Raw genomic sequence first — 144,179 nt, 5'->3', positions numbered from 1 at the left:
TCCTTCTCTCACCCAAACCAGTCGCAGCAGATGGCCGCCCCTCCCTGAGCCTGGTTCTGTCGGAGGTTTCTTCCTGTTAAAAGGGAGTTTTTCCTTCCCACTGTCGCCAAAGTGCTTGCTCATCGGGGCTCATATGATTGTTGCGTTTTTCTCTGTATGTATTATTGTAGGGTCTACCTTACAATACAAAGCGCCTTGAGGTGACTGTTGTTGTGATTTGGTGCTGTATAAATTAAATTGAATTGAATAGAAAATAGCAATCACAGTCCTAAAATGTAGGGAGAAAAAAAATAAATAAATAAACTTTACTCAAGTAAAATATGGATACCTGGAAATTCAACTCAAGTACAGTAACACTTTTCACTTCTGCAGAAAACAAATAACTAATAATGTGGCTACTTCCCAACAAACTCTAGGTTAGATTCAGCGTATCCCCATTTCTGTCTCCCCCAGTGACTGTGAAGGCTGACCTTCAGTGTTGTTATGAAAGAGCATCTAATCCGGTTAAAGCTCCATTAGTGGATGGGCTCTTGTTTTTCTGGGTATCATGTCCATGCTGTTTTAAAAGGGATAAAGGTAAAAGCTCCAGAGGCAAACAAGTTCAATACTTCAGTATGACTTTTAAAAAGAATCATCGTTGTTTCCCTGAAAGCACCACGACAAATCTTTGGAGAGCTGCCGAGGGCGTGTTTTTGTAATGATACATTAAAGGACTGAAAGAGAAGATTAACCCCAAAAAATAGATGTTTCAGACTCTTCACTCAGGAGACTGTAATCAAACTGACCTTGCTTGTTGTTTGAACCTTGTATAGAACCTGAAAGGTTACTTCGTCTACGTCCACACTCAGGGGAAGGTTGATAGGAGGCGCATCTAAACATACAGTCTTTCAAACAGGAAAAAGACTCCAGTCGTTCATTTGAGAATAAGAGCGTCTGTGTTTCCCTTGAATACTCCTGCAGATGACAGGTGACTTGTTAAAGTCATTAAGTTCTTCTTTTCAAAATGATTTTAACTGATATCAATATGAAACACATGCATGAATGTTCACAGTGATGGTGCCACATGCAGGTATATCCTTACAAAATACACAAAATGCATTTTTATTTTATTGTCTACTTTTGTTTGCTTTGAGCATGCTTAGTGTACTTGCATTCACAGATGTACAGCTGTCGCTGAGGTGGTGTCTATGGAGAGCAACAGATACTAAAAGGCAATATTACTTTGCTGCCATCTGAGATGTCATATATGCTCCAGTAAGAACAGGAAATTATCACTTTCTTAGGCTTTGAAATTTATACATTTACATTTTGATTTGACTGTTTAAACATTAATCCCGTTTTGTTTTGTTAATATCAAAAGTAACTAGAACTGTAATTTCTTTATTCAGTTGTGTTTTGGATAACAATAAAGAAATTGAATCTTGACTCTTATGCATGTATGGATACAAAATGTTACAGCTCTTAGACCTACATTCATTGTCATTGTAAAACAGACAGCTGTACAAACAACTTTAATAGAACACTGAGATGATTAGGACTAAAGATCAGTATGATGATGACTTGTATCCCTTTTTTTACTTATACATCGTGCCTAGGAAATAAGATTTGGAAGGCTTTAGGAATGCTTGGATCCTGGCATTCATGGAGACATGGCTTACCGACTAATGCAGACTCAAAGTCTATTGATGTGGAAATCGGCAGCAAATGAAAATGAAGGAAAAATCATGGAAAAATTAATGATCGAAAAATTGCATGGAATGGCATGAGAACAAAATATATTGAAAGCCTTTCAGCTTTTGAAATTGGATGACTTCAAATACAGTGTGAATATAGTAAATACTCTAAATGATTTTTGAGATTTGATTACACCTGATAAATCTTTGCAGAGCAACTGATTGGCATGTTTTGGTATTTATTCATTCAGTTGTTATAACAAAAAAGTTCCCACTAATGCTAAAGGGGACAAACAACTTCAGACCATTAACTACTCTGGTAATTAAGTAATTTGAGAAATTGGTCAAAAATAAACAGATTTAAGAGGCAATTAGAGAATATGCAGTTTGCTTATAAGATGGTGTTAGGTGCCGAGGGCAGAAGTACTGTGATTCTCAACTACATCTTTAAACATTTAGAAGGTCTGAGAACACATGCTAAAATCTCATTTGTTGACTTCTCATCTGCTTTTAATATTTTATGTCCACTTATTTTAAACTATTTAAAACACTTAAAACATTTAAGTTTAATCATAATATTATGAGTTGGACTCTGTTTTAATACACAGACGTTACAGATCTTTGAGCAAATGTAAGTGTTTCAGTCCCTCGCCTCTGTTTTGTCTCTCATCAGGGCTGCATTTTGACTCCACTTCTTTTTTATGATCTCTAATGATTATAATGATTATGTTTGATATCTACGTGTGTCTGGTAGGCGTTAGGTGTTAAACTGTGTACTTGACTTACAGTTGAGGTCAGATGTTTACATACACTTATCATGGACATAAATATCAAGTATTGGGGCAGTAAAAGACTTCTTTGAAAAATTATTTTATCAGGGTGGAATGATTTTACAGCATATATCTTTAATTTAGAAAAGAAGAAAAATAGGTGCAAAAGTATGAATTTATTTTGGATTTTCTCTCAGAAGTGTAAACTGTCAAGGTTTACCAGAAAATAAGACTCAGATGCACGACTCTCAAGCAGTTTAACATAAAACTGACCTTGTGTTGAAGTCAATGAGATCCAAACAAATCCGCAAAGAATCTAGTTATTCATCTAGAATCAAGTAAATCCAAAATATGAACTTGGGAACATGAGGATGAAGAGAATCCAAAATCAGGCTGGTAAAAGACAAGAAGGGATAACAGGTAGGATTAGCACACACTGTGACAAAGACTGAAGGGAGACTACATGAGTCCATCAGGGACACACCAGGGGAGCAAAACACACCTGAACATAATCAAGGAAATGAAACAGGATGCAAAACCAAAGACAGCACAAGAAGAACACAAATATCCAAATACAACAGGAAGTAACTAAAGAAAGAAACATCCAACACGGATACGGGACTAGACCAAAATAAAAGTATAAAAGAAAACAATTCTAACAGAAGGCAACAACAAAACTCAGCCTACAATAATCTTTTGTAAATAGTCAATCTATATCATACATATGTTTAAATCTATATTACATATAGGTATATCTATAAGCTCTTACCCAATCTTTTCTTATAAAACACTATTATGTACAATTAAAAACTATTTCATCAAATACATTTACTGTTTCAGAATTATCAGTTTTTTGATATTTTCTTCACAAATTTAAGGATTGTAGCTGACAGATCCTCTTTTTATAGGTTAACATGTTGCCTCTAGTGCTTTAACATACGTTCACCAGGTTTGATTTAATTGACTTCAGCTTGAACATCATACAAGACTTGAGGGAAGATTTCAGTGGATCCTGAAGAGGACAGCCCTTTCATCCTTGAACTTCGATGAGCAGCGCTGGAAAGTGTAAGGGCAGAATGTTAAAAGCTTAAGAGGTTTGTTACAACACACCAGAGCTCTCATCTGTTACTTTGCAGTGGGAGTCAGGCTTCTATCTATGGGGAGGCTTGTAAAAAAGAACACAGAATTTAATTATTAAAAACAAGGCTGAGATTGTAGAGTGGGGACATGGTGGAGTTCAGAAACCAGAGGGCTGTCATGTGTGCCTCAATTCACCTTTGCAGACTCAGCAGAATCTTTCCAATGGTGGGAAATGAGACCGGAAGCCAATAGAGAATGAAAGTGTTGACATTTTGCTCTCTATTACACTTTAATGTTTTCTCTTTCTCTTTGATAGCAGAGTAAAAGCAAGGATAAGACAGTTTGCAGAAAGAAGCTATAAAAGCATTGAGCTATGGCTTTACTGTGGAGGTTTAACTTGAGGGTGTTAGGAATCTCTGAGGACTCACCTCAGCCTACTTATTGCTGTAAGTTTCTGTAATGCTGTTTTATTTTCTCAGTGGGTAGCCACAGCAGTAATGCTGCATGTATAATACACAGGAAATGCACTGATCATCCACAAGATTAAAACCAGTGGCAAGTGAAGTGAAGAATTACAGTGTTTCAGTAAGGGTTGTAATTATAATCTTTGGGTCTTAGTATTCATAACTAAATCAAAAATAAATACATAAATATATAGGAGAACAAAATGAAATAAATATCAAGTTTTATCTTTTAAACAACAGCATTAGCATCTGATTCCTCATCTCTTTATCTCTTTACTTTTTTATTTATTTTGATTTCAGTCCATTACTCCTCGAATGCCTCCAATAGTAATGGCAATCCCTGATGGCTGTGGCCAGCAGAATAGTGTGCTTCATTAACATACTACAAAAACTGCAGGAAAGGGAAAAGGAACACCTACATTACTAATATAGAATCCATAAATAAACTGTCTGTGACTAGTAATAGATACTATAGAATTGGGAGATATTATAGATAATATATTTAAAGCCAAGAAGTCAGTGACAAGCAAAAAAACCCAAAAACATATGAAGTTCATTCTAGGGTCTGTAATCAAATTAGGCTAGGCTGCTAATATGTATTTACATGCAAATGTGCCAATAATGTCCTTCTCTTGATTATTTTCATGTTGGCTTGAAATAAAATACCTCTGTCTGTTGTTGAAGGGTGCAACTTACTGCAAGGTTACTGCAACTTCTGCATGTTTTTTTTTTCATGGAGCTTTTTTCAGGTGCTTTATCATCTCAACCTTAGAATGCTAATATTTCTTGGAAAAAAGATGGCAGCTGAATGGTAGTCAACCACCAATTTTGATCGACCAATTTGAATTCAGTGAAACTGATCAGCACTAGACTGGAGCTCTGAGGTGTTTGTTTTTCAGTAATAAATTTATTTTAGCTAAAACAACAAAAATTAGAGTTTAGCTTGAGCAGAAACCAAGAAACCAAATAAACTACACTCAGACAGACAATGGCCTCATTGTTAACCCTGACCACCTTTAGAAAAAGGTGTCCCAAGAGCATACTCGATCATGGTGTTCATAAGAATGAAATGTGGGCCCTAGTATGGCTTATGAGTTTGACTGTCCCTTGTGGTACACACTTTTCAAGGACAAGGATGTCCAGGTGACATTCTTGAATGTCACCTGGACATCAAGGTCAGCACAACTTTCTTTTGTGAGATATTTTTCAACCAAGATTACCACCTGCTCTGGCCCCAGATGTCAGCCTAAGTTGTACCTTAATCAAGCCATGTAATAACAACATGTGCCGGAACATAATAGTGCAAAAGTAACATGACAAAACTCTGTTCAGACAGTGAATGGATGGACTCTTATATAGCACCTTTCTACTCTCCCAGATTACTCAAAGTGCTCTATACAACATGCCACAATCACACACTTACTCTAAACTGAGTGCTTCCTAACTACATTCATAAACATTCACACTCTTGATATGTAGACCGGAGGAGCCAGGGATCGAACCACTCACCTTCCGATCAGTAGGTGACCTGCGCTACCGCCGGAGCTACAGCCACCCAGTGGCAAACACGAGTAATCCCTCACTAGGTTTTGGATAAAGTGTACACTCACAAACCTGTCAAACCTGCATTTGAAACATTGGCTACCATAGCAGTATAGTATGGCAACATGGCATTTGGATCTTCTAACTAAAATACAAAAAATAGCAACATAAATAGTGTTGACCTGTTTTCTATGAGCCTGGGCCACATAAACCAAAACACAATCGGGCCAGATGTGGCATGCCATTATATAAACAGTGCCGGCTTGAAACCAGATCCGGGCCAGACCTGTCCGCTATGTGGGTGGTTATTCAGTATCCAAATGTTGGCAGGGTCCTACTGCAATCCCACATTTGGGAATTAACTGGCCAACACTGAGAATGTCACTCAATCTATTTATATATAAATAGATCTATTTATTTATATATCTATTTTAGATCTATCTATTTTAGATCTATCTATTTATATATATATATATATATATATATATATATATATATATATATATATATATATATATATATATATATATATATACATACATACATACACACACATATATATCTACAGGGAGTCTGACAATGCTGCTGGCATGCTGCTAGTGTGTTTATTTCACCACTAATTCTCTATAGTATTGTTTTCCACCAAACCCTTCACTGATAGATTTTGAATTTCATTTCTGAAGCCATGGCATAAAATCACCTGTGCAGAGAAACTTTTCCATTACTAAAATAAGAGATGAATCACACATATCAGACATTTTTAGTTATTTTTTTCAAATACCCCTGTCCATATCAAATTATTGACAGTCTGTCTCCAAGACAGTTTAATGGTAAACACAACATTGTTTACTGCAAAGAGATTTTAGCAAGGGGAGTAACTGCAAGAGAAACTTAGTAACATCTAAAACAAACAACTGCTTGGAAATGCTCAAACAGATGATGTTAAACACAGACTAGCTAACTTTGAATCGGGTATGGCTTTTGTATGTATGGGCCTTTTCACAAAACTACTGTTTACACCTCGAATTGTTTCTCTGAGTCTTCATAAAGGAAGTTCAAAGTTATCATTGTTCATTCGATATCAATTAATAATTCTAAATTGGATATGATTCCATGACATACCTCATACCTATGGGGTTGATAGACAGCCCTGTATACGTACCTTGTAATCAAACACACTTTGAGTGGTCTGTAAGACTAGAAGAGAGATATCAAAATGGCATTCCAATAACATTAATCACAACTGCAGCTTGACTTTTACACTAACACAAAATTTATTTTTCCAGTCTAGTCTTATTTTGTATTCTTCACTGTATGCATGCTATTCGAATGTATAATTTCTTTTTCTGACATTATATTGAATATCTATCACAAATGCAGTTTTGCACTGGGCACCATGATAGTGCCGAGAGGATGGTTTAAATGTTGCCAAACAGTTTCTCCACTAGTCTTTGTCTCAGTGTCTTTTTAGTATTCTACTGGCAAAGATGTGATGCTAACAGAAGACATCTGCCCACCCTCCTGCCCCAGAAGGCCTAGAAAACAAAATGCGCCTCTGCCACATCTTCCATTCTTATATATATATAATATATATGGATTATGAAAAATCCCATATGACAACATTAGAAAACATCCTCTATCAGTCCCAACAACACCTGCATTGTCTCACCTGAATGGCAGGTGTGTTATTTGAAACACTGTCTCTTCTCTGTAATCAGATCCTGGAGAAATGCTTCATGTAGCGTTAATTTCCCCTGATGGCACAGGTCATTTGAGAGCTTCTACCTCCCTGTTTTGTTTAAAGGTTTGTTAGATAATTGACAAGTATATCAAGATGCTGTCATATCACTATTAAAAGGGTATATCAGTGTTTCCATAAATGCTGGTGGTTAATACCACGGGAGAGAATGTGGAGGCTGAGAAGAGAGGTGTGCCATACTTAATATTTCAAGGCTTTTTCATACTGATCTCTGACATTACAAAATGTCAGTCGTGCACTCGCATTTTAAATGCATGATGACAGGTATTGACTGGAACCAAGAAGCAAACTTTTATTAAATATTATAGAATATATATATCAAGTTTTCCTTCAAGAAGTACCATGAAAAACGAATACTATATTGTTAAAACCTAAAGTGGTAAAAAAAAGAAAAAAAAAAGCAGTAAAAATATAATAGTTTGCTAAACCCGTCTTCTGAAAAGACATTTTACAATCGTGACCTAGCAACTGTTTCTCGGAAATGCACACTCTGGATTTCTTAACACATTAAAGTGGTGTACACTGGGCCTCAGCCCGCACAGTACTCAACATACTTTAATATTTTAAGGCTTTTAAGGTGTATGGAGGCTCTTTTTTTCCATTAGCATTTCTAAAATCTTCTACAATTTGAAAATCCAAAGAAAAGGGGAAAACTGTTTGACTGTTCTAAAACTTCAAAATCCACAATCAGTATCATTTTTGTTGATTTACAGATACAGATAAAGATAAGAGAATCCAAGTAAAGGTAGTGGCACAGAACCAAGTCCTTAATGCTTCCGTAGTACTGATTGAGCAACTGCTTTACTGTTTACAACTGAGCATCTTCATCCACCTTATTATTATTATTGTATTGTAATATAAAGCACTTTGAGGCAACTGTTGTTGTAATTTGGTGCTATATAAATAAAACTGAATTGAACTGAATTGAAAAGTTTACCAGAATAACAAACCTTTAATTAGAGTCTAGCATTCAAGGTTAAGTTATAAATGGTAAATGGACTGATTCTTATATAGCCCTTTTCTACTCTCCCAGAGTACTCAAAGCGCTGTATACAACATGCCACATTCACCCAATCACACCCATTCTCACGAGCCCTGACTCTAAACTTTTCTAACAACATTCACACTCCGATGGATGCATCAGAGAGCAACTTGGGGTTAGTATCTTGCCCAAGGACCACCAACCCTCTGATCAGTAGGTAACCTGCTCTACCTCCTGAGCTACAGCCACCACATATGGGGGTATTTTGATGTCTATAACAACATCAACATGACAGTTTAGACTAAAAGCTGATTGCTTACACATGTAATGGGGTTAAGGACCCTGCACCTGTCAGACAGGTCCATATCTTTGATTTTGGCTCATTTCTACAATAGACATCCATCCATCCATCCACAGCCCCACACAGTGCTGTTTGCATATGAAACACTTTATCCCTGTTGTATCTCCACCTAGCATCAGAGCAGGGACCTTTTGCTAGCTAGGCAGACACATAAAGCACTACACCATGGTGAATCTGCACTTGCCAGCCAAAACAATAAAACCCCATTCCTAATATTGCTGCTCTGATTTGTCAAGGCATAAACACCAGCCTTTCACGTGTTTTGTGTTGTGCTATTTTTAGAATGGATGGAACTGGTATAATTCCATTGGAATTGCAGTAGAGATTTCAGTTATTGCTTTTATTTTTGCTGTATCATGGTGTCCTCTCATGAACAAAAAATGGCTACTTGCATTAAATGAGAAGGCTTCCTTTGTCTTCCTTTTTTTTAAAACAAAAAAGAAAAGAAGAAAAAATACTCATCTGGGTAATTTCAGTTATAAGAAAGTGTCAGTGTAAGAAATACAGTCTGTCTTTTGAAGTCATCAGGTTGTCTACTGAGCGGTTTTGTAAAATGTCAACTGAGATAATGTTGGTTATATAACGAGATATGACATTAAAGATTAACACTGTGCTGTTTGCATATGAAACACTTTATGCCTGTTCAATATAAATGATTGGTCGTGTTGCCTTGAGTTTAATTAACACATGATTGCACCCTAACAGTAAGGAATATCACATGTTCATCACTCCTGCTCTCGTCTGGATTATTTTCTGGTCAGCAGCTCACTGCTGAGTAACATTTCAGACACTGAGATTCATCCTATAGCTGTCAGCGATCATGCTCCTGTATCTTTAACACTAATACAGAAGAATAATACTACACCAAGTAAAAACTGGAGATTTAATACATCACTGCTCAAAGACGAAGAGTTTATCAAATACCGTGAAAGCTGTGATGAGAGGTAAAATAATTTCTTTCTCATCACATAAGAAGAAAGAAGAAAAAAAAATATTCAGGAACTAGAAAAAAACATCAAATTCTTAGAAAAAGCCTATTGGTCACACCAAGATCAAGAAATATTAAACAAAATATGCAAGACAAAACTAGAATTAAATGAAATTATTAATTAAAAAAACTAATTTTTTTAGTTTTTTTATTAATAATTTATTAATATTTTTTTAAAGGGAGGGGCCGCTTGCCCCTCCCTTTCTTCCCTCCCCATCCTCAGCTGCCTCCCTATTCCCGCTCTACCACACCCACCCACACACGCAGGGCTTGGGGTGCAGGTATGTCACCAGGGTGCAGGGGAGGCACTCCCCCTCTGTCCCCTTCTGGCCGCCTGTGCCTCAATTTTATTCTGCAACCTAGACACCCACATTACTCACACTCTCACATAACACATACATATAGGGCCTTGGGGGTGGGCACGTTTTACAGCATCCAGAGGATGGTCGGTGTATTCCAACCCACCTCTGGCGCTGGTGCCCTACCCTCAATTTTAAATGCATATAGACACTAAGGGTTTTCGGGAGGAGCCGTGCTGCTCTCTGAGAGGAAGCAGGAACCATGCTCTCCTGTGTTTTAAATGCACTTTAGAACAGCACACAGCAACACTACATATGAGCGGGCGTAGGGAGGTTTGGGGTCTTCACTCACCCCGGTTCTGTTAGCTGTCAGGGCTGGGGGGCTGGGAGGAGGTGCTGGCCGTCAGATTGGGGTCTGGGATGCGGGGCCTCCCTGCTACTGCAGATAAGTAGGTGGTCCGCTTGTCTCCACCCCAGAGAGAAGGGTTACATTTCCTGGGTCTAGGTGCGGCTCCAAGTACCAGGTCCAAGTACCCCCGCCCCCAGAGGGGGTGGGGGTACTTGGACCTGGGATTTAGAGTATGTTTGGGGAGTGCGACTGTCTGTGCAGTGTCTATTTGTGTCTGTCTATACGTTGGGTGAGTGCTGAGTATTTGGTTGTGTATATGGGGGTGGGAATGCACGTTTGTGTCCGCGTGCGCCTGTTCGTCTGTGTCTATATGTCAGGTTGGGTCTTAGACTCAACCTCTCTGGGTACATCTCAGGCCCTCCAAAGTACGGAGGCCTATCTCCCCTCACCACACTCCCTGCCGGTGGCTGATGCCCTCAGACGTTGGTGTGTTGGTGATCCTTGTCGACTGGGGCTGGGCGCTCATGTATGTACTGGCTCACTCCTGGTGGCCGATTGGCGGAGCCTGGCGCCTGTGGCCCGGCTGGGCCCCTTCCGGGGGGTGGGGTGCCCTCAGGCCTCTGGCCTCTGGGCCTGAAGCTCGGTCCTCTCTGGCACAGCTGGCTGCCGGCAGAGCCCGCGGGCACGCCACTGCAACGCCCTCTGGCCTCTGCTCCGTAGCTGCTGGGTGACCTCTCGTTTGAAGCTCTACTCAGCTCTTCCCAGGAGGGTGGCATGGTTCCCCCCCTTGTGGTGGTCCTCCTCGGGTCCTTGTACTCTGGGACCTCTGGATTTCTCCATACAGGTGATCCAGGTGTTTTGTTTGTTTTTCTTTCTTTCTTCCCCCCTTTCTCACCATCTCTTCTCCCCTCTGGTTTTCTTTCTCTCCCTCTCTTTCTTTCATTCTTTCTCCCTGTCCTAGCCCCCAGTCATGTCTGTCCCGTTTGTAGCAACTGAAAATAAAATAAATACATAATTATAATAAAGGTCAATCAAATGGACCAATATGGCAAGGCCATGATGATCCACTTGGTAAAATAAATCCACTTGGCATCTTTCTTGGCCTTAAGACAACAATTCTGATGGCTAAAGATCCAAACAGGACACATGATTGCACCAGTGATCTTCATTATTCAGAGCCATTGTCAGTGTGCCATATCGATCAACCAAGAATCTTTCCTTCCTGAGACAGCTACAAAAATACAGACCTTTCCTCAGCATTTTGGTTTGTTCTCAAGAGTTTTTAAATATCACTGAACACGGTTTGATAAATCCTAATCTTTAAGTGCAAAGAGGAAAAAGCATTAAGTTATTAGCTGAATTTTATAGATCATTAGCTGTTTTAAAGCTTCATTCAGCTGCTGCATTCTCTGAGTTTTAGGACTAGACCCTCGGTTATCTATTACCACCTTGAAGACTTCATATGTATTTTTTCTTCAAACAATGTATATTGAACTTTTACTGAAGTAGTCTATATGCATGCTAAGGCTCTAAATATTTCTACAGTACAGTATCTTTGTGTCTCTGTTTTACAGAACTGTGCAAAGTCTTGAGCCACGCTTCATTTCTCTGTATTTTGTTTTAACGTCCCAGAACTTCTAGTACTTTACAGTTTTCCAACCTTTTTAAAGTTCATTAAATGTTTTAAGTTGGACATTGGTTGCTTTTTCACTTATATCGAGTCCAGTTCTTGTACCCGACCATTTTCAAAGGTTTTTTTTTTTTTAACAATCACGTAATCATATGAATTATTCAAACCCAAAAAAGGTACTAAACTTACAAGAGGAACCAGTGTTGTATTTAGCTTAGCAAAGAACCAGTTTTAAATTGTAAGTTTAGGCACTTTATTACCAGCCTTTCATAGAAACACATAATTTGTTCCCATTTCCTTGATTCAAACTATAAAAAATGCCTAAGACAGGGGCGTATTTTCCAGGGGGGTTAGGGGGGCTATGCCCCCCCCCCCCCCCCCCCCCCATGATCACACCCAACCAATATAACTCCCCTCACTAAAATTATGAATTATCTTGTATAAATAGGCTGTTGATTTTCTTTACTTATTTCAATTATTACCAGCAAAATAGTTGTATGTTTAATCCAATCCCCCCCCCCCCCCCCCCCCCAAAAAAAAGTGAGCACAATGTTACCCCAATAGCCTAAGATAACACAGTGTACCAGACATAAAATTGTACTGTTTCACCAAAGGCTTTATTCCTTAAGTGCTACTAGGTGAAGATTTGGCATATCTCAACATTGGTGTGCAGTGTGTCTTTAAAAAAAATTGAGGTAGTTGGAAAAGTAAAAAACAAACTGGTAGGCTTAAAACTATTTAGATGGACAGTATCTAAAAGTTATGTCCTTGAGAAATCCAGCAAACACCTGGCACAGGACCTGATCCGTCTTGCCCTTCAGTTGATCCACCAACTGCTCACTGAAGTCTCATAAGAAATAGTCTCAGTGAAAAGTTGGCTGCTAAGAAACCACTCTTTAGGGGGAAAAAAAAGTACAGCACTACATAAAACTACAGAAATTACGAGACACATTGCCTAAAAGACTTGAGGCTGCATTGAAGAATACAGGTGGTCATGTCAAATACTGACTTTCAAGCTTTTTAGAATTGTGCAAACGATAGTGTACAATGGTGAGCATAGATAAATGGTAAATGGCCTGTATTTGTATAGCACTTTACTAGTCCCTAAGGACCCCAAAGCGCTTTACATATCCAGTCACCCACCCATTCACACACACATTCACACACTGGTGATGGCACGCTACATTGTAGCCACAGCCACCCTGGGGCGCACTGACAGAGGCGATACTTTTAAGAGGTCAGATCAAACCCCGAAGACTGGGATTCCTACATGTGGTTACAGTCCTTTTTCATCTCCGAACAACAAGTAGTGAAGTTTTGTCAAGCAAGTTGTTTTATGCAAAAGGTGTGTTTTGATGGCAGAGCTTAACGCACTGAGTTATGGCATTATTGAGATAGGTGTGTCACTCACAGCTTTTTAATTTTTCAACCACAAACCACAACCTTTTTGTTCTAAACCTAACAAAGTAGATTTTACTGTCAAAACCTACCCCGGTTTTTAAAGCAGAAATACAAAGATAAATAAATAAACAAATGAAAATCATATTAGTATGTGAACAACAGTGAAAAACCTGAGGATCTAAGTGAGTTAAAAGGTGACAAAACTTTGCCTCAGGATTTCAGTTAAATGTCAATCAGCATCTCATATGACAGATACAGAATGTCTTTACTAGCTGATGCAGCTGTCATAGTTCAAGCTATGATATCTGCATTCATTTTACATTTGAACTTCTTATTGTCTTATATTTAGATTTTGACTTATTGAGCTTTCACTTTTTTTATATATGTTATCTAAATGAGCTTCTTTCTCTTGTCCATGGACATGAATTGTTTAATTTTTTCATGTCATTGAGCACAAATTTATATGAAATAAATTTCAAAAGGAAATATACTTCATGTCAGAACACATTTTTGTAGAGAAATCATGGAAAGCAATTTGTGTTGAACGCATTAGAAACACAGTAAAAAGGGTTAAATTCATCTCAAGCAACTTGCATCAATACATTAAAGGATGTCATTAAAACAGTGAGGTGAGGTTGCTTAAAATAATTCAGATTCATGTTGGTCTTCATTAAATACTTTTAGTGCAGTAGTTACTATGAATGGATGATGTAACCTGGTGCTGTTCTAAGTCAGTCTGACTGAGCTACAGAACAGGACATTTAATGTACCTTCTGGTTACAACAACCAGATATCGTTTTAAAACATTAGACCATAAGGATTTTATGAAGGAGTATGATGTTTCAAATTGGGATTATATTGATGCTGATGAACATTATGTGGAAGAACAAATTTAATCAAGCAGCATTAGCTTTCTCCCACAAGTACGTGAAAAAATGTGACCTTCGCGTGACCTCTAGAAGGTGTCTTGGCACCAAGATATTAGCAGAAACATTAAGTGCTGTAAATTATCAGATCCAACTTGACACATCCCCCAACGCCCTGTCAGATGGCCCTCACCAGTGCTGAGCGCAAGCTTTGCCGTTTTGGATATGCTCTGACTTAGCTCTCTGATTATAACAATTTGGCACTTGTCAGAATTATTCAAACCTTAACACCTTTCCCATTTCCCCCACATTTAGCATACTGTTTATTACTATTCAGTTAGAAATACTTATCACAGACATTGTACTGGTTAATCACAGTTTTTCGTGTAATCTGAGATATATTTTTCCTAATGTAATCAATTTCCTCCATATATCTGATAAACTTGCAGTTTTTAAATTGACTGGTGTGTTTCTTTGAATCACATATAAACTAGAGCAGGGCAATATGGCCAAAAATATTTATCACGATATATATTTGACAATTTGCGATAACGATATAACTGATGATATAATTGATGTGAGACAAAATACAAAATACAACTCCACAATTTTACTAGCGCAAAAAACCCATCCATTTATTTTCACTTAAACAAGCAGCTGTTTGTATGTGCATTAAAGCTATATAAAAATGTAACAGTGCATGTAAATTCCGTGCTGAAAGTTTGCTGAAAGTTTCCAGTCGAAATGGGCTGACATAGCATAACCATGTATAATATCCACTAAAGTTAAAAAGAGGTGCTTTGCAACATTAAACTGCAGTGTGCCAAATAAAAAAGTAAAATATGTGTTTTTTGGACCATAAGGTGCACGGGATTATAAGGCACATTAAGCGACACAAAGCAGTCAGATAAATCAAACTTTATTCAACTCATTCTTCTTGCTTCCTCCACTTCCGCACCATTGATTCATTAATGCTGTATTCTATCACAGCTGCTCTATTCCCATGTTGTTGCAATATATTAATGACTAACTTTGTATTGTGGATGGATTATCTCAGTTGTTCTCCTGACTGTTTGGTCTGTTTACAGCATCCTGCCATGCGATTGCATTTGTCCCTGACCATCGGGAAGCCTCACGTTAACTTTTATAGAGTGGAAAAAACTTAGCGTTCATCCTCCAGCTTCACTGTTTATGTTATGCTAACATAGCTGTGTTGCTAGCGATCACGTAGCACAACATTATATACCAGCTAGCCCAACTTCAGTAACCTTACAAACGTCACTGCTGTTTAGTTTTCTGTCTTCATTTATGTTGGAAGTGATAGCAGAGCTGTACGTTTGAATTTTTTTTAGAAATCTATCATTAAAACATGCTATATCATGCTTAGCGCGCTAGTTTCGCTAGTTACCTAACTTTCACTAACTTCCTGCTAGCTTCTAACTCCGTTAAATATAATAAATTGTGTTTTCATGGATGCCTGGATGTTAAACTTAATTGTTACACCTGGTAAAGCAGCAATGCTAAACATTTTATTAAAGATGAAAGAATTTAGACAGTTTTTAACTCTCAGTGTGCCACAGTGTTCGTTTGACTTTGGGACCTGAAGAGGACGGAGTTTTGGACCCAGATTACTCCCAAATTTATGAACATCTTAGTCCGATAAATATGGTAATAACGACGCCGGCTTGCATGTTCTACAAAACATGCGGAAACAGCGGCTTCGCTCATGCGCGATTCATTTGCAGTTTGGACGCATGGGGTGAACATCTCCTACCCTGATAGCAGCTGCGTGAGGACTAACAGCAGCAACCGCTGCTTGTTGAGAGTAGGAACGATATACGCTTTCACGTCAAAAAGTCGTCATAAATAAGTCTCCAATAACACCAGAAAAAGTCGCCAGATTTGTTGCTAGTCGCTTTTCAGAAAAAAAGTTGCTAAGGGGGTCTGAAAATTCGCTAAATATAGTGACAAAGTCGCTAAGTTGGCAACACTGGTTGTGTTTGAGGATGCATATTATCCCTGGCAGGATAGCTGTGAATACTTTAGAGGTGTGGATTGAATGTTTCTTATCTTCACTGTGCACAAGCTTAACTGTCGCAGTACTGAGAATATTTAATCAGATTACGTTTCTTCTAATATTCTGCTTTCAGAGAGTTTGTTTTATTATGTGTCGTATTCTTTGATCATCATCCAATCTTTTGCCAGGCTAAAAAAAACATCATTAAAAGGGTATTTATTTTCATTACGTGTGCTTAAATTCACATCGGTTTCGCTGCTGTTTTCTCATCAGATCAGCGTGACTTAAAGCTCATGCAGTATAAACAAAATTATCACCGCTGCAACACTAACATCAAATTAATCACATAGTTATTAATTTGCCACAACAACCAAACCATTCATCATAAACATGTTCATCAAATTACAACTAAGGTATCTTTATATCAGTGTTGAATGACAGAAGATCCATCCCAAGGTGCCAAAGTATTAGATTGATATAAGTAATTCAGAAGATGATGTATCGAGGCTGATACGGTCAAGGTCAGGGATGGTACTGCCCTGGGAGGAAAAAAAGCTCTATCCAATATCATTTATAAATTAATGTGTCCCGATCAAAGGTCTCAGCCTCACCATGACACCAGGTTAATGATGTGTTTTTTTTCCCTTTTGACTGAGGTGTCTGCTTGTAATTGGGACCAAAGGTTCAGTTAATGTTCATGAAGCCATGTTTCACGGAATGGTCTCTTTGGGCATAATAACAGTTTTCAGGGTACTCATGTGTATTGGTGACAGGGATACTGATCACTGCAGTATTGTCTGCTGAGACATATCACTCATGAAACCTATGAAGTCTGCATTACAGAGCTGAAGGCATTTAAGTTGCCTCCGACCAAGTCCCTGTTACAGCCTTTGTCTTTTGTAGTTTGTTTAGGTTTATTTTCTTGCTGGTTTGTTTATTTTTTACCTGCTTTTTACTTTTCCTTTGACTCTGCAGATAGATTTAGACAATGAGAACTAGGGATGCACCGATACTGATACTGGTATCGGGTATTGGGGCCGATACTGTAAAATGTGTGTGTACTCATACTCGTAAAAGTTAACCGATACCATGAACCGATACTAACTTATTTCATTAATCAGAGGGTGGCATGTCATTTCTGTTGTAGTTTTTTAGATTGGCCACTAGGGGGGCATCCCACGCTAAATAGGCACAGGGTTAGGCGAGTGAGACTGGCGGCTCCAGATAAAAAAGAGAAACTGGAGGCTGCTGTAGCTAGGCTAAACAAAATGTCAGCAGTGTGGACCGGAACAGCCAACTTTAACTCAGGTTTTGGAAAAGCGATGAAAAATGTCAAGAGAAAATCCACGGGCAGTTTAAATAACAGAGGCTCTGACTCATTTTATCGCTCTGGATGACCAGCCACTGCCGGCCGTGGAAAACATAGGATTGCACTGTCTTCTCAGTATACTCTAGCCGCGATATGAAACTCCCAACTGCCCATATATCAGGGAGATAATGGTGCCAAAACTTTCTGAAGAGGTAAAGACAAGCAGTGTGTGCGCGATGTCAGTCCTTGGTTTAACGGCGCAGTGGACTGATGATCCACGGGCAGATGAGGAGTTTGTTTGTCAATGCCAAATACTTTCGTTATTTTGTTTGTTTGTTTACAATATGGACACTCTGCAATAATTTAAAAGTTTATTTTATTCTCAAACCTAATTTGTATTTATTTTATTCCAAACAGAAGTGTTTATTTATTATTCTGAAAGCTCAAGACAGTGGTAATAGTTCAGTGATATTTTGTTAAATTACAGTGTGGACACTCTGCAATAATTTAACAGAAGTGCTTATTTTTCACTTGAAATTTTTTTGTGGTCATTTTTATTAAGATTTTATTTTTTATCGACAGAGAATAAAATAAAACCTGTCTTCCAATTCATTGCGTTTGTGTGTGTGTGTGTGTGTGTGGTAGAAGTATCGGTTTTTGTACTCTGTATCGGCAAGTACTCAGATCCAAGTATCGGTATCGTATCGGTTTGTAAAAATTGGTATCGTTGCATCCCTAATGAGAACATTTCAGTTATCTTTAGGCAAAAAAACTAGCTAGGTCTGCGCAACAAGTACTACTGGTTAGGATTAGGCAAGAAGATTTTTTTTGCTAGGTTTATCCAACAACAACTATCTGGTTAGATCAAAGCAACAAGGACTTCTTAGTTAGGTATAGGCAACAAGACGTTCATGGTTAGGTTGAGGCCACAAGAATGTTTTGGTTAGGTCTAAGCAATTCTTAGTTAGGTTTAAGGAACACTAACTACCTGGTTGATTTGTGCACTGACATTACTTAGATTTAGAAAAAGGTCATCCTTTAGGCTAAAATATTCCCTGATGATTAGGATTGACATGACAGTCTCATTGAAGCTATCCATCAGGGCACAGATATCCAGTGACACCTTGAGCCATGCCAACATCTTTGGCAAAACAGTATGAATTAACACTGTGGTAACAAGGCTTGAAAAAGGTTGGCCCTCCTTTCACAAAGGAGGGCCAGCCTTTTTCAAGCCTTTAACGTCTTTCAGTTTCAAGAGCCTTCTCTAAAGTGGTCATTCACACCTCTGAGGAAAATAACAGGCTAAACACTAAGCACATAAGAGATTTATCATCAAGTGCAACAGAATAAGAACAGACTGATATTTGTTGATAATCATAAATGTCACTGTACTAGATGGTGTGATGCAAAATGCAAAAATCCTATGCCCACATAGCAGATGTGCCCAGCTGTTTTCAAAGTCTGTCGCAAACCCAGCAGAGAAGTAGAATTATTCAAAGTGTCATTCAGTCGACTGCTAATGTGGTATTTCCCTGATTTTTAATTTAGTGTCAGTTAGGCCCATAAAGCAGAACAATCAGAGACTGCACTCCGCCAAATATAGTAGAAAATATACAAATGAATCAAAGGAAAATTATTACAATATTGTGAAAAAAGTTCTTTTTTTAATTCAATTTAGTGTAAAGGTAAACTTTCATATATTTTATATATATTACACATAACGGGGGAATTTTACAAGCCACTTGTCTTTTCATTTTCATTATTATGGCTGATATTTATTTTGAGCCCGAGTAAATCACTAAAGAGTATATATACAGTATCTCTTAGTCTAGTTTCAGTGCACACAAATGCAATCATGGGAAAGGCTGCTTACCTGACTATTGTGCAAATAGCATTGATGGCACCCTCCACAAGGGTAAGCCACAAAAAAGGTCATTGCTGAAAAGGGTGGCTGTTTGCAGAGTGCCGTATCAAAGCATATTAATGCAAGGTTGAGTATAAGGGAAAAGTGTAGCAGGAAAATGTGTAAAAGCAACAGGGATGACCAGTATATCACCAGTGGTGTCAGTGAACATGTACAGATGACTTCAATTCAATTCAATTCAATTTTATTTATATAGCGCCAAATCACAACAAAAGTCGCCTCAAGGCGCTTCATAGATACAGAGAAAAACCCAATAATCATATGACCCCCTATGAGCAAGCACTTTGGTGACAGTGGGAAGGAAAAACTCCCTATTAACAGGAAGAAACCTCCGGCAGAACCAGGCTCAGGGAGGGGCGGCCATCTGCTGCGACCGGTTGGGGTGAGAGAAGGAAGACAGGATAAAAGACATGCTGTGGAAGAGAGACAGAGATTAATAACAGATATGATTCGATGCAGAGAGGTCTGTTAATACATAGTGAGTGAGAAAGGAAAAACTCAATGCATAACTTCAGGAAAGGAACTCGCATTACTGATATCAAACCACTACTGAAGCAGAAATGTCAGAAGCATCTTACCCGGCCTAAGGAGTAAGAGAACTTCCAAAGTCTTTTCAGATAAAAGTAGATTTTGTAATTCATTTAAAAACACTTCTTCTTGAGTCTGGAGAAAGTGTGCTGAAGCACAGAATGCAGGGCGTTTCAATGCTAGTGTGAAGTTTTCCTCAGTCTGTGATGATTTGGGGTGCCATGTCATCTGCTGGGATTAGTGGTGGTTGGTCCACTTTATCAAGTCCAAAGTTGCTGTGGCATCTCCAGGTAGATACCAGGAGATTTTGGAGTACTTCATGCTTCCAACTGCTGACAAGCTATATGGAGAGGCTGACTTCCTTTTCCAGCAGGACTTTGCAGCTGTGCAGAGTGCCAAAACTAAAATAAGAAACACACAACCCAAAAATAAAGACGAGACAAAGGCCACTATCAAAACAGCAAGTTGATCACCTTCATGCCACATCACATTAATATAAAGAATATATAATATATGAAAGTTTACCTTCCTTAATGAAACTATGAAAAAAGACCTTTTTTTAGCAAGCGATATTTTAGCGAGCCCATGTTTTTGTGGGGGGAGGAGAGGGGCCCCATGCAACACAGATCTCCCCCAGTTCCAGTGGTTGTTATGTGTCTATAGTTTAGTTATTCATCTAACTGAATCAGACTGAAGCTGGTTGAATTCTTGAATTTTCATGGGAGAATACTTGGTTTTAAAGTTTTTATTTTATTAGTGTGTTAAAAAAGGAAATCAGACATATAATCCACTGAAACAGCATGCAGCAAAACAATTGCTAATGTAAAGATTTTTTTTCAGACAATTAACGTGCAGTAGTAGCTACCAGCACTATTAATAAGCCATACTGGATGAGGTGGGGTATCATCTCATAGTATAGTCTGATACAAGGACAGCAGATGAGTGAAAATGGACCTTGGCACAGTCGAGGCCACATCAATGCAGTACGTGCTGCTCTGTTAATTTTCCATAGACGGTATCAAGTGTACAGAATATGACATCCTGCATCTCCTCTCCCCGAATGTGTGTCGTCTCTTTGTAAAGTAGACCATTAAACATTGATGCCATCCACTGTTGCTGCATTGAGCTTTGTCTGCATGAGTTCTCAGTCATTTGGTGAGGCCCAGGGGCAAAAAATACTGCTCCAACATGCAGTTCCTCTCTTTCTTTCTATTTCCCTATCTTTCCACCTCAAGCCCATTAAACTACTGAGAGCAAAGACAAGAGGGGAAGCGTGCAGCCTGCAGGCACCTACAGCAGCTCAAGATCTCCTCCCATACTTTGTGTCGCATACTGCTGCAAACTACAAGGACATTAAGCTAATTGGTATGCATGATGTGGTGCAATTTGACCATGTGCATGCGTGCATGTAACATCTTATTCTTATTTATCACACAATAGCATCAGGGAGGTGTCTGATCATTATTAGCTTCATTCTGCACCATTACCCTGAGTACAAAAACATACAGAGGGATGAAGAACTTGTATATAGCATTCCCTCTATGCCTATATGTTGTCAGTATAATCAATGGCAGTAAGAGACATGATTATTGACATGATTCATATGATTATTATAACTTTGACCTTTAGATCAGTCTATTGACCTTGAAGGGGAGGTTAGAGGTCAAACATGACATAATAGATAAAGGATCGATGTCTTGTTTCTATCCTCTATGTTCAGTATGCAGCCTATTGAATTGTGTTATATTAATAACTTTTTTGGAAATGAAAAAATATACCTGAAAGTTCACACCGGAAAATGTGTGAATTTTTTTTGTGTTAACTGTCATATCTATTAGTATTTAAAACCTATTGCACATTGTTGGGTACATCTTCGGACAAAGTAGTGCATAAAATTTCACAGTACTGCAGACTTTTAATTATTCCAATTTCAATTGTTTTAATTGTGGTCCAACAGATCTACTGTTGATCTGTCTCTGCATCAGGAGAGGCATGTGTCTATCAGATAGTGGACATGTGCAAGTGTTACACAGAAAATAAGTGCTTGTTTGAATGTACGTGTGAATGGGTGAATGAAACATGTATATGCAAAAGCGTTACATAAGATAATTCAATTATCCATTGGTTTTTTGTTTGTGGATGTGTAATCACTAATAATCTAGTTCAAAAAACAAATTTCTTTTGTGAACCCCTACAAATGTATTTCAGGAATGAAGCCTTATAAGCACTTATTTCTGAAAATGGATCACATATTTGGGTAACTGCATGTGTAAGCCACCTTCTACTATGATATGCAGAACTTGATCTTCCTCATGTGCTTAGGGGGTTTCTTATAGGACAGATGTGCATTGTAATACCACAGCTGGTGTTTTAAGGTGAATACATAACAGGCTGACCTAGCTCTGCAGTTGTTAGTACACATTTACACTTCCTGTGACTGAGTGACTACATCCTGCTCAGTTTATAGATGATAGCAGTACCTGGCAGGAGGTCAACGAGGGAAATATCCATCATATGAATCCAAATGAGAATGTGTGTTAGCGCCGCTTAAAGCACCTCTTCACGTCTGTCTGTGTTTTGACATCCTGTCCTTTTGATTTGTTTCAGTGTTACATGCTGAAGCTTAAAGGAAGTGATAGCACAGTACCTTGCCATGGACCTCGGCTGATGCACAAGAACAAATATACTGTCATGTACACGATTACAATGACATGGTCACTTGAAATCAGTCTGTCCAGAACCAGCTGAAAAAAAGGTGAAAATGACATTTCTTTTCTATATTTTGGTAAAAGGTAATTTTTGCTACCTTTTATTCCTCATATGACATTCATTTCCTTATAAAGCTTAAATCAGCTTGGGAGTTTGCAGCTGTGACTCATCCTTTAGGGTACAGGAGATCATGTCTTTTTAGCCACAAGTAAGCATTATCCAGAATTACCTCCCCTGCTGCTGTCCGAATGTCACTCTCATCATTAACTTTTCACCCTCTCTGCTGGCATACAGGCAGGATTTCACCATGGAGAAGACCAGAAACTGTCCACATGACTCCCTGAGATCTTGCAAGTGTATTTACATCTTACATCACACAGCAAAACGTGCCATTTCAAATAAGACCCAGTGATGGTTCCCACAACTAAATGTAAATAGAATCTCTTAAGACGTTAACAGCCAGGCATCAATCAAGTCTAATTTAAAAACCAAACTATTATCCAAATTGCTGTGAAACTGTTGACTCTTCAGCACTTTTTACTTTCACGTTGTTGAAATAAAACAGGCTGAGAGGTGCTCGAATCATCACATATTTTAAAGGCTGCGCTAAAAGTGTATTGGCAACTTTTTAATGGGATATAATTCAGTGCCACCCATTTGGAAGTTAGGTGGTTTAATTAAATGTGTATAAGAAACAAAGCGAGAGCTCAGAGGCCATCAGCCAAGGGGATTAGACTCTGGTGGTAACATGCACCTGCAAGGCAACAGGAAGCATGAAAGCAATGAGATTGTTTGTCTCGGTGCCTCACAGAGCTTTGACTTCAAACCCCCTTTGAGGTAGGATTCAGTCTGAGTTCTAGATCGGTGTAATTTCCTGCCACATAACCACTGATGGATCAGGAGAGATCATTTTATGTTTCTGGGTTTTGTTTGCATTGGCTGGCTATGATTTATTGAAATTACCTATTCATGGTTTTCTGAATAAAGAAATTTGCAGTGTGCTGCCAGCCTTCTAACAGAACTTAAGTTCCCTGAAGTTAAAGTGCAATTTTGCACTCAGGCTCAGTTTGGTTGGCAACTAATTTGCCCAATGCCACCTGGTATCCAAAAAAGCTTATTTTATTTCTGATTTATTAGTTTAAGCTGTTGCTTTTCTCTTTAAAGCCTTATTCAGATTCATTTTTGTGACACTCAATCACGTGAAAGCGTCCTTACAATATCCTTACAATTGGAATTACCTTCCAAACCTTTTTTGATTGATTGATCATACTTTATTCATCCTGAGGGAAATTGGGTTAAGGCTGCCAGCCGTGCCAGCCCCATTTTCTTCGTTTTTATTTATTTTATTGATCTATTTAATTTGGTGGCTTCGAAACAAAAACAGTAACTCACTAAAAAAAAAAAAAAAAAAGATTGTGTCTTTGGATGCTGTCTGCTTCATGGACTCCTGTCTGTGCATTTCAGTGCAGTTTTTGGGTAACTTGTTATTCTTGGGACATTGTCATTACGTTCAGCTTTTAAAACTTCTCTCACCTGTGGTTCAGCACATTCCTGCTGTGGTAGTTTCACCTCAGCATGAGAAGAAAGTTGGTACAAAACTTTCCCTTTAAAAACTTTTAAAAATCCAGACTTCACTGTGCAGATCCAAAAATGTACTGCTGACTTTCACGCCAGCACAATTTCACCTGCACCTCGGTGGGTCACACCTGCTGCTCTGTCTCACCCTGCGTAAGGGAAACACACCTGTCAGAATACATAAAGTGATTTTGATATTTTATTAGAGTTTTAAACCCATTTGATCATTTATTTAAGCATTAAATATAATTTTCAATCTACTGGTTATTTTGATGGTTAAGATCGCAAAGCTTACGGTTATTATTTAAGGCTGATAATGTGACTTTACAACACACCTAACCTTTTCTGCACTGTGGACATTTAACAGAAAGGGTGCAGTTGATGAGCCATTAAATAATGCATTAAATCGTGTTTTCTCCAAGCTTTGATGACCAAGTGCCAGTTTAGGAAGATACTAAGCTATTTCTTTACTCCTCCGACAGGTTAGAATTTAATCAGACTAATAGGATCACATAACATGGAATCACTTAATGGGTTTTCACCCAATCAGAGCTCAATGTTTAGCAGGGAATAACCTGCTAGTTGTGATGGATCATGAGCCCAACGAGCTTCTACATCATTGATGTTCTGGTTTTCTGGTAATTGTAATTTTTGACTACACCGTAAAAAATAAAATCCTAAAAAAACAGTAATATTCCAGCAGCTGGGGCACCAAAATAATACCGTAAAATACCAGAAAATAACTTTCTCATGAAAATACGGTTATTTTCAGTAATGACAATACAGTTTGTTGCCCTAATTTTACATGGGATTTTGCCTTTTTCAAGTGCTTTTAAACATTAAATTAGGAACATTTTAATGGGATTAAACAATGAAATTACCTATAAACAAGGTCAATGAATGCGGCAATATGAATAATAATACTTAAATGTACAGAAATATACAGTTAACAGTTGGTTTAAATAATAATGGATTACATTCATATAGCGCTTTATGAGACCCCCAAAGCGCTTTACAATTCTACTTTATAATTCCCTTCTGGCCATCACCAGTAGGTGGTAGGTGAAGTGTCTTACCCAAGGACACAACGACCGAGAGCGTCCGAGCCGGGGCTCGAACCGGCAACCTTCTGATTACAAGGCGAACTGCCAACTCTTGAGCCACGATCGCCCTAAATAACAATAATTATTATTATTATTTGATGCAAAAAAAAGTTTATACGAATCATTTTATATATTTTTCCATAGCATTACATTTGAATTTAACAGTTCAATCTTTCAAATAACAGACAAATATTTATGAAATTATGATACATTTGTGAATGTATTTTAACAATCTAAATATGCATATGTACAGAGAAATACATTTAAAAAACAAGAAAATTATGTTTTATTACATTTACAGTGATTTTACGTTAATTTACATTTGAAATGTAAAATCACAGTCTATTTATGTAAATTTAATGATATTCTAGAAGAACAGTACAAAACTGTAAAATACACAGTAAAATGCTTTTATATTACAATTTGTTTTTACAGTGTAGTTTATATACTGGGGCCTTTTTTACTTATTTCATGTTTCCTTGTTTTCATCCTTTGGCGGTCACAAGACATTAACAGGGCCACTGTAGTGAGCTTTAGTGCTCAAAGAGTCACTAATACTTTGTGGTGGGGTGTGGTTTATGGCTCAACTGCAGAGGGGGGCTGTTGTCCATGAACTAATCATGCTTCCCCAGTATGAGTAGGATAAAAAAAGAATGAAATTTTTTTAAATAAAGAGAAAAAATACTGGAAATGATATATTTAAGTGGTTGCAATGCTGTGTGCCAACTTGAATTTACTTTTAGTTGAGTAATGTCTCAGATGTGTAATAGTTCATCTACTGTTCTAGAAAGCAATGTAAAGATACTTCACCATGGTTTTTTTTAACGTTGTACTGGTAGAATCTGCTGTTTAAAAATAGAAGTGTGCATGAGAAATGCAGGATCTCAGTCTGCCTCGCTTGAACCTGACATTTTGGACTTTACTAAAGTTTTAAAAGGAATAAAGAAGCAAGAAGTTCTCTTCTTGGAACTGGATTACAAACAGAAAAATGGATCCTTTGACTCAAGCTGTTTCTCTCTCTACGTGCAAACTGTGCAAATGTGTTATGGTTGACGTTTCAACTCATCTACATGCTGATAAGCCGTCTGTTTGGGCTTCACCCCTTCTTGCGATGATTACACTGCACTGTATGACAAAGAGACGCTGCTGGCATCTAAACCGCAATTAAAGTGAAAATGGCCGTGACAATTCCACTGACCATATTTGCGTTTGTCGAGATAATTGTAACCACCGTGGAGGCCCATGCTGGGCTCAGGCTGCGCAAACACAGAGGAGGAAAAAGAAAAAACACAAAGGAGGGAGGGGGAGGAAATTGGACCACTGTAGCTTAGATTACCACCAGCAACAATCTGTCAGGTTAGCCTCCATTGTTGGTCCCGCAGGGCCCTGAGCGTTCACCAGGGTAAACAATGCATCACCTTTTTACCCTTGATTCCTTAAATGCTGCTGAATGGGTTTGAAACATATTGCCACAGAGTGGCTCTGGGCCTGATGCTGTGGAGTAAAAGAGGCTGTGTGCTTTCTGTTTGTGCTTTTGGCAGCAGGAAGAACAGCTGGTCCTTTGCCGGGGCCTCGAATGCTTTGACCAGGCTCCAGGGTTTAGTGTAACCACGGTGACCTAATCACTTTCCCAAAGGCTGATTCTCAGCTTAAACTCTCAGCTCAGGTCAGAGGGATGTGAAGTTTGAAACATATGGCACTGACTGGTTTCTCTTTAGTGTCTCAAAGTGCTAACTTATCAATTCATCTTCTTGATGGCAGTAAGTTAAAAACTTTTTTGTCACTTTTTAATGGCTACCAAGCCACTGCACTGTTTAACCGACAGAGCAAAACATTTGTCTCCCCCTACTGACGGTTAGAGTAATTACACAAACACTCGACTTGATTACAATGAGGGTCAGAATTTCATGTTTGTGCTCGACAATTAAACCCAATAAAAAGTGCAGTGAAGAAACACCTTCTCGAGGCATATTTTAAAAAGTACAGTCAAGTACAGCATTAAAAACCCACGCACAAAGAGAGAGCATATTTCTCTCATATTGGCCTCTCTGTAATGGATTTTTGATAAAGCTGATTGTTGAGGCTGGATCAGGTGACCTTGAATTCTCCCTTAGGTACACTACTGTTACGGCCCTGGGCCTTGGAGAGAGTGAGACTACCCTTTTGTGCTTATGCAAATCTAAGTGTGCCAGGACTCGTGGATGACTGGCTGCTGGGAGTCCTGTGCCAGCCTTTTTTTATGCAAATCACAGTGTGCCAGACCTCGTGGACGATTGGCTGCCTGGAGATCCCATGATCACTCCGAGACCAGTTGACGGGCTGATTGTCTGCACCTGGGAGTATAAAAAGGCTGAAGATCCTTCACACTATGGGGAATAGTTGTGCTGAAGTGAACGTGCAGTGGCCTCCTCGTCTGCTTTGCATGTGAAGCGTGTTGGTCTTTGTTTAAACCTGATATACAGCTGAACTTAGTTTCATTAGAGTTTTGTGAAGCTGGCTTGACTTAGTTACCCTTAGCTTTTATTTTGTGTGCCGCCAGCTTGCTTTAGTTAACCCTTAGCTTTTACGCCTGACTGTTTTTTTTTCTTTATGTAATAAGTATATGCCCAGTGGTCTGTTGAATAGCCCTGTCGGTTTTCTGTTTGAAATTAAAACCTTTTTACTTTACTCAGTTTGTGTGGGGGGCTTGTTTATGTTACTCCTCCCCTGACGCCTAGCAGAGGGGGTCGTAACAACTACCAATAGGTCTAGGCTCCTGGGTACTTCGCCTTCACTCACCTTTTTTTTTTCTCTCACTATGTGTTTAAGCTCACTCTACAATTAATCATTCGTTATTATTAATATCTGGCTCTCTTTTGTCCTGTGTCCCTCTCATCACCCACAAATGGTTGTTGTAGATGCTCCTCCACAGACCTGGTTCTGCCAGAAATTTCTTCCTCTTAAAAGGGAGTTTTTCCTTCCCACTGTTGCCAAATGCTCGCTCATAGGGGGTCATCTGATTGTAGGGGTTTCTCTGTATTATTTTAGGCTCTTTACCTCACAATATAAAGCACCTTGAAGTGATTGCTGTGGTGATTTGGTGCTATTTGAATAAAACTGAATTAAATTAAACATGCATGAACATTATGTGCTTGTTTTTAAAAGCTGTCACTGATTGTGGAGAAACAATAGTTTTGTAAAGCAGAATAATTTGTTTATGAATCGCCAGACTTGTTTCAGATGTTTTGCTATTTACTAATAATTAGAGAGGTTACTTTTTTATTTGAAAAGCACAAACTAATGATACAATAATTTCAGGTACTCTGCATGGTAGCTCAGTGGTTAGCACAACATTTAAAACCTGTCAGGCCCTTCTGTCTGCAGTTGGCATTTTCTCTTCTTGTTCCTTTGGGTTTCTCACTAACTTCTCCTGCCATCAGCCCAGGTCAGTGTTGCAAAGAGACTCTTATTGTCAAGAGTTTCACTTTTTATTTAAATAAACTCTAAAAATACAGAAATAACTAAATAGTCCAAAACAACTATGTTGCAATTCAATAGATGATGTGATTCTGTGTGTGAGAACTCAGCTGTTTTTGTTCTAATGTTAATAATTTGTGAAATAATTGAAATAATTTGTGAATAGTTAACAAAGTTACCGGCATGTATGCAAATGTACACAACTCCCCTGTTTTAGAGACGCTCATAGAGATCTCCCTGTATGCTTATTCATTTGTCTGCAGCAGTTATAGCAGATATTCACATAACAGAGGTTGATATGCAATCAATGACTGAAACTGAACAACAAGAGAAATGAGTTTTAAAAAAATGTGGTAATTTCAGTAAATTACCTAAGGGAGAAGAAAAACATGCACTGCTTTTCTGGGGAATTTTAATGGTCAACATGCACTTTAAAATGATGTGGTTTGCAGTATGTATTAAGAAATGCCACCATGTCAGGTTGTCACTTCAGCAAAATTCACTCTCACAAGCACTGATAAGAGTGTTTATTCTCTTGCACTGTTTCAGTGGATTTGTTTGCACACTGTTGGTAAGCACACTCCTTTAAAGTCCTGCTGAACATCCCAGTGTGCAACTGGGCATCATAGAAAATGAGGCGTAGTGTAATTCCTCCTTTGAGTAGATCAAAGCATTGTTTGTCCCTTTTCCCCAGCAATCATCAAATGCAGTGACTCATAAGCCTCATGTTTGTTCTGGGCTTTCCTCCACCCTATGTCTATCTGTTTGCCCATGACAAACTGTGGATTAAAGAGTAAAAACAATGACCACTGGAATGTGAACAAAGCACAATGTAAAGAATCTGCATGCCAAATGGACAGAAAACAGCTCAGCCAGCTGGATGCAAACACTGCCTGGACCTCCTTTGTTTGTTGTTTCACCCAGAAGACAGATCACGCTTAAATCATAGTCCTGTTGGTGAGCATCATTTTGAAGCAGAGCAATAAATTAGACTGTTTAGTCAATACAAATGTCCAACCAGGGCTTTAGTATGCCTGTACCAATATTTCAAAGCAAAGCAGCAAAGTTGAAGCATACATTCTGGCCAATAGATGGAGCAATAGTCCAAGTTATGATGGTTAACATCAGCATGCCTTTGACTCAGTCAAGGTTATTACTTGATGACCCTAGGAAAAAAAACATTTTTGATTTACACCGAGTTTTATTTTATATTTATTCTTTCAGGAAATTTGTTATGTTTTTTAAATTGGTTTTTCCTTATAATCTTGCCAGATAACCAGATAAATAAACAAAGCATCTATCTGATACCTCCACCTCAGCTCTCACCTTTGACAGCAGAATTCATGAACACCATCCACTAAAATGAAAATTACTGTGCATTCGCTCTGCTAATCAGCCTTTCCCTTTATCCTATAGAGATTGGCCCATTTACATTAAACATGCAAGTAAAGTATTTTTTGTTTTTTCACTAAAGCCTCCAAGGACTGTAACAGTAAAGACTGAAGAACACATTTAAAGCAGACAGATCGATTATCCAAAGAAGAAAAATCAAAAAGACGGTGGTACAGCTGCAATGGAATAAAGTTGAAGTATGCCAAATTACATAAGAAGTGGACTAAAAATCAGTGGCAACAGGTCTCATGGAGTAATGAACCAAATTTTAAATGTTTGGTTCAAATATTCATCAGAATGTATGGAGGAGGCCAGGAGAGATGTGACAGTGATGACGTTACAGTCATTATGAAACACGGTGGAAGCTCGTGGTTTGGGACTGAGTTTCAGCCAGTGGTGTTGAAGATCTTATTAGCATTGATGGCATTTTGAACACAGAAAGCTATGGTTAGATTTTGATCCACCATAAAATATCATCTAGAAAGCAACTGACTGCCAGCAGGTTCCTTTAGGAACATGACAGTGATCCTAAACACACTGCCCATGCAGTAAAATCATATCTGGATATAAAAACACTGTCAGTCATGGATCAAACTCAGCTTTGAACTCAACATGTTTGATGCAGTCTGAGATCATCTTGACAGAAAACAGAACAAAGTGCAACCAACATCCAAAGAGGAGCTTTGACTGTTCTTCACGAACCCTGAATAACCATTCCTGAAGACTAAAGACAAGACAAGAAGGCTTGACAAGAGAATTCAGTCTGTGTTGACAAATAGAGCTAGTCATATAACTACTGAATTTCATGCACATACAAATTGCAGAAACTGTGTTTTTGCCTGTATTTCATGTCATTTGCACACATTTCCGATTTTCTGCACAAAATATAAAGAAATGAGAAGTAGCTCAAGACTTGTTCCTTTGTGGGAAGGCTAGAAGGTCTCTCTGAAGCTGCCAGGTACTTCTTTATTCTGGTAAAATCCTGAGTATGTTTGAGTGAGTCAGTGATGGACATTCAGAAATTTGGTTTTGTTCAGTTAGACCTTTTTCTTTTTCCCGGTTAACATTTTCACAATAGTGTAAAAACTTTATTTCAGTGAAGTGTTGAAACAGGTTTCGGTATTGGATCATTTTTTTGTATATTCATCTTTGCATTAGTAGAGTATTTGTGTTCAGCTTGAGTGTTCTTTCTACACTCTATTGTCAGGTCAATCAGTAACACCAGATGGCGCTCTTGACTCTAGATTTTTCCCTGTCACTAAATCCAAGCAGTCCCAGCAGGCTGCAGCTCACTCAAAGTACCTTAAGGATGTCACTGACATAAATGCCCCCAGGAGGGAAAAATAACAGAAAGACTGTTCTAGAAAACAGACCCTCTTACCAAAACTGATATAATATTGAGATGTGCACGCTCGTGATAATACTTAGGATTCGCATTGTTATTCACTGTAAATCAGGTCGGGAAGACTCTGACTTGAAACACAGCAGGATGTTGTCACCCGAAGCAATAGCTGAGCCCCAGTCCTGCCATCTGGACCTGCATCACTTACACTGAGAACAAAGACTACAAGAATAAACTGATGCATGTAAACAGAGCAAAAGAAAACCCCAGTGTTGAGAAAGCTGGTTAGAACCAGTTTCGCTGGCTCCACGTGGATGCTTGCAGTAATCTCATCTGTCTCGTCTCAGCCTTCACCTGTTCCAGGTGGAACACGGGCAGCAGCCACACAAAGAAGCTGCACTCCACAATAACCTCTCATGTGTCAGTCACTGGCAGACTCTCTGTCCACATACTGTTAACACATTCAGGTAATCATTACACTTGTAAATGCTTAAATGCTTCCGAAGGCTTAGGTGAAAGGGATGAAAGGTTGCAAACTAGAGAATAAGCTGGTCCAGAAAAAAAACCACTCCAGCTGGGTTAATGGATGACTCATAACTGTGGACAGAAATAAGCTTAGTGTTTTTCAACCTTCTAGCAATACCTGTTTATTCTCTGGCTTTTGAATCAGATTAAAAGTGCACAGTTCCCTCATCGCCTGCAGGTACAAATCATGCCTAGCTGTTGAAACAGAATGCTTTGCAAATGCTTCTGGCTCGGTCTGGCACTAAGTAAACGGATCATCTAAAAAGGGAACGTTTCCAGTGAGAGAATCACTGAATTGTGCCACTAAAAGACAAAAACCGAGCTTGCACGCACAGTTACGGCTTTGTGTATGATGCCTCGTGTTTGTTGTGATCAGCTGACAGCTGATCTGTCTATAGGCTTTACTGCACGGAGCAGGCTGCCTGGATAAAGCAGTGGTATGGCATGTCCAGCTTGGCTCTCCCCAGCTCTCCCTCTGAGTTGACCTACAGGGTTAATCTGAACAAGTTTGGAACCAGTTTTGGAGCAGCCAGTCTGCTCCAAGCACACGCAGCCAGATACTCTGTAGATTTTACTCACTGCTGTTGCTGATTATGCTGATCCAGCATTAAAGTGCACTCTTTGCAGCCTAAAGGCTCTCATGACCTCAGCTCGCTTTTTGACTGGCAGGCTTTTAGTGTAAGATTTAAATTCACTTGTGAAAGCTGTTATTGTGCACATCATTTCATAGAATTACAGCAGTTTCCAACAAATATAGGATAGCACCATATTTTTCTTTAGGAAAAAAAAGATCAGAAAAGTAGGAAAACATCTGAAAAAAGTAGTCTGGCATTGAAAACATGTGACAGGCACCGATATGAGTCAGCAGCAAGGCTGTTTGCACAGTGAGGCTATACTTAGCCTAATCAGGACTTTCAGATAAATGTTATGATTGGTTGCTAACATCATAGACTGTATTTGAAAGAAGGACATTTTAACTCCACATTCTGAAAGCTCGATGTTTATGTTAAAATGTTTTGTTTGTTTGTTTGTTTTTTTTGCGGGGGGGGGGGGGGGGGGGGGGGGTTCTGTTTCTTTGTTTTTGTACTATATTTAGGGCAAAAAAGTGCGTGCTAAGTTATCAGCTAAGACTAGCCTGGTCACATACTGCACGGGTGCACCGCACAATCATGTCTCTTAATTAGTGCCAACATACCATGTTGTTTTTATAAAGGGAAAGGATATCCATAGGGACCAAAACATTTTCTATACCAGGCTGTAAACATGTTTTTTAATTATTTTTTTTAATATGGAAGTCTAGGGGACTGACTCGCTTTTTAAAAGCAGCCTCAAGTGGTCATTAAGGGAAGTGCAGATTTTGGCACCTTGACGTTAGCTTTTTTTTTTCAGTTGTGGATGTTGTTGCGTGGTTGGACCTTACTTGTCAGTAGCACAGGAATCACCATTGTAACAAATGGGAATTCTTCAATCTATCTGCTGTAAAATGGGAACTGCACAGGTTCACAAAACCAATCCACCTCTTCATCTTACAACTTCTTAAAAAATGTAAATGTTGTTACAAATCTGTGAGATTGTGGCATCAAAGGAAGACGTACAATTCAGTATTATAGTCTCATAGTCTGGTGAGTTTAAGCTTATTTTCTAAGGTCTATAGAAACAATACAGTATGTGAAATTAAAAAGAACTTAAACATCAAAGGAGCCTGAGATCATGAAGAGTTGTACCCAAAAAAGAGATCAGTCAAGACACTTATATAAAGATACAAAAGTATGGTAGCTCTTGAGGAGAAATAACTGGATCTGATCTCCTTATGCTCCTGGTGGCTCAGAACATGTAGGGCTGATTCTGCCTGGGCTCTTGACCAAAGCATGGGGTTCCAGCTGCAGCTGGTCTCTGAGTGCTACACAGTGGCTGCACACTGCTCATAACATTTAGGATGTGATAAATGCAGAGCATTACCTTCAACACAGGGTATCTTAAATGACTGAAGCCAGTATGATGGGGTTTGTGACAGTTCACTGAGTAATTGTACTGACAGCAGTGTTCAGTTAGGGCCAAAATGGTAATTTTAATAACAACATCACCATGGACAGAATTCATCCAGCATCCATGTGTCTGGGGTATAATATCAATCTGTTTTTACAGCTCCCCTGTCAGAAGGGGTCATCACAGCGGGTAGCTCCTCATGGCTGATTAAATTTCACTCCAGATGTCCTTTCTGATACAACTCCAAAAGAGCTACAGCATGTTTTTTCTCAGATTTTCTTTCTCAGATCACGTCAAAGCAGAAAACAGCAGCAGCCTCACTAAACAAGCACGTGTATTAAGCATTTTATGTGTATCAGTGTATTTATTCTCGCTTGGTCTCTTTTTTTCTCCTCTAGCCGGCAGTCAGCATTATAATAATCATAATGAATGCCCCCATTAAAGACCCTCTCACCACACTCTCCTGTCTGTACAGGTCCTACTTTCATCATGTGGCTCACTGCTTTGCCAAAGCCTTCATCTTCACTGCTGTACTGAGCCGTGACAAGAGCCAGATTAAGAGACCCTCATTGCTCATCACCGCAGCCTGACATCTACCAACTGCCTCCTTCTCACGCTGATTATCAAAGTGATGTTGATTATAGGCCATGATAAACACAGCCTCTCAGAGCCTAGCAGGAGCTGAAGAACAGAACAACGGAGGGGGGGTTGTTAAATATATATTTGAGCAGAGCTTATATTGGTTGAACAACGTTGCACGCTGGTTAGGTTATTCTTCTGTGCTTAGCTGCAAACGATGAGGAGAAACTGTTTTCATTCCTGCTGCTACCACACACCCACCAAATTATGTTTAAGACTGACAACAGATAAGGTCATAGCATTTGGGGTCTTAGGAGTGTGATCCACAGTAAAGGATCGTGACTGCTACAGCATGGATTTTGACTTGACTTGCTGACGAGTTTTTATTTTTTCTATAATGATTAGATTTTAGTGTCAAAACTGATAGGGACACCTTATTTTAAGATGTACCTATATTTGTTTCCCATATGTGATAATACAGGAACAATATGCATACAAAATGTTTATTTTTCAGGGGTTTTTTTTAATGTATGATGGCTCAAAAGCCAATGATACTGTTGTATACATCTCAGTTCCTGACATAAGTGAGGTTGATGTAAGTTCATCTGACAATCTGAAGAAATAAAAAAAACTGTTAACTTGATTCTCTATAATTGGAATTTAATCTGTGAGTTAAATTTCAGAGAATCAATTAAATTTTATCTAATTTTTTTTAAGTTGTTAATCACATATTCTGTGTTATTTTCTATTTTATTTATTTTTTCAACTTTTAACATCTTACTTAAAAGAATTTGGTTCATGAAAATCTCTTGGTTTGAATTGCAGTAAGGCTCTTCACATTAACCCTTAACTGTTTTACAAGCGCATACATGTCATCAGTTGGGAGTGAGACACCCATCTTGCTATTGCTAAGATACACTTTGAACCACAACCACATGAGACGCTATCAGCTTTGACAAAAGCCGGTACTGGGCAATGCTCCTGAGAATGATAAACTGAATAATAAACAATAAACTGAACTCGATCTACTCATTACTTAATGGAATGGAATGCAGGTTGCACACATTCAGCATCACTAATGATGGTGAATGTGTGTAGCTGGTGACGCTACACATATGTAGTGCCAATAACTAGGAGCAAACAAAAAGCTTTTCTCTGACGTCGGTAAAAGTTTAAGTGACTGGAAATGAAGTAAAAAGAAAGAATGAGGTTTAGATTCCCAGGAATTTCTCCAGCAATGACAATATTAGTGAGCATAAGAAGGTGGACAGATGTTTCCGCAGAACTCCAAGTGTTCAGGTTTAGGCCACAAGGGTGTTGTTAAAATGGGAGATTCCAGAGTAGATATAAAATGATTTATTGTAAGAACAGAGGGAGTAAATGATGGACGATGTAATACAAGTGAACAAAGACTATTGTCCACTTCAAACTGCTATGATGCATGCTCTAATTAACAGCAGCTGTTCAGCACATTAGCTGCTAATGCAGCCGTAAAGCCTGGATCAAAGTAGCACACCCACTACATATCCTCTCTCCCCGTGGCGTAATGTCTGACGTTGGCCTGCGGAGATAGGGATCAGCTACAGAGCAATTGAGCCTTATCAGTTTTCCTTTTCTTCATGAAGTTCCTGTTTTAGCTGATGGATGTTGAGTAAATTTGTGTGTTTGCCAGCAGCTGTTTGACTTTGCAATTGTGAAAATGAGCATTTGTCAAAGGAGCTGAGGATGTAAACAAACAGCTTTCTCTTTGTTGGTGGTCAGTCTGTGTGGTATTGGTAGCATGGTCCCCACTATGACTTATGTGGAATTTTCATGGACATTTTTCTTTTTTGCACTGACAGGTAGACTTGTTGAAAGTAGACTGTAGCTCCTGGGAAACAATATTTTCACGTATCTTACGTAAAATGTATCTTATTTTAATGTGAATTTCTCATTTTGTTTCTTTATCAAAAAACATTGATCGGACAAGAATAGGCTGGGTGTATGGAGTCGGGAAGGCCTGCAGGAGAGGAGTCTCCCCCATGTTTCCATTTTCCTTTTACACACTATCCCTTTGATTATATTTTATATTTACTTCATATATACTGTATGAAACAGAAAATCTTTTTGAAATTTCTTAATTAAAGAGGAAACAGTGAACACATTGTCCCCTGAGATTGTTAAAAAGACTTTTCTCAAGAAGGAAAAGACGCAAATTAATGCGAATTTGGTTAAAAGGTGAAACAACACTCACCAAACATCCTCCTCCTTTTTCTCTGCAAAGTCCAAACAACTTCATTCATATCCATCTGCTTCCTTATAGACCTATAACCACTGTGGATCACGCAATGAGACATAACACCACTGGAAACATAACTTACTGACTATATAAATCCCATCTAATAATACTAGTCAGTCTGGAGGGAATATTAAGTGAACCTACCTAATGTAACATCTGTTTAAAAAAAAAACTACGACACATATATTTTAAAACAACAGTTAGAGGGCTTTTACATTTTCACTTTGAACTTAAATGAACCAGGTTTTAGCTGTAAAGAATATGGTTTTCATTTACATAACAGCTGTGGATGGAAATGCAATATCACTAGCAATGTCTTCTCAAACCACATGCCAGGTTATCCTTGCCTATCTTTCCTTGGAACACTCTAGTATGAGAGTTCTCAGTCTTAATCATTCTAAATACTGGCTACATGAAAGTTTGGAGAAAAAAAATGTAGATTTTTCTGAAAATAAGGTCAGAAATGATCAATTATGAAAGCAGCCAACAGTTGACCCTGAATCCTCCCTTAGTTATGCAGCAATAGGCCTAGACTGGTGGGGGCTTCCCATGATGCACCGAGTGTTTCTTCTGCATGCACCTTTGTCCTCTCACTGTGGAGGACAAAGGACTGTGTGTTTCTACATCAACACTGCATTAAATCATTGGTTGTTATTATTAATCTCTGGCTCTCTTGAGTCTTTTGTTATGCCTTCCCTATCCCCACCCCCAACTGGTCATGCAGGTGTCTGCGCCTTAGTTTTAGAAAACCTTCAGGATAACTGCGGCATGCACTCACTGACCTCATATGTTTGTGGCAGCCAGTCAGCCGAGCACTTTGATCTGTACTACTGTTGGTGTTCCACTGCGGTATCTCGTAAGCACTCTTGGGACACTCCTGGGGATGCTATCAGTGGCAGATTGCACTTGACCAGCAGTGATAATGCCCATTAATTATATGGTGCTGTGAATTTATTGCACTTCCTGTAAATATGCGAGGAGCCTAGTTGTGGTATTCCCCTGCATTACATACACAATATAATTCCTCTGCATCTATGATAAGAAATTAAATAATATGGATATGGATGACTGCAGACACATTATAAAATCAGTCCATATTCCCTGTCTGCGCTTGATGATAAAGATGATGAACCAGCACAAGTGCCATATAAAATGGACTTTACAACAGGTCAAAGGGGGAATCCCATTATTCTGCTGGCTATCAACAATATCAAGTTGGGCATGTTAGTGTGCTGACACAGTGGATATTACAGCCTAGCATGGTTACAGAAATGTACAAGCTGATGTCAACACCTCAAAATATGCTGTCAAATTCACAGATTAAACAAAGAATTACTATATAAATAGGAGTAGAAGTCGGCTATTGTTTCCAGGCCTGAGCTTCCTCCTCCTCTGGGCCACAGATCAGCTGCACCTGCAGGGTAAGAGACAGGAGGAGAGGGGTGGAGGTGTTAGAAGACAGGCGATGGGTGTTGCCAAACTGAACAGGACAAAGGGAGTGGGGAGCAGAACAATAGCGAGGCCTTGTGATTGAACTGGATCGAGACAGCATGTCTGCGGTGCCGCCGGCCATCCAGCCCAAGAAGGAGCCTCCAGCGCCACACAGGAAAGAGCTTTCTCTAGAGCCGCCTGAGACACACAGACACACACAAAGACTTACACAACATGCAATCACACACTGATACAAACATGAACAATAGAGGCCTCCCATCCTGACCCAGACCTGGACATGACTTTGCTGTAACTCCAGGGAGTCATCTCATGTAAACTCAAAGAACAGATTGTCGTATTGAGGGGGGGTGTTGGAGTTACAAAGGCAGAGGTTACTGAAGGGTGGAACATTTATTTCGTGGAAGATTCAGCTTTTTGTTTTACTCACTGTGTGCTTACACAGCACTAACTCTCCGAGCTGGACTGATTGTTTCCAGAAAAAGCCGGTTTCCGTCATGTATCTCATGTTCAAGTAAAGCAACATTTGCAACAAGAAACTGCACAGTTTGCACAGTGACCTCCACTTGGTATTCATTATAAACACGCTGTCAGCTAACAAATTTGTTTTGTTACAGATTTGTGGTACACAGTGATTTGTATCATAGCAAATGAACAGAACAAGACTGAAAGGCTTCTTTTCTGGCAAATCACTCCTAATTCCAATTACTCTGCTTTCTTGACATCAGTACGTTCAAAGCAAAAAATGAAATTGGACAGTTTATTGTATTCAAAATGTTCTCGGTTCTCTCAATGTTTCCATTCTACTAAAGAAACTTTGAAAAGCTTTCCATTTTGATTTCAAAGCTGGCCATTAAACAGACTCGGAGTATTTGACAACCCTTTGAAGAAGATGCCAAAAACTGTTTGATTGTACTACGTGTGTACTACCAGACTCAGGCTTTGTCACTCGGTGGGTGGAAGCCCAGAGTTTCATCTGGACAGACTGGGGAATCAACAGTGTTGAAATTCTGAAGGCCGTTACAAACACAACAGTTTATTTAACCTCAGCAACATCAAGCACAATCAAGGAGTGAAAGAATAAATTCTTTCCCCTGGAAACTCATCGTGTTCTCTCAAGCACGCCACATGGAAACTCAACAACAGCACTTCTGCCATATATGGTCATATTTTTCTGTTCACCACATTGGGGCCATCATCGGCATCCATTTAATGTTTGTCAAATTGACCAGAAGCCACAGTGACAGGAAGGATCTCTGCTGCAAAGTGCTATGTGATCTGGAATCAACATTATAGTCTGAATGTTTTGTTTCGGATGGAAATGCACCATCACGGTGTCTGCGTGGTCCCGCTGTGCGTGCCATCCCATTGGCAGGATTCACTTTCCACGCAGATCGCTGACGCAAAGCATGTTTCAGTGTTGATGTGAGGCTGTGGCACAATGTGCACCATGCACAATGTACAATGCAACAACTCGTCCAAAAACAACAAAGAGGTCTCACAAACTGCGCAGCTCTACTCCCGAGTGGATGACCTTTACGCAGAGACAATCACAGACCACAAATGTGCCAAATTCCAGAAGTCTTTGCTTGATGGCGAGGAATGTGTTTCATTTTCAGTATGTCTCTCTTGTGTTCCCATTATGAGCTAATCTGGATGATGCCAGCATACACAGGGCCCCCGTAGGAAATGCTTTGAGTCAGGCAACCCAGCTCATCAAGGAAAACTGTCGGACAGAAGGTTCCTATTCTTTTCCTTCATTCTTCTTCTTTTCACACATCTCAGCCTCTTCCTGGATGTATCTTACATCACTGTGACCTGCTGACCTGTGCTTTGTCCTTAATGGCCAATCAACAGCTGCTTTTGATGAGCGAGGCAGAAAATAGGGCAGTGCATCAACAACAAAGAGTCCTCTGTATTGGTCAATGTTAAGAGAAGAATTAGGGATACCAAATCCATAGCAGGCTGTTTTTATTTCAAAATGATGACTGGAACCATGGATATGTTGGAATGTAGAATTGATGTATAAGTGGAATAAAAGTTAAAAAGAGCAAAAATTCTTTAGGAAACTCATTGAGGCCTTGGAATCCGTGTGAAGTCGGCTAATTTTGACATATATTCCTATATAAGTGGACTTTTTGTTGAAACCAGGCAACTCTGAATGAGTGCCTAACTGTGATAGACACTGCCAACAAAATTCATCACAGGTCAGGTCAAAATGTAATATTTCACAAAAGCCTTTTTTTTTTTTCACATAAAAGATTTCTCAGCCTCTGCTAAGCTAAATATTGAGATGATCATGCTCAACAATGAGGCTAAAAATTAAAATAATAGCCATTGGGCTAAAGCACTATGCTTGTCAGTGCAGACATTCATCTGCAGCCATTCAAATGTTGAATGTCTGTATGAATTTTTCTATCAACAGTCAAATTGTTGTGGGTATTCCTGCCTAAAACACAGAGGTGTACTGATGGCCCAGCAGTGCATTTTCAAATTTAAACCAAACTCATTTTAAGCAGAAACTGATTCTTTACTCTAACTTCCTTCTAATTGTAACATTGGGCCTAACTGCCATTTATATCTCATGATGAAATTCCCTGAAAGTGATGAGACACTAGGAAGTATCCGTGTGTGATGATGAATTACAGACACATTACATTAATAAATACGTTTCCTAAGAACTTGTGGCAGGTGCTTGCACATGTCTGGCAGTAATCCTCACTATTGTTTCTAAACACCTTCTTAAAATAACATGATAACCAGATATATAATCATTTTAAGTGCTGTCTTCTGTTGCATTTCTTTGAAAAGCTCCAGCCTTTTGGTTGATTTTAAAAGAAAAAACAACCTAAATTTAGAATCAGCAGATGTCTTTTGTTAATGTGAGATGGGCCAAGTATCACAGTCCACCGCAGTTCATCAAACAAAACGCCGACTTAGATCGAGGGCCACTGATTTTATGGCTTCATCTTCCAGCTAAACGCTGAGTAATCCTAAGCCTGTGCACAGCTCATGCTTAGTTCCTCATCACAGACTTTGGTTTGAACCGGTCTGCGCTGGAATCAAGTTGACTGCCACTCCCTGCACTATAATCACTAATCTTGCACCGCTCCGTGTCGCTTCCCTCTTTCTCAGTCTTTATCTAAAACCCAAAGGCTGTGTTTACAGCATACTTACATTCAGCCCTGAAGAGTGGGCCAAATCTTGTTGTGGCTGCCCAAACAAGGAGAACTGGTGCAGTAAGCCTTTCTTTTTGTCAGGCAAAATGATTTAGTTGATCCTTATGTGGTCATGTACAGATTCCCAAAGGCCAGAAACCATGACTGCTCTAAAGCTGAATCACCATCATATATATGTGTGTGTGTGTGTGTGTGTGTGTGTGTGTGTGTGTGCGTGTGTGTTTGATTCATTCAGGCACCTTTCACATTCAGCTGATTTTTTTTGTCAACTATTGTTATATTATGATTTATATTGCTATGTTTTTATTATTGTATCCCTGACCCTTCGCCACTCACACCTCCATCCTGTATCTTCCTCCCTCTCTCCCTCATTGTGGTTACTGTCCTCTAGGCTCAAATGCTGTCTGCCACAGTGTCTGTTGACATCAAAGCACTGGCCATTTCTAAAGCCTATGAAAGGCAGGAAGAGGGTGGGAGACAACAGGCCTGTGTTCAATCCCGCACACCTCTGCCAACACAGCAAAGACAGCCAAGACAACTGCCTTGAATATTTAGCTTTCTTTTCCTTAACAATTGAACAGCCATAAAAGGAAAAATGGGGTGGCAAAGAGGAGTCTGCAGTGAGACACATGATATAAACAAAAGGAACAGCTGTGAGATAAAAGACTAAAAAATAAATGGCATGATTTGCAACCTGTAAGAAAGTAATAAATTCACCTGAACAACAAACAAACAAACGTACCACTTAAGAATATTTATTTTGAAATATTTATTGCCTATTTGTGATATTGAGAAATATATATATTCACAGTCACATGAAAAGACAGGAGCTACTGGAAGTTCAACCTTAAACTACTGAAGTTAGCTTAGCATAGCATATAGGCACTTTAAAAAAGGAGCCTGATCCCATTCAAAATCATTAAAATACACTGAAAGTGAGCTCTAAAGTATAACTGACTCTTTATATTTTCTTTATTTAAGCCATTAGAAATGGCATGTTGTACTTTAGCAGATTAGCAAGCCTATGGTGCTAATAAGTCTTCTAAGCTAAACTAACTTGCTAGCTGGAGACTTAGCAAACAGATTTTAAACAGGATACGTTCCAGTTTCTTTAAAAAAAAAAACCTTAAAAAAAACTAATAGTTGTATATTCAAAAATGATTATTTAGCTTATGAGCTTTTATAAAGTTAGATAAACCTTGAATACTAAACTTTTTTTTAGCCACTTTAGGCTTAGAGGACAAGTTAAACTGTGAGCACTGATATCTCCCATTATGTTAATATATAAGTGTGTTAATATATGAATAGTTGTGGTTCTTGATAAACACTAATTATTTTCCATCTCATCTGATGCTCGTCTGTACTCACCGGCAAGCTGCTAAGTGTTTCTCTCTGCTCTCTGGTCCTTGGCAGATATTGCAAACTGGGTTTTTCCAGCGTTTTTTGTTGAAAACAGTTGCCTGCTGCGTCCAAAACTGATGCTATGAGAACGGAGAGTGAACCAAAATATTATGTTGGGGCTCGGCCAGCTGAACAATGAGCTGAAATCCACTGTAAACCTCCATAAAGCTGCTGATTTAAGCAATAATTCTCAGCAGGTTTCTCACTACAAGCGGTTAGTTATGTAATGTTACTTTGCTTCATGATGATACAATATCATTATTAAAAACATTAGCTGTGGAAACTTTAAATTAAGTTCACTGCCAAATAAATTAATGTCTACAACATTTTCACTCAATCAAGGTTATTTTAGTAAACTAAAAGTTAAAACTACATTATTATTTTTTTTCAAATCAGTTAAATAAAATAAAACAAAAACAAAAACTAGACTAAAACACATGTGAGATGACTGAGCAAACTTGGGAAACTAACTAAAATAAAATTTTGAATATCTAAAGGAAATATCCTCAGTTTTAGTATATTTTAGTTTGGTTTAGTTTTAGATTTATTTAGAGCTTGCCCTTTGAGTCAGCTGCTTATAAAATTATGTTTATTTTGTTTATTATAGTACAGGTACTGATTTTGCTAAGACTTGTCTCTGACATATGCTCTTTGTACAATAATAATTGATCAAACTAAAAATTAACACTGAAAATGATCAAAACTAAACCAAAGTAAACATTTTCCAACAAGAAAAACTAATCTGAAAGAAGAAAATCCTCTCTGGAGACCAAATAAAAACAAAGAGTCAAAATGAGTGAATGGATTGAACAAAGGATTAGAAAATACAAAACTATAATAACTCTGATCAGTATCATTAATTTTATTGACTTGAGCAGTCAAATTAAAAAACTTTATGTACTTCAATTACATGTCTTTATTGTACAAATTAATACGATTACATTTTTTCATCATTTCTGTATTATCATTACAAGAAATGATAATACAGATTTTAAAGGCCGTGTGAGTTGATTTTTTTCCCCTCGCAAGCCCACAAGCACTCCTTTTTCCACCGTCACAGGTGATTTCTCACCTGAGAGCTCCACACCTTAGAGTGACTGATACTGACATTTCCCTTAACTGTAAGCACATGCGAGAAGCGCCTGCAGCTAGGATGTCGTCATGAAAAACAACCCAGAGAACTGGTTTGAGCCGGTAGAGTGACTATCAGGAGCAGGGAGATTAGCAGGCAGAGTGATCTGTGTGTCTGCAGCTAAGCCTACATACACAACCTACCATAGACCACAGACATAAAAACCACCAAAAATGATTTGAAATTTGGATGTTAATGGAGTGGGTGATTGTCTTAATAAAGGGCTCATTTATGGTTAACTTGAAGATAAAGAATCAGAGGGTGAGGAGTCAAACCCTCAACTCATCTAAACCCTCTAATGCTACTTAGACAAGCTCTTATCTAGAAGCCTTGCATGATTAAATAGAGTCCAGTGTAAAATACACTGTGTGGAGAAAGCTGCTCACCTCCCTACCCTCCCATCCTAGCCTGAGCCAAACTGGTTTGCACCGGTCTGGTAAAGAGCTGTGAGGGAAACCCAGTGAAGGTTAAACACATCCTCTCGTGAGTAACTCTATCCTCTTTGAATGCCCTCTGCTGTGTCACAGTGAAGAACATTAGAGGTAGAAATGTGCTGATAGTGTCTTTTTTGGTTGTTTTGTTTGCTCACTAAGAAATAAACCCTATCCTAGATTACATGACTCAACTCTACACACACAAGCTGTTACACTACTCTGTGATCTATCCACCTGCACTTAACGTCAAAGACAAAGGTCATTTACTACATTATTCACCCATTTCTATGGTAACTTGAATTGTGCCTGACATGAGGCTTTTCCCTGTGTGTGACTAACACTGAGCACATAGGTCAACCTCTGAGTGTGATGTCATTTTTTAAAAAAGCTAAAAGTATTTCATGTAGACTCCAGACTATTTTGTAACACTTAAAATGTCTCATGTATACTCTAATGCAGTATAACAGTGTTAAGCCCACAAATCTAATGTGCCACAAATGTTGACCTGATGTGCCCTGATTGGTGGTTACCAAAGACCATGTGTGACATGTGTAAGAAAGACGAACAAGGATTCGGTTATAGTATACAACAAAATAATTTATTTTATAAAATTACAAACAAAAGGAACTTTTCATAAATGCAGTTCATTGTGCTGAGACATGTTGGTGACAATAACACATTGGCCACTAATAACTTGTAGTCGTACAACAAAGTAAAGCTGAGGGACAAGGCATGTGTTCAGGATAGGCATTCATACAGGCAGGTTCCAGGGCACCATGAAGTCTCACATTGCAGCTGTGCGCCATCATCAGCACAGCGATTTGCATCAGTACAGTCACGCACCCACAAGAGTGCATCAGTGAATTCAAGTCTGCATGAAGACTTAAATGTATTCCCTTCATATTCCCTCTTAGTTCATGTCGCTCCAGCCCGCTCCGGGCAGGACTCCGCGCTGTCCCCTCCGTCCATGAGGCGACAGCCGCCGCACGCCGCCGGCTGAGCTTTCTTTTTTCCTTCGGCACCTGACGCTCGTCTCCAGGCGACAGGTGAGCCACACTTGCGGCAGCAGCCCAGACACACCGGGAGTGTTCTCAACATTCGGCTCACACACGAGCCGACACACAGAGAGACAAAGGTGGTGAAACTGCTAAAACACAGTCAGCGCAGTTTGAACATCTGCCGCACCATCCCCGCAATCTGCAGGAACTTGTCCTTCTTTCGCTGCTTCAGAGCCATCAGTGCCCGGGCCGTCTCCTCCGGATCCTGTGTGTAGGAGAAGATGCTCCTCACTCTCTCCTCCGCCTTCATGTCGCCCGTTTTCTGGAAAAGCCTCATCAGCGCGTCCTGGTTGACGTTCTCGAAAATGTTGGCCACGGCTTTCTTGCGGTGCGCCGTGTCGAACTTGTTGCCGTGGACGGATGGGCTGACCCGGCGGCATTCAGAGGATACGTAGGAAGACATCTTAGCTTTTTGTGTCTGTAGAGTATGGTGTCTCCGCTCCAGCTGTGGCCCTCCAACTCGGTAAGGGGGAGTTGTTTGGTGCGCACTGTTTCTGTGGAGCGGCTCAGGCTTGAACGTTAGGCTGAGTGAGTGCCGTTGAGCATGAGCGGCAGGGTATTTATGGAGGCAGTGTGGGGTGTGAGTTTGCCGGGACGTACTTCCAATCGGTGACATCAGCAGTTGTGAAGCAAACAGACGCACCGCCCCTCCGAGCCCAACGTATTACAGAGTTCCTAAGCACTCCACACACACACACACACACACAGGGAGAAGCCTGATGAAACCATTGTCGCTTTATCTGTAAGGCCTGTTGATTACAGTAACTTAACTGCTTAACAGAAATGCTCTGTTATGAAAACTGAATTCTGTGTGCCAAGATAACTGACAAGGGTCTCCTTAAAGAAATCAAAAGATTCTGAAGAATTCATTCGCCTTGGTATTTCTCCATCGGCACAACTTTGTGCTGAACATTGGGGGCGTCAAGATCTCTGTCTAAATCAATCTGGGTAAATTCCTAGATGATTAAACATGCAACTATTTTGCTGGTAATAACTGAAATGAGTAAAGAAAATTAATAGCCTATTTATGCAAGATTTTTTAAAATTATAAAATTCATAATTTTATTGCGGGGGTTATATTGGTTGGGTCTAATTATTGCGGAGGTTATAACCCCCCAAACCCGCCCGTGTATTTCTCATCTCTCTGTGCAATACTGCTAGTGCAGGTGATGTGGACGGATCTGTTCTCTGTGTCTCCGTGATACTGCCAAAGGTTGTTTACAAAAGGAATTCATTTCATAAAAGCAGTCTGAATGAGGGATGCTTGCCTCTTCTTCAAGAGTCTTATTAGTTTATTTTAGTTGACACAACCTCTGCTCATTACATTTTTTTAAAACATCAGAATCTCCATTGTTAGAGGAAATGGCAGGAATGTGGGTATCAGTGAATACGTTGTTGTCTGATTGTCTGATGTTTTAGATTCTTTCCTTTGCTTGAAGGCAAACATAAATAGCAATGGGGAAGTAATTCTGGACTAATGAGTGGCTGCTCATTATGACATTACCCTACTTGAGGGGACACGAGAAAATTCTGAATGACTCCTTCTTTAAATTTGGATCAGTATAATTCAGAAATGTCTCCAGTTGGCTCATTTTTATTACTTACTTTGACAGACAGATAGACAGACAGAAAGAAAGAAAGAAATAAAAATAAGTCACCAATCAACAAAAGAAAACACAAATATATATCTTAGCACTAATGTAGGACGCAAATACAACAATAACCATCTGTCTTAGTGCATGAGTCATTTGTTTCTGTAAATTTGTTGGCCCAGCTGGCCGCTAGGTAAAAGTGGGCATAACAGGAATGGATTAATTAGAACTGTTAGCTTGCTTTCTAACACTGAGAGAATGTGTTCACTGGTGGGTGTTCGTTTCCTTGTGCTGTGTTTAGTGTTGTGATGTGACTGTCGTCTGCCTGAAATAAGTCTGTTAGATTTAAACTGTTTGCAAAAAAAAAAAAAAAACACACACACACACACTTTTTTAAGTGCTATTTTTGAAAGCAAACTTTACTCCAATTAACTAAAAATGGGTTTTCACTTGTTCCAAAAACTGCAACAACAGATTGTATCTTCCTTTTCCAGTTAGCAGTGTGCTTACATTTTGGACATGACATGAGAGGGTTGTTGAGCTCTGTTTATGCCTGGAGGTGACTGGAGGCCAACGCAGCCCGGCTGAGTTGCGCTGATAAGGCTGTGAGGCGTTCCCCTACTTGAAACTCTCGTTATAAACACAGAACAAGTGTCATAGCAGCCGGTGTTTTTATGCTGAAAAACTGACATTTGCCCTAAAATGTCCCCTCAACATGGCACCTTATATGGAAAAAACACATTCGGGTACAAGTGACTCAGGAAGTGTGTGTTTTCTTGCGGAATAAAGCTTATGCATGGTATGGCCGGCATGTGGCACTGGCATTGTTTGCTGATTTTGAACAATAAGCCAGAAATGCTTGTCTGGAGCTGGCACAGCGACAGAGAATAGCTGCACTCACCCTGGAAAAACATGGAACTGGAAATGGCATATTTATGACCCCAAAGCTGTCCCAGAGGCGCGACAGATAAGGAATGCACAATAAGGTTTCAGCAGTTAGACGGAAACTGGAGCCTTGTGCTGCTGACCCTGCTCTCCTGTCCACCCCGAGCATTCACGTTTTATCATAACAAAAGATTTACTAAATTTAACCAAGTATAAAGCATTTTTTTCTTCTTCGTTTTTTCAGATGTTGTCTACGGAGAGCTGTTCTCAGGAGACAGCAGTTTCACTCTCCTGTATTTTGCTCATTTAAGATTTGGCTTGAAGTCCATAATTAGACTCTGAAACATCCCTCAAACAGACTGGAGGTCACAGACAGGGCACTTCATTGCACGTTAAGATTTGCAGTCGCTCTGAAGTCCTTGCAATTATGTAACAGAGTTAGTGATCAGTCTTATCTATTGGACCACTTTTACTGTGTTTCACCCTTATCTTTGTTAATGGTTGTTTTATAATATAGTTATTATAATATGATAATTCCTATCTCTGGAAAAGCTTCCCGATTTATTGGACTGTCCTATTTTGGCATGAGCTGTCTGGCGTTACCAAAGAACATTTACAAAAACTTCAGTTTTGAAATGCTCCAGACTCCTGCAGTATTTTATAACCACAGTTTGGGATGCAAAACGAAGGTTACATAATGCAGCAGGTAGCCTTGCATTAATTGCTTTATAGTCTATGCTACTTATGCAGATAATTATTAAGTCTATCTAAACAAGACTGCCACTTAAATAGCACTGTTCTACACATCTGAGAACGTAAAGCACTTTATACAAGTATCATTCACCCAATCACTTACACATTCCTACAGTTATCTATGTCTAGGCACTTTCTAACATGTGCACACGCAAACAAAAATATCGTCTCCAATGGATGAACTGGGGGTGACTTCAGATTCAGTATCTTACCCAAGGATACTTTAGACTGAAGGAGTCGAATCACTGACCTTCCTAACCTTGTAATTATTGCACAACAGCTTACTAGTGTGAGACACAAACTAGTTTGTGTATTTATTACACAAGCAGGTCTTAAAAATATATTTTTTGCTTTTTCCCAAACACAGTAAAAAAAATATGAACAGAATTTGCAGAAAATCTGCAAATGAAAATACAATAATGCATGTAATAGGTGCTTTATCTACAGGTATACTATTTAAAGAATTAAAAATGGAAAAACAGAGAAAGCTCAGCCATGATAATTACAGCTTAGATCCTAATGGTTTTTTGACTTTCTTCTATGATTCTGGACCTGTGCAAGTCTTTACTGTGTCTTTATTGTGTCTTTATTCTGCAACCCTCCTGTTTCTGGACAGCTAACAACAGATGCCTAAACAACAACATAAACGTTACAAGCTAACATCGTGGACTCTTGCGTCCTAAAACTTTTAAACTACCTTCCCTCTGATCAGCACTTTGATTACATTCTTACTTCACATGAAAGTTTGTTTGCCTAGTGCGAGTCTGTCCACTTTAGATCCACTTCAAAAACTAGTTTCAGCAACAGCATAGCAGCGAAAAGGAGCTAATGGGAGTGCTTACTGATGGAAAAATACGGATACCTTTAACAATTCACCTCAGTATCACTATCATTAATCTCTCATTCCTGTCATTATTCAGAAATGAGCTTCGTTGACTTGTTGACAAAGTAAGGGATAATGCACAGAGATGTGTCAATAGATGGGGTGACCGTGGCTCAGGGGGTTGGGAAGCGTATCTGTAACCGTTCGTTCCCCGGGCTCTCTGTCCTGGTCGTTGTGTCCTTGGGCAAGACACTTTACCCTACCGCCTACTGGTGTTGGCCAGAGGGGCCGATGGCGCGATATGGCAGCCTTGCTTCTGTCAGTTTGCCCCAGGGCAGCTGTGGCTACAACCGTAGCTTGCCTCCACCAGTGTGAATGCGAGAGTGAATGAATAGTGGAATTGTAAAGTGCTTTGGGTGCCTTGAAAATCGCTATATAAATCCAATCCATTATTATTATTAATATCAAAATGTAATAAAAATCTGGTAAATATCTGAGCAATGAGCACTGACCATGGTCCACTTGATCCAGTGATTTCAGACACAGTCCAGCAACTGGGGCATGTTAACCATCTTGACACAAAATACTGATAAGCATTATAAGCAACTTTTGTAGGTCTTCATATCCTGTCCAATGTAATTTGAGGAGTTGCTGATAACATAATGATATGTGATGTCAGTTAGCATCAGTTAGCATCCATCTTCAGCCCTCACTTGCCAATTTTTTTCAACATAATGAGCAAGATGCTTGTCATGAATGTATCTGACTTCCTCTCAGAGAGCGTGTAAACTTGTTTGTTTACTTATAGTTGTCTCATCTACATAATGTTTAGTAGGTTCACAGTTACCTGATTGCGTGGAATCTATGGACAATCTATGGATGCATGTTTGGTAGCATTAGTTGATAGCTTAGCATGCATACTCAAAAAAGAAAAGTGATGGTGACGATGTAGCGCTAAACTCAAGACTTCAGGGTCATCCATAAACCTGTAAATGATGTCATAATAATTCCATTCATCATTTATGTAGAGTCTCTGACATACATTAGTCAGGTCATTCACCCTCGGTTTGGCTCAGGAGTCTCTGCTGTGTGTTTCAGGGAAAGTGCATCTTCAGTTATTGTTGTTGTGAGTGCCAAAATTGCTTTGAGGAATTAGAAAATATCTATAAAAAGCTGCAGATCTGAAAGGGAAAAGAACACTGAAAAGAATAGGGGGTAATTCCAAAGATAGGACTTCCTGCTGAGAACAAAAAGACTAATGGAGTGCTTGTTTACATTTTAAACATGATTCTTTTATCTTCCATCTCCTTTGTTCTTTTTTGTCAGGTTGATGTCAGTTTGAACTTCATGTCTCGCTTATAACCTGCTACTTAATTTCATTCTTTTCATGTTTCTGTCTTCTAAACAAGAACTTGCAATAGTGTTTAGAGAAATGATAGACATTGTTTCCCCCATTTTTCTGCATGGTACGTTTAATCTAAGATAAACTAATCTGACATATACAAAGCAGGTGGCTGTTTACCACATAACAGATCAGAATTCTTTGAGTAAATAAATGTATTTTCCTGAAGGAAGCGTATTTTGCTACCTTATTGTATACCTTATTGTTTTTCCCTTCTTCGTTTACATAAAGTGAGCGCAGATTATATAGATATTAGCATCACAACGTGCTGAGAACAATGAGGATTTCATCAACATCATGTGTAATTCTTAAAAAAAATCCATGATTAGGAAATCGTTGAACAGTGATGCTTGTTGAAACAGTAGGTGACGTAAGAAGCCGAGATGTCAACATGTGTACACACTAAATCCTGGATAAGTCAAAGATACTAAATGATCCCAGGTTACGGGGCATTTGCTTTTCTCTAATATGGGCATGCAGTGTTTTGTAAATGCATCAATTCTTGTTTGCTGTTCTTGCTGCGTAATCCGGCCTAAATGTACCAAATATGTCAGATTATTTGAACCTTAGACATGTAAAGTATACGGCTACAGTTTCATCAGAAGACTGCCCAGAGTGTTTGACCCTTAACTTCACAATCGACCAAATGTATTTAGAAAAAACTGTGAATTCTACTGCTCTGCTAAAAATAAAACCAGCTGTTCATAGCAATGTAAACAAGCAAGCAGGTTTTAGAAGTCAGTGCTGGTAAATGAGTCAAGCCATCTTAGTGTATATAGCTCAATAACAAGCGCTGGTAATAATGACAAATAATGAATCCCCAAGCTCCAGCTTTGTGGTTACAATAGGAGAACACAGGCCTGTGTTTATAACTGACTGTAGGACCTTACTGGAATCTGGCAGCAAACACCCAGCCTGTCTGTTTGGCAAGCAGCTGCTTATGTAAGATGTGACAGGAAGGGAAGGACATTGGGGGGTAGAGTGGGAGTCTCTGGGGGACTAGTATGTGTGTCTGTGCATGTGTGTGTGTGTGTGTGTGTGTGCACTAAGGGAACAGTAAACATATCCCCCTTAAGTGCGCTTTCAAAGGCAGCTTGTGAAAGATCTAGATGAGTGGTGCAGAAGCATGAAGCCAGCACACATTATTCAGACGTAACTGGCACCTTAGTTGTCATGATGGTAACACTTAAACAGTGATATTATAAGAGAATTTGCCGCAGTTGCAAGTGCTGTATGCAAGCAGGGGGTCCTGCTGAGGATTTAAAAAACAAGCCAATTCTGGTAATTGTTTAGCCAAAAATAAAAACACTCAAAGTGCTCAGTAACGTCCAGGAGAGTGTCTCAATTATAAAACAGATATAGTGACTCAACCACCTTCCTCTGGTTTTATGTCATGTTTATTTAAAACATACAAAACACATCACATGAACACCATCTTCACCAAATGTTCAGAACAAAGTCTTCACAGGTCGTTCTGCCAGCTTTTCTTTTAATCATCACCTTTTGTTTCACAGCTTGCTGGGCACTGGAGCCACAGGCGGTAACAGTAGATGCGGATTAGATGACTGAGCACTGAGGCCACATGGACACCTAGGCAATGCAAGGCACCGTTACACCGAGCCAGTTCAATCCGGCTGCAGCTCGGTTCAGGGCCGGTTGCACCACAGGGGCCCGAGACAAAAACTCCTCTTCGTCTCTCCACATGATGCTCCCCCAGTCAGCAGCATCTCTTTTCTTTGTGTTGAATCCTAAAACCCTTTGCCCAGACTTTAAGGTGTTTATGGTCAAGTATTCCTGTTGTCCTAGTTTTATGAAAATTTAAGTTCTTTTTTTTTATAATTCTACCCATACATACAAAACAAATGATAACAGTATAGGTTAATGGATAAAGGAATGAGGACAGACTAATCTGAGCACAGTTCAAAGCTCAAGAGTCAGTACGAAGAGAAAAACAGCCAAAAAACACATGCCCTACATACGCCGTTTCAGTTTCTGTTTATCATGAGCAGAGGCTGCAAAACAGGGCAGTATGGTCACGCACCCTTTACTCCTGAGTGAGGATGCACTGCTGCAGACAGCTTTGCAGGGGCTAACATGGCTCACTGTCTGGCGAAGCCTTAAGGACGATAAGAACGAGTCAGCCAGTGGAGGTGGAGAGACAGGGAGGAAACCGATAGGGTTTGACTGGGTTTCCATAACACTGCACCAGTAAACACGGGGTGACTCAGTTAGATGAATTATATTGTCCTGTTGCATTGGAGGCCGTCTGCTTCTTAAGATGTGAGGAATAAACCATCCCACAATACAGTTTCCGCTTTACGCCTCAATGTTTAGAATAAAAAATTTTAAAAAAACAGACTCACAAAAAGGAGACGGCCAGTTCTTTGTTTATAATGATGCTGTTGTTAGTCAGAGGATGTAGATTTATATATTCCACCTCCTGCGTAATCTGGCCTAAATGTGCCAAATATCTCAGACGATTTGAACGTTAAACACGTAAAGTAAACGGGGACAGTTTGAGCTTCTTTGTTTTTTGTCCTGTTTGCCATTCGTTCAGATAATATGTTCTCTGTAAGCTCTTCAATCGCTTCCTCCCAATGTTTGCCAAGTGCTCATTTTACACATCATTTGATTATCAGGATTCTTTTTTCTAATATGTTCGGGCCTTTTCCTCACCTTAAAGTGCCTTGAGAGGACTGTTGCTGTAAAGTGGTGCTATAAATCTAAAAATGAATTGCGATAATATGTTGTTGCGTAACTTCGCCAACACTCCAAACCTGCTTGTTGCATAAACCTGGCAACTTGATAAAGATCCATAACAAGCTGAAGGAGCCTGGGTGAGTTGCATCCTCCGCTGAGTCAGCTGGTAAAGGTTGCAGTGTATGTGGGTGTTTATCTCTGTGCTTTGCCTTGGATATTATTTCGATATGCAATCAGATATTGTAAATTAAATGATCAATATAAGTAATCATTTAATATCTCCTTGGAGTGAATCAAACCCTATTTCACCTAGTTGTACAACAAACTGTACTTCAGTGTGTTGACTCAAACACTGGGTGTTCCCCCAGTACAACCACAGTCTTGTGCCCTTGCCGTCTGCCTCTCCACCTCAGATGTGATAAAAGTGTGCTGACCCCATGGCGTGCACGACAAAGAAGTGTATGAGCTGATGTCGTTTGGTCCGGCACCAGGTAAAGGAAATGACTGGGATGTGTCGACAGTAGGTCCATTGTTAGCATAGCAGGAAGGCAAGGTCATATCAGAGACACAAGAGGGTGGAGCACGCAAGTCAAGATAAATCAAGAGGGGTCTGATTGCAGAACACTTTCAGTGGAGACTCCAATCATAGCCTGTAACAGTGAAGCCAGTGCGGAAGTTCCTTTTTACTGGCCAACTGAGGCCAATAGCTGCAGGAAGACGTCCTGGCCTATGGAAGTCTACAGAAAAATGACTGTTGGTAATTAAATTTATGATGGGACTGTCTTCTTAGTCACTTATTTCAGGTCATACTGAATAGATCATTAAATGCAGTTTGTACATTTTGGTCAAAGTACTCATGCTCATTGGCCAACAACTTGTCAAACACAAGTTACTGATACATCCGCTCCACTTCCTGCCAGTGAACCTGTTGCCGCTGCTGGCTTATTTCTACAACACCAGGAAGCAAAAATGTTATGTCTACATTAATGTAGTATAAACTCTCTTGGTGTCTTCTGTTCTATTCATCTATTTGTTTCATTAAAAGTAGGTCAAAGGTCAAAGAAGTTTCAAGTGACATCAAAGTAGTCGCACTTGCAGCCCTGCACATCCCTTTTTTGTAAAGCAGACACATGGAAACCGAAAATGACTCTTTCATTTTTGAAAGCCAAAGAGTGGTGGTCAGACGCTTTCAATCACACAACTGGATCTCTGTTTAGACAGAAAGGAAAACGTCACTTATGGGAAATAATGCACCTCTATTTACAGTCACTGGACAATTATTAGACCACAGTAATGCCGACTGAATGTTTCCACAGACTACACCTGCCAGTTTCTGTCTGCAGAACAAATATAACAGCTTCAAGGTGTTGACAGTACTGTGCAAAAGTCTCAAGCCACCCATTGTGACAATAAAAGTGATTTGATTTGATTTTGTTTCCTTATGATTTAATAGGAAAATGGTTAGTGCCTGGTGTGACTACTTTTATTCTTCAACACAACACAACTCTCTTCGGCAGCTTTCTTGTAATTTCTTAAAGTAGTCTTCAGAAAGAGTTCTCCGGGCCTTTGAAGAACATTTACTTACTAGTTGAGCAATCTTTATGCCACTTTCTGCTTATTCACTCAGTAACACACACAATCATACGGTACTTTTATCTATACTTAACCTCCATAGTTTGTCCAAGGACATGCAAATCAGAGGAGCTGTGGCGCGATCTACTGACCTGATAGTGACAGTTGACATACTTGCACTGTGTGTTTTTCTACCCAGATAGGCTTTTATTCTATTGCCAGCGTCTGCCAGATCAGTGTCATGCTGATAATTCAATGCTTTGCCAATCAACTGTTTCCCGAGTGTTTTCACGTGGTGGTTCTCAACACCACTGGCCGAAAGCAGCCACAAACCATGACTGAGTTTTGCAGATGGCTGTAGATATTCACTGTTGAACCTGATGCCCATTTGAACACCCAATTTCAAATTTAGATTCGTCACTCCACCAGACTTATTGCTACTGAATTTCAGCCACTTCTGTCTCCCACTTTCAACTTTCCTCAGATTTTTAAAGAAACGCTGCACATCATGCCAAGATATGACAAGATTTGAGCTGATAACACTCTCCTTGTTGCAAAAATATAATTTTATGCCTCTCATACTAAAGAAAAGAAAACAGAATAATTATAGTTGTTTTTTTCCCAACAAACCACTAGTAACAAAGTGCCCAAAGGTACAATTTAAAATTAGGTCAACTGAGTTATCTTTTATGTGTCAACACATCAGTAGTTTGTTCCTTGAGTAAGGTGTTTTCTTTATGCTTGAGTGAATCGATCAGATAATGGTCAGGTACTGGTACTGGTCTGAAAATGAGTGCATATGCAGGTTTGGAAGACCACCAGCAAACCTCCAAAAATGAAAAGAAACTCTGGCTGCTTGGAAGTGAAACAGAAAGAAATAACAAGTGGGTCAAGACTTATTAACAGTGCTGTATGTACAAGTGTTTAGTGTGAACCTTTTCAATAAGTCTGTGAATTAAAAGAAAGAGGAAATGACCTAGACGCAATAAGAGGAAGTCTACCAGCTGAGCCTTGCAGCAATTCTATGAGCTCAGGGAGGTTTAAAAGTGGTTAGCATGGAAGTTTGGATATGGAACTGAGAGTAAGTGTCTGCTTTAGGCTGGTTCAAAGCAGTATAGTAAGAAAACTCAGTCTTCTGGACGGCTTTGCAAGTATATATGCTGTATAGCCAAGACAGATTGCAGAGAAAGCTGGCATAGGAGCAAATATCTGCTGGGAAAACAAGAAGCACATCTCCTTTAAGATGGGCTCTCTTGACCTCACGTGAAATGCATCATGATAGTACAACTCATCCACTTAACACACTGTATACTGCAATAGCTACACCCTTTTTGCACACGCTCTCCTCTTATTCAGCTATTCATCAATAAGTGACTTATATGTATATAAGTCATGTATATATTGTATATATTGTGTCTATTTCTTACTTAGTTGTCTGTCTTTGTTACTGTTTATACTGAAGCACTGTAACCAAAATAATTTCTTCTAGGGATCAATAAAGTATTTTGATTCTGATTCTGATAATATATGTGACAACGAGGACAAAAATCGTGAGGAAGTGAGAGATAAAGAGAAATGAGGTCAACAGTTACTCTCCACAGGGGATCCACTCTTAATGCTGAAGTACTGACAAGCACTGAGTCATAAGTTTCAGAACGTAGCATTAAACTAAAAGGCTGCTGTTTCTAAGTCCTTGTTTATACTGCATTCTGGACAGCAGGGCAGGCATCATCATCCCCCCTGCTCCACTTTGGAGCACGGCACGTGGCCCACACGAAAAACAAGCCATGTGTGGAGTCAGTGCAGCCTCTTCTTCAACCTGCCAGCGACGTGTCTCCAGCCAGGCTCCTGAGAAAAATACAAATGAAACATCACATGTACATGACAAATTTATTATTCTACAGCTATTAAGGAATGAATGCAAAACAAGCAAGAGATGGCTCGAGGATATTACATAAACATACAACCTTACAGACATTCCAGAGGTTAATCCTGAGGGGAGGATTGTACCATTGCTTAGATGGAATGTATGATTTGCAAGCGGAGCATGAGAGATCAAGAACAAATAGGAAAGATGGATCAGTCAGCATGCAGTGTTTGTTCTGTTGTATAAATGATGCTCTTAAGAATTCTCTTAAGAGCATCATTTATAGAGAATTCCTGCCTAATATTCCACATTCGATCACAACCGGAGAAGATTGTTGACTTGCAAAGTAGCTTCTTTCCACTTTCTGTGTTTATACCAGTAGCTCTTTCTGGCAGTTCAAACTGAATGTGGATAACAAGCAGTTTCTCAAAAAAATGTAATCAGTTTTGGGTTTTTTTTGCTTGTTTTCTATTCTTTTTCTCTCAACAGGTGATCCCGGAGATATTTTTTTTCCCCCCTTTCTCACTGTCCCTCTCCCCTTCTGTTTTTCTTTTCCTTCCTCTTTCTTTCTCCCTTTCCTATCCCTCACTCATGTCTGTCCCGTCTGTAACAACTGAAAATAAAATAAAATAAATAATAAAAACAAAGGTCGATCAAATGGACCAATACGGCAATGCCATGATGATCCATTTGGCAAAATAAATCCATTGGGTATCCTTGTTGGTCTTCAGACAACAATTCTGACGGCTAAAGAACCAAATGGGACAGGCAAAAAAAAAAAAAAAAAAAAATGTAATCAACTTAAGGAAATTCAGCACACCAATTAGGGGAAGTGATTTAGTAAATAAGATATAGACCTGTGGAAAATGTGTATCTGCATTTACACGTTTTAAATGGAATTTATACAAAGCTATGTTGTGGTCAGTATATAAAATATAATGCCTTCTAAGAGACACAAGATTTGACCACAACCCAGTGTTTGAACTCCGGAGAAGCTTGCAATAAAAAATCGTCGATGGATTAGTAATTATATTCTGCTAATACAATACAGTTAACACAATCGCCCTAGTTCTTAATAGTTTATGTATGCTTTGTTTCTTGCAAACATATTTACCATATCTTACAAGAGTAAGAGACAGTCCAGTTATATGCATGTTAGGTTAGCTTATGATTATAAATTGAACCTATTGGTACAACTGTTAGCCTGAGAGCTTGTCTGCATGGTTGTGTGTTGGCCCTGTGATTGGCTGGAGACTTTTTCTGGGTGTTTCACTCCATGACAGCTGGTATAGGCTCCAGGTCCCCCCCTTCTGCAGTGAATTGGTTTAGAAAATATATGTAAGTATGGCAGATAGATGAATGGATGGAGTACCAGGAAAATGAAGATTTTTATTTATTCTTATGTATGCCACTCTTCAATTTCATTTTATTCATTTAGCACCAAATCACAACAATAGTCACCTCAAGGTGCTTTATATTGAAAAGACCCTACAGAGAAAACATTCAGAGGACCCCCTATGAGCAAGCACTTGGTAGCAGTGACAAGTAAAACTCCCTTTTAACAGGAAGAAACCTCCAGCAGAGCCATCGGCTCTGACTGGTTAGGGATGGATGGGAGGGAGACAGGGCAAATGGTATACTGTGGATAAGTGCCACAATGTTTCTTACATTGTGGGCCCCCTTTCCCCCTTTTTAAGACATGGTGTCTGCTCTATATACCACTCTAATCTCAAATGAAGACTATGAAGTTGCAAGACAGTCTCTGAAATGTTGCTTTTTTCAAAGTATCAGCAAAAAGAAGGCATCTGGATGGCTGAATGCTAACCACTGTCAAATCTCAAAATGGATGTGACCTTTTTCCACTCTCACTGATGTGTTATGGATCTTGGCTTGCGGGTAAATTGGAAAACTCCTGAGCCAGATTAATTTCAAGGTCAGACCAGTGGTGTGGAAGTGACTGTAATGTCCCTGGAGTCCAGTACTAGCACAATTGTCATGCTTTCTGTGTTTGCAGTCAATAAAGTTCAATTTTTCCACACATAGGTCATGCAAGCCAGCTGTTGGATGTCCAACAGCAGAAGCACTGATCCCTGAATGCCACCAGTTGGTAGGCAGAACATGTGTTCTGCCTACCAACATGTTATAACTAATATGTTCCAGTTAGGGGCATTAACACTGAAATTGTGAAGTGGCTGGTTTAGAGATCACATAAGCTGCCTGTAATCATTCATGATTTCTCCCATTTCAATATTTCAAACAATATTGCAATGCCCAGTTTCAAAATGATTGTTTAACATCACGGTAAAATGTCACGTTAATGTTAATGATAATATGCTAGAGCCTCCTACAGGCAGTTCAGGTTTACTGCAGTTTCAAATCATAAACAGCTAATTGTTTAAAAAGCGAAGCTGCTGCTCTCTGCTGGTGATGCTGAATATTTCAACTTTCAGTTTGAGGAGGAGGGATGACACCAACCCTGAGTCTGTCAGGTCATCCGAGGTTATACATATTAGTCTGCATAAAACTGCAATCAAAATGTTGAATAAACCAAACAGTGATATGTTAACGTCTATCTGCACTTTGCACCTATCCACACTTTTATAACAGCAGCAGAAGAAAAGCAAATATACAAATAGAACAGGACAGAGAACAGAAACACACACAATTTTTACAGAAAAAATATTTACATCAACTTTAAATTTTCAAATTTCTTTAATGGTTTTTGGTGCCCTGCCTCTTGCTCCATAACAAATGTAAATGTCTCCACACTGCATCACTTGTTACTCTTTTTTTTACTCCACTACAATATAAGAATGTTAATGGAATGGAGGGATACATTTGTGGTATATCCTAAATTCACACAACAGAAGAAGAAACGCTAGCAAACCGAAAACTGCCTAATATTTTTAAACATTATTTGTAAATCTTGAGCTTTTCCTATCCTGTATTTTTTTTTTTGAGCTTGCTTGTGAGTGTAAAAGCCAGGCTAAAGTCTAAAAAGTTTATTTTTTCTTTTTTTTTTGCTTTGTTTATGTATCATTTTTCTATCTTTATTTTCTATGACTTTCTAATCTGTCAAGCTGCCAAACCCTGCCCATTTTTGAATTATTGTAGTTTACTGTTGCACAATTTTATTAAAATAAACAATCTTAAAATATACAGGTGTGAAACAGGAAAAATGATACATCTCCTGCTGTCAGGCCTTCAGGTTCCATGTGGTGTCTTGTGGCCTGAAAAACAATTTTTTGCACTGGCACAAATAATTTGTGGGGCATCATTTTGCGCCACCTGATTGTTCTTTCATTTTAGTTTCTGTTACATTTTTACCCAAAAATGTTTGCAAAAAACCCACAAAAATACCAGAGGCTTGTGTATAATTCATTTATATAACAACATTTGTGCATAAGTTTTTAAAATTTACAATTTGTATTAGCATTTAATGTTATGAAAATAATTCACTAAACATATTTGTGGTTTTTACAGTAAAAGAAATTACTTTTTTCTACCAGGATTTTATGTTTTTGTTGTGATTTCAGATCAGTTGTGTTAATACAGCATGTCAATGAAAAAATAACTGTAAATTCAGACAGGTGAGATTGTGCTGAAAGTAATGATACCAAACAAAGCCAGACACAATAAAAAGAAGTTGAAAATGGCCAGTTCTACCCTGGACCCCAGTAAATCATGAAAAATTAGGTTTAAATTTTTGGTGAAATATGTGTTCATGACATTGAGGATTTTGGGCATTTTGCATAAATTAAAGGATGCAACAATTTCATTTTTCATGTTTTGATAATTAGATTTTTGTGTGTTCAATTGTAAGTTATTTATTTTTTATCTTCTGTCCCTTTTGTAGTGAACACTGTGACTTGTGACAGTGATCATGCATGGATTATGACTGAGGGCTGAGTGATTTCATTCTATGGAATCTGTGGCGAGGTGACTCAGTGCTGTCATGAGATGAGGTGGAGGAGGGTCAGGCATTCGAGCAGGAAAGTGACACTCAGAGGAGAAGATTGTGGTCAGCATTTACATAAACATTGCCTTCAGGACCAGTGCCAGCATTTATGTGGATTATATAAATATTTTATACAATTCCCATAGTCATATATAAATTTGTTCTTTGGCGTATCAATTGAGCACCGAATGGAAAGTCAGATCAGAATCATATGATCATAGGATCATACTTCCTGAAGTCTGGACACAGGTTGAAACTGTGAGATTGTAAGTCCTGCTGTCCACTACAAATAACACTGAATAAAAGCTTTATTTAGCTCTTAGATACCTTGGCTCCCCAGAAAACTCAAACTGTTTCTCTCTCTCGCTCTGCCCCATGGTACTCCAACTTAAAGCTACTGGGCGCCGCCTGGAACATCTCTTCAGGAAAACAGGACTTACTATTCATAAGGACTTGTATCTCAGTCATATACAACATTATAAAGAAGCTATTCATCATGCTAAATCTGCCTGCTACACTTCTATTATCGAATCCGCTGAAGGAAACACTCGCACTTTGTTTTCTACATTACACAGTATTGTTAAACCTCCAGATACCTTTGCCATACATACACACTCTGCTGCACTTTGCAACAAATTTATGGCCTTTTTTTGTACCAAGATTGAGAATCTTCACCAACACCGTCCTGTAATATGGTCAATTGTTCTATCTGTTTCTAGCAACAGGGTCATAATGTTGTGTTACTTAACCTTGCTTATTACCATAAAATGTGAAAGCATTTTCCCTGTGCTCTGTTAGCCAAACCCCCAGAAATGTGGCATGAATAGAAAGTCCACGATGTCCGCTTCACAGTACAGTAGGACTCATATAGACTGACTTAGAACTCTCAGGCTTTAACTCTAAAATTAACTGGGAGGATGTCTTTAGCAAAGAAATTTCACAAACCATCTTGTTGCATCTGTGACAGGCTTTTACATACCACCATCTACTAGTTTTGTTAAGATAATGATCGCACTCTGAGGTTGGTATCAAGCATCAAAGACCACATCTGCGCCTGTCACTGCTACTGTCTTTGTAAGTAAGTTGACATAATTAGCTCAAGATGCACACGTTCCTGCCAAAATATTTTGGCTTAACCTCTAGAATAGCGTCATGTTGTTCATCTTTACATATCATCATAGAACAGTGACGGTGACAGGAGATTAATTTAGCATGGCGTGTGAGAAAGCCAACCAGACAAGGGCTTTTTGTGTCCTGCCTGCCATTTATGGACATACTTAACTGTTTATTTTAAGAAATAATAGTATCGTCACCCTCAAAAGAAGTAACATTGAATCACTTGCAGCGCAAATTATGTGACAAACTATTGCTGGTAGCTAGGAAATGTATTCTCATTAATTGGGTTAAGGATAAACCCCCCTCTGTGACTTTGTGGTACAGAGAATTGTTTAAAGTTATTCCTCACGAAAGAACTGCTGCTATTTTAGGAGGAAATGAGGGTCTCTTTCTCAATGTTTGGTCCCCTTTGCTTTCTTATTTGGCAAATGATTTGTCCCAACTGTTGAGGGGGGGGGGGGGGGGGGGGGGGGGGGTGGTTGCGATTAAGATGTTCTCAGTTAAATAGGAAGTAAGCGTAAAGGACAGCAATTCATTCTTGGAGTTTATCTATTTCTCTTTCTAAATCTGTGGGTAATTGAGTGAGAACATGTTTTGTGTGTGTGTGTGTGTGTGTGTGGGTGGGGGGGGGGGGGGTTGTTTGTTTTTATTTTTTTTTTGTTGTTGTTTTTCTCTCTCCTCTTTACCCCATATGTGTATTTGTATAGGTATATAATGACTTTAATATATTCCCTTTGGGTTTTTTTCTTTTTTTTTCTTTTCTTTTCTTTCTTTCTTTTTTGTTTGCTTTGTTATGTTTTATGTTTCTCTTGATAATGAATAAAAACTGTTTAAAGAAAAAAAAAGAAATAACAGTATCGTCAAGGTACTCCTGCTTCCTCCCACAGTCCAAAGACATGCAGTTAGTGGGGATAGGTTAATTGATCAATCTAAATTGCCCGTAGGTGTGAATGTGAGTACGAATGCTTGTCTGTCTCTGTGTGTTAGCCCTGAGACAGACTGGTGACCTGTCCAGGGTGTACCCCGCCTCTCGCCCTATGACAGCTGGGATAGGCTCCAGCACACCCTGTGACCCTGAAAAGGATAAGCGGAAGTGAATGGATGGACAGTATCATCAAGTTTACCTGAAGCATGGAAACTAGTTTAATAAAGTCATGTGAAATAGGCTGCAAACTTGCAGCACAACAGGCTGAGCATGTAATGTAGATTCCAAAACCCTACATGCTTTGGCTCTTCTTGGTGCTAAAATAGAGGCGGGGCAGCACATGCTTGCTTTAAAGTCTACCTCTGGTGGTATTTCACTATGTGTTGTGATGGACATTTAAGATGTTGACCTTCTTTGTATTTTGTTATTCTGTTTCTATATGGCTAGACAAAAGTCTCCATAGTAGCATGTTTGCGTCTTCATATACAATGTTTAAGTACATCTACATATGCAAAATGGAGTCACAGCTAAGAGCAACAACTGTGTTTGGACTTTGGCAGCCATAAATCCACAGCAGCAGCTTGGCCATCTGTAAATTAAAACAAGGCAATAACCATATCAAACAGGTTACCCCTGAAGGAATATCCTATTCCATTTTATTTATATAGGGTCACATCACAAAAACAGGCTGTGACTTTCATGTCATGAAGCATTTTATCATTACAAAATTAATCTCTGGCTTCATTTTAAAGATTTATTGTCTACCACTTACAACTGCCGCTTCTCACTTTTGGGTTAAGTCACCTCAGTCACTATGAGACAGTCATTCACTTTAGTGGTTTTAGTGTCAGTGAATGGAACTTTGTGAAATTAATGAGAGCCATAAAAATTAGAAAAACCTTTTTTTGTTCCTAAGATTTGCATGGACACAAATCTAACCAACCTATAGCTAGTCCATACACAGACTCTCACCCGATTGGATTGTTACTGATTTAAAATTAGGTATTTTTTTTCTGACAGTTTTTGTTGATGTTCACTAGCTGACCGATGCGGGCTATCGATGTTATCAATGCACTTCTTGTTTTGCTCATTTTCTGTGTGAATTTGGTCATACACTGAGTCATTAGAAGAAGAAAACTTGCTTTCAAAAAACATCAATCACTGTTAATTCCAAGTGTTCCAAAATAAGATTTGGGGAAACCTGCAGTCAGCTGAGACTGAAGAAGTCACTTGAATGAGTGACGAAACGTTTCTCCCACAAAACGCTACGTCCGGATGAACAGAATCAAGTTTTGGAGATTTACTTTCCTGGATGATTGAGAATGCATCAAGACGAAATTCCAAGTGTTCAGTGGGTGAAGGACAGAGTTTGAGGAACTAGCGTCCAAACTGCTGCATAGAGCTTACTTAATATCTATATTTGGAAAACACGGTGAAACTTTATGCGTCTGGACTTCTTTAAGTTACTTGAAGACGTTTCACCTCTCATCCGAGAGGCTTCTCCATACATATTTTTTTTATCCGAGAGGTGAAACGTCTTCAAGTAACTTAAAGAAGTCCAGACGCTTTTCTTTGCAAGCTCCTTTGACTACGATGACCTGGATGACTGAGAACCTTCACAGACATGGTGAAACTTTATGTTTCTACAGTGGCGTGACAAGTGTGACAACGGAAATGACTGCAAAGCTTAAACCACAACACACAGTGAGTCATACTGCTTATTTATGGCTTTTAAGAAGAAGTATCTTAAGTGTCACTCAATGAAAAGGTTGGAGATTTATAACCTCATTCCATGTACATGTCTAAATAAGGTCTTATAAAGTTTAAGGACTGTAGGCGTGGTCGACTAGTTAAAAAATTCTCACCACAATGCTCTGCTGCAGGCTGCGACGTACCTTCACCCGACCAATAGAAAGAAGGTCTAATATGGCGTTATTTTTGTGCCTCTATTCAGAGCGTACGTGAATAATTTTGCAAGTACAAATGTGGCATTTTGCGGGCAAAATTATTTTGAGCAAAGCAAAACTTAAAATTTATTGCCTCATGCAAGAAATGTATTTCAGTGTTTGCTATTATCCATATAGACACACAACGACTGAGCGCCCCTCTTGCTCAGTCGTTGCATTTATTCTTGCTCAGATCTCTGCTCTGTGTGCTGACAGGCATCTACGGACCTGCTCTCAGTGTGTTACTCTCAAAATCTCTGCTCCCTGCATGCTCAACTCTGTGCCACAAAACCAATCAATCACACACTTGGATGCAAAAATCCTGATTAGCTGTTTTACTCTTCAATCAGCTCGCTAGCTACTGCATTCCACAAACACTATCCAAAATGTAGCTAAATCCAGTGGAGTGGAATCTGCTTCAGAAGGTGTGCAAAACGCTGGGGAAAGGCAGCAATGGGAAGTGTGTGTGTGCCAAACCCTGAACGTATGCCTTGTATTATTGTATTATTGTATTATTATTATTACCATTGTTTGATTCTGTCATCTCTTCTTAAGATGCAGAGTAAATCAAAAAATTCCTCCTTCTGGAAGAAGGCTGAAGAGGAAACATCTCTTCAGGACTGACTCTTTCCTAATCTGTTTCACAACAATGCGACATCACTATACTACACCAACAATGGTCTTAAAAAAAATATGTATTGTAAAATAAAATAATTAACCGAATTATTCTAACTAACTACTACTAACCGAAATGGGTTTTAATTTAAACCAAACCACTCCACTGGATTTAGCTACATTTTGGCCGGTGTTTGAGGAATGCAGTAGCTAGCGAGCTGATTTCAGACCAAAACAGCCAATCAGAATTTTTGCATCCAAGTTTGTGATTGGTTGGTTTTGTGGCACATTTATAACGGTGTACGGAAAGAGTTGAGCAGGGAGATGTTGAGACGGGGTCGACATGCTGAGAGGTGGTCCGCAGATGTCTGTCAGCACACAGAGCAGAGCTCTGAGCAAGAGCAAATGCCAACAACTGAGTGAGGGGGCTGTTATTACATAGATATGATATGGATGTCTGTATGAGGGGCTTGAGCACCCGCCCCTTTCCTGATGGGTGCCCAAAGTGCCCTTTTGTTGAGGCAACTTTTTTTTAAAAAAAAAAATTATTTATTTATTTATTTTTTTATATGTGTGGGCGTGCGGAGTCCTGTCTGTGCCCCTCAACAATAATATATACTATTAATCACAGTTTTGCTAAATATAAGGATTGCATCAGTCACATGATCACATTTAACCAATGATCGCCCTTGACGGCAGAACGCGCTGGTTACGAGCGGGGAACGAGCTCACAAAGAGCACGCGCATTTTTTGCAGTCCGCAGCTGTAGGAGAAACACAAATTAACTCAGAGACACAGACTTACTATATTTGTTCTATACAGACTGATACGACAAAACCAGTAAGTAGGTGTACAGCGTACACTGTAGTGTATAGCACACAGGAGTATTAGCTTATTACGTACACGTTGGTAAATTGTCTTGTGGCAACTGACGAACTGAAACAAATGAGCGCGGTGTGTTTGCAACAGCGCGACGAACACACCTGTCCTTTTATTAACTGCACAAGTAGTGCTGGTCATAGCTGCTAGCTCACTGTATAAGGCTGTCATGGGTCTGTAGCTCTGTCACCGTTTTAGTGAACATATTTAGTTTTAAAGTAAGTTACAGAGCTTTTCCTGCCTTTCTGGGGACATTATATTTCACTAAAAAACGATTTAATGTGCATGTCCACATAATTATGCATTATTATAATATTTTAAAAAACACACGCTGTGTTTTAAAGAATATACATTAAGAAGCAGATTATATTAGATTTCTATTTTAAATAAGACAGAATTTGGATTTTACAGCAGTAAAATTATTGTATCTCTACAGTTTAAAAATGTAATAAGCTTTGCCCCTGCACAGAGTGGATAGTGAAACAAATGGAATCATCATAAATACATTATTTCATATTTATTACTTCCCCCTCCTCATTGCTTTATTATTGTAGCTCTAGTAATAAATAATAATGTAAGGATTCTGGATCAGCACCGTGATGCCCATAGTATATACAGTATTCTGAAGAAGGTCTAAAATGTCACTGTGTGTGCGTGCATGTGTTTGTTTTATGTATATGGATTTTTTAAATTATTACTCATGATATAACATTGTCCAGACATGCCTGGTAAGGACATGAGGAGGAAACAGTAGGAGCTGTGTGAGGCTACTAAAGGCAGAGCTATAACATTTTTCTGTCATCATTTTATTATGCAGATTAAGTGCAAGAGTTGTTAGGTGTGGATAATTAGATCATAGTTTATTGCAATAGCAAGTTGTGCCTTGTTCTCAGATAGACAGCAAGTGGAGAGTGATATATGAAATGATGGGATGGAAGGAAGAAGAGAAGCAAAGAGTGATTCACAGGCAGAGCTCAAAGTTCTTCTCACAGTTTTTTGTTGCCTTATGGTTCCAAGCGCTGTCACCAATCTTTGCATTTTGTTATTATCTCATGACACTTGTTGAATCAGCTACCATCTCTCCTATGGACTTTTTAATGTCTACAGTCTCAGATCAACACAGCCCTGCCCACACAGATCAACACAGCCCTTGGCCCACACACCTGGTCTGATTACCCACCTGTCACTGAGCTGCCTGATTACCTGGGCCACTAAGGTGGTGGCTCAGTAACCTTTGAGTAACCTTTCTCTGTCTCCCCATATGGAAAAGAAATAGTAAAAACATATATGATTTACTCATGAAAGTGGCCACTTTCATGAGTAAATCATATATAAATCATATAAGGCTTACATGATTTACTCATGAAAGTGGCCACTTTCTCATTACTTTCATATATTTTTTTAGTAAGTATACAAAACATACAAGTTTCATTATATAATTTTTCAAGAGATCTTATATGTGTTTTCACTCTTGTATGCTTTTCATACAAGTTTCATACAAGACAGATAAAAACTTTATAAGATTTATATATATCTTTTCCATATGGGTCAGTGCAAATCTCTAGCTTGTTCTATTCAGTTTAATTCAATTTTATTTATATAGCGCCAAATCACAACAACAGTTACCTCAAGGGGCTTTATATTATACAATAGATCGTACAATAATAGATACAGAGAAAACCACAACAATCATATGACCCCCTATGAGCAAGCACTTTGGCAACAGTGGGAAGGAAAAACTCTCTTTTAACAGGAAGAAACCTCCGGCAGAACCAGGCTCAGGGAGGGGCGGCCATCTGCTGCGACCAGTTGGGGTGAGAGAAGGAAGACAGGATAAAGACATGCTGTGGAAGAGAGACAGAGATTAATAACAGATATGATTCAATGCAGAGAGGCCTATTAAAACATAGTGATTGAGAAAGGTGACTGAAGAAGAAATACTCAATGCATCATGGGAATCCCCCAGCAGCCTATGCCTACTGCAGCATAACTAAGGGAGAATTCAGGGTCACCTGGTCCAGCCCTAACTATATGCTTTAGCAAAAAGGAAAGTTTTAAGCCTAATCTTAAAAGTAGAGATAGTGTCTGTCTCCCGAATCCAAACTGGAAGCTGGTTCCACAGAAGAGGGGCCTGAAAACTGAAGGCTCTCCCTCCCATTCTACTTTTAATTCTAGGATCGTGTTTGCTTTGTATATAGATTCCCTGGACCTGTCCCTGTTTCCTGTCCTGTTTTCCGAGTCTGGTAGTGTGGTGTGGTGCGGACCAAGCGAAAGCGTGAGTGACTGAACAGGAGTGTGGAATATTCATGAGAGCAGTGTGTGGATTGAATTGTGTGCAGGGACCTGTTCCTCTCCTTCTCCGGAAACCGGAAAAGTCTTTCAAATTGAAAGACTCACTTGTTTGCAGTTTCCAACACCATCAGCAGAGAGCAGCATCTTCACTTCATAAACACTCAGCTGCTGTAAACACATGAAATGAGCTGAAAGTGTCTTTTCCACCTGTCTGCACTTGCACTTTTTAATTTGACATTTTTACATTTAGGGTAGAAATATAACTTTATATTTTTTCTATTTTTTTCATTGCTTTTATTTAATCTGGCTTCTTGCCCCGTATCAGCTGTAATAGTCTCCACCTCACGTTCAACCCCAGTTGGATAAGAGATTACAATGAATTGGTTTGTCTTCCTATTTCAGCTTTACTCCATTAACATATGACATGTGTTAGGAAAACCTGGACGTTTTGCATGCAAAAAATGATTTAATTTTTCTATCTCTGTTTATGTTCTATGAATTTTTAATCTCAAGATGCCAAACTGTGTCCATTCTTTGAATTATGATAGATTAGCAATGATGCAAATAGATAAATAGCCAGTTGTAACACATTTGTTACATAACACAATTGTAAATGATTAAACTTCTGATTAAAAACTCCACCAGTTTCACAGGAAACCGCACATCATTGTTATTGCCAAAAGGATTCCAGCCAGGGCTTTCCCCTCGTAGCCGAGATTTGCTTGACAAAGACAAAATAGCGCATAGTTTTATTTGCATTTAACGCATCAGAAGTTAATGATAAACTACATTTTCAGACCCCGTTTCAAGAGGGATTTGCCCAGTGAAGATCACAAACTCTGAAATACTGGAAAGCCCAGATCTTCTTGATTATATCATTGCTTGGTTGTTTTTGTATGTAGCTGGGATTTGTGTGTGAAACTCAAATAAGTACACGTGTGAATATTAGAGGCTTTGGAGACTCGAGTATTGTTGAATTTTAAGGAATTTGGTAAGAGGTCACTGCTGAGGTCAATCTTTTTTGACTTTTAGGTTGTTCACTAATCAACTGTTTTTTATTGTATTTCTTAATCTCAGCCTACACCAACCACATACTTCATTCATTCAAACTGAAAAAAAAACAACTAAAATCAACAAATAGTGAAGAAGCAGGAAATAGAGAACGTGTGATGCATTTTATGGATAAAAGCCCCACGCTGCCTACCCATTACAGCTGGGGAGGAGCTGCTCAGCCATGAAGTGTTTGTTTACACGGCTGAGCAGCTCCTCCCCAGCTGTAATGGGTAGGCAGCGTGGGGCAGTTCCTGTGCCTAATACCACACACAGAATAACCTCGTGACACCCGGAAGAAAAAATGTTTTGATATTTAGATTTTTCTGTGTTCAATTGTAAGTTATTTATTTTTTATCTTCTGCCCCTTTTGTAGTGAACACTGTGGCTTGTTGAATGATGAGATATGATATTGTTTCTATTTCACTCTAACAGTGATCAAGCATGGATTATGACCGAGGGCTGAGTGATTTCACTCTATGGAATCTGTGGCGAGGTGACTCAGTGCTGTCATGAGATGAGGTGGAGGAGGGTCAGGCATTCAAGCAGGAAAGTGACAGCTCAGAGGAGGAGATTGTGGTCAGCATTTACATAAACATTGCCTACAGGACCATTGCCTGCATTTATGTGGCAGATACAAATATTTTATACAATTTCCACAGTCATATACAAATTTGTTCTTTGGCGTGTCAATGGAAAGTCACATTAGAATCATATGATCATAGGATCATACTTCCTGAAGTCTGGACACAGGTTGAAACTGTGAGGTTGTAAGTCCTGCAAAGAACATTAAATAAAAGCTTTATTTTGGAAGGTGTAAAACTATTCGTGAAATACTAGAAAATCCATGTTAGTACGCTCACATTGAAGAAACAATTAGATTTATAGCAACAGGGTCATAGTATTGTATCACTTAACATCGGTTATCACCATAAAATGTAAGAGCAAGAAAGTCCCTGTGCTCTGTTAGCCAAACCCCCAGGATGTCCACTTCATAGTACAGTAGGACTCATATAGACTGACTTAGAGGTCTCAGACTCGTGTCCCGAAAAGAGGACAAAAATTAACTGGGAGGACGTCTTTAGCAAAGAAAATTCATAAACCGTCTCTTTGCAACTATGACAAGCTTTTACATGCCACCACCAACTAGTTTTTTTAGATAATGATCGCACTCTGAGGTTGGTCTCAAGCATCAAACCTCGAGACCACATCTACGCCCGTCACTACTGACGTTGTAAGCAAGTTGACATTATTTCCTTCCCTGCACATGTTCCTGCCAAAATATTTTGGCTTAACCTCTAGAATAGCGTCATGTTGTTCATCTTTACATATCATCATAGAACAGTGACGGTGACAGGAGATTAATTTAGCATGGGCGTGTGAGAAAGCCAACCAGACAAGGGCTTTTTGTGTCCTGCCTGCCATTTATGGACTTACTTTGCTGTTTATTTTAAGAAATAACAGTATCATCAAGTTTACCTGAAGCATGGAGACTAGTTTAATAGAGAAATATGTGGTTATGGTAAGAAATGACTAACAAGCTGTTATGTTGAGTTAAGATTTAAATGCCATAGTTTTTTAACACACAAAAAAGACTCTATTCCAAGAAATGCAAATTCTTCTCTGAAAAATAGGCCATGACGGGTTTTTTTTCCAGTGCCTCCCCCATCTTTCTCAAAGTACACCATGAAACCAGAGCATTTGCAGGCAAGTATCCTGCGGGCTGCCTAAGAGCACAGACCAGAACTTTTAGTTCCATTTCCTTTTTCCTTGAGTTTTTCGGGTAGTTTCTGCCTAGCTGACACAATGCCATGTATGCCATCTGAAAGTCTTGTTTTTTTTGGCAGTTGTACAACCAGGTCTGTGACACATTGTAAGACCAGGTTGCAAAACTTGCAGCACAACAGGCTGAGCATGTAAAGATTCCAAAACCCTACATGCTTTGGCTCTTCTTGGTGCTAAAGTAGAAGTGGGGCTGCACTGTCAGAAGTGTGATCCCTTTGCCGATTCTGGAGTTGAAACAGTGGTGCAAGGTAACCTTTCAAGCCAGATTATCTCCTTTTGTAGGAACGATGATGAGAGATGAGGTGACAGTTTTTTTGTTTTGGTTTTGTTAAAAAAAAGAGGGATTTCATGTTTGTGTGGTCAGCAAGGGGAGGGTTGGTGCGGTTGGTTCAGCTGGTGTCCATCATTCTAATCATGCATCCCCTTTTACAGTAGCTGGAGGAGGAGAGGAGTTGACGGAGAGACATTGGAAAGTGGAGTCAGCATCTAACAGCAACAACAGACATGTGTTGGAAATCACAAAATAAGACATTAACAGTGACATACACCTTGGTTGTGTTGGGTCCGTGCTATAGTGTGGAAAAATGATGCTAATCCAGAGACAGCTGGAGAAAAGAAGGATGAAACAAATCTTCCCAGAGAAACTGTCCTTTGTATCCTTCCTTATAGCAGTGTGTCAGAGTGGATCATGACCTCGACTGTGACCCCTCAGTGGCTACACCTGCTCAACATTCACCTCCACTGCCACCATGCAAAAGAGATGAACACCATGTGGCAGAGACAGATTTTTCTAGTGACTTGATATCCAGTGTACTGACCACAGCACATTCATCATCAGAGCTTTCACATCAATTCAATTCAATTTATTTATATAGCGCCAAATCACAAAAAAGAGGTGCTTTATTTTGTACAATAGATACAGAGAAAACCCCAACAATCATATGACCCCCTATGAGCAAGCATTTTGGCGACAGTGGGAAGGAAAAACTCCCTTTTAACAGGAAGAAACCTCCGACAAAACCAGGCTCAGGGAGGGGCGGGGCCATCAGGATAAAGACATGCTGTGGAAGAGAGACAGAGATTAATAACAGATATGATTCAATGCAGAGAGGTCTATTAACACATAGTGAATGAGAAAGGTGACTGGAAAGGAAAACTCAATGCATCATGGGAATCCCCGGCAGCCTACGTCTATTGCAGCATAGCTAAGGGAGGATTCAGGGTCACCTCGTCCAGCCCTAACTATATGCTTTAGCAAAAAGGAAAGTTTTAAGCCTAATCTTAAAAGTAGAGATAGTGTCTGTCTCCCAAAATCCAAACGGGAAGCTGGTTCCACAGAAGAGGGGCCTGAAAACTGAAGGCTCTGCCTCCCATTCTACTTTTAAATACGCTAGGAACAACAAGTAGGCCTGCAGTGCAAGAGCGAATCAGAAAGCTGAGTCATCAGAAAACAGCCACCTCCACTTTTTCTCCCATAGCCCACCATACCTAGCAGGAACATGCAGACCCTCCAGACACTGGGCAAAATTCCTAGCAACTATCCTACACCTACAGGAGAATCTGCAGACAACATTGTGATGCCAGTCAGGCATATAGTAAAGACGTAAGATGTAATTATTTGGAGACTTTTCCTCCATGTGCGGATACTGAAACGGATACAATGAATACTGTATGGATACAAAAATCTCTGCATGCAAACAAAAGGATGATGAGACTATCCAGGAATTTTATGTTTGCCTGACTGATGTTTTCACTGTACACAATAGCACTGACCACCCTGCAGACCTGGGCAATGAGATAACAGCCTGGGAAGCTGATCTGAAAAATGGCTTTATCAAAGGTCTCTGGGAGGAGATGGCGGCAAAGGTTGAGAGAAATTTTATTTCCTGGGAAAACTACAGACTAGGAAAGGTCAGGCATCATGTTCATGTTGAAAATGACCTTAAAGCCCAGCAAATCAAGAAAAATGAGAAATAGAAAAAAGCTCCAAGCCTAACCATGTATCAAAACTCCTGGTGGAGGAAGAGGCTGTCCAAGCACTAGAGGATGGAGTCGCAGAGGAAGAGATACTGGCATTAGCTAAAAATTGCCCTAATGAGGACAATGCTGCTGGTGATAGCTATGACCAGACGGAATGAGGCTGGGAAGGGGTTTAGGAGAGACTCAGCTCACGCCTGATGTTGATGGTACCACACATACACACAATAACATGCAACCAATCCACACAGACATGACACAAGCCATTTTTTGAACTTGAAGATAAATGATCATAGATAGAGTATCATGTATCATGAAAGTATCATGCAGCCTCGGTATGAATTGATATTAGGTGGCAAGCAAATTCTTTTCTTGTTGAGAAGTAAATTAATACACACTCTGCAGCTCCTCAAGGTGTGTGGCAACTATGGTGTGTGTGTGTGTGTGTGTGTGTGTGTGTGTGTGTGTGTGTGTGTGTGTGTGTGTGTGTGTGTGTGTGTGTGTGTGTGTGTGTGTGAAGGATTTGGGCCCTTACACATGTCTGATAATTGTGCCAAGACTGCCACTACAGAAATCCCCACTTATGTGCCTGGCACACAGTATTTCTTTGTTCGGTGTCTTTTACTCACACACTTCCTCACTGCACTCGCGGTTCAGAGCTGCAATGTGCACACCCCACCACAATAATGATGTTCATTTGGTAATACTCCACAATAGCACCTGCTAGCTATTCCAACCCTACAGGAAGTCTCTAAGACTCACTGGACTCACTGGCCTCACTGACAACAATATCCATGTGGGGTGGCTGTAGCTCAGGAGGAAGCGCAGGTCACCTACTGATTGGAAGGTTGGTGGTTCGATCCCTGTGTCCAGTCTACATGTCAAGTATCCTTGGGCAAGATACAAACCCTCTCTGATGCATCCATCGGAGTGTGAATGTAGTTAGAAAGCAGTATAGAGAAAGAGATTGTGGCATGTTGGCACGCTTTGAGTACTCCGGGAGAGTAGAAAAGTGCTATATAAGAATCAGTCCATTTACTCCTGACATTTTGGAGATGTTAGCTCTTTATACAGTAAAGTTACAGTAGGATACAAATAATATCGGGCTGATCCTGACACAATTTGTTCCCCCTGTTCAAATCACAGACAAACAGTATCCCACAGTTGTTTATGTTTTTGAACCCATTTTGCACAGAGAGGCATTTTTTGAAAAATGTATTGATAGCAATGTTGAATATTATTACCCAGGAAAAAACAACTACACATAAAATAATTACACCGTGACGCCTCTGCCTTTCTAAATGGAGGGAAAGTAGCTGCATTTGTATATGTAAGCCTGTAAAACCTGCAGATAGTCAGATTAACAGTAATCTGTTAATTTTTGTCTCTATCTGCCATTCTGCAATTCATCACATGTAAACAATAACGTGGCGCACAGCGTGACGTGAAAAAAAGCAGATACCTTTGACGTTGCGTGAGGAACTCTGTATTCCTCGTCCACATTCCTCGTTTTGCGAGATCTCGCGAAAGTTTTGCGAGATTTTGCAAAACAAACTCGGGATCTCGCAAAACTTTTGCGAGATCTTGCAAAAGTTTCATACATCTCTGAAAACGTCGGAGCACTTTTGCAAATATGTGATGTCTTGTAAACCGGGCAGATATCTGACGTTTACACAACTACATTCACACCTCAAAATGTCTTAAAAGTGTATTTTGTGACCCAGAAGGAATAATATTACAACTAAGTAGCTGCCGCCATTGTTGGAATTCAACTTTTGCGAGATCCCAAGTTTGTTTTGCGAGATCTCGCAAAAGTCCGTCTTTTTTTTTTCTCCCATGTCCCCTGTGGGGCTCCGTAGCTGCCGCCATTGTTGGAATTAAACTTTTGCGAGATCTTGCAAAAGTTTTGCGATATCCCGAGTTTGTTTTGCGAGATCTCGCATGTCCCCTGCGGGGCTCTGTACATTAGAAAGGTATAGTAATCATCCACAACTATTTTCAGTTGCAGATGATAAAGGATTCGGAAAATTTAATCATGCAGGCCCATATGACAGAGAATATGCATGTTCTTTTTGTTTTCATATTTTAATTTATATTTAATTGTGTTGTGGTTTTCAGTGTTTTGTGTTGTTTCTCTTTAAATTTGTTTAAAAGGCAAAAGCTGAAAATTTAAATAGTTAAAAGTTGAAATGTAAATACTTGGTTTTTGTATTATATGATTTATTTATTACATTTTATGTGGCGTGAATAAAGTATATTTACGGTGGCCCCTAGAGACAAAGCACGTACAAACTCCAAAACACGTACAAACTCCGAAGCACGTACAAAACACAACAGAAGTGCTCAAGGATGCTGGGCGCAGTGTTGAGCTTTTGTTACCTAGTGGCTACACAAGCCAGGAAGTACCAACGACCGGATTTGGTGTGTGGTAGTAACAGGTAAATTAACATTTTTTTTAAATTATTTGAATATATATGAGTGCTTGTGTATAAATACACAAACAATACACATATGCTTTTAATTGTGTAATTTAAGTGATCTAGGTAGCTCTGTTTTGGAAGTTCAGTTAACACTAGAAATGTGTTTTGGAGTTTGTACTTGCTTTGTCCCTATAGGGGCCACCGTATATATTTATATATAAACATATATAAATAAAACCACTTTTTTTACATTAGTAATTCCTTTTGTGCATAATTTTATATTGTTGTTAATAATAAATAAATTAAAGCAACAAAACAACCTGAAGAGCCGGATGGGAGCCGAAAGAGCCGGCTCTTTTTAGTGAGCCGAGCCGAAAGTGCCGGTTCTGTAGAAAGAGCCGGAAATCCCATCACTAGTGTTGGCCCTGCAACAGACTGGCGACCTGTCCAGGGTGTATCCTGCCTCTCGCCCTATGACAGCTGGAATAGGCTCCAGCGCCCCCCACGACCCTAAAAAGAATAAGCGGAAGCGAATGGATGGAAAGCAAAATATGTGTGTGTGAAGTTGGAGGGTGTGTTTGTGCTGGGGGCGCAAACATTTTTCTTGCAGCAAAAAAAGTTTGGGAACCACTGAATTAACCAGTGTACACACCAGTTTTCCCTGCTGAAAAAGTATGATAATGCTCAGCCTACATAGTGGAGATTATTTAAACAACACTTGCAGTTAGTAAATGGAGCTTAGACCCCCTGATGTTCCAAACGCTCAAACCATGTTGTGTCAGGATTTCCTAATTGTAAATGGTAAAAGCATGTTGAAGCAGTTAAAACATACCAAAACCTGTAACAAAGAAGCAAGCAATGTTTTCTAGGAATTTTCTTCTACTGTTGCAAATTTATCTGCAACAATGCTATTTTGGAAGCATCACTTACAGTCACGTGATGCAGTGGCATGGACGAGATTGAGCAAGTTCTTGTTGATTTAAATCTGTACCAACCTTGAGTCTCCATGACCTCACCAGATCAGAGAGAAGTAGTTGCATGACTTTAGGCTTGTTGCAGGATCATGGAGGGAGACAATGAACTGTGGCCTAATTTTTCAGCTAACCTAGATGGTGATGAAGCAGGAATGCCTCACTGTGTACACGCTGTTGCTGCAGCTGAAAAGGGCGTGATGGCCTCACGTGATATTGTTGCTTACTCTGATCCAACCTAGCTTGTTCCCGATACAGTTTCTCTTATTCTTCCAGAGCAGTAAAGGTCATATTTGTCAACAGCACACTAGCCCAGCAGTTCTGCTTTACATGCCAAACATCACTGTTTAAAATGGTAAATGGCCTGTATTTTTTACAGCGCTTTTACTAGTCCCCTCTAGGGACCCCAAAGCACTTTACACACCCAGTAATCCCCCCATTCACACACACATTCACACACTGGTGGAGGCAAGCTACAGTTGTAGCCACAGCTGCCCTGGGGCAGACTGTGGCCAAAGTCTGCATGCCAAATATCCTTGGGCATGATACTAACCCCAAATTGCTCTCCGATGCATCCATCAGAGTGTGAATGTGAGTGTGTGTGAATGTTACCTAGAAAGCACCTAGAAAAATGTGCTTGTGTGAATGGGTGAATGCACAAGTTGTGTAAAGCGCTTTGAGTGCTCAGAAGAGTAGAAAAGCGCTATATAAGAACCAGTCCATTTACCATGGGCGGTTGCCCAGGGCATCATCGTGCTGGGGGCGGGCATCGGCAAAAAAAGTTGCTTGCACCCATGCTGCCCCGACATCATGCCAGCACATTTTGGGGATGGCATAGGCACCGATTAGTTTTCTTACTCCCATTTGCTGGGAGTAAGGGCGCCCTCCGTTTACTAAGTGCACCTGCTGCTTGCGGCACAGGGAGGAGAGGGCAGGGCGGTGGGGGATTCTCTGGCTGGCTGGAACGCCACCTAATAACCAAGCCGCAAAATAAAACAAAATAAAAACAAACCAACAAACACGAAAACACCAGACATTATGATACAGACTTATAATTTGCGCCGATGTTTTTTTGAAATTCTATACGGAAAAAGTGAGCACGAGAGGCCTCGGTGCGCCTGCTCGCTGCTGTGCTGAAGTCAAAGTTAACCTTATTGTCATCTCTGCTATTACAGTACAGTATATGGAGAGATGAGATGACGGGGCTCCAGTTACAGCAGTGCAAGTAAACAAACAATAAATAATAGAAGAGTAGGAAAATAAATATACACTTTAGGACTAGGGGTAAAGGATCAATAACAATTTAAAATGTATCATTTACAGTTTGATGATTTAAAGTCTCACACACAACCTGTCGAAAGGGGAGGGGAGCCAGCTGCTTCCAAATAGAGCACATTTCATTCATAATGTTGTAAATCCAAGCCCATTATGTATTCATGATTTGAATCCTGGGTTGTGCGAAATCCCAGAAATAAACCCCCGACAAAGCAAATCTATGAACTAAGGTGTAGGTCTATTGGGGATCCTCGGTTTGGTGCATGGGTGTTCTGGAGTGCAAAATTAAAACCAATGGAAGATGGACAAGAAAAGTTCAAAGCCATGGGTGCAAAAGATACAGGTAAGCAGATGTGTCATTGGATAATGGCAGGTCATGTATCCTGAAACAATCAGAATCATAATCAGAATACTTTATTAATCCCTAAGAAAATTATGTGGGTTACAGTTGCTCCAAGACGAAATTGTAAAAATAGTAACAGTAACAGACTAAACTCAGACTAACAGACTAAACAATACATTATGTTACAAATTTGACACATTTAATAAATAGCACTAATATATACAGATCACTCACTTATAAATATCAAGGATTAACAGAGGTGATTATAAATAAATATCAAGAAAATTGACAAGAATATTACAGTAACTATTGCAGTGTTTACAGTGTGTTAGATGGAAGAGCTGTACAGGGAGATGGCCACGGGCTGTGTCGTTCAGTGGTGCTTTTTGGTAATCTCAGTCTCTCACTGTGCTCCTGTGAGTAGCCAGCATATCATGGAGTGGGTGGGAGGTATTATCCATGATTGTCCTTATCTTGGACAACATCTGCTTCTCAGACACCACCCTAACAGAGTCCAGCTCCATCCCCACAACATTACCAGCCTTGTGGATCAGTTTATTTAGTCTGTTGGCATCTGTGACCCTCAACCTGCTGCCCCAGCATGCAACAGCATCGAGGATAGCACTGACCACACCAGAGATACAACAACATAACATTAATTAGTACGGATAGTGAAAACTTCTGTTTACGGTTGTTAGCCACTTGGCTATGATGGTAAACAGTAGACACTGATGTAGCTTCCTTCTTCTTTTGGACTGTCAGCACAATATGAATTAGTCATTGTCAGTTGTTGATTTGTCCTATTCTCATTGTATGACGAATTATGATGGCAGTTTGTTAGCTGTTTGCACACTATGCATACTCTCACTCTCTTCATATATATATGTGTGTGTGTGTGTGTGTGTGTGTGTGTGTTTCTCTGGTTAAATTCACTATTGTTCTGACAACAGTTTTTACAATAAAATATGTTAATGTACAATCCTTAATATGTTTTATGTGTGGGTGGGGGGCACCAGAGGGGGTGTTCGCTCAGGGCGCCAAACAGGCTAGGACCACCACTGTCGGCATAGCCTTGAAAATGTATGCCATGCCTTCTAATGCTATTACCTAAGGGGAGCATATATGATATAATCAGAACTGGTCCTAGCTTGAAACCATGTGCAGTTCCATAATTAACCTTAGTGTGTTAAGAGGACTCTCCATTTAAACGAACAAATTGAAGTCTGTTAGATAATAGATAGACAGATTCAAACCAGTGCAGTGCAGTACATTTAACACATACAGCATGTTCTAATTGCTGTAATAAAATATTATGGTCAACAGTATTGGACTCTGCACTGAGGTCTAGCAGGACAAGCACAGAGATGAGAGCACTGTCAGAGGCCATAAAAACAGTATTTGTAACCTTCACTAAAGCTGTTTCTGTGCTGTAATGAGCACAAGATCAAACCAAAACAGAAACATTCCCAACAGTGTGCTTCACAGTGTGTTTACATGTATATTCCTGATAAATTGATGTACACCCATATTCAATGAAGGGTGACAGGAAGTCGTCAGCGTATTCTAGTGGTTACTGGGTGAGAGGCACTTCAACATAAGGTTATCAAAATCACATAATTCTTAAATTCTGGTTTTATGGATTTCATTTGTATGCCTTCTCTTGTCCTTGATCTGTTTTTCTTTACCCTCCAAATTTTAGGGAACTGGAGAGTCCCATACTGTAATGATTCTCTATAGCTAGTCTTCAGCAAATGTAATTCTGCAGAATAAGGAAGATATGTAGTATCTGAAAAATCTGGTTTGACAGACTGCTTCCTCTACTTAAAACTTTGCATAACAATAGCAAAGTTCCACTTGCACTCCTATTTCTTGTTTTTATGCAGTGCCTCTTAGCTGATGTTTGGGTGAACATTTTGTTTTAATGATTATTTATTTTTTAGGCAGCACGGTGGCACGGTGGTTAGCACTGTTGCCGCACAGCAAGAAGGTCCTGAGTTCAATTCCACCATCAGGCTGGGGTCTTTCTGTGTGTTTGCATGTTCTCCCCGTGTTTGTGTGGGTTCCCTCCGGGTACTTCCTCCCACTGTCCAAAGACATGCAGCTTGTGGGGATAGGTTAATTGGATAATCCAAATTGTCATTAGGTGTGAATGTGCGAGTGAATGTGAGTGCGAATGGTTGTCTGTCCCTGTGTGTTGGCCCTGCGACAGACTGGCGACCTGTCCAGGGTGTACCCCGCCTCTCGCCCTATGACAGCTGGGATAGGCTCCAGCGCCCCCCACGACCCTGAAAAGGATAAGCGAATGGATGGATGGATTATTTATTTTCAAGTCTGCTTTAAGTCATCAAATGATAAGTAAGGAAAGAGCCATTGATTCCTTACTTGTCATTGTGTCTCTCTGCTTCTCTTTCTCCTCACTCCCAACTACTGGTGGCATATGGTTGCTCCTCCCTGAGCCTGGTTCCTGGTTCTCACTATTGCCAAGTGCTTGTTCATAGGAAGGATGTTGGGACCTTGATGATCACTTTGGTACCCCTGATATGGAAATGTCAAAGCCTTTTTATTGGGGTTTTCATCATGACGTTTACTCAACAGCAGGTTGAGTCATTACTTCTGGGTGATGGAGTCACAGCTGTTAGGTCAGCGTATTGTATCCTCAGTGGTTCACAGAATGACACAATCACTGGTCTGATTAACAGTGATTGATTCTGTGATCAGTGTCTCTCATGCCACACAGTTGTCCTTTTAATCTGTCAGTTAAAGATGTATATTTGTTCCACTGGCAGCTCTGTACAACTGTGTGTTCAAATTGAGAAAAAGTACTGCCATAAGTAGTTTCTTCCTACAGGAAGAGGAAGGATGTTTGATTACTTAACTCATGCTGTCAGTGATATGAACATGTTGTGAATCAGCACAATTTGTTCTTGGCCCTGACACAATTCTGGCAAAACCTATTTGAAATATTGGTGATGCATCAAAAAAATTTCCATTCTTCAAAATGTTACTTACTGCACTGGTTAGCTTGATAAGAGGCTAATATGTGCTACTCTTGGTTTAGTAAGCATAAGATGATTCTAGTGGTCAAGACATCCAGACTGAATCTAGTATTGGCTGCAGCTGCTGTTCAGGGTCATCTCCTCTTACAGAAATATGCCGCCTGTGACTTGAAATTTTTTTAAGAAAGAGGACAGCCATATCTAATAAACTGGGAAAGGGGTGAGTGTAGATTTTGTTCATGTTGCCAAAAACGTGTTCTTTCATGTTAGTACTGTAGAAAAACTCCATGGGGAGCAAATTCTGATGAGCATGCTGCATCAGCTGGGGACTCAAACGTTACAGGATCTTCCACTTAAGACTGTTTGGTGTCTACTCTGACCAGTGTAAGTGCTTTACAGTAAAAGCCACATTTGCTCTTTTGGCATTTACTTATACAGTACACGCACATATAGCCAATTTAGAATAATCCGTTAACCTAACATGAACATATCTTTGTATTGTGGAGTGCCAATTGGAAACCCAAGCAAGCACAGGGACATCATGCAAATTCCACCCAGAAGTGTTCCTTCTCACACTGAACCTTCTCACCTTGTAGCAAGAGTATTAACTGATGCATAACTGTGCCAACGCCAAACAATGACTCAGTTTGATATTGATGTTGAAGAAATTACATGAACAATTTCATGTTGTCTGAATAATACTTCCAGACAGCGATCTTTGAGAGTGATGTATTAGACGACAACCTTGAAGTGGTTAGTATCAAGTATTGAATCTTAATAAAGCTGTGACTTTCATGTCATGAAGCATTTTATCATTACAAAATTAATCTCTGGCTTCATTTTAAAGATTTATTGTCTAACACTTACAACTGCTGTTTCTCACTTTTGGGTTAAGTCACCTCAGTCACTATGAGACAGTCATTCACTTTGGTGGTTTTAGTGTCAGTGAATGGAACTTCATAAATTAATGAGAGTCATAAAAATTACAAAAAACCTTTTTGTTCCTAAGATGTGCATGGACACAAATCTAGCCAACCCATAGCTACTCCATACACAGACTGTCACCCGAGTTTTTGTTGATGTTCACTTAGCTCAGACCTTCCCAAAGTGTGGGGCCCGCCCCCTAGGGGGGGTTGCAGAGCCATTGCAGGGGGGGTCGCGGTATGAAGGGGGGGACAAAACGCTTGGACACTGCTAGCACGGGGCAGCCACAGAAATGCAAAGCAGGAGATAAAGCATCGCTGAATATGTTTCCAAACCAACTTCATTCTAAGCCAAAGACTAGAAAATATGGTGAAGCATATCTGCCCTGCACAAGTACCAAGGTAGGTCTCCCCTGCAGAATTGGTTTTCCCTGTGTCGGGAACAGCACTGGGCTCTTAAAATCACGGACAAACAGTATCCCACATTCTTGATTTTTAGTTCTCCTGACATTTTGGAATGTTAGCTCTGTGTACAGTAAAGTTACAGCAGGATACAAATAATATCAGGCTGATCCTGCCACGATTTGTTCCCTCGGTTCATATCACGGACAAACAGTATCCCACAGCTGTTTGTTTTTAAACCCATTTTGCACAGAGAGGCATTTTTTGAAAACTGTATTGATAGCAATGTTGAATATTATTACACAGGAAAAAAAAAAAACTACACATAAAATAATCACACCGTGATGCCTCTGCCTTTGTAATTGGAGGGACAGTAACTGCACGTGTATATGTAAGCCTGTAAAACCTGAAAATAGTCAGATTAAAAGTATTTTGTCTCTATCTGCCATTCTGCAATTCATCTCACGTAAACAATAACGTGGTGCGAAAAAGGCACATACCTTTCACGTTGGGTACTGAGGAACTCTGTATTCCTCGTCCACACTAAACACAAAAAAGGAGTTTTAAAAAATATCAGTTTTCGGTGATTCGAAACGCCGTTTACGTGTGGACGAAACAGCTGCGTTTTCAAAAATACCCGCGTAGGTGTGGACGTAGCCTAAAAGAGTTAGTAGTTTATTTTCTTACTACCTGTAATTTATTGCAGATTACTTGTATTTGCTTAATTGTTTACTAAATGTTTGAGGTGTGAAATAAACCGCAATGGAGCAAAGTATGGGTGTGTGTGGTTGGAGGATGAGTTTGTGCGTGCGGGAGGGGGGGGGCGAACATTTTTCTTGTAGAGCTTACAAGACACTTAATATCTATATTTGGAAAAAACTGTGAAACTTTATGATGTTTCTACATAAGAGTGACAAGTGCGACAACGGAAACAGCAAAGCTGAAACCACAACACACAGTGAGTCATACTGCTTATTTAAGGAGAGGTATTTTAAGTATCATTCATAAAAAAGGTGGGAGGTTTACAACCTCATTCCATGTACATGTCTAAATGACTATTGATAAAGCTTAAGGTTTATAGGATGTGAAAATTTGCCACTTAATAATTAAGTAAGAGCATGGAGCATGTTCTACATGTCACAACACAAGCAGTGGCGTGTTTGAGCCAGTTTGTAGAAGTGAATGTTTGTAAGAGGTATCAAGAGGTAGGCGTGGTTAACAGAACAGGAACTCCTAGTTTATAAATTCTCATTACAATGCTGGTCTGCTCTGTTACTCTCAGTTTGCACTTGGACAATGACACGAAACCTCCTATTGTGGGTCCTCATCCTATATGCCTCTCTCAAGCTCTCCGGTAAGTCACTGGATACTTTTACCTCCACTAGCACACTGGCTACTTAATAACTAAAACCTAGTTTTGTCCTACCTTCTGTTTATTCAAACCTCTACCGGTGGCAGGTTTCTTTTCCTCAAGTAGTCCTCTAAATCTCCCTAGCCAAGGACGATGTGTTTTGTCCGGAATTAAAGACACTATGCTTTAACTCTGGTCTGTTTCATGTTTTGTGCTCAGATGAATTTGCCTCTCAGCCCTTTGCATTTGTTTACTAGACATGTGATTATAAAGGGAGCATTAAAACACAGTGTCTGTGGCTCACGCCTGTTGAAAACACCTTCTATGCACACTCATTAGAAAGAGAAAGAATTACTGTAAACACACTGCTAGTTTTGTGACGCTCCCTCAGAGGTAAGTTATGGAAAACAACAAAGCCAACACCCTCTCAGGTGCTACTATGTACCAGGTTATCAGGTAACTGTGACTCAGAGTGACTTAATCATTTATTCCAGGCAGGTTTTGCAGACTGGGAAATACAATCTTGAGTCACAAATGTTCTTGATGAAGCAAAGGACTTTGATTTTGTAAATGTTTCTCCACAAAGTGAGAAGAGAATTAAGCAAAAGAAAAAAAGATGAAAATAATGATTAATCATTTAATTAAATATTCTGCATCTGGTTCCTGGAGCAAGTTATGGTACAGAATGATCAGAAATTTACAGAACTGGCTACTGGGTGGGAGTCTTAGTCAAGAAAAACGCTACACTGTGAAGGATGATTTTATGAGAAAATCTGGAATGCAGAAATAATTCCCATAAAAGGAACTAATAACATTTTCTAGCTAAAGTTGAAATCAAAGAACTCTTTTACAAATGTGATTATAATTTGAGAAGTTGCCCTTTGATTTAATCACACTACTTCTGCTCTGTAAATCACACCTGGTTTCCACTTTGTTTTATGTCAATACCAGTAATAATTGAGTAAAAAGCCCCACTTTGTGAATGTGATGTGGAACATTCTGTTAAATACTGCATGGATTCATGAGTTAGGGCAAAAAATAATCATCTGATGTCAATTCTATTTTTGAGTTCAAGTGGACATTTGTGTCAGGTTTCACAGAATTCCCTCCAGGCTCTCAACAAATAAATCTCCATTATGAGAAGCTTATATTCATGGTGCAGGATAACGCAAAGATGGTGGTAAAACCCTAAAACGGCCTCTTGGTAGCCTGGGGGGAAAAATCAGAAAGCAACCTCGGCACCACCCGTTACTGCAGGTTAGGTAGTATGTCAATATTTCTATGTGGACAATAAGAAACTATAGCCGTGAGCTTAAAAAAAATATGAATTCTGCCAACATTAGTCTCCTGCTAAAACCAGGCAAAGACCCTTTATTTCCCTCAAGCTATCATCCAATATCCCTTATAAATGTAGACCTCAAAATAATCTGCAAAGCCCTCTCAAAAAGATTAGAGAAAATAACCCCCCTCTTAATTCATCCTGACCAAAGTGGTTTCATAAAAGGTAGGCACTCATCAACAAACGCACGTACTATTACTTAATTTAATAGACTACTCATACAGTAAAAACATTGAAACCACAATATTATCTCTAGATGCAGAAAAGGCGTTTGACAGAGTTAACTGGAAATTTTTATTTGCAAATTTACACAAATTTGGTTTTGGAAACTCTTTCATAAACTGGCTAAGAATGTTATATAATTCCCCAACAGCATGTGTCAGAACCAGAGATGGGCAGTAACGCGTTACTTGTAACGCGTTACTGTAATCCGATTACTTTTTTCAAGTAACGAGTAAAGTAAGGGATTACTATTGCAAAAACGGTAATTAGATTACCGTTACTTTCCCGTAGGAACGCTGCGTTACTGCGTTACTAAAACCGTGATTTTCTTGCGATAATGTCTCATGACAGTGACGTAAGCGAGTGTGATGTTCGTGACAACAGCTGTGTGCAGATCAACAATGGATAATATATCGAGTGCGGGAGAGAGTATGAGCGTGCAGCGTTTAAAGCGTGGAAGTACTGACCTTACTTTGAGTTTGATTCCGTAAAAAGTGACAAAAACATTAGTGTCCGCTGTGCGTGGGAAGAAAACTTCTTTTTACAGCGAAAAACCCCCTAAACTTCCAAGCAAGCACCGAGTAGCTACGACGTAATGAGAAACTCACAGAGAAACTGCGGTATCCTTCCACTGACCGCTGCGGCACACCTGCACCAGGATAAACCTCCGCCTACTCTACTCCTGCTTTACAGGTGAAAATAGAGCAAAAGGACCGCTAGTCTTTGACTTTTGACTATTTTCTGCTGTGTTTTACTTTCCAGCACATAAAATTTTTATATATATATATATATATATATATATATATATATATATATATATATATATATATATATGCTGGAATGTGCAGAAAATAGGTTTAAATGTAAACTAATTTCTTCAAGTCAGAGAATGGTGCATATAATTAAAATTTTGCTTCATGCATAAAGTTAAAAGATTAAAACTAACAAAACAAGTTTTAAAAAGAGACTTTTCCATTTGATTACATTTTGTATGATGGATTATGTAGAAAAAGTAGAATTGGGCTGAAAGATCTATCGCTTTATCACCTATTCAGGTTGTAAATCATGTTTTTAAAAAGTAACTAAGTAACTAAGTAATTAATTACTTTTGAAAATAAGTAATCAGTAAAGTAACGGGATTACTTTTTTGGGGAAGTAATCAGTAATTAATTACTGATTACTTTTTTCAAGTAACTTGACCAACACTGGTCAGAACAAATGACCAGACATCCTCCAGCTTCTGTCTCCTGAGGGGCACCAGACAGGGATGCCCACTCTCCCCTTCACTGTTTGCTATTTTTATCGAACCACTACCAGCAGCAATTAGACAGGCTACAACAATTAAGGGCATAAAATGTAAGAACGTAGGACATAAAATCAGTCTCTATGCGGATGATGTGTTACTTTTTCTCCAAAACTCACAAACCAACCTTTCTGAGGTAATTACTCTAATAAACTGGTTTTCAAGAGTTTCAGATTATTCAATTAACTGGTCAAAATCTACAGTTCTTCCAATTAACTGCTCCTTCCATAATTCTTCTCCTGCCCCACTACAATCTGGAAATATTAAATATTTAGGTATTAATGTCTCTCCTAAGCTTTCAGACTTAACTAAATTAAACCACATCCCACTTCTAAAGAAAGTAGAAGGCAATCTGACTAGATGGAAATCTCTACCCATATCACTCATGGGAAGGGTCGCCAGTATAAAAATGATGATCTTGCCAAAAATAAATTACTTATTTTTAATGATCCCGAACAAACCATCACAAGATTGGTTCAGATCTCTGGATTCGTATATTTCTAAATTCCTTTGGAAAGATAAACCCCCACGTATAAGCTTAAAAATGCTTCAAAGAACCAAGGATAAAGGAGGATTAGATCTGCCTAATTTTCAACAATATTTCTTAGCCAACAGGCTTCAGTTTATCTCAGGATGGTTAAAACGTACCTTCTTAGATGAGCCCTGGCTAGATGTTGAACAGGCACTATGCAATAATCTAGAGATTTCAGACCTACCATTTATTAGCTCAAACATCAAAAGACACAAATGCTTTAAAAGCATCAACATCAGCTCTTCTCTGACAGCATGGTGGGAGTTTCTAAAAATAGCGGCGTCTTCATTAATCCCATGCAGACGTACACCTATCTGGAATAACCCTGACATATTACAAAACAATAATATGATTAATTTTCCAGAATGGAGTTGTAAAGGAATTAAATACTTAGAACATATAGTAGAAGGAACAGACTTTATTCCATTTGACAGGCTAGTTATACAATATGGGATCAACAAGAAAAGATTTTTAGAATATCAACAAATTAAATCCATAGTAAAAAAGAAGTTTAACCTCAGTTACACTTAGCTAGATTAACGTGATTGTGTTGTGTTTAGTATGTTGCTCTGTTGTTGTTTTTTTGCTTGTTTTTTCTTCTTTTTCTCTCAACAGGTGATCCAGGAGATTTTTTTTCTCTTCTTTCTCTTTTTAAGTGCCCTTTCTCACTGTCCCTCTTCCCTTCTGTTTTTCTTTTCCTTCATCTTTCTTTCTCCCTTTCCTATCCCTCCGTCATGTCTGTCCCGTCTGTAACAACTGAAAATAAAATAAAATAAATAATAACAACAAAGATTGATCAAATGGACCAATACGGCAAGGCCGTGATGATTCATTTGGCAAAGTAAATCCATTGGGTATCCTTGTTAGTCTTCAGACAACAATTCTGACGGCTCAGAATGGTTCACCTCTTTCTCCAGGGGACATGATTGCGAAAGTATTCATGTGACTAACTTGGTATAAGGATATAAACTTTCTGTTTACAAAAGGCTTTGTTACCAGGAATGAGCCTTAAAAACTTGAGAATGTAACTTTAATCAAATGGTTAAAGTCACGATGATCACATGTTTGCAACATAAATGACATTTGGAATGGAATGTCAAATTATGTAGTCAGGTTTGGGGTTTTTTTGTTGTTTTTTTGGTTTGGTTAAAAATAAATAGATACATAAAACTTATAGAAAAGCAGGATGTAAACAGACGAGATTAGTTAGCACAAATAATGAAAGCAATGAGTTAAGCATTCGACTAATTACAAAATAGACCCTGTTGACACTAGCATCCAAAATTAATATCCTTCTTCTAATTACTCATATGTGATTCACTTCCACAGGAAGCCATGGTCCTGAATTTGAGGAGGGAAAGCACTATGAGGTGGTTCGACCGGTCAGACTTCACACAATCAGAAAAAGACACACAGAGGTTTCTTTTCTTTTCTATTTTAAATCCTGTGATGTCAATCAAATCAGCTGCTGTTTTTCTCCTGATTATGATAAATGAAAAAATAAAAATGAATGACTCAAAGCAAAATTTCCTGTTTTTTTGCCCACAGTACCACAGACCAGACACTCTTACGTATGCAATGACTGTGGGCGGACAAGACATAGAAATGCAACTCGAAAGAAATAAGTAAGTTTTCACTTCCCTAAACCTGTGTGTCTGTGCAGTGTGAGGAAATAAGTGGACAAATGGATATACAAGTAATGTATAAAATCAAAATAAGCAATTTTTTTTTTTGAATAAACTGGAATTAGACTCACTCTTCACATCAAATGCTATTCTTTATCTTTCTGTATTTAGTGAATTACTTACCAAAGATTACACTGAGTCTTACTACCAAGAAGATGGGACTCGAGTTACCACAGTACCGAATGACATTGTAAGTGTTTGCATTCGTAGACAAACTTACCTCAAACTTACAGCTGTAAAATTGCACATTTTACTAGATTTAAAACGATTCAAAGGCTTTTAAGGCTGTTAGTGAATGCTGGAGACATAAGCAGATGAAAAGAAAGTTACATGTTGTCATTTAATAACACAGTCACCATTTTCATGTCCTTGCCAGGATCACTGCTTCTATCATGGGAGGATTGTGAACGACAGTGAGTCATCTGTTAGTATCAGTACTTGTGATGGACTCAGGTAAGCCACTGTCTTTATCTTTGCTTTATTTAAACTGTCATGACATCTTTCCAAAGCAATACCCACCCATGCTGTATGTCATAATAATCCAAATAACCTCACAGTTTCATTCCTTTGTTGTATTAAGCCACAAAGCCAAGTAACCAGTTTTTGTATTTGCATAACGCATTAAATTAATAATGTTAAATCTTCATATCAGATGAATAGATTTCAGGCTACCTTGGTTCACCAGAAGTTGTGCAAATACTCTCATTACTTTTTAGATGTTAACCTTATCCTAACCCTCAACCAAACCTTACCTCACAGTGACTCTAACTTTAATTAAACCTAAACATTACATTAACATTAACATGTATAATGATTAACATGATGTCAGCATGTTAAAGTTCAGGAAAACAAAAACAAAAATGCTAAAAGCCATTAAAATCACACTGCAATAATAACAATCTTGAAGTGAAAACAACACAAGAGAAAGTTTGGCCCAAATAAGTCTTTAGATGACAGTGGCTAGGTTCCTGAGTTGAGTCAGCCTCAAAGCAACATCTGAAAAATGAGAGCTAACCAGCATGATTTGGTTTAGGGGTTACTTCAGAACATCTGCTCAAAGGTACCTGATTGAGCCACTATCCAGTGATGATGAGGGGGATCATGCAGTGACGGCTTTTAATGAAAAGAACTTCACGCCTGCCGTGTGTGGGGTCACTAACACCAGCTGGAGTGACGACTATGAACCTCCAACAAGCCGCAGCCGCTCTAGATCAGGGGTAACACAATTAGTTTTGTTCTCTGAAACCTTTTAGGTCTTCAAACTATCTCAAGTTAAATGTGACAGAGTTTAAGTAGACATGCCCAAAAGTCTTCATTTGTGTTGTTCCTTTTCTTCAGGGTATTTCTATTGTACAGCAGCGGAAATACATTGAGCTCGTCCTGGTTGCTGATAACCGCGCGGTAAAATTAATCTTCTTTTATAACTTTTATAACTTTTCTCCCCTTGGTTTGCAAAATTTAATTTCTATAAGATAAACTGCTGAGAAGCAGGATGAGAAATTTGTCTTGTGGTGTTTCAGTATGTGAAGATGAACATGGATCAAAAGAAGATGAGACAGAGAATATTTGAGATTGTCAACTTTCTCAACATGGTGAGTCTGTTTTTTTGCTATTTCTATACAGATTCCATACCAACACAGACACACTGTACTACATACTGTTCTGCAGTAGCTGCTAGCAGTTGGAGTATAATGCTACATCCCCAATGTTGTCTTCTTCAGGTCTACAAATCTGTGAGGACCTTTATTGCTCTGGTGGGGTTGGAGATATGGACGAATGGTGACCTGATCTCTGTGACCCCCCCAGCAGGAGAAAGCCTGGATGCTTTCATGAAGTGGAGAAACTCTGAGCTGGTGACCAGGATAAAACATGACAATGCACATCTTATAAGGTATGAATAGATTCTATAAGTAGAATCAGTCAGACTCAAATCATGTGGAGCAAAATGTCTCATACTTTCAACAGTAACCGAGCAGGAAAGAGAAAACAAATTTCAGAAATCTGAGTTGTGAGTATCCATATTTTTTTCTCCCAGGTTAAACCGGCCTGACACATCAGCTTAAGAGGTTTTAAACTTCCACATAACGCTCGTGTAACTTGTGTTTTATACACAAGATACAACCACAAGCAGATTCATTATTGAATCTTAAGTAAGAATGTGCTTGAATGTTCACAGTAGCTAATCTATTCTAATCTAATCTAGTAGTAGCTAGATTAGTGAGTAGATGGATGATATGAATCCTGTATATGAATTTAAGACTTTCTGATCTTCTCTTTCAGTGGTATCAACTTTGAAGGAACAACTGTGGGTCTTGCTTTCATCGGGACTCTCTGTTCTGGTCACTCTGTCGGCGTAATACAGGTGAGGTGTTCATGCTTCCCAGATGATGTATCTCACTGACTTCATAACTTATGCCCTTGCTTCATGCTGTGGTAAATGTGAATTTTGGAAACATGTTCCTAAATCCATTTAGTTCAGTCATTCCTTTGCCCCTCAAAAATCAACTTAATTGTTTATCTGATACTTTGATTAATGACCAAATACCAGAGAAAACAAATCACATTTCCATCACTTTATCACTAACATGTAGTGACCACTTCCTGCTAAAAGAGAAAAACTAAGTTAAATTATGATCTAGAACTAGACTCAGTCTACAAAGTCTTCTTTGCACATTTGAGATGCACACATCTCCATAAGTGCAACGTGGAAAACTCATTCTTTGACTAATCAATCATTTCTCACAAAATCCTTTTCCTCCTTACTGCACATGTAGACCACTACACTAACTCTGTCAATAGATCCATGTAGTCTGAAAGTCCCGACTGAATAGACTGAGAAAATGTTAAAACTGAGACAAACATGTGTTGCTCTGTCTTGCTGTTAGTAAATTTTTGCTGCTATTTCTTGTGCTTAATTTTTTTCTTAGGATCACAGTGATGCAGCCATAGCAGTAGGAGCAACACTGGCTCATGAGATGGGCCACAACCTGGGCATGAACCACGATGACTCCAGTGGTTGTTTATGTTCTGACGAAAGCTGCATCATGGCAGCAGCCCTCAGGTAAGAAAAGCTGATTTGAAGCATCCTTCAAGTTGAATGCAGATTCTTTCTGTTAGCAAATAAATTCAGGCTATAACAAGTGACCGTAAATAAACATTTACGAGCCTTACAAACCTCACTAAATGTTTTGATCATCATAACATGTTTCATTTGGTACAACAACATAATAACTGTGTGTATTGGGAGCAAAAAGGAGGTCAGCTGGTGCAGCTCTTAATGTCACATGGCTATGAGACTGAAGAACGTGTGTGAGCATGTTTGGTGCGTACGTGCTGTATATGTACCACCATACAGCTATTGTGCAGCCATGTCTCCCTAGTGTCAGACACTGATAAAGATAACACAAAAAAAGATAATAATAATAATGTGTTTGTTCCTTTTCAGCTGGAAAACTCCTCGAAGCTTCAGTAGCTGCAGCAGCAGCAACTATGAAAAGTACCTAACAAGCCGCAGCCCCAGCTGTCTGCTAAACAAACCAGACTATAAGAGTGTCGTGGCTCCCGCGGTCTGTGGAAATGGCTTCAAAGAGGAAGGAGAGCAGTGCGACTGTGGTTCGGTGCAGGTAAGTAAGCACATCAGCTGCTTAAAAGTTTTATTGTGTAGCAAGTTGATCTGTTCTACAAGCTGTTGGTGATCTGATCTGGTGAGTTTTATTCATTTAACAGCAAAACACAACAACAACTGTCTGAAGGGACTATATTTTCTAAGATAAAGATCTTATAACAACACAGCTAAAACCCCAACAATCAAATAACTGCTTATGAGCAAACATTTGGCAACAGTGGGAGCGAAAACCCCTTTTTAACAGGAGGAAAGCCCTCAGCAGCCTAGGCCTATTGTAGCTCCACAAACTTCTCTTTCTTGATGTCTTGCTCACCTCTCACTTACAAAGACTAGTTTGATAAACAGTGTAGCAAGTACAAATGTATTTATTACTATTATGCCATGATTCTGATCTGTGTCTGTGCATGCTCAGGTCTGAAAGGCTTCTGCCTTACAGCTATTGATTTCTCAGAATGGAATTCAGCTCCATGTTTCCTTTGTCTGATCTTGACTCTTTAATGAGGTGCTTGCTCTAAGACAAAAAAAACCTTCTGATGCACACCAGATATGGACCTTCTTCGAATGGGCCTGAGCCTGTGCATTCAGACAGATATTGATTTTTTCAAGGCCCAGCATTCAACTGACTTCTACCAGAAGCTGAAGAACTGCTGATTTTTTTTTCTTTTTTGCAGTATTACTTGGAGTATGTGCTTATGTGTTGTCTTAACACTTTTGTGTAGTGTTAAGACTATATCTATAGAATGACAGTGATAGTGTAGCTGAACAGAAGTTATTGTTTTAAGTGAACTTCCGTGTTATGCAAACACTTTGGATTCTTTTTCCAGTGTGTCTGACAACAGTTTTTTGTTCGCTTGCGATGTGTAACAGCTGAACAGCTTGTGGTTTTCAGTGAGACGAACATTCCAGTCAGAGTGATGTTTAGACCTGTTTTCACCTCTGCTGGAATTCAACAAGGAAAGATCATTAGAAGGAACTGAACGTGATTTATTGATGTACAAAACAGTATTCAGTGGTGTTTATAGATTCGACTCTGATGGCCCATCACAGCAGAACGGAATCCAAGCTATGATGCTAATTAGTGCAACAGCACAAACTACCATCATCAAAGCAGCATGGTGAGTGAGAAAATTGTAAGATGGTTCCAGATAGCGAAGAGAAAGTGCGAAGCAGACTAAACACTGAAACTGTGATAAGGCTCAAGGGAGAAAAGGCATGAGTGTGGACTGGAGAGAGAAGCAGAGCCTGTAGGCTCAAGGCTGCTGTAGGCCAGAAGAGCAAGCATAGATCCTGCGACAAAGCTGAGAGCTGTCAAAGGGCAGAAGAGAGCAAAAACAGGCAATGGTACATTAATGCATTGAGATCACTTTAATTATTTGTAGAGCTCAGTACTTGCGCAGTACATGAGCATCTTGGTGACCAACATGACTGGGGGAGGGGCAGATTCTGGCCTAAGCAGGTCGGACTCTGGGAAGTATGCCTCATGTATCTGAAACTAAAAACAGGTCATTCGTCAGCTCGCAGCTTTCACCTAGTTTTACGCATGACCCTGCTGAAAACTGTAAAACCAACAAAATGTGTTGATGATTGTATGAGTGTGATGAGTTCACTGATCCACTTCTGCACTTAGAGAAAATGTCTCTCCTGTTTGTTTCCTATTTTGCTTCTGGAATCTAAGATATATTTTTCTTTTTGTCCTCAAATCTCATCCTGGGAACGGCAGCAAGAAGCAAATTAAATTGGACTTTACCTTTCAGTATTCCTGAATTCTTGTGCATAGAAGAAACACTGGAAGCTGGGAAGTTAAAGATGGCCCAGGGAGGAAACAATGTTGCAGAGGCCAGTGATAACAGAAACCAACGTGTGGAGACTCAAGCAGCACTCCCAGGGTGGAATGTTGGCTGATTAAGACATCTGTATGCTGTTTATGCTTCCCATACAGACGATGGTGATGCCTGATATGGAAAGGATTGTAAAAGCAGTTTGTTGGGGAGAGTGACAGAGTATGCATTTTAACATCCCCATAGACTACCAATGCAATGGGGATTAACTCACTTGGGGACCATAGACAGTATGAATGGTAAACATTGTTTTAGGTGTTGTGTGAAGTCAAAGCTGCATTCTTTTACTGGCCCTGTTGAGTCCATAGGAGAACAGCCCTGACTTCTTTGAACACTTCCTGATGAGTTTACGGACTCAGTCACTCATTCCACGTCATACTGAACAAAACACGGTATCCTTTTTGCAAACTTTGTTTCTTTTATGGAGCGCAACCCCAGATGTGCTCACTGGATAATAACTGATTGAAAAGCCCAAACGAGCACGTGACTTCACAAGCACATCGAGTCCTCACTCGCCCCAGCTGGTTTCAAAACACTAGGATGTGCAAATGCGGATGATGTTGGCTCTTTCGACCACAGGGGTGTTGCAATAAGCAAAAACAGCTCGTTGTGTCTTAAATGTTTTTTGATTACCAAAGTCTTTCTGTTGCTAGGTGGTACTTTGAGATGAAATCTATTGAATATGGCAGCTGTGTCGCACAGAAGTTTGGGGTTTTTTTTTTTTCCTTGACTGTGGTTATATTGAAAAAACAGATTTTAAATGATAAGTTTGTGGTATTTTGTTTACAACACTTTCTGGCATGTTTGTACTTCAGACTCTATAATGGTCTTATACCACAAAAGTTTCTGAAAATCAAGAAATAAGGAAGTAGAAAGTAGAAACTGAGAACAGTGATTATAGACTATATTGGTGACACTCGACATTGCTTTTAGTAGTTTGAACATTGTGATGTGTGATCATGAGGCCAGCAGACACCCACAGTGGAAATCATTCATCAGGTTCTTTTCTATGTGTCAATAAACCTTCAAACCTAGTGATAAAGATTCCTCACGGGAACAGAGCAAACAGATGTTTAGATGCATCCCAGCAGTAAGACCTAACAGCAGCCTGATGAGTTCTAATGTATGTTGTCCCCGTAGGAGTGCACCAATCCCTGCTGCAACGCCACCACCTGCACCCTGAAAGAGGGTTCACAATGTGCTGAAGGCGAGTGCTGTGAGAACTGTAAGGTGAGTCAGTAAGAAGACAGATCAGTGTAACTAACTGGTGTCCCTTATTTTCATCCCTGGAAGTCTCTCCTCTGGCTGTAGTGATCCAGTTGTTTGCTCAGCTACAGTCCTCAAGTAATTAGAGAATCTTGCAAATGTTTGAACCAACACCACAGTATGGCATTTTAATCTTTTGTTTACAGTGCTCACGCAGTCAGAGTGTTTGACATAGCGCTGGAATTTGTAATCATATAACACTTTAAGAAAAACAATGTTTCAGATAACTTACACGTTGATGAAATATGCTCGGCACAGATCTTGCCTACCGCCAGACAGTGCCGCGCAAAGCAGGATGACTGTGATCTGCCAGAGTACTGTGATGGGATGAGCACGACCTGTCCGGAGGATGTGTTTGCTGTGAATGGGCTCCCATGTGATGGAGGCCAAGGGTACTGCTACAACGGTCAGTGTCCACAGAGACCTAAGCAGTGTGTCAAGATGTATGGATCAGGTGAGTATCCTGCCAATACGCATATGGATGTATGTGAAAGTCATATGGATAGTTAGGTTTTTATGCAATCTCCTGCTGCTATCAGATGCTAAAGAGGCCAAACAAGGATGCTATGACCACAACACCAGAGGAGTCTTCTATGGCTTCTGCAAACGCCCCTCAAAAGATCAGTTCATCCCCTGTCAGAAAGCGTGAGTCCCAGTAGAACGTACAGGGCAACAGTTGCTCTGCAGCCGGCCCTTATTTTGATTCTTCATTCTTCATATCAACCAAACATGATGAGAAATAAACACAGTTTTTCTTTTGCAGAGATGTTCTTTGTGGAAAGCTCTTCTGTGAAGGCGGTAATGACAACCCAAACTATGGCCAGATGGTCGCCATCGGCACATGCAAGGCAGCGTTCTTCAAAGACATCACCGGTGACGAAGTCCAGGTGGAAACGGGGACTAAATGTGGAGATGAAAAGGTAGCAGACTTCCTGAATCCACTTTTTGCTTACTGCATCTACAGTGTAGAACAAAATAAAGTTAAATATATGTCTGACTTGTCTTTTCCAAGGTGTGCAGCCAGAATCAGTGTGTGGATCTGCAGACGGCATACAGAAACACCAACTGTTCAGCAAAATGCCCAGGCCATGCTGTGAGTACATGATGACACCAAAAACTCATCCATTGAGGTGGAACTGATTTATAACAGTTTTGTGCTGGACTGTATCTTCTGGTATTTTCATTATTAGTTCATCTGTTTTCAAGAAGTTATTAAGAGGAGAAGCTGCGTACCCTCATAGTTGTGAACAGGGTTCTAAAGCTTTTAAAGACTTTAATGCCGCTAAGAGTGAAATTTAAGATCAACTTTACAAAATCAAAGGGTTAAAAGTAGTTTTTTTTTTATTTCTCACTGCAAATTTTAACTAAATCCTTTGCTAGTGAGGGGCAGCTAATCCAACATATCCATGTTTAAAATGTAGCTTATGTGTGAAAGGTGGATGGAGTCACTGTCATAGCCTGCACTGAGTTTTGGACTTAACGTATTATAACTTCAAGCTTAATGGGGTCATATTGATCATGTCATGTTTGCATTTTGGAGCCAAAGTAAAGTTGTAAGCTAACACTAGCATTTTGGTAAATGACCTGGATCCATGAGAGGTCTCACTCACTGACTCAAACTAATGGAAGTTTGGCCTAGCAGACAGATTCTGAGGTTAACTTTGTTTTCAAGGCTATATGCACACATTTTAATACTGTTAAATTGGTCAGTTTAGCACTGTGGTCTATCGTGATTGATAGCCAGCTTCAACCAGCCATTCAGCTGCAGCTTTTGGAATTTATCACTGCTGACTTTATTGTTTGGTCCCAGAGGTAACGACTTCTTAGAAATAAGGGGAAAAATGCATCATTTTGGAATTTTGTTAATATTCAGTGTATTTTGCAAATTTTAAACCCAGGATTTTACAGGATTTCCCCCCTCTGCCAAAAAATCTGTTTGATCTGTAGCAAACTACAACACAATAACACCATAAAATAATGATAAAATAAATAAAAATTGTGAAACATAACCTAAATATTTGGAGTGGATGTGATAACTACACCAATGGTGGCCATGCAGCTCCAGTAGTTTTAAAAGGTTTAGCCCTGTAAAGACAAAGACACCCTTCTAAGGCATCCCTGAAATGCTGATGTGAGATATACAAGACATGCCCAAACTTACTCATGTAGGCTTTTTTAGAACCACGTGTAAACATTTACAACTGCAGTGTGATTGCAAATATGCACTAAACAAGTGTCCAATTTAAAAAGAAAAAAATATTTTAAAAAAACAGATATAACAAATTGTTTCTTCGCTTTTTGAAATGTGAATGAAATGAGAAAAACTTGAAAACCTCTAAATATTTTTAATTTAACTTTATTTTATAAAATGGCTCAAGCAAGCAAAAACTCTCAGTTAATCATAATAACATAATTTAGCCTAGCATCTTATTCATATTTTACTTATAGTCTATGCAAAATGAAATAAAACTAACTAGAGTCAATTTGTCAGAAGCTTAAGCAATGAAATATACACTATAACTATATACTGGGTAAATCTAGTTAATTACATGCCACCAGTTATACTGGGGCTGAGTGTTTTATATTACTTAAATTCTACTTAAAGTCTAATAATGGCAACATCTTCTTTGTGCTTTCCAGGTGTGCAACCACAAAAGTGAGTGCCAGTGCGAGCCTGGGTGGATACTTCCTAACTGTGACTCAGTGGACACAGCTTTTAGTGGTACTGGTAAGAGTCATCTACTTCAGTCTACAGATTAAGTTCAATTTACTGTGTCATGTTGCACAACTACAACCCAAGCAAACTGATTTTTTTCTGTCTCTGTAGGAAAAACTATTGTCATTGCAGTCACGGTTACACTAGTGGTCCTAGGCATCATTGCTGCCATCGCAGGAATCATCTGGAAAAAGCGACAAAGTCCCATCCTGCCAACGTGAGTAATCATGACATTACTGGAGGCCATTGTACGCCTCTGTTTCTGCAAACTCGCCTCCATGAGGGTCGTCACCTGTTGATTCAATCTGTCTTTGCAGTGCAACAACTCAGAGGAAGCAGATAGCCGTGCAGAACCCGGTTTACCACGGCAAACAGCCTCCACCCAGTTACCCTGCATCAGGCCAACAGGTGATGTTCTGAGTGGAGCTGGAATTTGATCTAAAAACTGTTCCGACACATTTCTAATGACACCTGATATTTGTAGGCTGACAGACCAAAGCCTGAAGGACCTCCACCTCCACCACCTGCAGCGGGGACCAAACCCAAACCAGTCATTCAGATCCACAGAACTGCACCAGCTCCACCAGGGAACAAACCCACACCATCCAACTACACAGCTGTACGGCAGGTACCGGAGCTCACCGGCCTTTAACCAGTTTTCTTTACTATTTCAGCTGGAAAAAAAACCTTCCCCATAGATTAACCAGCAACTCTTTAATTTGATTGGATAACAAAAAAATCACATATAATTGGTTGCTTGTCTCCTTTGTTGGCTAGCTTTCCCAAAAAAATAAGTTAAAAGATGCTAAACCATTTCATAAAGTTAATGGTCACTTTACTAATTCTGTTCTCAGTGCTGTAAGTGATTCATTTTATATTACACACAGTCATCTGAAGATAAAAATAAACATAAAAATTAGCACAATGTCACTTTAACATTTTTGGACATATCCATCTCTCTTTTGTCCTCCAGGCTCTGAGGCCAGTTCCTCCACCAAAGGTCTGATGTCTGCGTGGTTCCATCTCTTAGCAGCTCTTATTGCTCTCAGTAGGAGGCAGCTGTCACTGCTTTCTCAGTGCTGAAGCAACATTTCAACAGTGACTCACAGATTGCACGAGGAGCAGGCCAGACTCTGATTGTTACTAGCATGCCATCCGCTGATGTCGTCATCGCTTTATATTTTCTAAGGCACTTTTTCATACTGCAGGGTTAGAGATACAGACAAGTATCTCTACTAGTGTTAGTATCTCTAACAAGCCAAGTGCAAGTACAGGCATCCCTGACTCTGAATGTGACTTACAACTCTTTTTATCACAGTAATGGCACAGAATATGAGTGTGTGTGTGCATGACCTAATGAAAATGTTATAACAATTTTCAGAATTTGTTACAGTTTCATATTTCATTTGTGTTTTTAAAATCCTTATAAATGTCGCTGACTTTGATGTGACAGTCAAAAATCGGAGTGCGATGCTCTGTTGCACCCTACAGTGCTCTACTTTAAAGTAAAGTGAATGCACTGAGAGAACTCAAAGACTGCACTTACCCCACCAGCTGAACATTATGAAGCACCTTAAACCATGCTTTCTCTCATGACACTGTAAAAGTTTGAGTTGTATTTATATTTTTATCTAAATGTACATATTTATCTACTTTGTTTACAAAATCAGACTTCTGCATGAGTAGAGAAAGAACAAAAGCATGATGCCAAATGAGCTTCTTATTGGTGCCTTTTTAGAAGCAGGACCACTAAACGTGTATACAAGATTAGGTCTCACATGCAAGTGATAAGACACATATCAATTTGCCACACCATTAAAATGAACGACTGTGATGTTTTTTAATGTTGATGTTGTAAAATTCTTCTTAATTCTTATATTGAAACATTTTGTTTTACATTTATTTGCATTATGGTTGTTTCCCAATATTTTTTTACTATAATATTGTCCTGCTGTATACTTTGTCCTATGCACTTACTTTGTAAAGCGGGACCATGCTGTACAATGATTAAATAAAATTGATTAAGTGACTAACAGATGAAGAACCTTATCCTGTTACACGGTGGCACATAATAAGGGCTGAGATCAATTAAATAGCAAGTGAATGGACAGTTCTTAAAGCTGATGTGTTGGAAGCAGAACAATGGAACAACAATGGAATGGAGCCCATCCCAGCTGTCAAAGGGTATTAGGTGGGATACACCCAGTGTAGGGTTTACACATTAAGAGAGAACTATTCACACTTTGAGCCAATTTAGAATCACCAGTGAACCTAAACGTGCTGTCTTTGCACTCTTGGAGGGTCCAAGTTGGCCATAAAGTGAGCAGGTTTCATCCGGCCATAAAAATACTTCAGTCAGATTCTGAAAATGTGGGAAAGTGAATGAAACGAGCTTTAATTCTTAAACAGTTTAGTGCAAAGCTTTTTTTAAACCCCTTGAATTCAAACTGGAGCTTTATATAAGTAAGAAGAAGTCTGTTTGGAGCAAAGATGCAGCCCAGATATGTTTTATCAGGATGTTTGCGAACTACGTTTTCTTCCCTTTACTCCCAATGCATCACAGCAGATGGCTGTCCCTCCCTGAGCCTGGTTCTGCTGGGGGCTTCTTCCTGTTAAAAGGGAGTTTTTCCTTCCCTATTAGGTGGTCGTCTGACTGTTGGGGTTTTTTCTGTATTATTGGGGGGTGGGGGGTGGGGGTTACATTATAAAGCATCTTGAGGAAACTGCTGATGTCATTATATAAATAAAACTGAATATGGTAAATGGTAAATGGCCTGTATTTGTATAGCGCTTTACTCAGTCCCTAAGGACCCCAAAGCGCTTTACACGTCCAGTCATCCACCCATTCACACACACATTCACACACTGGTGATGGCAAGCTACATTGTAGCCACAGCCACCCTGGGGCGCACTGACAGAGGCGACACTGGCCACCACCAGTAGGCACCGGGTGAATACATCAGAAGCACCAAAACATCACCTGTTGCCCACATAGAATAAGTCCTCAGATGATAGCTGATGGTTTGTGAGACTGATTCAGCCTCAAAGCAGCAAAAGTAGCATCTGAAAAATTACATTTAATCTTTAAGGCCTAAACTATGAAGTAATTGTCAGAATATTTCATTTCCTTTGTGTGTATATTAAGCCATTTAAAAACAACTTTGCATTAATTCATTTTTAATTTGCCTATATGAGTTAATTTGTATCACATTTGCTACATTCAGCTTTTTTGTTTTGTTTGTTTCTTAAAAATGTGTTGTGCAATTTTTTTTCTGTTTTTTCAGGGTGTGGGAGGATCAATGGAACTTGATACTAACATGATGGCGTAACAGGGTAACTGGTCTAACCTGGTTAACTGCTGTAATATCTGCACAGAGGTACCTGCCTGAGCCACTGTGCTGTATATGTATTATTTCTATTGTTCAGCAACAGAAATAACATGCGTTGTTCCTTGTTTCTGATAAGTAGGTAAAATTAGTTTTTTTTCTATAGTCTATTCGTTTCAACTTCATTTTAACTTTGTCAGCACAGTGTTTTTGCTATTTGTGGGTAAGTATCATCTAAGAAGGGCAGTGTCATCTAAGCTGATGCTTACAAAGCTCTGAGGACCTTTACTGAGGTGTTTCTCAACTGCGTATTCAGGTCACTTTGACTTTTTTTTGAAGAGCACCTTGTCTACCAATCAGAAGGCTGGCGGATGATTCCTGAGCTCTTTAGTCTGCATGAAGTGATCCTGGGAAACATGGAAGCCTTGATTTTCTAACATCCACGTCTTTTATCCTGTGCAAGGCGCACATGCAACATTACAGTCAAATTTATTAAATGTGTGCACTGGGCTATTATGTATGCCATCAGTATACTGCCTTTCCCCATATCTGTGTACAAGGATATATACTGACCTCCAGCTGAACTAGAGAAACTGGCCGGGTAGGCACAGCTTTCTAAAGTGTGAGGGAAAAATCACATTTGGACATGAAAATTGTTATGAAAAAATACCAACAACCTGCAAGAGACAGAAGAAAGCGAGTGGAGGACCGTGCTCCTTGTCCTCCACTTGCTTGCTGGGTATGAGAAACTCACTGCAATGAGAAAAAAGAAGAACAAAATGCAAATACTCCATCATCCACGGGACAGTGCCAAGAAACTGGACTGTAAGTGGTGACACCCAGCAGTGATAGCAGTCACAAGATACAGTGACATAACGAATATTGGAATATGTTTAAATTAACAAGCTATGGCCTACATTTTCCCATTTTAATGTTTTCTTGACATTTAATTTATTGATCTGTTCATTTTATTTATTTTATTTTTTAACTGCGATTATGAGCATTTTGCAGCCTATGGTAGTTTGGAAAACTGTAAATAATGACCTTCAGTTTAAAGATTTGTGCTTGCTCAACTACAGCCATCTAGTGGCTACTTGAGATATAAATATTTGAACCCACACTGCCATATTTCATTTTGAAAGCCCTCATCCTTTCAAAACTGTGCTTTCATTTAGACTCTTGAGCTTCACTGTGCACAGTGATCACCACAGTGAGTCTACAGACTTTGTGAAATGGCTTTAAAGTGAAGCATAACACATTTTCTGTCCAGCTTTTAGTCTATATTTTTTAATGAGTGGAACAACCTTAAATAAGATTAGACAAGATATATCTTATCTTATTTAAGATATTATCTAAGATTGTATATTTTACAGTTCTTTACAAACTTCTACGGGGGAGAATAAATATTTAACAACTGTTAAAAGGAAGGTGGTTGTAGTGAATTGGGGTTTGCAGAAGCTCTTTTCACCATTACAAAACAATGCAATACAACTGTGAGGCTACAGTTGTTGTGAACTGTCATCACATAAACTGAATTGAACTGCAAGCCATCATCTTCAACGCAACAGTAGTTTTTATCACCACTTAGCTACCTTTCAAAAACAGCCCAGCAAGCTTTAAACACAACACTGCTGTTGATTCTGTTCTTCTGGACGTAGCGTTTTCAGAGGGGGAAACGTTTCATCACTCGTCTAAGGGGCTTCTTCAGTCTCAGCTGACTGCAGGCTTCCCCAACCTTACAAGCAGTACATTTGCACAATGACTGAAACCAGCCCACTGAAGGAACAATGGGCTGTGAGGTCAGTTTTTATAATCATTAATATGCAAATTCTCATGACCACTGATCAGCAATCACTGATCAAAGCTCATTGATTACTGACATGCAATGAGCAATGTCAGTATTTAGAGTTTTTAAAAATCAAAACTGAGTTATTAAGTGTATGGTGATTCTGTGCTCTTCTTCTGTCTGTACTTCCACCAGGGGTCTGATATCTGACACAGAGCCCAATCCTAACAGCTCTTATAGTCGTCAGTAAGAGGCTGCTGTCACCAGTTTCTTCTGTGGTTTGTTTTTATGCAGTGTTGAAGCATCTAACTGGTTGCAGGAGGGACAAAATGGGCTCTGATTGTTACTGGCCTGCCGTCCACTGATGGCTTCATCACAGGGACTCTCTTTTTGCATTCTAAGGCACGGTTTGGTCTGCTTTGTTAGAAATAAGCACAACCCCTGAATGTGACTCATGATTTTTATTTTGTCCAGGTAAAGGCAGAGTATGACTGTGCATGACCAAATGAAGTCTGCTTTTACAATCTGGAGGCAGTTCTTTCTCAGAATCATATAAATATTTCAAACTGTTTTTATTGATGTGACTGTCTGAGTTTGATGCCGTGTGGTGCATTCGAGTGCAGTGTTAACAGAATATATATTTATATATTAAGATATGTGTATCATGTTAATAAACATTTACACAATTTACATTTTTATCTATGTTATTTACAAAATCAGACTGAGTAAAGAATGGCCAGCAGCACAATTCGGTACTTTTCTTTTTGCCAAGTGAGCGTCTTATTGATGCTTTATTAGGAGCAGGACCACCAGGTTTGTACACAATGTTAAACAGGTATCACAAGCAAGTTTTCAGTTGTTAAGGGGTGAGATATACACATCAGACAGCAAATGAATGGTCAGTTCTTAAAGATGATGTGTTGAAAACAGAAAAGATGAGCTGATCTGTGAGGGCTACATGAGCAATTCAGAGCACAGCAGCAGGTTATACAGAATGCTCGCAGAATACAGAGGCGATGAGCTGCAAACCACTAAAACAAATTGTGGTGATCCCATCTGCCCAACCATCTTCTTATTTGTAATTTCTTTAAGTAGTCTTCAGGAATAGTTCTCCAGGGTTCTTGAAGGACGTTAAAGATCGTCTTTGGATGGTGGCTGACTTTTATTCTACTCTCTGTCAAGATGATCCCACACTGCCTCAGTAAGGTTGAGGCTCCAGGGAATGCCAATCCATGACTGATGATTTTTTTGATGTGTATTTCTCTATCCAGGTACCTCTCTGTTTTGTTTTTCGGTTCTTTCCTTCCTTAAGAATGTCTTCTGGAAAGCCACCCTTTCACTGAGACCATTTCTGATGAGGCTTCCCTGAACAGTAGGTGGTTCAACCGAAGGGCCAGATGCATGTTTTGGGTCTTTACTGGATTTTTTTCCACAGCTTTTGCTGTTCCAAAAACATCTTGCTTTTAAAGATCAGCTCTATAAATTCTCTCTGTTCTTGTTTTGTTTATGTATAAACAAATATTTGTTTATTCTATTCATGCTATTTAAAGCTTTTACATTACATGTGGTATGTGGTGTGTGTGTGTGTGTGTGTGTGTGTCGGGGGGGGGGGGGGGGGTATAATTAAAGGACAGAGTACAAATAAAAATTTGTAATGTATGGATGTATACAACACCTAGAGCACACAAATTCAAAAATAAACAGATACAAAAATCATATCTTATTGTGGTGTGTATGTGTGAGAGAGAGAAACAGAAAGAGTGTGAGTCTTTGTAATGAAATGCACTTGAAAATGTCAGGAGACAGACACGAAGATTAGGCTTAAAACTTTCCTTTTTGCTAAAGCATATAGTTAGGGCTGGATCACGTGACCCTGAATCCTCCCTTAGTTTTGCTGCAATAGCTGTAGACTGCTGGGAATTCCCATGATGCATTGAGTTTTTGTTCTTCAGTTACCTTTCTCACTCACTATGTGTTAATAGACTCTGCACTGAATCATATTTGTTATTAATCTCTGTCTCTCTTCCACAGCATGTCTTTATCCTGTCTTCCTTCTCTCACCCCAACCGGTCGCAGCAGATGGCCGCCCCTCCCTGAGCCTGGTTCTGCCGGAGGTTTCTTCCTGTTAAAAGAGAGTTTTTCCTTCCCACTGTCGCCAAAGTGCTTGCTCATAGAGGGTCATATGATTATTGGATTTTTCCTCTGTATGTGTTATTGTAGGGTCTACCTTACAATATAAAGCGACTTGAGGGGACTGTTGTTGTGTTTGGTGCTGTATAAATAAAACTGAAGTGAATTGAACCTGCAGAGGCTTAAAAGGACCCCAGCAGATTCAGACCACCAACCTTTTAGCTATAATGTGACAGTGCTAACCGGTGCTGTTCACCTCATCTGTGGAAATGCTCTAGACAACAGTTACTTTCATTCAACACAATATCAGGCACGAGCAGTATTTCTTGTTGCTGATCAGTATATGCTTTAGGAGTGAGAACATGTTGGTGATTCAGAATGAATGTTTGAGCTTTTTAAAAAATTGTTTTTTCAATACAACAGAGAAGTCACATAAATCACTGTATTTGATTTTCATTTTATTTTTTTCCAAGTGATACATCTACATAAAAGATTTCATGGCCTCGCATGACAAATACGGTACAGCTTTTTTAATCCCCCCTGTTTTTACAGCTATTATAAGATCTGATATGATGAACAACATTTGTTTAAACATTCTGCAAGATATGTATAGGACCTAACAGGAGGTCAGTATACTGTATGCCTCACCCAATAAAGCCTTACCTTTAAAATAAATGTCAACATCACAGTTCTGAATGTAAACCAATAAAACAAAACAAAAAAACAAACACTTTCGGAAGCCTTCCCAGAAACTACAGAACATAATGGCAAACAACAATATTTTGGAAAATTTAAGGATATAAAGAAACGTCATCTTTAATCACGTGAGACTCAAAAGCCTCCTGGCTGGACTCTGTTCACCATCCACACAAGCACACTCACACAGATCAGAGTTTGACATGTGTGGCCAAGGTGGCATGGCACATGAACGCAAATGGCTCGTGCTTTTTTTTTTTTCTTTCCAAAAAAATAAAAGCAAAAAGCGGTGTGTGGGGTGGTTAAACTTGCGACAGAATAGCAAATCTTAAAGCTTATGTCCCCGTTCCATGAGTGACAGAAAGACAACTGAATTACAGTCAGGTGTGTCGAAGCACCAGTAGAGTCAGATCAGTGTGTCCTAGAAAAAGCAGGTCTTAAAGGGTTGGCAGTGCCGGTGAGGAGTGGAGATGTTCAGACCAGAGCGGATCTGGATTGCTGAACACTTCAGAGGGGGGGGGGGGGGGGGGGGGGGGGGGGGGAGAGCGAGAGCAAAAGCAGCAATCTCAGCAGGTGTTAATGGTTCACCACCTTTGTGTGACCATAGGTTGTAAAAATAAGATACTGGGTATGTGAGTCAGCCAAGCTTGAGATGATTACAGTACTGTTAGGCCTTGACAGACAGCTGTCCCTGCTGGGGGGAATGACTCAGTCCATCGTATTTAAGTACGGCAACGTCAAAGTGCTGTTGCTTCACTGCAAATCAAATGTTTCCCTTATTCGATATGCACGGTTATCACAATTTAAAAGAATACTGCCTAATCAACAGTAGATGGAGACACTAATACAGACTGAGAAACAAAGGTAAGCCCCCAAAAGCATGCCCCCCCCCCTTTTTTTTAGTGTTTTACAATAAAAGATCACATCAAACTGCCATATTTCAGTTAAATACACTGAAGTTTCCTATGTAATAATGAACATCAGTCTGCTTTGAGGAGAGTACGACACGCAGGTCCTCTTCTGGCCAATAACCGGAGAGAAATCTGGTCCTTTTAGTGTAATCTTGATGTGCGGAGCTCAAACCCAGAGAGGAGTATTAATGGGTCTGGTTGCTGTGTAGAATAAGATATGCTTTGTACTTTTCTTTTTTTGAGGGGGGTCGGGGGTTAAGGGCAGCAAGAACTTCCTAGCTGCCATCAAGTGAACACAAGTCGTAACCAGCACAAGACAGCCAGAAATACAAACTATCATTGCACATAAAGAGTTAAGCCTTCACTTTAACCGTGTCATTTACAAACCATAATACAGGAAACCGTTTCCTCTGGAAGTGAACAAAATACTTTACAAAAACAACCACCTTTAGGGCTTCAAAATGTATAAATAAGACAAAGTCTTAAAGACACAAGTCTTCACATAGAAATTTTTACTTTTTTTTAAAATTATTAATATTAGATAAGATAGAATTTAATATTTTTTCCCATCATATTTTTTTTAAATACATATGCAATTTATCTTTTGACTGATATACATATAGGCATACTGTATGTAGAACCTCAAGTGTCCAAAATGTCTCGGGAAGAATCTCGCAAGACCCAGACGAGGCTACAGTATTTGTACTTTCCCTTATCAAACACACGAAGAACAACAGTTCAAAAAACAAACTTAACATGACTAAAAACTCATCTTCATCTACTGGTACCAACTTCAATTTATAAAATCCTGTTTTTTGTTTTGGTTTGGTTTTTTTTAATTGTTTCGACATGTATAGCCTTCAGTGGACAGAATACATTTCGACTGTAAAATGTCTTCATTCAGTAATTTCTTGCTATAACACAATATATCTAATAGGTTTTATCTTTAATAAATAAAAGAGTCAAATGTTTGTCTTTTCTTGAGCAGCTGGGTAGTGCTTTCCCAGCACTGCGGCTCCGTTTGTTTTTATCCACTGATGTGTCTGCTTCCATTCACTGCCTGGCTGTGGGCGAGCAGATGATGGACAGGCAGCATCAGCAGAGGAGACAGATGAAGACAGCGAGAGAGAGACAGTGAGAGAGAGCAGTTGGGGCTATGACTCAGGTGGTGTGGGTTGTGTAAAGATGGCAGGGTAGTTTTTCAGTTGCCTATCCATCAGTGCCGTTCTTGTTGGGGGTGTTGGTGTTGATTGTGGTTCCATCTGGCTGCTGGCCATCTTTGCGCGGAGGCATCCTCTCGTTTATCCTGTCTAGGCCACGCGCCTCCTCGAAGTTGCGAATTTTCCTCGAGGGAGAGAAGCCTTGAATTGCTAAAAAGCAGAAAAGAGACCAAAGAGAAAATTAAAAGAAGGTAGAAACAGCTTAGTAATAGCAGTGCGTCACAGCAAGTATTCGCTGTAAACCGCCATTTTTAGCTTTTCCCTTTTTATTTTCTTTGCCACCCTCAATCAAAATGCATTCCTTGTGGGATTTCATTTGATGAGCAATAAACACAGTATTTGCTAATCACAGAACGGATGATCTGTAAATACAACACATGCACAACTAAATAATGACTCCTAACGTTCAAGCACCAGTGGGACAAACTACACCAATTAAACACCTCACACGTTATAGGACTTACGTTAATGTCCCGAAACGGCCAAGGAGACCAGAAAGAAAACAAGTGCAAATAGAAAAGCAAACTTGTAAGAGACAGTTCATATATTTCACTCATTTTATCAACGTAAACAGAGAGTAAAAACTCAGTGGTTAACACTTTATATGGGAATTATATATAAAAAAAACCAAACCAAACAAAAAAACCCTCAAGGCCACTCTTGCACAATCAGATGTCTGTGATTTAAAAAAAAAAAAAGTTCCTTGAATAAAATAATTGAATTTATCAACTTTGAGTTTTGCGATTTCCAACCAGCGGTACTTGGACCAGCATCGGTCACACGGTTGTATAAAAAGACAAATCAAAACATTTTTGATTTGATATAATGAATATGGTACAATGACATACTCCTTGTGATAAACAATGTCCAAAATAATCTTATCCCAGTGATAAAACAGTTAACACTCAAAATGATCTGATAAAATACATTTGTGCACCGATGTAGTAAGCTAACTGTTGATAAAACAGCTCAGAAGAACATACATCGCTTAATTAGCTAAAAGTAATTGATGCATAATTTAAAAAATTTGCAAAAAATACAGGTTACATAGGGCGATAATTATCTGAAATGAATGGTTATGTGTTAGTAAAGTTGGTAATAGTTACATAAGTGAAATGATTAGGCGAACGCAAACACCATGTAGTTAAATTAATTGTCTAAAATTAAAACAGTCAATATGTAAAATAATTAACATATTAATTAATTAAATATAGATTAATTTATATTTTAATTTAGTCAAAAAGCAGCTTAAAATACAGGAAATGTGGTTGAAATTAATAGATAAGTAATCTTAGACTGATAAAAATTGTAAAATGATATTGTTTCTATTATAGCTATGAATAAATATCAAAATAATAAGCTAAAAGCAAAGGACAAGTAGCTGACATATTTACAGAGGTAAATAACAGTTACACAAAATAATTAATTAGAATATTTCCCAAAAGTACAGGATGCATTCCTGAAATATTTATCTAAAGGTGTGAATGAACAGATACTAAAATTTGTAGACTGATGGTAAATGTAGCTGAGTGGTAACAGTCTAACGTACGCTTTCATGGCCTAAAATGTTTACTTAAAAAAAAAATCTATTGAAATGAATACATCTGAAACATAACTGTGCTATTTGAGCTCATCTGTTTGATAAACAAGACATAAAAGGTTGATGACTATTTGTAAGTAATAATTTGTAAGTAACGCTCCTGCTTTACCTCATCTACAAGGTTAACTGTTAATGTCTTCTGCAAAAGAATATTTTATGGATTTGATGAGATAACTGAGACCTGTTGATGCTCAACCATCACTGTCGACCAGAAGAGACGAGCGGTGTAGCAACAGCCCAACGGAGCAACGGGATTAGATTCTGAAAATATCCCAGGCAGGGATGTCCCCGGTCTTATCTTAACCAGGTCTTAGCAGGCTTTTCTCTGTGTGGGGAGCCACACTTGGCAAGAAAAGCTTATGTGACCACAGCCAGGGACTTCTTATCAACAAAGGACAAATCATGTCCTAAACCTGATCGACAAAACAAAATATATAACCTCTTTATAACAGTCTTTATTTTTCAGACATACAGAGACGAGCCTGATTTAGCTAATGCTGACCTGAATCCTCCAAAGCTTTAAACTATACAGTGGTAGTTGACACTTTTTGAATCTCCTTTGAGCAACACAGTCTAAGTCTTAATTAGTGCCTGTGCAAATTTGCTTTTTGCCTGTATTAAAATTTTTTAGAAAAAAGATTTCTGTATTTACAAAGAGAGCACAGCAATTACAAAAAGGCGATTACTTATGTTCACTTCATTCTCATTCAAGCATTTTGTTTCAATTCATGTTCTGTTGCTGTTTCCACCTCATTCTATTTACAATGACAGAACCAGTGTTATCAACAGATTCTGATGATGCAAGAGCAACCAGCAATAACGGGATTCACTATAACAGGATAATCAATAGAAATAAACATTAGGGACACTACAGAAAGGGGCATATTTGAGGAGTGGGTCTGTGTTAAAGGGTGAACAACACACACAAAACACAGACAGGGGGATTTGAGCCAAACAGCCAATGCATACCTTTTGCTTTAGCTGCCTCAATGGTAGCTATGTTTATGGGAGTTGAGGAAGGAGGGGGAAAAAGGAAGTCATCAAAGTAGCCAGAGACAGCAAATACAACAGTGTTTAAAAAAATAAATAAAATACAACTAAAAAATAAATCTGAACACCCCTGTGGGATAATCTTGAGAAACAGATGGCAGAATATAGGCCAACACCCATGGCTCATTCAAAGGGAGGCAAAAATTCATAGCAGCTGTGAAGCGTCACCGAAACACTTAGGCGATCGGGTGGAAAGGTCAGAGTGAAGAAGTCTGTTGGAGTTTTAAGCCAGTGTTGGTGTTAAAGGGTCACGAGGACTTAGGTGTGGAGAGCCAGGGGGGATTTGGTTAAACACTAAGAGTCTAAGATGGGGGCGAGATGCACAACCATGACCAGGCAGTCCAGCTCAACACACGTGCAGTCAGATGTTCCCTTTAGACACACACTCATTTACGCATGTACAATCAGCTTCATTTCAAAGTGAACTAAAATAATTTTTACAGCTTTTGGAAACACGACGAATATTTGATGCAAACTGGATTTAATTAGTGCAGCAATGATGTTATGTGTTCATAAAATGCACAGGTATATTATCATCAAGATTGAAACAAACAAGAATCGGAGAATCAAGGAGGACTGGATAAAAATACACGCAGCCCCCTGCTCCCCTTGTTTGAACTAGCCTAGCTGATCTGAAAGCTGTGATTGGGGGAACAGACATGGACAATGACATTCTCAGAAAGGTCACAACATGTGGTTTTCCCTTTGATTGCTCTGCAACTTCTGTGAGCCTCCAGCATGGCAGAGCATGGCTCCCAGCACGTCCTGTGGCAGGTGAGGCCTGGTGCTGACCTTTAGATCAAAGGGTCAGCAGCCACTTCCAGGTGACAGGCTGACCTCCTCGACCAGCCGGCCCACGGCTCAGCCCCAAAGCTTTTTGCCGCACGGAGGCGGGGGGCAGTCAAAGTCCTGACACTGCTTCCTGTGGCGGGAATACCACCATTGATCTCGAACCCTTCAAAGAGACTATAACTGAATGGTGAAGCTGCTGTATCAGATATTCACAGACAGACATTCAGTGGAGCTTGGCTGCTATCAGTGTAGCTGATAATAATAATATCATCAATATCACCAATCTTGGGATTAATAAAGCTGAAAACAATCCTTGGATGCTTCTTTTATAACATACTGAAGTTGTTCTAGAAAAAGTCTCCCACATAGCAGCGTCATCCCATCTCAAATCATCGTTGGCCGTTAATTTTACCGAATTATAAAACACATCCAGGACAGAAGGTCTCAAAAATCTGTAATTTAACAAATTTATTTTCTCAGTTATAATTAGAAGACCATCTAGAAGCTATCTACTGATATTTTTAATGATACAACGTGTTGTACTTGCTCAATCCTGCATGAAAGTTTCTATTTGCAATGTGTAAGTTTTTGGGGGGTTAGTGTGTGCTCAAATATGGGACTTTCAAAGTCTTTAATTTTCTTTTACGTCCTATTTTAACTCAGACAAGTTGTGATTTATCGTCCCTAAACATGACATTTTTATGGATATTGGAGAAAATGTTCTTAAAATTGTTTGATTTGAGATGGAATGGCCTGGCAGTTTTAAAATGTCACCGGGTACTTCTTTGGGCATTTATATTAGGACATGTTGTGACATATGTTTGCATGTATAGTGCTGTATCATAATGTATCTGAACACTTGTCTCTTCAGCGTCACTGAGATGCACAGATATGTCCGTATTTTCCACATTGCCTCTTTTGCAACCCAAACAGAAGGAAATTACCAGGTTTATTCTTCAGTAACAGGAAACCCCCAACACAGAAGCTGTGGCTTCTTTCCTTTGGTTGTGTTGCAACTAAACTAATTTATTTTTGTGAATGTTAACTCTACAGCTAAGCCCATTAGAGATGACTCAATTTAAAAAAAAAAACAATAATTAGAGCAAACATATTGAAATATGTCAGTTTTTATGACTTCACACTCAAAATGTTGCATCAGAGTTTGAAGCCAATATAACAGAGGAGCAAAGACCTGAAAGTCATCCAACTAATCAGGTGAAATGAAAACAACATTGCTACAGAATAAATCAACTGCAGGAAAAAAAATAGCAATAATATCATTTAGTTGCAAAAATTATTACACATACCCACAGACATCAGGGTATCAGAGGGCGGAGTCAGGAGTCCTGACAGTAATACTTCAACCACCATTCTTCTGACTTGCTTCACATGCCAGCAAGTGTATAATGTATATATTAGCATGGATAAGCAGGCTAGGATAACTGAATAACTGCCACAAGAAAATAAGGGCAATCTTCAAACTTAAATCTTAGCATCTAAGTGTGTAATAAAAGCAAAAACAGGGGGAAAAACAGGTGTACTTAAAAAAACTGACTCTGTGACACAGGGTGAAGAAATGAGTCTGTCTAGTTAGAGCTAAGTGGTAAATGGACACAGTGGAAAGGTTACACAGTATAAGAAACACTTACCGCTCTGTAAGGTCTGCTTTCCCCCAGACAACACTCCCACTGGAAGAGTACCAGTTGGGGTCAGGCCTTTGAGTGTTAACACACTCTCACTTTCCTCCCTAGTCCAAAAACAACACACAGGTACATGAAGAGCACACACAGTTTACGTCTCAACAAGCGCAGCGACCCACACCTTGTGGTTTAGAGGCGGTTTTCAAACCACGAGGTCATGAGGTCACTGGATGTTTCACCTGCTCCGTCTCATCCTGTCTTTGTTTGGTTCGATGGACTATCTGCACTAATCGTCTCCAGCCAACCTGCTAGCATGTGCCCTGCTTCTGTAATTGGGTCACTGACAACTTGTGTCAATTTTAGCAGCTGAACCAATATTTTTAAGACTCGGTTCTTAGTGTACAGATTTGTGTTAGCACACTTTTATGTTAACATGTTGCCTTTAATGGGTCCTTTGCTTTTTATTCTATAGAAACTTTGAGACACTTCAAAGGCAAACTTCACCTTTTCTTATCCTACGGAGACATCTGTGCCTTTAAAAAGTGTCATTAGCCTTCTTTCCCTCTCCCTTTCAGTATTCGACATACAGAGGCGTTTGACAAATAGGCTGCTTGTCCACTCGCAGCAGTGTGACGAGCTAGCAGCAGCACCATTAATCTGGAATAATGTCTAATGTCATTACAGAGTCTAGGTGCATCGTGACTCATCTCGTGCCCGCTCATTATTCCCAGCAGGCCAACGCTGTGTTTTCAAACTCAGCTTCACCAATCCTGCTGCATACTGGCCCTGTGGTGCCCTGCAAATTATTTCTGGTATTGTGATGACCCAGTGCACTGAGCTCATTGAAATCCCTTTAGCATATATACATGAACACAAGCATTTCCAACTGGGATTATATTTTTAAAAAAAAGAAAAAAAGAAGGGAATAAAAGAGAATGTCAAAGTCAAGGCAGACCTGAGAACTGCGAAGACTCGGGCCATTTTTCCCACAGCACGAATCTTGTTCCGAATAACCTCCTTGCGCATCGCTGAGGAGCCGCCTGGAGACAGTGCGTAGTATGAGTTAAGACAAAGCACACCGCACTTTCCATCCCGTGGGAGTGATATTCTTCGCCCTCTTCGGTCACGCGTTCGTTTCAGAGCAGAGTGCGTGTACTTCAGGGACCAGAACTCCCTATTCAGCATCAGCCATGTGTGACAGAGGCTGAATTATGATTAAGCGCTACACATAAATCACCTCCCAGCATTCCATGTCAGTTAAGTGAGTGCCGGGACTCATTATCACGTCATCCAATTTAAAAGCCAAATTAAAATCGTCATTCACTGAAGAAGCAGAAATGAATCTGTATAAAGTCTACAACCTAAGCAGATGTGCACAGGTGAGCAGGCCACCTATATTTATGGATTTTTAGACAAAAACACGCCTTAAACTAAGTTTAGCTTTGATACATGTTAAAAATGTGTTAACCTCCTCAGGTCTGACTCACCATAGATAATAATCCTAACTATGCCCTTACCCCATTATTATATTATATTAGTGTCAGTGAGAAAGATTATTTCCTTTGTTTCCTGATTGCCACAATTCTAGAGAACAATGTACTAAAAACAGAATTTACAATGTGACTAGTAGCTCATCCAGCTCACGATCCATCAAAATTCACAGGTTACTGTAATGTGTGAAGAACAGAAAGAAAGTGAGAAGTTTTCTTGTCATTGTTTGGATGTATTTGTCCAAACTAAGAAAAATTCAAACCCACTGAGTAGTTTGTGTCCAGGACACATTATCCTGGTTCATCACCGAGTAAAAGTGTTTGATTTTAGGAGCACTATGAGTATGTGGTCACCGGTAAATAGGAGGACAATCCCAAAAGTAAGGTCTCCTATTGTTTGAAATTTGAAAATTGGAATACAAACAACCGTTTATTTTTTCACAATATTTACATCACGGGTGACGTGTGGACATGCGGTGTTGTGGCGAATGCTTACGTCCTTCCTCAGCATTCCTCTTCTCCGGTTCTGAAATGGCCTTCTGAGTTTTTCCTGTGACTCAAAGGACCTGTCAGCATTTACTGTGGTCCCAACAGGCAGAAAGTCAACCAATAATACCCCCTTTCGGTCCCAAAACACAGTTGTGCACTGTGCGTAAGCATTCTCCACGGTACCGCGCATCCACACGTCACCGTCGAACTATCGCTCTCCTGCTAAACTTTGGTTGGAACTTCATCACCCACCCGCCCTACAGTCTGGGCTACGCACCCAGTGACTACCACCTGCTCCCAAAGCTGAAAGAACATTTGTCCTGAAGGCGATTCTGTGGCGGTGGCGAGCAGGTATGACATGGGCATTGTAAAACTGCCACAGCATCTACAAAAATGCATCGACCAAAATGGCGATTATGTAGAAAAATAAGTCTTCAAGCTTTAAAATTATGTAAATATTATGGAAAATTAACTGTTGTTTGTATTTCTAAAACAATAGGAGACCTGACTTTTGGGATTGCCCTCGTATAAAAAAGTCTGAAAAGACATCACATCGGCTTGTCGTAGCTTTGATCGTATTACTGATGTTAGTAGAATTGTGACCAGGAGGTATCGTGTTAGAAAGAGAGGTGGACTGCCAAAGATTGCTAAATAAACAGTTTGCCTGCATGACAATGCTTTCATTTCAGCTTCTTCTCAATTTAGTGAGATTACCACTGTGGAAAAACATACTGGCAGTTCTCACTAATGACCCTCCCCAACTTAGTGTTTTTTTTTCTTCTTTTATTTTTGTACTGGTCCCAGTCCATTGGTTATATTTATGAGTAAAGTATTCATCAGAAACATTTCGAGATGAACGTTTTCGAGTGGATGCTTCTTCAGTAATAATAGACATGCATTTTTTTTTACCAACCTTCATAAAGGTCGTCTCCCTCTGACATGAGCTCATCGTCGGAGCAAATGTTGAGTACATTCACCAGCATCTCCGTCACTGTAAATGAATCATAGAAAGCTCAATACAAGAATCGTTGTCGGCCTCCAATCCACTTTTTCCAAACTCGGCACCAGACGTACCCTTCTCTCCAACAAAAGGCAGAGACCACGTGAAGACATCCATAAAGTTGGGCAACCAGTAAGGGTGCGGGGAGCAGTTGAACTGTCGGATGTTCATCACGTTGTTCTCGTATTTTAATACAGCAGCTAGGATAGAAGGAGGGGAGGAGATGGGAGGAGACATTGAAGGACTGACGACAGGTAAATGCAAGAAAAATACAATAATGAGAGAGGTATGAGAAAAAAGAAAAGACAGAGACCTTTGTTGTTGTAGACATCTAGGTAATTTGGAGCTGAAAAGATTGTGATTAATGAAGGGAAACCTGTGGTCTGGCTTTTTCTGTACATCCGATACCTATGCAGCCGCAAATAAGAGTGACCCATTAAACATGTTATATCATCAAATGCTGGAAATGTGTTTTCAAAATACCACTTACCCTGCATCCTGTGCTTCATGGGCTCTTATTACCGACAGCAAGTTATTATTTACCAAAAAGTCACAGACTGCTGAGTAACTGCAAAGAGAGAAAGAGACAGAGAAGGCTGACCAGTTAAAAATCACTAACAGAGGGGTCAAAGCGTAGTCCAAATTTAAACCATTAGCAGGAGCAGCGTGAGGCCTCTTAAGATCAGTTACTAATTGACTGTTGGCCTGAGGAGATGCCTTCACGTTTATTTTCAGCATGTTGCTCAAGAGGCCAGAGGGTGGCCTCTTGAGCTTAGAGTTTAAAGATGCACAGTATCCAGCGGTTGCTCTGGTGTATTTATGGGATTCAGCAGCACTGGCTGGCCTCTCCAAAAAGTTTAGACCAAGCAGAGGCTAGATGAAGACAACTACTTTACTTTAGAGTACAACTAATCCATTAGCTCTGGAAATTATTGGGAATAAACAAAGCAACATCAAACCAGCCCCAATGGTTTCTGATATTGGCAATATGAACAGACTTTAGACATGCAGACTTTAATGTTTTAACCAGTATTAATATTCAACTAAGGCAAAATCATAGTCACAATTATTTGTTCCATTTACTCAGCAACTCCAGAACCACCGTGCAATTATTGACCAGTGGGAGCAAAACCCCCATAATCTCACAGTGAATTTCCTTGAACTTAAATAAAAACTAACAAAAATTGATTAATACAAGAAAGGAAAAAAGGTGGAAAGGAGGGGATGTTGGAGGAACACTAGTGAGTGCTGCTCAAAGAAGACCAGGTGAGAGATCCTCAGTGATGCAGAGATAAATGAGAGCATGCTGCAAGCAGCTGTTAAATAATCATTCAGCAGGTTCATCAAAGGAAACCTTGTTTTACTTTCAAGTTCTTTTGATGGAAATCTTGATGACTAAAACCTCTCCTTCCAGTCTTGGCTCTAGCTCAGCTCATCAGTAAGTAAATCTGGGCTCTAAGGGACTTGCAACACAAGACAAAAAAAGAGTGTTTTATCACTATGAAATAATTAACGCTTGATAAACTGGTCAGTTCTTACACTATTTCATCTAAACTAGCGATCAGCTAAACAAAATCACTTTACCTTAAGATATGCATGAAAGGAGGAAATGTCTATAACACTGCCAATCAAAAGTTATCAACTCGAGGAATACACACTTTCACAAAACCTCCAGCAAATCACGTCTATATTTAGTATCAATGTGTTCTTATTTCCCGAAACTTTATTAAGGTATCTATGTTTTATTTATTTTCTTGCACAGCTCTGCATTTCACAGTTAGCAGCAATCCCAAAGTTTGTGCTAACAATCTTTTAGCCAATCAGTTAAGATATTTAGTTTTTATTTTTGTGAAATACAAACATAAAAAAAAAATTAATTAGTGGTTTAGACAGCATTTTAACCAAAATGTTAAATTATGCTAGTACCTGTTATACTTTTACAATAATTGAGATGCTGGTTTATCAACCTAATGTTAGCTTTATGAGGCATCAGTCACACGGCCTACAGACCACAACACACTGGCAACTTTGAGAAACCAAAATAAAGGTGTAATTGACTGCAAACAGAATGCTGCTGCACCAAAAACATCATTGTGATTGCTTTGGTTGCTAGCAGATCTCTGCAGTCACCTGTAGTTTGCATTGCAAACCAGAGTAACAACCTTTAGTCTGAAGGTGAACATTCCTCATTTCTGGTTTGCCTCACACTTTTCATGTTTCACTACTGCTTAGTGAGCAGTGTGCAAGTGTTTGCAGACAAGTTGGCGTCTTCCATGCAAACGTTTGGCAAACACAGCAACCTGTTGACAACCAAAGCAGTCGGAAGGAGGGTTTTCAATGCAGTACCATACAGCTGGTCGTGACCAAAGTGGATGCCAGATGGTCGCTGACTGGTCTCTAGGCCTTTGTGACTGAGGCCCTAGTTAGCTCAGATTCACACTGACTGCATCACAAGCAGGCATCGCTGCTCTTTGCCTGTGTGTCGTCACCTTGTTTATACAAACAGACAGCAGTATACACCAGTGGAAAAAAGCAATCCTTTCAATGTTGTTGGAGTAGAAGGTCATCATACTGTTCCCTGGATTTATCAAACAAGGCAGGTGGACAGTCGGCATAACAACTACAGTGTTTTACATTTAGGTTAGGTGTAGAGTCGCTGATATCGCTGAATGCAGGTTGTCTATTGTATTTGGCTAACTTTTGTGTCAGTCTCAAAGACTGTTGAAAACTGACCACATTCTAAACAGGAAGAAACCTTTATTTAGACATTCTGACATTGTGAGTTATGCATGTGTAATGTGTGAAACACTGCAAACCGCTGTGACAAAAGTCTTTCCCAAATATGAGCTAAATAGTTTCTTAAAAGTACTTACTTTGTCACGTGGAGACCACAAAATGAAAGCTATGATAAGTCCATCCAAAGTGGCTGACCAACTCCCCTAAGCTGCCATCTCTTGGTAAGGTCTGGTGCAATCTCTTAATTCACTGATGCATTTACCTTCACTTAATACAGACTTACTGAGGAAGCTGGTTACATCTCAAGTTGCACACAGCTGATGTAACTAGCTCTAAGCTAACTGATTTAGCTTCTCTCAGCCTAACATTTTCTGTCATAAAGGACTGTGATAGGCATTGTTCAATTTTTCCTCTCTAATCTTATTACACGTAATCACCTGACTGTTGTTTCTTATTGTGAATAAGCGTTTTGTATCTTTAAACCCACAGAATTCTAAACAAGCCATTTAAATGTGTAAATCTCTAACATGTTTGTCTGCTCTTGACCATTGCTGGACCCATTTCCACAGAATATTGTGAAGGAGCTCTTTGAATCTGTTGACCTATTTTGTAAAGGCACACTGAATGTGTTGACCCATTTTGAACATGCTGTTTTTATCTGCTAACCTGTTTTGAGAAGGCCATTTTTGAAAGTGCCTCAATAAGCTGATTGACCTATAAAACAATGAATCCACAACCTGTGACCTGCGCAATAAAGCTCGTTTTCAATTCGATTCCTCATTATTATTATTAAAGTGGTGTACAAGGGCAGTGCTTGTGCAGAGCGCAACAGTGATGCTAAAAGCGGCAGTTTTACCTGAAAAAGTAAGAGCAGCCTCTGACGGAGTTGTGGTTGAAGTGTTCTGATGTTTTTTCACTGCCATAGTCCTCACCAGGGTCTGCCCAAATCAGGTCGCACATTGGCCCGAATGCTGGAGGCTCTTTAAATCTGTCTAACTGCAGAGCACAAAATACAAACATGCTTACCAGAGGAACTGTTTGGTTGTGACAAAGTGGCTAAAGCCACAAAGTCAAGGAAATGGACTCTCTCACATGAAAGCACTCCATTCAACTGCCTCGATGGACATGACATGGAAGGAACTGAAAAAATGCATTTTTAACCAAACTCTCTTTGTTACACTAGTTCTGTCAGCAGGGACAGAACTAGTGTAACAAGCTGAGAAGCTTGTGAAAGGCTACAACCCATGTTAAACAATAAAAACCGATAAACAATTTCTGGCCTTTTTATTATGACTAGAGCCCCAAGACCAAGACAGCAATATGCCAACTCATCTCCTAATACTATTTTCTATCAGACACACAAATCAGAAAACACGTCTCTAACATTTGCGATATGGTGTTATTTATTTACGTTGGACTTCGTTCTGTTCACCGGGTTGTGTTTGTGGCACTCCAAAAATTTATGTTGCCAACAGGGAAGTTGCAGGGTGCCCTCTGCCAGACAAACTATGTAACCTCAACACTCAAAACACAACTGAAGAGTGTTTATCCAATCTCCACTTGTCAAATTTTCATTTATTGCCTGTTATAAATGCTGATACCAGTGAATCAGCAAATATCTAGTACAGGCAGACTAATTGCTTGGGCTCTAATTTATCAAACTTCATAAACTTAATAGTTACATCAGCCAAATATTTTTATTGACCGACATCAGCACTGTTGACTGATATCAGCTAACATGACACATCATTAAATAAGGAGTTGAGTGATGTCTGGTATTTATCTGTTGATTCACATTAATATAAAGCTGACTAAAAATTTAAAAATACTGTCATGAAGAGATTTTAAACAGGTCATTTCTTGTAACAATTTCTCTGTGTCCAAGCCAAACTAACAGTATTAGATTCAGCTATCAGCCAATTTTGTTATTTGTAATATTGTATCAACACAGAATTTCACAATAAGTCTATCCTTCATTCTTCATTCTTCAAGTATTGATACTAACTAGTCAAACACAGGGAACATGTTCCAGGAAATACAATTTTAAGAAATGTGAGAAACAAAGTCCAAAAGTATTTGCCCGACAAGTATTTATAGCTTTTAACTGTCCATCTCTAACAGACTGTAAATAAGAGATCAACATAGCTCCAAAGCTAAAAAGTGAAGCCTGCCTTCGTTCTATCCATCTATCCATCCATCCATCCATTCGCTTCCGCTTATCCTTTTCAGGGTCGCGGGGGGCGCTGGAGCCTATCCCAGCTGTCATAGGGCGAGAGGTGGGGTACACCCTGGACAGGTCGCCAGTCTGTCGCAGTGCCAACACACACAGGGACAGACAACCATTCGCACACACATTCACTTGCACATTCACATCTAGTGGCAATTTATCCAATTATCTAATTAACCTATCCCCACAAGCTGCATGTCTTTGGACGGTGGGGGGAAGCCGGAGTACCCGGAGGGAACCCACGCAAACACGGGGAGAACATGCAAACTCCACACAGAAAGACCCTGGCCTGATGGTGGAATTGAACTCAGGACCTTCTTGCTGTGTGGCAACAGTGCTAACCACCGTGCTGCCTGCCTTTGTTCTAAATATAGTCAACTAAGTTGATGACTTAATTTAGATGCTACTGTGTTTTCATGTCACCCTCTAGTGCTGTTAAATGTGCAATTTATTGTAAAACTTTTGTTTTCAATAACAGCCATATTGGTTGTCCTGCCTCAGTTTGACCAGGGCATCCATGGCACAGACAGGCAACGCCCATTCTGGATTTCAACCTGCCAACAGTGGAACAGGCTGTACATCAAAGCTAGAATCACGTGTAATGAGGCATGATGGAGTGAATGATCTGCGATTAGAGCTGACACTTTAACACATATTCTTGGAACATATAAGAGATTAACTTGACAGGCAGATCTTGATAATGTCACAAGCCAGCGGTCGATCACTTACTTTTCTTATGTCATCTAGGCAGTTGATTTCTGGTGAGAGTCCGCCATGTACACACAGGAACTGCTGGTTGAGTAGGGCAGCGAGGGGCAGGCAGTCAAAGGCCTCCATGCAGGCGTCATACACCCGTTCAGAGTATTTAATTTTACCTGCAGTAAAAATAAAGATCGGGATTCAGTCTGAGATCATAATTACTGGCAGAAATGGCAAAAAAGTCTGTTGAATTTGCTTGTTTGGTAGATGTGTTATGAGCGGCTAGCAGAGCTGCCCTGCCAACTGTGCCAGTGGTGATTGTTTCCAGACAGCTTCTACAGCGCCACTTGCAGAAGACTGAAAGGGTCAGATTAGGTCAGGAGGAAGTCAATGCCTTATAGAGGAGAAGCAGCCAGGACAGTACAATGCGAGTGCCAGTTTGAAGACAGTGATACTTTAAGGTCATAAAGGGGAGTGTGGAGCTTTGAGCTTGGAAATTAAAGTTCTTTACTCTGTGAAAATGTTTTAGTAAATGAACATCTTTAATGCTTATCTGGAATAACAATGAAACACTACTCATAGGATGAGAAATGGGAAAATGCTATTTCTGCAGTTAGCTAAAGTAAAGAGTTAATGCCGTCTTATGAATCTAGGTTAACTCTAGACTCCGCCATATCTTCCCAGAAACTACGTCATGGGGCTGCAGACCATAACAGATAAGATGAGTGTGCTTGGTGATAATAAACTATGCTAAAACTGTTTATTGATGAGAACAAAGATAAGGCATTCATTAAATAAAACATGTCGTCATTGTATTGCGCTTGCTCATGAGGCTATGAGCCGCATTATATCTACCGCATAACAAAGTTGCCGTCAAATCCATTGTAGCAAGCTGCTGTTTCTGCCGCTTGTGCAAGTCTCTATGTCTGTTACTTGTCTTATTGTGTAACAGATTACACAGAGGGAGGTTTCGACCCCTTTTTCTCCTATGTGAGTGCTGATGTGGAGGTATAGTGGCGACGCCTATCATTCATGAGAATAGCTGTGGGATGCGGAGGAATCGCAGGAATAGATGCAAGGATAACAACATGGTCAACAGAGCCTTAATGCAGTAGCCAATATTCTGCCCACGTCATAACTCTGAGTTGTACACTGTGAGGATCAATCATAAAATAAGTTGTAAAATAATCCCCACTCTTGACTGTTTAATCTGAAAAAACAAAACGTTCTAATACCATTAATGCACCACTTAAAACAGTAAGGCAAAACATCGTGTGAGGCCACACTGACTTGGATTGCCACATTTTACTACTTCTACAAACCTTTCCTGTGTGTACTACAAGACAAGGCTACGAGAAGTGTGATCGCAGCTGCAATCAATTACTACAACAATCCCTAATCTGTCTGATTAAATTTGTTAGTGTTGAACTGATTATCGATCAACAAGCTTTTTCGATCAATAAGCTTGCCCTAACCGAACAGGTGGCAAACTGTGTGTGTGTGTGTGTGTGTGTGTGTGTGTGTGTGTGTGTGCGTGTGTGTGTGTACAGATGAGGTGGCATGTGGGTGGGTGTGAGCAGGGATGTAGTGAGTGAAATCTATTTGCAACTGGCAAGACATTCTTTGCCGACTGCTTTCTGAGTTTGCATGCTAATACCTCCACACCTGCTCTGCACACACACACACACACACACACACACACACACACGCGTGCAGCTGTCACTGACTGAAATCAAAGTGTGAGTGTAACTGTCTAAATAGCATCAACAGCATGCCTCGCTGCTCTCCATGCTTCAACAGTTTGCTGTCGGCAACACAAACGGGACAAAGGCTTCATCTCCTCGCTGGAGACTCGCAGATGAACAGTTGTGACGGGACTTCCCAATACAACGTGTTTGTGACAAATGTGTCCTACTTATGGGGCGCTAGTCATTTTACTAAAGGGGAATAGAGAAAACACTCCACTTCTCTGGCATGAAGTCTGACTTAACATAGCTATGTTTCCCAGCACTGTGTTTTCAATTCCTAATTTGTGTCTGCGGTACTTGAAAGTAAAAAGAACTATCAATGGGACTAGGGCTGGGCTATATCATACCGTTCACGGTAATACCGGTGTAATTTTGGGCAACGATAGGATAATGAAATATCGCGATAGAATATGGGTAAAACGCTCATGCGCAGTGCCTTTTGTTTACATACGCACATGGCGGCGACGCAGAATGGGAAGAGCGAAAGTGGATCGTTGAATGAAACGGATGAACCAGAGTTGGTTTGTAAAAATGCTGCAACTTCAGTGGTGTGGAACTGGTTTAGCTTTCGTCCGTCAGATACACAACAAAGCACTATTTTTGGTAGAGCATGCTAGCGGGCCGTCGTTATTACAGTGTTGTTTGGAAAATACGGCACACTTAAAATCAATCCTTTGATTTTTCTGAAAATCGACAGTGCCCCTTATAATCCCGTGTGCCTTATGTATGAATTCGGGTTGTATTTACTGACCTCGAAACTATTTGATGTCGTACACGGCGCTCGAAAATCTGTCAAATGCTTTAGTACGACTTTGCTAAGCTACGAAGCCGCACCGCTTGATGGATTGTCGGAGCATTACGGCTATCGTAGGCGGAGCCTCGCGGAGTGATACGTACTGTGGTTCAACATATATTACCGTATTGTGTGTGTATAACCTCTTTTTAAGTTTTGTGGATATTCCACATGGTTATGCTGAGGATATGTCAGCCAGTTTCCACTGGAAATGCCTTTTGGTTAAACTGTCAGCAAAGAATTTTCATTTTTCGATCAACATTTTTATATAACTTTAATGCACATAAAAAGCAGCTGCTTGTTTAAGTGAAAATACATTGATGGGTTTTTTGCACTAATAAAGTTGTGGAGTTGTAAAGTATTTTGTCTAGTGTCAATTATATCGTCAGTTATATCGTTATCGCAAATTTTCAAATGTATATCATGATAAATATTTTTGGTCATATCGCCCTGCTCTAAATGGGACTAAGGAAATACCTGGGACAGCAATCCTGCACTCACACTATTAGCACCAGACTGCACCATTATATCTGGGCTATGTGTGAAATCTGAGAGCTGACTGATACAGGTCAATTTAAAGTGGTACAGAGAGCACATGAGCCCCCTGGACTGGTCTTCATACGGCTGAGAAAAGAAGCACACTTACATTCCTGTTTGAAGGTGAAATACTCGGTGAGGTGCCGGCACTCGTGGTTCCCACGCAGCAGGAAGAGTGTGGTGGGGTGGTTGATCTTGAGAGACCAGAGGTAGAGAACGCACTGAGAGGAGAGACGGCAAGAGAGAAATGTGAGAAAGGTCAGAGACGTGTGCTCATAATTCTATTCAAATATATTCAGTGTTCTCCACACACAGGCTTCCCTCACCACTGTCATCAAGAGCTGTTCGAGGGGGAACTGTTGAGCTGCTCTTTCAAAGGTTTTAAGGTATGGACCTTACTATGTAAAGTCCCAGGAACTGATTTTTGGTTTAATTTCACACTATATAAAAAGCAAAAACAATATTTATGTTAATTAAATGTGTTATCTCTCTACATATGAACTAGATCTAATCATCTCTTGAATATGTTGACATTTTTACAACAAGCGTATTAGCATCCCAGATGACCCTCTCAAAGGCAGCAAAAGGCCCCGCTTTCCAACACAATTCACATTGTGTGAGTATTGAAACATTGTTACTATTGTAAAACAATGTTCCAAAATGTTGCTACTATTAACATTTTCATATTTTAGAGCCACCGGAGATACAAAGGAGACATTACCGGTATTTCTCGCACACAGACTTTATTTTGGCAGGCAAAGGTGGGAAGGGAGTATCCCAGGTGACATAAGGTGAGAGGCGGGGTACATCCTGGAAAGATCTATCATAGTATTAACACTAAGTAACAGACAACCATTCAGACTCACAGTTACACCTATGACTAATTTAGAATTACCAATTAACCTGACCTGTATGCCTTTGCACGGTGGGAGGAAACCAGAGTACCCAGAGGGAATTCACACAGCCAAAGGGAGAACATGCATACAAGCTCCAACTAGCCAATGGACTCATGTCCCATGGAAGGACTTCAACACCACTGCCTTGGACTGCAGCTGACGATGGTACTCCTTCTGCTCTGGTAATCTGCTGCAAGATGCAGGCTGACTCTAAGCAGAAACAGCGGGTAGCTGAAGAGAGCTGGTTCATGTCCTAAGCCAACCTCACTTACAGATTGGTTACAGAACAGAAGAAGGACTACTTTGCCAGCTGCAGTCCAAGACGATGGAAGGCCTCCAGGTGGACTCAGGGTGAGAGACGCCCTTATTATGTTCTTGCAGCAAAATACATCATATTTTTAGTTCCCTTAGACCAGAGGTGGGCAATTCCAGGCCTCGAGGGCCGGTGTCCCTGCAGGTTTTAGATGTGTCCTTGAACCAACACAGCTGATTTAAATGGCTAAATTAGCTCCTCAACATGTCCTGAAGTTCTCCAGAGGCCTGGTAATGAACTAATCATGTGATTCGGGTGTGTTGACCCAAGGTGAGATCTAAAACCTGCAGGACACCGGCCCTCAGGGCCTGGAATTGCCCACCCCTGCCTTAGACCCTTAGAATGTGTGCATCTCCTTTAATGATAGACAACCCCTATACCCCTCCATACTGAAAAATAATGTTTAGTGAAGCATACTTATATTAGAAACGCTAGAAACAGCAAATGTTCAGAGTCGGAATAATTACTCAGGCAATTATCTATCACTCCATCCTTCCCTGCTCTTAAAATGAATGTGCACTCTCAACCTTTAGGCAACCACTTTTGATCACAAGGTAGTTGCACAGGCCGCATGGTGGGAGACAACCTGTCTGCAAACAACCACAGACTAACTACAAACACTCTCAGACAGATTGGTGAAGGTTTCCAAATAACTGCTGCTTAATTTATAAACACGGTGTGTCTCACTGCAACGCGAGGCTCAAACAGACTGGTTGCCATCTGGTTATATTCCTATATAAAAGTAAGGTATGAGTGCTTATGTCACTTTGCAGTTAAATTCCTGTCCTGTAGCAACTGCTACAACTGCTATTTGCTTTCTGCCACATGAAGCTCCAAACACACATTAACCATCATACGCCAAGCAACAGTTTGTTTTTCCCTTTGCTAACCAAATATTAGAAGCAGTGGGATGGGTTTCGTGTGACTACATTACTGGTTCTAATTTTAAAAGAACAGAACAGCATTTACAATCCAAATCCAAACATGCTTTCTCGTCAGTTCATGCACTGTTCAATAGCTGCCACTTGACACTCTCAACACGCTTTTTTAACATGTGAAAACCATGGCCCGCTATTAAGTCGATGCAACGAGATGCCAAGGTAACCAGAGCCTGCAGGTGTGTGTTCACGCAATGTCGAAATAAGGTGGTGGTGGTGGTGGATGTACCCATCTCATCTTATACACATTGATCACTGAGAGGAATATCAGACTGTGAAGTGCAGGTAAATGTGTTGAGGGGGCTGTCGGTGTGACTTGCTCTCTCTTATGTGCGGAGGCGTAGGAAAGGACATGGCTCCGAGTGGCTTGAAGCTGACATGGGTTTTAATGAGAGCTCTCTGCACTCTTTCAGCCAGCTACTCACGAGTGGGGGAAAGAAGACAAAGGAAGGGGCATGGAGCTTTGTGTGGCAGACATGAACACTGGCTACCTTCACCTCATCTCCCACAAACACACACACACACACACACACTCTCTTCAGCCTGTGCCTGGTTTATGTAGGGGTGGAGCTGGGGCTTGGACGGTTTGTCCAAAGAAACACTTGCTTGGATCAAAGAGAATTCACTAAGTGAATAAAGAAATACACAGAATAAAACAGGTTGTGCACACACACTGAATTTAGACTTTGGCAAATTGCTGGCCTGCAGTGGTAACGCACTGCTTCAAGAGGCTGCGGTGACTCTTTATGTTACCTAGGTAACCACATCCTGATATCCATTTTCCTATATCTGCCTTATGCATTACTGAAGTGGCCTAAAAAAAACACTGGCCCTGCTAGTGAGATCAAATTGCTGCAAATCTATAGATTTTACACTTCAGTCCTGTTTCATGGTGACTTTAGGCTGCTTCCTCTCATGTGTAGAAACAATGACACATTTCAGAGATCTTAATCACTATTTTAACAAATCAATAGCTGCCAATTAATGATTATTTTATATTTGTAATAATCTACCTTAATCAAAAGTCTTTAAGAGAAAAAAAACAGACCATCTAATCTCAAATTTTTGAGAAAAATCATCAGAAGGTGAAATTGGAAGTTCTTTTTTTTTTAATTCACTTAAATTATTAATTTATTAAAAAAGAAAAAAAAAACTGTTTTACCTTAGAATGACTGACTGATCCACTGTTTTAGCTCTAGACGAATTAAGAAAAATAGATCGATTACGAAGTTGCTCAACTCAATTTTTTCTAACAAAAGGGACAACTTCTGGGATTAAAAAAAATGAACCCATCAACTAACAGAAACTGCAATTTCTCTACTGACCCTTTGAGGCTGTCTGTAAAAATCAAGTGAATTCTCATAGACTTAATATACATAAACAGACAATTTAAAAGCATATTTTCAGTCTTGTATATAAGAAAAAATGGTTTTGGCAACTATCTTATTTGGACCATATAGATCAGAGTCCAAACTGGTGAGTTCACAGCAACTATGTCCATCTTTTATCTTTGAATTCACCTCGATGCAAAGCTTCTAATACTAGCTTTGTATGATTCCCAGTCTAAAATAACGCTTGTTTATCTCATCCTTGGTGAAGCCCCCTAGTTCTTCCGCTGTCCCTCTTCTTCTAACTTTAACCCAGCTTTCTTTTGATTGGCTGTCACTCATAAACAGAAAGCTTGAACAGCAGATGGGTGGCGCTTCTGAGTTGTGTGCCTGGGATGACCATAATAGTGATAGTATCTCTCATGGACATAGAGCCAAGATTACAAACACTGCCTGAAACTGAGCATTCAGAGCAGTCTGAAGCCTGAGTTTTCAGCTCACACAGATTACTTGTACATACACTGACTACATTTAATCTTTTGCTCATGTGCTCATGAGCATCATCATCGAAACAGTATATAAATATACAGCAAACAATAACAAAAACCAAATTGTGCTATTCCTGTATGTGTGCTCCAAAGCTAATCCAGTGTCTGGTACTGTTAAAAAAAAACTATCCAGGCAGCTTATTCCCAGGTCGAAGGATTGGTTTCCCCTCAGCAGCATTTTTAATTATATCCTAATAATTGCCTGGCTGCATATTATGTGTGTATCCCATTACTTTTAATTAGTTGCCGCATGTTAGTTGTGGACTACTTTGTGACCCCAGCCAGCCACAGTAGGTTGCGGAGTTTTAGAACCACAAGAAGCGTACCCAAACAAATCAAGCTGATTCTTAAGAGACGCCACTGTTTCTAGAAAAATATGTGGTGAAAAAATATAAGCGTCTTTAGTAAAAAACAAATCTATCTTCATCATCAAGAGCCTTTCATTCCCTTTGCTACTTCTCTGCCCTTTTTTCATCTGTGACATTTCACCCACCTCAGGCAATCACCCAGGGCCATCAAAAGACCCCAGAGGAGGCTCAAAATGTTAGCATACTTCCTAGTTGACTCTTACATAGCTTTCATTTTCTGCTTTTTCAATACTTGAAGACATGAATCAGGACTGCACACGCCCTTTAGAAAAACAAAAAAACCCACTCATATCCTTCATGTATCTACTATCAAAAGGTGCAGCGATGTCTGAAAGGCTCCCTTCAAGCACTTATGGACCAACTTTGGGCCCCAAACAGTCACTATTTCTAGGCTCTTTTCTGTTATATAACATAACTTTTACAGTTACTATGTTCTTAAGTTGTCAAATATACAAGGAGCCGGGAAGAAGGAGGAAACTTAGACTCCAAAAGCCGGTCCTAGCAGGTCTGGGGCTAAGGATAGAAGTCGTCAACAACTGAAATGTCAAAATGTTATTTATATTTAAAACATCAATACTTTAGATGCTCTACGAGGACTCGTGCTCCACAGGGTGCTTAATTCAGACCAAGAAAAGTACTTGCAGGAACAATCTGAAATGTGTGCTACAAGGAACCCACTGTTAATACACTAACTCATAGTGAGTCTGAGTAAGTAACAGTGAAGCTTGAAATTCACACTACTCCCACAAGGTATCCATTTTTTATTTATTTGTTTTTTGTTTTTTACAAATCTGGCTCTCAAGGCTATTTCACTGCCATCTGGCATAATTTCTCCCTAGTTTTTGTTACCAGCATGAGTGCTGACATACAATATTGTGCAAAAGTCTTGAGTCACCACTCGTTTCTTAATAATGTGCTAGGAAAATGGAAACAGCAATACGATTCACAGAAATATGTGCAAACATACATGGAAATATAGCATATAAGACATATGGAATATGTACAAAAAGGACATTCAAAGCTCGTCTTTGGACGCTGTCTGCCTTTTGTTTTGTTTTCTGTCAAATTTTCACGCTGTTTTAATAATGTCAAGGTCTGGGGAGGCCAATCCATGACTGACAGTGTGTTTTATGCTTTTACAGCATGGACAGTGCTGTAAAAGGATCACTGGGATCACTGACACGCTCAAAGAAAGAAGCCGTTTCCATCAATTCTGACAAAAATAATTCAGTTCTTATGGAAAAACCTCAGCCTTTTCTCCACATTTTCCTTAAGAATTTCTTCTTCACATACATTCTTCCACTGAGACCATTTCTAAAGAGGCTTCAGTAAACAGTAGATGGACCAAATGAAGGGCCCCATGCATCTCTCAGATCAGCTGTTCATCTGCTATAGATAGTTTTAGGCCTGCCCCTTCTTATTTCATTCTCCATGTTAGGGCAGGGCAATATGGCCAAAAATATTTATCAAAATATATATTAAAAAATTTGCGATAACGATATAGCTGACGATAATTGATCATTGATGTGAGACAAAATACTTTAAAACTCCGCAACTTTATTAGTGCAAAAAACACCATCAATGTATTTTCACTTAAACAAGCAGTTGTTTTTTTATGGTTCGAGGTCAGTAAGCACAACCAGAATTCATACATAAGGTGAGAGACTACATTTCAAAGCCTAATCACCCCTCTTTTTATTCATTTTAAGGATTGTAGCTGCTGCAATTATAAGGGGCACTGTCAATTTTTCAGAAAATCAAAGGATTTTAAGAGCGACTTATTTTCTGAAAAACACGGTAATAACAACGGCCCGCTTGCATGCTCTACCAAAAATTGTGCCAAACCAGTTCCACACCACAGACGTTGCACCATTTTTACAAACCAATTCTGATTAATCTGTTCCATTCAACGATCCGCCTTCACCCTTCTCATTCTCTGTCGCCCCCATGCTTTTTCTGCCGTGTGCGTATGAAAACAAAGGCACTGCGCATGCGTGTTTTCCCCATATTATATTGCGATATTTCATTTTCTTATCATTGCCTAACATTATACTGGTATTAAGGTGAACAGTATGATATGGCCCAGCCCTACTCCATGTGTCTAGTTCTGTCAAATGCACACCACGATGACACCTGCCAGGTTTCAGGCTCTTTTGGAATCACCTTTTGGTGTAAAAATGCTATTTCACGCCTGCCAAAGTGGAATCATTTGCATTTTTTTAAATATATATTAAACTTAAGACCTAGTAACTTTTATGCAATTGCTTGCTCACCAGGTTCCACCAGAACAACCTTAACACTCTTTAGCTTCTTATATTCAGCTTACAAAATTGAAACAAATGAGATTTTGTGACAGGCTGCTAGCAACAAAGTGCCTAAAAACAGCTTAAAACTGGTTCAGTGATAAATTGTCTCTTATGTGTAGACATAACACTGAGTCATCCCCTCAGTTAGATGCTTTTCTTATGCTTGATTAATATGCCACTGTTTAGTGGCTTCAAAAAACCCCTCACACATTCCCCTGAAAATGGTCAGATTCAACAACTGGACTGACAATAAGTGAAAAAAGCAGCCAATGTCTTAAAGAAAACACTTTTAAAGACCTTCAGAGAGCCTGGAGAACGATTGCTCATGACAACTTTAAAGGCTACAAGAAAGTCTGGCTCCTTGGGACCAACACATAAATAAATGTTTGTTTTTTTTGTAATGTACACAAACCATTCCAAATGTGTGATTTATGTTTTACTTGAAACCAGCTCACCATTATAACTGCAATAAATTCAAACACTCTACAGGCACAGCCCTCCAGCTAGAGATCTTGAGAGTCGCACTGCAGCTTTCTGCTCCACTCCTCTGTCTTATTTTTAACTGTTCTCATCAGCATGTAGAAAAGTGTGCCCTTTGGAGGTGTCACTGAAATAAAAGTTAGGGCACAAAAACCCATTTGGTCAAGGAGCACTGCAGTAGTACTCACATTTTAGCAGCCTTTCTCACCATGAGCAACCATCTGAATCAAAGTGGGACTGAAACACGCTCAAGTCCAAATGCTTTTCATTACATCAGCTCCAGCCCTTTCAATGTGACTTGCAGCCAGTGGTCTTACTACAACATCATATACACTTAAAATACAAGCAGCAGTATAAGAAGCCACCAAAACATAACTAAACTAGATTTGACTTTCTGACAGTAACACTTGTATCCAAATTGGATATAAAGACAGCTTTTTTTCTTAAACATACAAGACATACAGTTAGAATACACCAAAACATATCACACTGTTAGATAAACAATAGTGATTTAATACATTAGCATTTTTTCCCAATCCAGTTATTTCCCACAAAAAAATGAGCCTGCCTAGCATTTTTTAACAGCCCAGCTTAAATATCTGAAACACTTTACTCAAAGTCGCCAGATCTGAAATCAGTCAGAAAAATGAGGAATAACCCTTCTAAAAAAAAAAAAAAAACTAAAAAAAACCCCCCATTGTTATAGGTCTGATTATTTCTTTAAATTCATAAATTAAATCTCAAAGTGCTACTTAAGCTAAATGCTTTCAAACTGCTATTTTTTGTTATTGTAAAGGACTTCTTAATCCTTAAAACTGAAACATTTAAATGCAAAAAAAACATGAAAATATAAAAATTTGGAAGATAAAGAAATAACCTTTTAAACTGACACACTCCAAGATAACTGCAGATCATTTTAAAGCGTTATCTGTGAACCACACCTACACAGCATGTTCATACAGTGTTTACTGATACCAGAGTGAAAAATATTCAAAAGAGGAAATAAATGTTTCATTATTATTAAAGTAAAAATAAAAATGACTCAAATATACTAACACAACTACTCACCTCAATACTGAAGTACCCTCGATCTACGTAGTCACCAAGGAAAAGATAGCGCGTGTTACTCGGTGAGCCTCCGACTTCAAACAACTTCATAAGGTCAAAGAACTGTCCGTGTACATCTCCACATACTGCCAAAGACAGACAAACACATTGCTCTTAATTTCTCAGTTACATATTATAACCATATTACTTATTCTGGATATAGATGCTGCTCTTATGCAAGTAATGGCCATAAATAACCAAATAGTTCAAATAGTTCTCCTAAAAGATTTTATCCTACTTGTTGTTTTGATGATGATGGTGGACAGAAAAGTCAAAAATTACCTTTACGTGTTTGGGACCAGACGATGTCCCACATCTACTTTAAACCATTTACTGACTCCTCATGGCTTTTCACCAGTATACTTCTGGCAGGCTGCCACTGCTGCACCCACCAGGCTTAACAACTCTTCTGATGAAAACTCTGCTATGATTAGTGATAGTATATCTGTGACTTGTAATCCTGGAAAACATGCATTCCATAGAAATAGAATCACAGGGAGAAGGCGATCACTCAGATAAAGTAGGTATTGCTTCACTCTGAAGCTGAGAAGGGTCACTGTACTCTCCTTTTATGACACCAGCCAATGGGTTTTCTTGTTATTCCTTATCTAGTGTGACTATAGGATGCATGCTTGGTAGTCTGTGTGGTCACAGGTGTGAAAGCATGTAGATATCCACGTGGAACCTGGAACCAGGTCTACTTAGGTCAATAGCGGACGGTGAAACTAAGGTTACCAGTGGGCTCAAACCATGCTAATGTGACATCACGACTTCTGACGTGCAGGATGGTTTAATGTTGTTTCAGATATGCATGCCCGCAAGCAGGACGGTCTTTCCATCTATTTCATATTATTGTAGGACTATAAATACAGACGGCACAGGGGCGAGAAGCTGGAAAAATAAAAATAAAAACCTACATTCGCTTCATTTCCAGTTACTAAAGCTGTGCTTTTCCCTGAGTACAGACACGCACCTTTTAGATGAGGAGTGCAGTGAGGTGAGTGCATACTTAAGCATACAGATAGATGGTTACTCAGCTGTGTTGCTCTCACAGTTTGAGAGCAGTGACCAGTGCGTAAGCTATACTGTGACTTGACAAAGCCGTAGAATCCCCTCAATGAATGGAAATATATACATAGAAGGGTTATAGACACCGCAACATATTATTAAAGATTGAGTATACTGCACGCTAAATTTTAAGCTAAGTGGTAAATGCTGATGTTTGCTTGGCACGCAAAAGGTCGCTGGTTCAACTCCAGCTGGACAGACAAGGCCCTTTGGGGTTGCATCAGAAAAGGCATCTGAGGTAAAACTCAAAACAAAACAAGTATGTGGAGCTACCTGCTAGAGGTGGGAATCACCATACATCCCACGATACGATATTATCACAATACTTAACGCACGATACGATATTATTGCAATTTTTAAAAATATTTTGCGATATTCAGATTCTGTACATAAAGGTAAACTTTATCAATATTCATTTTATCTAATAACAAAGTCTCACACTCAGTCTTTCTCTCATTTCAGTTTTATTGTTGACAAACTTGAACGGTTTGTATTACAGTCTAGTCCAACTTAACTGAACGCAACCATCTGGTACAATTATAGCTATTCTGAACTATGCAATTTATGAAAACTATGCAGCCCCTTCAGCAACTGAAGAATTTGAAAGTAAATTAAAACCAAATATAATTTTACATTAAATAAAAAAGTTTTAAACTTAATTAAAATAAAAGATGTCTTAAATTAAAATAAGTAAACTGTCATGTTTATTGCTGCCAAATAAAAGTTAAACACATTTGGACAGTGAAGGAATGTCAGGATTCTTGCTCAGAAAAAGGATCAACATGCTCTGAAGTCAGAGTCCACAAAAACTTTTTTTGTAACAAAATATCGATTTCTGTTGTCCCTGTATCGATACATTATTAGCAAACAAAATATCACGATACTACACAGTATCGAATTTTTCCCCCACCCCTACTACCTGCTGTAGTGACTACTTGTGACAAGGGAGCAGATAAAAGTCACTTCCTTTATCATAACAATACGGACTGTGGCGGTACCTTTCTAACCTTTTCAACCATTGTAGAGGTGGAGGGGGGAATTCTTTTTAAGTTGAAATTTTTTTTTATTATTCACTGTCACTGAAGTCACTACTTCTGAATTATGCAGCAAATGAAAGCCACTTATCTGTGTGTTCAATGAGAACGAAACAGTAGCACAGACAGGACTTTGTACAAATACTTCATGTGTATTTAAAGAACAACTGACCAAGCAATACTTCTCATATCTCTTTACCTAGGACTACTCAGCTATACAAGCTATATGAGCTAAATGAGCTATTCTAATCAATCACATAAACGTGCAAAGCCATATTTATCATGCTTGTCATCCCCTCCCCCAGAGTTTAGCTTTAGTAGTTTTAACAGGGTTTTGCTTCCTGAGGTTGAAAAACAAAACAGAGTATGCAAAGGTCAGCTAAGGAGCTGACACTTTTCAAAGCCTGACTGACAGCCTGCGAGGCCCTCTGATCTGGTGAAAGAGTGAGGCGTCAGCCATAGAACATAAACAAGCCTGCAGTGGAATAATGCTGAAGCATCACCGAAGCAGACTTTAAACATCTGCTCAGATGTCTTCAAATAGCTTGTTTATTCTACATCCACCTGCTTTACACTACTTGACAGTGATAGTCTGTCGAACTGTGCTCTTTACTGTATGTCAAAGTTCAAAGTCAGTTACAGAGGAGCAGCACAATTTCTTAAATGGATCTAGTGTAGAGTACAGCACATGTGGGTGGGCAATATTATCAAGAGCCCGAACAGTAGACCTCCAGCTCAACTGTAATCTGCATTTTTGTTAGATTATCCTGGAAACAGATCTGAAAAAATATGCAAGTAATACTTAAATAATGATTTCCAAATTCACTAAATACAAGACACAGTCCTCCTTAAGCTCCTAATATCGAGCATCTCACCTGTAATCGGTGCCTCCACCTCCAGCATGCACTTCTCTTGTCGGAGGATGTTGGCGCCATCATTGATGATCTTGAGAGCCACGTCCTCTTCCACGCGGCCCTCCTTGACGAGGTGGTTGCGGAGCAGCTCAGCATTGGGCTTGCCATCTTCATACAGCTCTTTCGTAGTCAGCTTATGTTGTGGAGGGTATGGCACAGCTGTTGATTAACAAAAAACGAAAAAAAATCATTATGATAGTCATATTTGAGCGTAGGTTGGCAGCTGCATGACAACTGAAGGGGAGCGATGCCGTCACAGGGGAGTGAGACAATCTGTGCCGAAATTCAAACTTCTGCCTGGATTCATGACTCAGACAATTTAGAAAAATGCAAGCATGATGATGCTCATTATTTATCAATTATTATATTTGCTTGTTCTTCGCCATCCAAGATGACGTCATTATGGTTCACCACTAAACATCAACAAATCCTCAATCATTCGAGAAAAACCTTCCATGGTAGGGGTGGGACCAAATCTCGATATTGTCATGGGATGTGGGGTTTCCTCCTGAATTATGATGAAAAGCTAAAAAGCTGTCAAAGTCAAGCTTATAAGGGCATCGACAGTAACTAAGTTGCTGGCAACATATTCATTCATGTTTATACAACGAATGCTGCCAAAATTGCTGCATTAAGATTATTGGCCCAGTTCATCTAAAAATCTGAAAATGTGTTTGTCTAAACATTCACTGCATCCTTAAGATGAAGTGCATTTGTGGAATTTGTACACTGATAGTGCGAATTAATTAGCATTAAGGGCGTAACCAGTGTGAAACAAAGCAATCTGTAATGGTGTAATTTGGTTCCACTACAGCACCAGCACAGGGCTGTTAATGTCCACTTCAGACATACTAGTCTGGTAGTAATGTTGTAATATTCATAGAGTGTCCAGAAAATCAAGTGAAGTGGAAATACATCATGATAAGAGGTTTGTTTGGATTTCTTGGTAATGATCAAGATTCCAGTCAAAAATAATTTTTCCCTTTTTTGGTTTTTAATCTCTAAGTTTTTCTTTTCCAAAAAAAAAACTCCAGCATGATGCAAAGTCTGGAGGCCTGAATCTCCAGAAGAAACCACCATCACCAATTAAGGATAAACTGATTTTCACCATTTGTGAGCAGCTGCAGATTATGATTCAATCTTATTTTTATATGGAGAGAAAAAAAGGAGACGGCTTGGAGAAAAAGGAAATCATAGGACTTATTTACTATATTTGCAGATCACCAAAAATACTCTCAACGTTCATTATTGCATTCAATTAATTATTAATTACAATAGAATAGAATAGCCCTTTGTTGTCATTGTACATGTACAACAAAATTGTGGGTGCACCAAACTAACTATGCTAGAATAGAATATAACTATGACTAAGTATGACTAAATAACAAACAGGAGAAATATGGATAAACAAGAGCAATATATACAAAAACAATAGAAAGGCACACATTAGAGAACAAGTTGCAAAGTGAAAAGAGCAGACTTGATCTCAATAGAGTCCGTGTGTGAGTGGCCTGAGTGATGAGGGTTACTGGTGAGTGGGCAGGGTGGGGTGTGGGGGGACAGTGTTTTTTAACAGTCCGAATGGCCCAGGGGAAGAAGCTGTTTGTGAGTCTGGAGGTGTGGGACTGATCAGATTGGCAGCGTATCCAACAGCTGGTGTGCGTTAGTTCTGTTGATGTAGTTTCATAGCAGTTTTATTAGAGTTTTCACCATTTCAATAATATAGAAACAAATACAATAACGCTACCCTGATTAGTACTTGGTGACAGCGGGGAGGAAAACCTCCCTTTGAAAAGGAAGAAGGCATCAGAAGAATAAGACTGTGTGGTCCCAGCAGTCCACCCTTGGATCAAAATGTTAATTTAGAAGTAGTATTGACACATAAGGACAGATTACCCCAAAAGTAACACAAAAGAAAAAAGCAGTAAAGAAAAAAAAAACAAACCCAAAAACATTATGGATCTCAGCCTGGATTCACTTCAGCTGAAATCATGAGGTGTGACATTTTCCTTGACTGAGCCAAGACGAAGTTACTTGCACAGAAGCAGCGACGCATACACCTACATGATGACTCCATGTAAGAGACAAACAACAAGAAGCCCTGCACCTCACTTAACCCCCCCCCAAGCCGCACCCTCCCTCCCCCCATAAGCTGCTCCACACCACCTACACAATCCTTTTACCATCATCACTAAAGGTCAGTGCTTTTGAGGCTGAGACCTGAAAGCATCACGATCAAAACACAATTAAGCGAGTAACAAGTAAACCTGGAAAATGTATCACAGAGGCAGTGTGACAGCAATGCAGTTGGGGCATTAGCTTACCGTGTATGGAAAACAACACGTTTTAGTTTAGCCGGTAATCACGGAAGCAATATTTAATCTAGCTCTCTGACATGAGACTATAATGCAGGGAATTATATCAAAATTGCATAACTGCTTTAAAACAGTGTCCACGGTGTAAATTAGTGCTCCGACACTGGCATCATGGGTTCATAAAGCTGCAGGAGCAGATAGCTGCCGACTAATCTGTGTTAGCTCAAAACAATAGTAGAGGGAGATCCAAGCTCTCACTGCCTGGGTCTGAGAGGTAAAACGGATTATGCCTGGTACGCCCAACAACAGACCAAGCGAACACAAATGCATTATGCCACCAATTAATTATGGTGTAAAGCCACCGTCTGTATGGCATGCAAAAAGAGGTGAGCCGATCTGGGATCGTGCTGATGATATGACCCTTCTTTTAAACCCATCCCTCACAGGAATCGTGGAAGGAGACAAACACCGGTGTCGGCTAAGTGGTGCAGGCGGCAATGATCACAGAAAGGAGAGAGAGAGGAATTCTGAGAATACTGTCACACCCACACACAGTAAATCAAACTGCAAGTTGAGGAGAAAAAAAAAGGATTCAGACTTAAATGTGAGTGTTTTTACTAATCAGTGATGTGGTGCCTGGGGTTGCCAAATGTATTTGTCACTCAGGCTCATGCCATGAGTCTAGACTAAGAGTTTAGAGGCAGATCTGCAGATTGTTTTTTTTTCCCCACAAGGAAATAAGTGCCATGTTTTTATTGCTGGTGCAATAAAGCAAGGGAATAAGTCACAAGATGTTATTTGGGCGACAGACTACTGCCTGGCCTGTAGTGGAAAAGCTCCGACTTGACTAGCCTGTGTTGAGGACAAGCTGTCATGCACTGGCTAGTGTGGTATAAATAAACAGTAAGTGCTCCCAAGCATACGAGGCACGGCCGCAAAGAGAGCTGTAAGCTGAGGTACGAGCCTTAAGAACAGATTAGGTAAAGCCTCTATTAGCAAGGGCTTCGAGATTCAGGGGCTGTTTACTTAAAAGCTTTGTCACGCTGGAAGAAGGTTCCTGTACGGACAAAGCCGGCTATGTTTAAGAAAAAAAAAAATCATAAAGATACAGAATGGGCTGTGTCGTGCGCTTGACATAACCTGACTGTTAAACATTTCAGGCAATAGCAGCGCTGACCACATTTACAAGCAATTGCCTGGAGGCTAGCTGGTAATCCCCCCCATTCCCCTCACATGCTGGACAATAACTTTTCTCAGTGCCAGTGGAGTGAACAAGCCATGCAGCTCAACAGGAAAGAGCCTGCTGTCCTCCAGTAATGATAATAATAGCAGTAATAATAAATTCTGGGGTTGATTTGCCTGCACGATCAAGACTGGAGCTGTCTGTTCAAACACAGATACAAATGAACCTCTGGCTGCCAGTAAACACACACACGCTAACACACACACTTACCCTCTCCACTTTGTGGTGAGGGGGGGAGCGAAGCAACCCACTCATTTACCCAGTGAAGAAAAATGTTTTGTTAAAAATAATAAGCTAATAATATAACATTAAGCTGCCACCGCCCTGAGAGTGGCTTCTTATTAGAGGCTGCCTGTCCTAATTAGCATTAATGTTTGATGAACTCTTCAAAACTACACACACACACCCAGACGCAGGGCTGCTACTGCACCGCATCAACACCCACAGCCTGGCAGGACAACAAACGACTCAAGAAACAAAGACGCGACTATCTGCCATCCTGCCCGCTGAGGATAATGTTTTGGACAGTGATATGAGCCGGCGTCTCGAATATGTTCGCTATTGTTTCAAAATCCACACAATGGGGGAGGATTGAATTACAAAGATGCGGCTGGGCAGAGATGAATGGAGTGCACTGTGGCTGCATGAATTGTCAAGTCCACTTCAGATTGCTCTAATTATCAGTGAATGCATTACCCTTCACGAGCTAAACAGGCACAGCCTGGGTTTTTAATTTCCCGTCTCAGTCACTCGATCAAGTGGGGTGGTAGTTGCATCCGCTGCCCCTGTGGCCCGTCTGATTTTATTTTAGGCACAGGGTCAGATTTAACACGGAGCAATAATCGAGTTCGATACGCATCAAAAGTGACACGAATCTTTACGAAGCGCCAAATCTCATCTTCACTGAGGGTCTTGCGGCATCGCTCAGCTGTCAGATCCAACTCTGAGGGACAAAATACCAGGTTTAATGACCGAAAGATTGAGCTACCAGGTCAAAGGAAGTTAATTGAGCTTAACTGCTGACTTACACAACCAGAGGAGCATTAGTCTCAACAGGTCTATCAGTTAAGCCCTCTTACAGTCACAGGTTAGACGGTAGACCCAAACCCATAGCAGTGTTTTGTTTTTGTTTTAACTTAAAATCTGCACTAATAAGAAACCGAGCCTCTCTTCCCTGTCACTGTGATGCTCTCTCTCTCTCCACCATGTGGCTGGCCATGTTGGGAACATCACTGGGGAGATTCTTTCCACAATTAACTCACTCTCTCCCTTCTGGCTCACACTTCAGCATTCCAGTCCCCTGGCAGGACACTCTACTAGTGCCCTTGCAGACAGAGATGGAGGCTGCTTTGGAATTAAGAAGCAAGTGGTGGTGGTTACAGGGGTGGGGTTAGACTCTCTTTCTTTGGGGGGGCTACCTCAGACTTTGCTATGCCTCAGCCATCATATGGGAGGCACAACAGATGTTCGCCTAGTCTGTCCAATGAGCCTGGACGATGTAAGCGTGAAGGAATCCGTCTTGTTGAGCTCCACTGGTAACCTGAGCAGACCTCGGGTGTTCCCAAGAGAAGGTCTCATGATTTTAGATTTCATTCATTTGAAATATCAAGGTGACCGGAGAGGACGGCTTCTCGGCTTTGATTTGTGCCAAGCTGCGATCACTGGCATAGGTACCAGTGGCCAAGTGTGGAAATAATACTTTTATGAAATCATGATCTTGACCTGATTCAAGTTCATCCACAGATATCTGAGCATCCCCCTGATAAAACTGAAAGGCTTATGAGACTCCAATAGTACACATTAGTATTCACACACGTACTGATGATAAAGTGAGACTTTAAGTGTATATGTCGCTTTATAAAGCGTGACTTGTGTGACCAGGTATAACTATTAAGTGCAATTCTGTCATGCAACAGCCCGAGTATGTTTAAACAAAGTTTCTTCAAACGCTACAGGTGGTTTTCTGTACCAAACGTTAGCTTCCAGTCAAATCATGCATGATGCGCTGGTACTGTGAGAGACTCTCACCTTTTACGAGCCGTTCCGTTGTGGACTGTTTCTCCGGCTTGTCTTTATCCTTTCCTGACATGTTTCCACTGAACGCTAATGTGTCGGGGCTTAAATCTCGAACACTTCTCAGCCCGCTAGCCTCAGGACCAGCTAGCACCCAAGTCTGGCCGTCACCTCCGTCTTGACTTTCGGCTGGGGGGGGTGGGGGTTCAGAGGCACTACTACTTTTATGTTCGCCCTCCCTAACGAACTGTACAGACTAGAGAACGACAGAGGTCCAGCTTTTGTTATGGTTTGACTAGCTAATAACGTAGCTAGCTCGCAGAAACATTAACACTAACGAATAACTATAGCACAAAGTAGGAATTTTGACACTGTCGTAGAAATACAATTAACGCAAACACTGACAAGCGCTTGATGGTCTATATTTGCCAAGTGCAGCAAATAATACCCGGTTGTTACCCAGAGGGAGGCTGCCGTTAGCAGCTAATCCGATTTAGTTACTCTTTTTCAGCTAGTTAGCCAGCTAACATCTTAACGTATTGGCAAGTCGGCGGACAGGCAAAGACAGCAGCGGAAGACTGGCGTTTCATCTTCAGTGTGCGGGGCGCTCGTTGAAGGAAACAGTGACAGCAGCACGCGAATCGCGATTATTCTGAATGCATAAAGAGCGCAAGTCCTCCCGAGATGCAGACAGCGTCTTGACAGAGTATCCTCCTCCTCCACCTCCTCCTCCTCCTCGGATTAAACTCTAATCTGACAGTGAGTGAGGAGCAGCGGCGGGTTTCCTACAACATGGTGGAGCCCATATGACGTGACTATGGAAACGCAACACGTGATTTAAGGGTGCGTTCATAACGACAAACCCACTTCTTCGTATTGTTCTGTTTTTTTAAAGTAACCCGCAGTTTGCTTGGTTGCTACATATAAGCGAATGGAGAGACTGCCACCAAATACCACGCCAGCTAATAACGAGTTACTATGTCAACCGTGACAATGTCTCCCTCTGGCGTTCTCATTTGGATTGTCATTTTACTAACTGTCAATGAACGCTTCCTGAGTTTTATTGATTTCCAAGTTAACTAATGCAAAGTTCGATCGTATAACTGGAAAACTGGTTTTAGCTGATACTTTAGAATGTGTGATCTTATATAGAAAATGTATACATAAGAAAGGGTTTAGAATCTATAGGAAGACTTAAACATGTGAATGGTTGTTGTTAAAATTTCCGATTACGAGGTAAAAGTAATCCTGTGAGCCAACTGCACAGGCTTTAGACTGCTTTAATTGCTCAGTTCATACATTTTTTAAAAAAAAAAACCTGAATCCGAATGATGTCAAATTGAGGGGATATGCTTAATACGGTCATTTCAGAATCCCAGCTCTTACTGTTCAGTACAGCAACTCTGCTCCACTATCCTGCTGTTTAGACCTTCTGTTTGTTAGAAGCAGCCAATTAGAAGAAAGCTGACTTAAGAGAGGGTGGCTTAAAAATGCTTGTATTTGTCAATGAATGAAGAGCCTCACCCATTTAAGATAGATAAGGATTATTTTATG

General features: G+C 39.6%; 3 protein-coding genes across 4 annotated transcripts; 1 reads left to right on the top strand and 2 right to left on the bottom strand.

Annotated features, from left to right (window-relative positions):
• Positions 1-45,058: 45,058 nt before the first annotated feature.
• tcima (transcriptional and immune response regulator a) lies at positions 45,059-46,156 on the bottom strand. Its single transcript, XM_006797536.3, has one exon. The coding sequence runs from the start codon at positions 46,154-46,156 to the stop codon at positions 45,641-45,643; it is 516 nt and encodes a 171-aa protein (XP_006797599.2). The 3' UTR covers positions 45,059-45,640.
• A 35,893-nt stretch (positions 46,157-82,049) lies between these two features.
• On the top strand, positions 82,050-100,911 carry adam28 (ADAM metallopeptidase domain 28). Its single transcript, XM_087848963.1, has 23 exons — positions 82,050-82,066; positions 84,290-84,361; positions 89,084-89,172; positions 89,303-89,379; positions 89,551-89,629; positions 89,816-89,892; positions 90,473-90,656; positions 90,778-90,840; positions 90,960-91,031; positions 91,161-91,330; positions 91,720-91,801; positions 92,367-92,500; positions 92,885-93,062; positions 96,043-96,132; positions 96,427-96,622; positions 96,708-96,813; positions 96,932-97,088; positions 97,181-97,261; positions 98,809-98,896; positions 98,996-99,101; positions 99,202-99,292; positions 99,369-99,512; positions 99,858-100,911. The coding sequence occupies exons 2-23, from the start codon at positions 84,304-84,306 to the stop codon at positions 99,888-99,890; spliced, it is 2,355 nt and encodes a 784-aa protein (XP_087705089.1). The 5' UTR covers positions 82,050-82,066; positions 84,290-84,303; the 3' UTR covers positions 99,891-100,911.
• Positions 100,912-107,345: 6,434 nt separating this feature from the next.
• ppp3cca (protein phosphatase 3, catalytic subunit, gamma isozyme, a) lies at positions 107,346-143,443 on the bottom strand. Of its 2 annotated transcripts, XM_006797534.3 has the most exons (14): positions 142,641-143,443; positions 137,016-137,213; positions 134,000-134,124; positions 125,864-125,975; positions 122,707-122,852; positions 120,607-120,746; positions 117,505-117,582; positions 117,328-117,422; positions 117,089-117,214; positions 116,928-117,005; positions 114,991-115,075; positions 114,045-114,142; positions 111,523-111,549; positions 107,346-109,094 (listed from the first exon to the last, which is right to left on the bottom strand). In XM_006797534.3, the coding sequence occupies exons 1-14, from the start codon at positions 142,699-142,701 to the stop codon at positions 108,943-108,945; spliced, it is 1,521 nt and encodes a 506-aa protein (XP_006797597.1). In that variant the 5' UTR covers positions 142,702-143,443; the 3' UTR covers positions 107,346-108,942. The 2 variants fall into 2 exon arrangements, with proteins under 2 accessions (XP_006797597.1, XP_006797598.1); XM_006797535.3 differs by lacking the exon at positions 111,523-111,549 and having other exon boundaries at positions 107,346-109,103; positions 142,641-143,442.
• Between the last annotated feature and the right edge of the window lie 736 nt (positions 143,444-144,179).

This window comes from Neolamprologus brichardi, chromosome 12 (assembly GCF_056152115.1).
Source record: "Neolamprologus brichardi isolate AB-2024 chromosome 12, ASM5615211v1, whole genome shotgun sequence".
NCBI lineage: Eukaryota > Metazoa > Chordata > Actinopteri > Cichliformes > Cichlidae > Neolamprologus > Neolamprologus brichardi.
Note: the sequence above shows the minus strand (reverse complement) of the source record. Positions and strands in the feature narration are given on the sequence as shown.

What these genes read in the sequence shown, in the direction of transcription:
- tcima (XM_006797536.3), bottom strand. Translation starts at nt 46,156, where the DNA reads ATGTCACCGATTGGAAGTACGTCCCGGCAAACTCACACCCCACACTGC.
- adam28 (XM_087848963.1), top strand. Translation starts at nt 84,304, where the DNA reads ATGACACGAAACCTCCTATTGTGGGTCCTCATCCTATATGCCTCTCTC. An exon ending in TTGTCAACTTTCTCAACATG is followed by an intron (nt 91,032 to 91,160) that starts GTGAGTCTGTTT and finishes TGTCTTCTTCAG; the next exon opens with GTCTACAAATCTGTGAGGAC. An exon ending in CAAAATGCCCAGGCCATGCT is followed by an intron (nt 97,262 to 98,808) that starts GTGAGTACATGA and finishes TGTGCTTTCCAG; the next exon opens with GTGTGCAACCACAAAAGTGA.
- ppp3cca (XM_006797534.3), bottom strand. Translation starts at nt 142,701, where the DNA reads ATGTCAGGAAAGGATAAAGACAAGCCGGAGAAACAGTCCACAACGGAA. An exon ending in GCCTAGATGACATAAGAAAA is followed by an intron (nt 120,747 to 122,706) that starts GTAAGTGATCGA and finishes TGTGCTCTGCAG; the next exon opens with TTAGACAGATTTAAAGAGCC. An exon ending in CGAGTCTTCGCAGTTCTCAG is followed by an intron (nt 114,143 to 114,990) that starts GTCTGCCTTGAC and finishes TTTTTGGACTAG; the next exon opens with GGAGGAAAGTGAGAGTGTGT.